The following is a 118298-nucleotide window of genomic DNA, read 5'->3' as shown; positions in this document are numbered from 1 at the left end:
TGATACTCATCATTGATGTTTCTATCTCTCCCTCTCCCTTCTCTGAAATCAAAAATATTTTTTAAATGCAGTAGTTTCCAAACATTAAAAAAAAAAAAAAAAGACGGTGCAGGTTTAGAAGGTAGATGATGATTTCAATTTTTAAAAATATATTTTATTGATTTTTCATAGAGAGGAAGAGAGAGGGATAGTTAGAAACACCAATGAAAGAATCATTAATCAGCTGCCTCTTGCACACCCCCCACTGGGGATGTGCCCGCAACCAAGGTACATGCCCTTGACCGGAATTGAACCCGGGACCCTTCAGTCCGCAGGCCAACGCTCTATCCACTGAGCCAAATCAGTTTCAGCTCAATTTTTAATATATTGAATTTAACCCAATCTATGAAATGTTTACATTTCTATATGAAATCAGCATTTTTACTAAGTTAATGAAATATTCCACCTTCTTTTTTTCACACTGCCCTTTGGAAATGTGGTGTGTGTTTTATACTTACAGCTCATCTCAATTCAGACTCACCACATTCAAGTTCTCAATGGCCACATGGGGAGTGGCTACAATAGAGGACAGTGCAGGTCTATACTCTGTTGACTTCCTCATCTATTCACCGTTCAAACTACTCCAATCTGGCCTGTGACCCTAGCACTCCTCTATAGCTGCTTTTTTCAAGGAGGTTCCCTGATTTCCCTGTTACCAAAGCCAGTGGGCTCTGTCCTCAGCTCTCTGCAATCACCAACACCGATGACCTCTCTTGCTATCTAGAAATGTCCTTCCCCTCGTTCCTGAGCAGCATCCATCCTGGTTTTCCACTTCCCTCCGTGGCTGCTCCTCAGTCTTCTTGGCCACCTCCTCCTCTTCTGTTGGTTTTCTCATCTACTTGATGGTGTAAAGGAAAAACTCATTCCTATGTGTCTCCTGTATTCTCAATACTGCACTCTTACACGCCTGTGGGTTTTCCAATCATCAAGCAATTCTGTGATACCACGTGGTGTCCTACAATTTAACTCAATTCAGACACTACCTCCAGGAGATGGCATCCGATCACACCAGTTAGGAAATCAGGCTTATATGACTGCGCGCGCACACACACCCTTCAGATCTCACTTGTGCTTTTGCCCAACTACCTGTAATTTGGAGGTTCCCACAGCCCCTCCCCACACACTTGGGTTAAATTAATTCTCTAGAGTGCCTCACAGAACTCAGAAACATTTTAACTACTAATTATCGATTTATTAGAAAAGGAACAAACTCAAGAGCAGCCAGTTGGAGGAGATGCATTGGGCAAGGCATGCGAAAAGGGGCACAGAGTTTCCACACCCTCTTTGGGTGCATCACCCACCCAGCACCTCCCACAGTTTGCCAACCAGGAAGCTCTCGGAACCTTGTCCTTTTGGGGTTTGGGGGTTTCATTACATAGGCATGACTGATTAAATCATTGGCCATTGGTGATTATTTTATTAATATATTTTTTTATTGATTTTCCACAGAGAGGAAGGAGAGGGATAGAGAGCTAGAAACGTCGATGAGAGAGAAACATCGACCAGCCGCCTCCTGCACACCCCCTACTGGGGATGTGCCCGCAACCAAGGTACATGCCCTAGACCTGAATCGAACCCGGGACCCTTCAGTCCGCAGGCCGACGCTCTATCCACTGAGCTAAACCGGTTTCAGCATGAAAGGGGCTTATTATGAGCCTGGCCAGTGTGGCTAAGTGGTTGAGGTTTGATCTGTGAATCAGAAGGTCACAGCTCAATTCCCAGCCAGGGCACATGGCCAGGTTGCATATTCTATTCCCAGTAAGGTGAGTACAGGAAGTGGCTGATCAATGATTCTCATCATTGATGCTTCTCTCTTTCTCTTCCTTTCTGAAATCAATAAAAATATATTTATAAAAGGGGTTTGTTCTGAATAGCAAAAGATACCTTTTGACTAGTGCCATTTTGGGACTGAGCCCATCTGATTTCTAGATGACCTAATAAATTTATAATTCTTTACAAAAAAAAAACCAAAACCCTCATCTCTAATTGCTTCAGAAATTCCAAGGGTTTTAGGAGTTTTGTGGTAGGAATGGAGGAAGACCAAATATATATTTCTTTTTTTAAAAAAATATATTTTATTGATTTTTTACAGAGAGGAAGGGAGAGAGATAGAGAGCCAGAAACGTCGATGAGAGAGAAACATCGACCAGCCGCCTCTTGCACATCCCCTACCGGATGTGCCCTCATCCACTGAGCCAAACCGGTTTCGGCCAAATATATATTTCTTATAAATCACAATATCACAGCTCTATCCACTAAGCCAAACTGGCTAGTGCCACACACTTACTCTTACTTCCTGGATTACTGCCCTGTGCCAGACACTGTGCTATGACTTGGTGTCAGGGGCAGAAATAGAATTTTGGGGGCTAGCTAAATATTAATCATGCTCTGTTAACCGTGATTGCTTTGTTCTGATGAAAGAAAGCACATTTTCACCTGCCTGGGAGTTAGTTGTACATCCTCTCCCCCCTCCCCCACCTCCCCCCCCACTACCTTCCTATTCCCTCACCCCTGACCTGGGGGACCTAGGAGTCAATCTAACCCCTGGGGCCTGGGAGTTGACTTGCCCCTGGGAGACAACCTTGGAATGCGTTCCATTGTCATTCAAGAACTGTTTGTTATCATAGAAAGATTGATAACCTTACCGAATAATAGAGACTAAGCCCAGCCAGCAACACCTATAATCTGTAATCATTATACCCATTTTTATTCCTTTTGCCTACTTCCCCATTCTATAATACCCATTCTTTTTTTCTTTTTTTTTTAAAATAAATCTTTGTTGTTCAGATTATTACAGTTGTTCCTCTTTTTACCCCCATAGGTCCCCTCCACCCAGTTCCCAGCCCACCCCATTTCCATATCCCCTCCCCATTGTCCTGGATACCCATTCTTTTTATTTATTTTTTAAATGCTGTCCATACATCTTTTTAAAATATATATATTTTATTGATTTTTTACAGAGAGGAAAAGAAATGGATAGAGTTAGAAACATCTATGAGAGAGAATCATCAATCAGCTGCCTTTTGCACACCCCCCCACTGGGGACGTGCCCACATGCCCCTGACTGGAATCGAACCTGGGACCTTTCAGTCCGAAGGCTGATATTCTATCCACTGAGCCACACCGGTTTCAGCTTCATTGTGATTTTAATTTGCATCTCTCAGATGATTAGTGACTTCGAGCATTTTTTCATATGTCTCTTGGCCTTCGATATGTCCACTTTGGAGAAGCATCTATTTAGGTCCTTTGCCCTCTTTTTAAAAAAAACAACATATTTCTATTGATTTCAGAGGAAGGGGAGAGAGAGCTAGAAACATCAATGATGAGAGGGACTCATTGATTGACAGCCTCCTGCACTCCCCCTCTTGAGGATTGAGTCAGAAACCTGGGCATGTGCCCTAACCTGGAATCTAATCGTGACCACCTGGTCTATAGTCCACACTCAACCACTGATCCATGCACATCAGCCGGTCTCTTTGCCCAGTTTTTACTTGGGATGTTTGTCTTTCTCTTGTTAAATTGTATGAGTTCCTTAGATATCTTGGAAGTTAACCCCTTATCAGATGTATCATTGGAAAATGTTACATAGATTGTATCATTGGCAAAACCCATATCATTGTCCTACCCCATATAATAGATTCAATGTAACCCCGATTAAAATACCAATGACATATTTCCAGATCTAGAACAATCACTCCAAAAATTTATATGAAACCAAAAAATACCTCAAATAGCTGCAGCAATTTTTTTTTTTTAACTGCAGCAATCTTGAGAAAGAACAAAGTTGGAGGAATCACAATACAAAATATCAAGTTATACTACAAAGCCACTGTGCTCTAAACAGCTTGGTACAAGAACAGGCATGTAGATCAATGGAACAGAACAGAGGCCCCAGAAAAACGGCCCAAACCATTATGCTCAATATTTGGAAAGAAGTCAAGAACAGCCGAAACCGGTTTGGCTCAGAGGATAGAGCGTCAGCCTGCTGACTGAAAGGTCCCAGGTTTGATTCCTGTCAAGGGCATGTACCTTGGTTGTGGGCACATCCCCAGTAGGGGGTGTGCAGGAGGCGGCTGATCGATGTTTCTCTCTCATCAATGTTTCTAACTCTCTATCTCTCTCCCCTCCTCTCTGTAAAAAAATCAATAAAATATTTTTTAAAAAGATGTCAAGAGCTACAATGGAGTAAAGACACTCTCTTCAAATAAATGTTTTGGGAAAATTGGACAGGTACATGACAAAAAATGAAACTAGACCACCAACTTACACCACACACAAGGATAAACTCAAAGTGGATAAAAGACCTAAAGTAAGTTGCAAAACCATAAAAAATCTTAGAAGAAACCATAGGCAGCACAATTCAAACATCTCAAATATACAGCAATATATTTGCTGATACATCTCCTAGGCCTAGGGCAAAGGAAACTGAAGAGAAAATAAACAAATGGGACTACATCAAAATAAAAAGCTTCTGCACAGCCAAAGAAGCCATCAACAAAGTGAATAGAGCCGAAACCAGTTTGGCTCAGTGGATAGAAGAATGTCAGCCTGTAGACTGAAAGTTCCAGGGTTCGATTCCAGTCAAGGGCATGTACCTTGGTTTCGGGCACATACCTAGTAGGGGTTGTGCAAGAAGCAGCTGATTGATGATTCTCATCGATGTTTCTAACTCTATCCCTCTCTCTTCCTCTCTGTAAAAAGTCAATCTATACACACACACACACACACATATATATATATATATTTATATATATATATATATTTTTTTTAAGTGAAAAGAGAGCCTGCTTCATGGGAGAACATATTTACCAATGCATATCCATTCTTTTTTTTTTCTTTCTTTTAATATATTTTATTGATTTTTTTTACAGAGAGGAAGGGAGAGGGATAGAGAGCTAGAAACATCGATGAGAGAGAAACATCGAACAGCTGCCTCCTGCATACCCCCCACTGGGAATGTGCCCGCAACCAAGGTACATGCCCTTGACCAGAATCGAACCTGGGACCCTTCAGTCCGCAGACCGATGCTCTATCCATTGAGCCAAACCCGTTTCCGCAATGCATATCCATTCTTATTCCGTTTGTCTGACCCCATATAAGCACCTGGTTATCGGGGGTTGCAGAGCAGATTGTGTGGGTGACCTGTTGCTCTCCCAATTGACGGCATTATTGGAATAAATGCTCATATATGACTCAACCCTGTCTCTGCTTAATTAGCTCAAGTAGTGACAGGCAGCCCGGACCCATTGCTTGTCCAGTTTCTCTAGGGGTTCAGAGATCAACAAGACAGTTATGGAATGCAATTTTAGTGGAGACCATCAGGCCATATATACAAGATAAAAATATGCAAAATAATTCCAGAGAATGTGGACAGAATAAATTTGGGGAGATGTGATTGAGTCACAAGGAGAGAGAGGCTAATTCAGATTGAGAGATGCTCAGGGAAGTGTGGTCTGAGGTGGCATGTGACCTGAATGACCCAAAGAAGCCAGCCATGGAAAGCTATGGAGCGAGAGCACTCCCTGTGGTGGGAGCTGAGAGTGCAAAGGCCCTGAGGCAGGAATACTTTGTAATGGGGCTGACTCCTGGCCCAGTGCTCCTCCACCACTTGCTCTCTCTCTAGGCCAGCAGTGGGGAATGTCCGGCCAGGGGCCTTATATGACCTGCAAAAGCATTTGGTCTCACTCTGCCGAGGCATTGGGTGAGTTAATTAAATGTTTGACCAAATATAACAGGCTAATTTTCTTTAATATATTTTTATTGATTTCAGAGAGGAAGATAAAAATATCAATGATGAGAGAGAATCATTGATGGCTGCCTCCTACACACCCTCTACTAAGGATGGAGCCTGCAACCCGGGCATGTGCCCTTGACCTGAATCGAACCTGGGACCCTTCAGTCCCAGGAATCAAACCTGGGATCCTTCAGTCCCAGGAATTGAACCTGGGACCCTTCGGTCCCCAGGCTGACGCTCTATCCACTGAGCCAAACTGGTTTTGGCCTGAGCCCCTCTTAAACTTGGTCCCTGGGGTGACGACTCATCCAGAAAGGCAGCAGCATTCTGGAGCTGTGGGTTCCCCTCCCAGAAGCACTGTGGCTGACCAGGATCTGGGTTTCCTGGTTCCTGTCTGACAGAGGGTGAGTAGACATTCTCCCAGCCTCCTCTCCCCATGCCTGGACCCCAGCCCCAGCCCCAGTTCCAAATCTCCATGACAACCCTAGACACAATCCTGCTGTGAAGGAGCATCTGGAAGGAAGAGCACAAAGATCACTGTGAAGAGGAGCTGGCGGACTCGGCTCTCCTTGCCCCTTGTGTCCTGCCAGCCTCCCCACTGGCCTGACCAGGCCCCCAAACCCTGTTTTCCCCAAAGACCCCAAAGCAGAGATTCTGCAGGTTTGCGCTGTTGCTGGGCACAGCGGGGCTGGATGGAAGCCCATCTTCTGCAGCTCCCCCAAGGCTGCTCCTGCTGGGGGCAGCCACCCTGACTGGGTCTGCTCTGGAGACAGGTGAATACAGAGGGACTCGGCTGGGCTGGGCTTCCACTGCTGAACAGGTTATTTACAAAAAAAAAAAAAAAAAAAAAAAGCAGCTGGCTGAGTGAAATTCAGCTTCCCAGGTCCCCGCACACTGCCCTCCTCAGTCACCTTGGCAGGTTCCTCGCTTCCGCCCTGTGGCCGTGCTTGGTGCCATCAGGCCCAGTCCCTGTATCTGCTCCTCTCCCACCCCCCAGGCTCCTTCCCTCCGTGGTCTTCTTCATAATGGACACCAGCTGGCCTTTGACCTCTAGTTACAGAACCACCTCCCTGCTCATCTCCGCACGGTGTGTAAATTCAGTAACTCGGCCCAAAACTGAACTCCTGATCCACAGCTGTTGTGTGACTCTTTTTAAAATATATTTTTTTATTGATTTCAGAGAGGGAGAAGGAGAGGGAGATATTTAGAAACATCAATGACAGAGAATCATTGATTGGTTGCCTCCTGCATGCACCACACTGGGGATCAAGCCCACAATCCGGGCATGTGCCCTAGACTGGAATGGAACCTGGGACCCTTCAGTCCGCAGCCCGACGCTCTATCCCACGTGTGTCAAACACAAGGCCCGCGGGCCAAATCCAGCCCGCCAGGCCTTGCAATGTGGCCCGCACCGCGCTGTCATCACTGCACTCCGCTGTCAGTTTATGACATTGTCAGTTTATGACTGTTCAGTAAACCATTCGGCCCGCGATTTAGGCTGGATTTTAGATTTTGGCCCCTTCTCTGATTGAGTTCGACACCCCTACTCTATCCACTGAGCCACACCAGGTAGGGCCGTTGTGTGGCTGTTCCTTTTTGCAGCTCAATGCCAAGCCATCCACATCAACTTGTCTGATGTTTTCTCACGATAAGACTGGAGTTAGGGGTTATTGGGAGAAAGACTACAGAGGTCAAGTGTCATTTTCATCCTATCAAAGGGACACACCGCCAACCTGATTCAGGACTGTGGATGTTGGCCTTGAACCTGATTGAGGTCGTGTTTGTCACGTTTCTCCACTGTTCCTCCTTCTGCCTCCTCTTTCCAGACTGTCCCCTTTGGGAGGAAGTCACTAGCACAGCTGACAGAGGGAGTGGGGAGGTAAGCTCTCTGACCAGAGGAGCCACCTAAGACACCCCGTCAGTCATGCCACTGCCACGCTCAGAACCCGCCCTGCTCCTCAAAGACAAAGCAAAGCGCCCCCCCCCCCCCCCCCCCCCCTTGCCCTCCTGCTCCCTCAGCTCCTCCACAGGGTTCAGGCCAACTCCTTCCACACCTGTCTGGTCCTGCCTCTGGTCTCAAGACTAGCTCTCTCGCCCAGCCGCAGTGGCTCAGTGATTGAGCGTTGACCTATGAACCAGGAGGTTACGGTTCGGTTCCCGGTTAGGGCACATGCACGGGTTGCAGGCTCGATCCCCAGTGACAGCCAATCAACGATTCCTTCTCATCATTGGTGCTTCTCTCTCTCCCCCCGTCCCTCTGCCTTCCTCTCTGAAATAAAATTAAAAAAGAAAAAACTTGCTCCCTCTGCCTGAAAGTCGTTTCCCTAGAGATTTTCATGCTCATCCCTTTGCCTCCTACACGGCTCTTCTTAACCCTCCCCCTCTCCTGACCCTGAATTTAAAAAAAGCAACGCTGTGCCAGGGACAGGCGAGTGGATAAACAAACTGTGATGTGGCCACACCACGGGCTATTATTCAGCCCTAAAAAGGACATTTCAACAAGTATGAAACCATGGAGACACTCTGCTAATTGAAATAAGCTAACCGGAAAAGGGTAAATGCTGTATGGTTCCACGTCTACGAGACACCTAGAGCAGTCAAATTCAGAGACTGACAGTAGAAAGGTGGTTGCCAAGGGCGGGGGGCAGTGGGAGCGGGAGAGAGAACAGGGAATTAGTATCTAATGGGGCCAGAGCTTTAGTTTTGCAGGAGGAAGAGTTCTGGAGATGGACGGTGGTGATGGTTGCACAGCAATGTGAATGTGCTGACCACCACTCAACGGTACACGTGCAGACTGGTTAACGGTTTATTGTGGCATACTTCCCAATTTTTATTTTTTATCTTATTTATTTTTAAAAAATATATTTTATTGATTTTTTTTACAGACAGGAAGGGAGAGAGATAGAGAGTTAGGAACATGGATGAGAGAGAGTCATCAATCAGCTGCCTCTTGCACATCCCCCCTTGACCGGAATCGAACCTGGGACCCTTCAGTCTGCAGGCCGACGCTCTATCCACTGAGCCAAACCGGTTTTGGCCATACTTCCCAATTTTTAAAAAAGCAGCCCCACTCCTAGCCAACATGCCTGTCCCTATCCTCTGCTTAATAGTCTCTCCATTTGACATAATTGCTTTTGTGTCTTCTAACACTGAACTGCCACTTCCATGAAGACATTTTTGTCTCTCTCTCTTTTTTAAATATACTTTATTGATTTTTACACAGAGAGGAATTGAGAGGGATAGAGAGTTAGAAACGTCGATGAGATACATGGACCAGCTGCCTCTTGCACACCCCCACTGGGGATGTGCCTGCAACCAAGGTACGTGGCCCTTGATGGGAATCGAACCCGGGACCTTTCAGTCCACAGGCCGATGCTCTATCCACTGAGCCAAACCGGTTTCGGCCATTTTTGTCTCTTTTGCTCAGCATTGTGTCCCCAGTCCCGAGGGCACAGTAGTAGACGCTGGAGAAATATGAGTCAAGTGAGGGGAAGAATGAACCTCCATGCCTCAAGCTTCCTTATCTGTAAAATGGGGTGATAAAACTAGCTTTTCAGGTAAAGGGCCCAGCACTGAGCACAGAGAACACTAAATATGTGCACATCTTCCTTCCTGAGGAGTAGCTCCATTCATACACTCCAGGCCCGGGAGCTGAGTGCAAGTCCTCCCCTATCACACCAGCGGAGCGACCGGGCCAATGACCGAGCCGGCCTTCCTTGATCTATAATGGAAACACTAATTGTAACAGACAGAGGTTTGGAAAGGATTGAAGGAGACACAGTCATGCCTTAGAGGCCCAGTTCTGCGTTAGCTCTGTTATTTCCCACTCAGGCCCCTCTCTGACGCCCAGCCAGGAGGGGAGTACAGAGGCTGGCACCTCCAGGCCCCGACTGTCTCCCCAGCTCCCGGGTCAGCAGGCCCCTCCGGAGCGCAGCTGGGAGCAGTCCCCCAGCAGGCCGGGGCGCTGCCCAACAGGATGCAGCTGCGGAAGGCAGAGGGACTTGTTACCACCTGCTCCCACTCCTCCCACCGAGACCATACTGGTCCCTCTCCAGGTGTTGGGAACCGGGGGAGCAGGCCGGGGCTGAGACCTGAGTGGACTCTCCCTTTCTCCCCGCAGGTCCCCGGCTACAGAAGGCGGCGCTGGCCTGTTCGCTGCTCCTGGCCTCTGCTGTCCTCCACATTGGCCTCCTCTGGTGCTGTTGCTCCTCCCGCCAGCTGGCCTGGAGGGCTGGTGCCCAGCCTCTGCTTTAGCTGCACCATCTGTCACACGTGTCCTGGCCAGGTGGCCGCTGGTGGACCGCAGCCGAGTGGGACGGCCTTCCAAGGTTAGGGAGGCCATGCATAGAGGCTGTGGCTTCAGAGGACGGACAGTGGGCTCTGGGGTCGGTCAAACAGACCCTGGGTTCTGTCCCCATCCCCACCTCCAGAAGTCTGTCTGACCTTGGGCAGGTCACATAACCCTCTGAGACTCAGTCTGCTCCTCTGGAAAATGGGATGATCCCTGCCTCCCAGGGCTGTGGGGAAGGAAGGCCACAGGAGGTCACCAGCGCCAGAACTCCTGCGGTGGCTGTCACTCTGCTGGATCAGCGAAGGAAGGGCAGGACCTCCAAGCCCAGGGTAGGGAGCAGGGGCCTTGCTCCCCTGAAGCTTCCCTGATTCACCCCCAGACCAAAGCTGCCCTGCTCTGCCACACCCTCCAGTTCCACCAGTGAAGCCCTAGACAGAGACACAGGGGACCGCGCTGGCGGGGATAGCACCGTTTATTAAGAAAGATCAAGACAAAGACCACAGGAGGGTCCCCTCCGGACACAGGGGCCAGGCGTCCTGGCCCAGCATCTGGGGAGCTACTGGTGGGGAGGGTGCTCGCCCCCCGTTGGGCCCTCAGGTTCCCGCAGACGGGGCAGGGGTCCACGGCCCTTCCTGTCCCTCCGTCATGAGTCCTGGCTTCCCCCACCTGAGGCACTCGCTCTTTCCACCAGCACCCCCCCCCCCCATATCGCTTGGGCCTTCACTTCCAGATCAGTGGGGGGATTGGCGGGGCCCTCTCAGTGCTGGGCTCGGCCTGCGGCGGCTCCTGGCAGGAGCCGGGTTGGTTTCCCTTGTGGCCCCTGAGGGCGGGGGCGCTGGAGTAGGTGTTGGATGGGGGGATGCAGACCAGCTGGTCAGGCAGAGGTGAAGGTGGAAGGGGGCTGGGACATGGTCTAACGGGGCGGGGCGGGGGGCTGCCTGACCAGGGGTGAGCTGCCTTTTGCTCCACAGTTGGCACTAAAGAGTTTCTGCTACCCAGAGGAGGGTGGCAAAGGCCACTGCGACGCCCTCTGCTCCTAGTGGCTGGTGAGGGCCCAGGCTGTACGCCACGGTTGGCTCTTGTAGGGACAAGGGCTGCAGACACGGGTGGCCCGGCTCTGCGCGGGGGCTCTGCCGTGGTGGGGGCGCTGCTGAGGCCCCTCAGCCACCATGCCTGCCCCTCTGAGGCGCCTGCCCCCAGCCAGCCCGCCCTGTTCCCCAGCCTGCGGCTTTGCCCACGTGTGTCTGGGTGGGGGGTGGCATGCCCACCCTCCAGTCCAGCCCAGGGCGGTAGCAGCAAAGCGTGGCATCGCCTCAGTTTCTTACAAAATATTCATCATAATAATATTAATAATAGACCCGACGATGTGGGGCTGCGGCGCTGCCCAGGAGTCCTTGCGGGCGGGCAGCTGCCTACGAGGGGCAGGGCCGCGTGCCGGCCCCCGCCTGGGTGCTGTGCTGCAGGTCCAGGGGCTGTGGGGGCGGGGCGCCCGGCCCCGCCGAGTGCAGCACCAGGTTCCTGACACAGCCCGTGATGCCCGAGGAGAACCTGCCCCCGGTCAGGGTGGCCACGTCGGGGGCTCCGCCTGCGGGGGGAGAGGACGGGACTGGTCAGCGCCAGCGCCAGGGCCCCCGAGGAGAGGGGGCGTGTGCTGGGCTCTGCACCGAGGCCCCAGCCCAGGACTCACCGACGTAGATGCTGCTCTTGGTGTTGACGGCCACGTTCGGGCCCGGGGACTGGCCGCTGACCAGCTCCTCGCCGTCCACCTGGATGGAGCCCCTCCGGCCCTCTCTGTGGGTGCGGGACTGGGTCAGGCCCTTCACCGCCAGGCCTCCGTGCCTCCTGGCCCTGAGAGCCCCGCCCATTTCCACACACGCGAGAAGTCTGCATCCGGAGTCCTCCCGCCCTCCCTCCCTCCCTCCCAGATAAGAGATCTGCACCCCCCAGCTTCCTAGCGCCCAGGTTTCACCCACCTGTAGGTGCTTTCTGGGGTCCTCCCCCCTTTACCCCCCCCCCCCCCATATGGAGTTCTGTCCTGCCCTGGAGTCTGCGCTTCAAGTTGCCTCCCCAGAGCCCACCGCCCGCCTCCCCAAGCTGGTGGGGCCCCTTCCCTCGTGCCGGTGGGCTCCCTTACCGCAAGGCCGTCACCCGATGCCACTCGCCGTCGTTGACGGGGTCCTCAGAGACAAGGCGGGCCTCCCCGCTGCCCAGCTGGTAGCTGTGGTCACACAGGCCCAGGGAGGGTGAGGTGGGCAGGACAGGAGTGCGGGTGGGGGGTGGGGGGGGTGGGACTCGGGGAACTGCAGCTCCTTGTGGGAAGAGCCACGGGCTGAGCAGACGGGAAGCTACGGGGAGGGAGAGGGGGGAGAGCCAGGGGAGGGAGAGGACCCACCTGAAGACAAGGTGCCCGTCCTGAAGGCCGAGACTGAGGAAGTCCTTCCCGTGGCTGGCGTCCCCCGCCTCCTGCCAGGGAAGCACAGGGTGTCTGGGGTGCCCAGCCTGGAGAGCCGAGGCCCCCGAGGAGGCCGCTTCTGCCTTTTTCTTTCCCGCCGCCTGCTGGGCGCCCACACTCACCATGCCCTGCCAGAGCAGCAGGCCGCTGGCTGTGCTGGTCCGAACTTCCAGCTGGATGGTCTCGGGCACCCTGGGCAGGCTGGTGGGGGGGGAGGGGGGGAGGAAAGGGGGGTGGATAGGTGAGGGGGCAGGAGTCCCAGGTTCCCACTCCCCTCCCCGGGCTCCCAGGCTCTCACCTCCTGGGGAAGACGTAGCTGGGGAGGACTAGGAAGCCACCATCGTCGAAATAGGCTCCGTACTGCCCCGGGGCATCTGCGGGGGGAAAAGGGGGGTAGAAGACAGCTGCTCCCCTGCCCACGGTGCCCACCTGGCATCGTGTCCTCTGACCCTACCTCCTCCCGTCACGTAGGACCAGGGGCCCCTGAACCTGCAGGCCCTGGAGACCCAGGGGGCCGTGGACAGAACTCAGGGGCCTGTGAGCTTGGACAGAAAACACGAGGGCTCTGTGGTCACGCTCGTCTCGCTGACATTTAGCAGTTTCTTTAGTTCAGGGGTCTTCAAACTACGGCCCGCGGGCCACATGCGGCCCGCAGAGGAGTCTGATCCGGCCCGCCAGGTTTTTTGGGCAGTGAGCGCAGCCGAGGTGTTACAGTAGGAATTAGTAGTTCATATAGTCCGGCCCTCCAGCTCTCTGAGGGACCGTGATCTGGCCCCCACTTTAAAAAGTTTGAGGACCCCTGTTAGTTGGAGGCAACCAAGGAAAGGGGCGGCAGGGGGACCGTGGCTTCCTGAACCCAGCTGAAAGGCAAGTCCACTCAGCTTCCCCGGAAAATATGTACCGTTGCCTCCACTGCCTTCGAGATGCCAGTCGGACTCCGCGGTGCCGTGCCTAGGGCCTGTGGGGAAAGGCAGGGTCCAGTCAGCGGGCACTGACGCTCTGCAGTCCCCAGAGCTCCGAAAAAGGATGCGGAGAAGCTGGGCAGTTACCTTGCCGGCAGCGTGGGCCGGAGAAGCCGGGGGGACAGAGGCAGTGGGTGCCCTGGCAGGTGCCCCCGTGCAGGCAGGGCTCCCGGAGCTGGCAGGGGTTCTCCTCGTGCTCACAGAGGTCTCCTGCGGGTCACGGCAGAGGTGAGGGGCACCGGCCGGCGTCGCTGCCGACCGCCCCACGCCCCGCCCTCTCCCAGGGCCCGGGCAGCTCACACACCTTTGAAGCCATCGCGACACAGACACTGAAACTCGAACTCGCCCGCGGGGAAGCAGGTGGCGCCGTTCAGGCACGGCTGGCGCTCACACGGGGAGCTGTCGTAGCACTGCCCGACGCCCCGGCTGCCCAGGAAGCTGTAGGTGAGGTCCAGCCGCTTCCCGTTCACTGACACCTGTGGGCATGGGGACACTGGAGGACTCGGGCCACCCAGGAAGTGGGGCACTGGCCCACCAGCAGAGAGGATGCAGCAGGGGTAGCTGGGAAACCCAGCTGGAATTTGAGTGGTAACAGGGGACCGTCAGGTGGGGAAGGGAGAGACAGGAGCACCTACTGTGTGCCACCAGCACCTGTCAGTGCAGCCGATCCTCGGTACAACCGTTCATATTAGGTGTAACGACCCCATTTTACAGAGGAGGACACTGAGGCTCACAGGGGACGTTTCTGCTCCCGAGGGCCTTCCGCTGGCGGCAGGTGGGGGAGTCTGGTTTCCCGCCCCCCCGCCCTCCTTGTCCTCCGGAAGCCGCTCCTCACCTCGCCCAGGCAGCCTTGGAAGGGAGTGCTCATGTTGGTGGCCGGGGACAGCTTCACCGAGGGCTCCACTCCGCCGAGGTAGAGGAGGGTGTGCAGGTTGAGGCCTTGGCTCTTGCCCGGGGAGGAGCGCTGCACAGGGCGCCCGCCGTCCACCCGCAGGCTGCCGTCCTTGTTGAGGCGCTCGGCGGACACGCGGTGCCAGCGGCCCAGGGCCAGTGGCTCTGCGCTCCTCAGCACAGCCAGCCCTGGGGAGAACGCGGGAGGGAGGGAGGCTGGCACCCGGATGGCCCCCTGCCCTGCCACCCCGCACCGGGCCGGGGAGCTCCGCCAGCCTCCTGGTGTGCCACAGGAGCCGGAGAGGTGCAGGGGCTGGGAGTCACACACTCAGGAGGAATGGGAAGGAGCAGGGACCTCCAACGGGTCTGACTTCCGAGTCCACTCCTCTGAGCCTCCTCAGGGCACAGGCAGCCGGGACACACACACACACACACACACACACACACACACACACACAGCTGGCGCCCAGAGCCCAGCTGCACGTGGTGGCCGGCGCTCACCTGACCCCAGCTCGTAGCGGAACTCCAGGTGGCCGCCGGCCATGGCCAGCGACACGAAGTCCTCCACGGGCTCGCGCTTGCCCCCGCTGAACAGCAGGATCCCGTTGGGCGCCAGCGGCTTGAACTCGATGTCCAGGCGCAGCTCGTGGTGCGTGTTGGTGAGGGCGGGCAGCACCAGGTAGGAGCCGATGCCCGACATGGAGGGCGTGGTCACGGTCACACCTGCAGCAGCCAGGGCTCAGCCAGGGGCAGTGGGGACACCAGAGTCCCGGGAGGGGTCCAATTACTCAGCCTCACTCTGGGGTCCCTGCCCACCTCACTCGCTAGTCCCGGCGGCTGGAGATCCGGGGGGCCATAGCTGTGGCTGCACAGGAACTCCTGGCCCACCCGGCACGCAGACCAGGCCGGAAGGGTCCCTAATAAGGTGGGCATCCCTCTGCGGGACTCTCCCATAAGGGAGTGGGACTGGGCAGAAGCTTGGCCAGCTGACTTTGAGGCCCTCTGGCTCTGGCATCATTTAATTTAATTAATTAATTATTATTATTTTTTTTTTTTACCAGTGTAACACATTTTATAAAGAGTACATTCTAAATCAATGATAAAAATGTAAATATGTAAACCAGTAACATAGTTATTTATCATTGTCAAGTATTATGTACTATCCATAATTGTATGTGTTATGTTATGTTATTTATACACACATATATATATATATATTTATTTATTTATTTTATTTTAAAAAATATATATTTTATTGATTTTTTACAGAGAGAAAGAGAGAGGGATAGAGAGTTAGAAGCATCGATGAGAAACATCAATCAGCTGCCTCTTGCACACCCCCTACTGGGGATGCGCCCGCAACCAAGGTACATGCCCTTGACCGGAATCGAACCTGGGACCTTTCAGTCCGCAGGCCAACGCTCTATCCACTGAGCCAAACCGGTTTCGGCGTATATATATATATTTTAAGGTATTATATGTCTGGCATCATTTTACCATTCTAGGACCCAGCATGGCCTCAGAGGGCCCCTGCCCAGCCTCCCCCATCCTTCCTGGGACCCCTGGGTGGGGAGGGGGCGTCTCAGGCTGGGCTCTACTCACCCTCCTCACACCTGGGCCCTGAGCGGCCCAGGTGACAGCGGCAGGTGTAGCCTCGGCCATCGGGCCGGTTTACACAGGTGGCGTCGGGCCCACAGGCCTCTGGGGGACACACAGGCCACGAGGACACTGAGGACATAGTCCTGACGCCAAAGCCCCACCTATGGCATCCCAGGGGCCTCGGCTCTCTAGGGCTTGGCCAGACCAAGGAGGGGGGAATGGGTGAGAGCAAGGGCCAGAGGAGGCTGCGCAGCGGGACAGCACGATGGGAAGTGAATGAGGGCACATAGCATGGGGGCAGCTAATGGGGCGAGGGCCTTGGTAACGGATGGGAAGGTGGCATTACCTGGGTTGCACGGGTGGGAGAGAGGTGAGCACTGGGCATCAGGAATGGGGGTAGGTACTCGGGTGGCAGAGGTGGGAGGCAGAGTGAGCATTAGGTGGCAGGGACAGAGGTCAGTATCCGGGAGGAGTGGTGAGTGCTGGGGTGAGGGTGAGAGCGTGTGGTAAGTCCATGCATGTAGCAGCCGGGGTACAGGTGGACGTGAAGGGGCACAGGCAGGTGCTCCGGGTGACAGTGATCGGGAGGTGGGTCCGCACCTGGGTGGCAGTGCAGGGCCTGCGAGTGCTCACAGCGGCTCCCGGTGAAGCCAGCTGGGCAGATGCACTGGTAGCTGCTGCTCTCCGAGTCCTGGCACCAGCCCCCGTTCTGTAAGGCACCCCGAAACATCAGGCCAAGGAAACCGGCTCTCCCGCTCCCCACGGGGCTCTGCCACAGGGGAGGGCCGTGGCCAGGGGCAGCCAGGTGGCACGTGAGGCGTGGGGTTACCTGGCACGGCTGGTCCCGGCAGGTGGGGCAGTGGGAGATGCCGTGTGCTGTGAGGTTGAAGTCGTGGAAGACGATCTCCTCACCCTGGATTTGTAGCTCCCGGACACAGCCTGGGGGGAAGGGGGACAGGTGGGTGAGCAAAGGTGGGGTGCTCATCCCAACCACACTTTCTTTTTTTTCTTTTTTAATATATTTTTATTGATTTTTTTTTACAGCGAGGAAGGGAGAGAGATAGAGAGGTAGAAACATCGATGAGAGAGAAACATCGATCAGCTGCCTCCTGCTCACCCCCTCCTGGGGATGTGCCCGCAACCAAGATACATGTCCTTGACCAGGATCGAACCCAGGACCCTTCAGTCTGCAGGCCGGCGCTCTATCCACTGAGCCAAACCGGTTTCGGCCTAACCACACTGCGCAGGCCCTCCCAGGCTCCGATGGGCGGGCGCTGGAAAGGCCGGGCAGGGCTGCAGACGGGGAGGGAGCTCACCTATGAAGCCGCTGCTCAGCCCCGCTTTGGGGATGGCGCCGTAGTCAGGGTAGCCGCCCAGGTAGAGCTCCTCATTCAGGTCCAGGCCCTGGAACTTGCCCTGGGGAGCGGAGAGGTCAGGAACGGCAAGCAGGCGGGGTGGAGTGGGGCCGGGGCTGGGGATCCGGGGATGGGCTGGGTCTCACCTGGGAGCTGCCGTTGACTGGAGCCAGGCTGCCCACAATCAGGGAGCCCTGGGTGAAGCTGCGCAGCAGGGTCACCGTGTGGAACTGGCCCAGCACCAGCGGCGTGGGGTGGCGGATGGTGGCCATGCCTGAGCCCGCGTCAAACCTACTCCACGGGGCAGGGCCAGGGCGAGAGAGGGAGGATGTCTGGTGCGTAAGGATGGCTGGGCGGGGGGCCCAGCCTGGGCAAAGGTGATGTCACCATCGCCCGCAGTCCTGCTCCAGTTCCTGTGCCTGCCTCGTCACCCGCCCCATTACCCACTCCCAGCTTGCCCCCTCCCTGGGCCTTCCCTAGCGCTTCTCTTCCCCTCCACTCCTGCCCTGGGGACGGATCCGGACTAGCCCCCAGGGTTCTGATTGTCTGGGTCCTGCGGCCCTGCAGCCTAGCACCTGGCCTCACTGCCCCTCTGAGATCACCTTGTGATTTCTGCCCATCTTTGCTTACGGCTAGTCTTCCCCAGCTAGAATATACGTCCCCACAAGTGCCGGGCACATAGCTGGTGCTCAATAAGTAACTGTTGCATGAATGAATGAATCTCGGACTGCAGCAGTCCCAGCTCCTAAGGATGCACTTGTCCGCCGCCCCCTGCAAATGGGGAGGGGGAGGGTCTCACCGGAACTCGGGCCTCCCGCCCACGAGGCCGAAGGAGATAAAGTCGGGCAGCCTGTTGGCCAGGTTGGTGCGGCTGCCGGGGATCCGCTTCTGCCCGTTGTACAGCAGCATCCCTGGGGGGGTGGGGGTGGGGGTGGGGGTAGGAGTGCAGATGTGTAAGAGCCTCCCAGCCAGCTATGGGCTCCCTGTGTGCCCAGCCAAGCATGGACCACCCACGCTGTGAGCCCTTCACTCTGACAGCTGTCCCTCCCCTGGGACACCCCACACAGCCAGAGCCTCCCCACTACCTCAGGGTGTGCCCTAACCGAAGGCCTTGCTGACGGCTCCTAGGCAGACCCTGGATTGGCTTCACTCACACTGTGGGGTCTACCTGAACGAGGTGATGGAGGCAGAACTCACCTGAGTAGAGGAGGAGGCCTGGACAGGGAAAGTCAGAGACCCGCGAGAGGTGGGAGGAGACAGATGAGAGAGAAGAGAGGAGGAAAGGGTGAGAGATGGGAGGGGGAGGGAAGACGGAGCGGAGATAAGAACAGGAAGGTGGGACAGGAGGGCTGGGTGTCGATGCACTGATGGCAGGGGGACCATGGGAGACTTAGACGAGAGATGTCATGGAGGTGGGGATGGAGAAGAGAGGAGGCGTGAGAAAGGGCCCCGAGGGGAGGCCCAGCAGGCCTGGGGACTCCAGGACAGGGGAGGGCTGAGGGAGGTGAGGAGGACCAGGGGCTCATAACATGATGGCAGTTACACCAGGCCTCCCCCCAATCAGCTTCTCTCCTGCTCACCATCAGCTGAGTCAGGCCGGAAGGTGATCTTGATCTCAAACTTTCTGTAGGCATCCTTGATGGTGGGCAGTGGCAGGAAGGAGTGGGGGGTCTGCGTGAAGTAGGGCACTACCCGCTCTGTTGGCAGAGAGCAGAGTTAGAGACGATGCCCACCAGGCAGCGGGCAGGGCACTGCTGTCCGGGGTGCCGTCTTACCTGGCACCTGCAGGTCGGCGAAGGCTTTGACCTTGCCCTGGCGGTTCGTGGCGGTGCAGACGTAGGTGCCCGCGTCCTGGGGTCGAACCGAGGGCAGCAGCAGCATGTTGTTCTCCACTCGGCTGCCAGGCGGCAGGTTCCCATCCAGCTGCAAACACACCCACACTTTGGACCCTGGCCCGAGCCTGCACCCCCATAGGGCCTGTCTCCCATGTCTGTCAGGCCCACCCTCAAACCCTGAGCGCTCCGTGCCAAGCCTGGGCCACATCCTGGGGGCACCGAGATGGTGAAGACCTTGTCGCTGACCCTCAGGCATGCCCACTGGTCCCCTGCCAGGCCTTTACCTTGCTCCATTTGATGTCGGGAGTAGGGTAGCCAGAGGCCATGCAGGGGAAGGCGGCTGCAGAACCAGCAGGCACACGGACCTCCGGGGGTGTTGAGATCTGGGGCAAGGCTAAGAGGGAGGAAGGAGACAGAGGCCATTGTTGGTGAGCCTAGCCTACGCCCTGACGTGTTCGTTCCTGGTGGCACAGGTGGAACCGGGCAGAGGCAGGGCCCAGGAACAGGTCCATCTGACTCCACAGCCCAAGACGCTTCAACACAGCTGGCCAGAAAATGGTGCAGTCCTTTGGGGACCTGGAAAGGGGTAGGTCCTAGGGCAGAGTGGGTCAGGAAGTTAGGGGGCAGGGCATAGGGTTTGGGGTGAAAAGGAATTGCCTTTGAAGAAAGCACCAGCTTTCTGTCTGCTCTGCATCCACTGCCCTTGTTTTATTCTCTGTTATGTCTGTGGTGTCTACAAGTCTCAGCCCTCAGACTGGGCTGTAGGTCTCCCTCATCAGAACAGGTGCTCCCGTAGGTGAGGACTGCATATCCACTTTCCTTTGATGCCCCTGGGGGGAGCCTTTTCCTGCAAGTCCCAGCCTGATCCAGAGGAACACTCACTTTTATCCCCTGCTGCCACCGCTCTTAGGAAACCTGCCTCTTAAATACACAAAGTTGAAACTTCCCAAGAGAGTGGAAAGGAAGAGTAGAGCAGGCAAGGCAGGGGATGGCAGGCTGAGGCGCCCCTGCCAGGCCTTCCAGTCCCCGCAGAGGCGCCTGCGGGCCCTCACCTTGCACGAGCAGCAGCACGTGGGACTGGGTGGTGCCGGCGGCGTTGGTCGCGGTGCAGCGGTACTGCCCAGCATCGGCCAGCTCCACGTGGGCAATCCTGACGATGCCTCCGCTCTGCATGATGCCAGGCCGCAGGCGTCCTCCGACTTTGCTCCATGTCACCTGAGGCTTGGGATCACCCATGGCCAGGCACTCAAACTCCACAGCGTGGCCGACCACCACGGAGTGCACGGAAGTCCGGATGTTGATGAGCACCGAGGGCAGGGCTGCGCGAGGAGGAGGCAAAGGCAGCATGAGGCCAACCTGCTGCAGGCCTGGCCTGAGAGCGCGGGAAAAGGTGGGCCCTGGAGCCTTAGACATTCATTCATTTCTTTATTCACTTTTTTTTTTTTTTAATGTTTTATTGATTTTTTTACAGAGAGGAAGGGAGAGGGATAGAGAATTAGAAACATCAATGAGAGAGAAACATCGATCAGCTGCCTCCTGTGCACCCCCCACTGGGGATGTGTCTTGCAACCAAGGTACATGCCCTTGACCGGAATCGAACCTGGGACCCTTCAGTACATCCTGCAGGCCGACGCTCTAGCCACTGAGCCAAATCATCTAAGGCCTTCATTCACTTTTCGAAGCATTCACTCATTAGCACACTCACTATTTGCTCTTTTGTTTATTCCTTTACTCACTTGTGTATCCAATGTCATTCTTCATTGGTTTGTCTGAGCACCCCCTCAATCCACCCATCTCCCTTCTTCCTTTTTCCCTTGCAATATTTGTCAACCCTCTTACTCTACACCAGACACAAGCAAAATACAATCAGATTGTCCTCTTCATTCATAACATTGAAGGGGTTTCCTGGGGAACACGGTCCCTTTGTTCCTTATCTCTGTCCCCTGCTCCTGGCAGAGGCCTGACGCCACCATCTTACCTTGGACAACTAGCTGGGCACTGGCCTGGGCCTGTCCCCATGGTCCATAAGCCTGGCAAACATATGTCCCTTGGCAGCTCTGGTCCAAGTTATGGATTCTGTAAAGAAAAAAAAAAATAGTAAGTCATCAGTGAATAAAAACAATTGATGAGAATATTTTGCAATTGCACGGGAGTTCAAAGCCACCAGAAATCAGCACACAGTGTCACTTCTAGTTCCCAGAAACCGTGTGAGGTAGGAAGGGTGGCAGGCAGGGTGCCATCACCGCACTCATTTTGGACCAACACCTTATGGTTTAGAGCTCAAGATAAAAGTTATCAATCTGCAGAGCTGCAATATGGATCATGTGTCTATATCCGGCCACAGAGCCTGAGCTCTTTCCTCTGTATCAGAATATGGATAGGGGCCGCTCTTTACTAAAGACTTTGCATATGCTAAGCACGGTGTCAAGTGCTTTAGATAACTTCATGTTGATCTCACAACCCACTGCACAGTTACCACTGAGGTCAGAGGTGAAGCGACTTGCCCAAGGACACTGCTTCATGTGAAGCCCTAAGAAGGCAGGTATTCTAACAGCCCCACTGCACACCAAGGCGGGCGTGCCCAAGGCCAGTCCTGCTCCCGCCCCCACTCACCGGAGCACCCCATCCTGCACACTGTGGCCAGGAGGCAGCTGACCCCCTTGCTTGATCCAGCGGAGCTGGGTGTCTTGGTCGTTAGGCACGGCACAATGGAACTCCACACTGGCCCCGATGCCCTTGGTCTCCAGCTGAGGCGTGACCTGAACGGTGTGTGTGTATTCTTCTGGGCTGTGTGTCGCAGGGAGAGAGCCGGAGGTCCCTGCGGGGACATATACGAGGGTGTGTGTGTATGACCCCTGATGCCTCCCCAGGACCCAGGGAGCCCCATCCTAAAACTGAGGGAATATTCTTCTCCTGGATGCTTCTCTGATCAAAGAAAAAGACCTTTCATTTGCTCGTTCATGCAGCCATCCAATCAATACATATAAAAGCCTGGGGGGCACTGGGCTCTGTGCTTCCACCAGCTCTTGGCTATCCTAAGAGGATCCATGGTCATGGTGAAGGCATGGGTCCTCCAACTGGGGACAGATGGCAGGGTAGGTGTAGATACATATTATCACCACATATTATAAGTACCTACTGTGTGCCACCGGCTTTCTGTCCTAGTATGTGTATCTCTCTTAGTCAACCTATGTGCTAGCATTGTTCCCTCTACTTTCCAGACAAGGAAACTGGGGAGTGAGACTACTTGGCCATGTCTCATCACTGCCAAGTGACCGAGCTGCCCACTGAACCCAGGCCCGTGGTAGCCCAGGCTCTTGGCCAACGGGCTACATGCTTTCCCACTTCTAGGATCTGGGGCTCAACAGCACTTGCGTGGCCTTGTGTAATGGAGGGAGGAGACCACGGAGGCTGGATTCTTTGGAGATCCACGGGAACCCTGGGCACGCCAGGGGTGGGTGCTGCCCTGTCACACATGCGCAGTCAGCAGTGCCAGCCTTTACGGAGCCTGTTCTGGGTCTTGTGCTGGACAAGCCCGGGGCTGCTGAAGTGACTGAGCCCACGCCCCGCCCTGAGCACCCCCTGTCTGGTAGGTGAAGTCTGGAGGATTTGGTCCTTAGACAGCCCTTGGCAGTACGAGGTCCATGCCAGCGGAGGGATGCAGCCGTGAGAGCTGGCGGTGCTGAGAACTCAGCGATGGGTCTTCAAGTTGTAGAGAACGGAAAAAGGCGGGATTTCCAGGTGGAGTTATGGAGGGAGGTCCTAGTGTCCTACATGGGGGGTCCCAAGGTGCCCGTGGCTGGGTAAGGAAAGGGCCTGGAGGAAAGCTGACCCCCTTTCTGCCCAGCCTGAGCTCGGCTGCTCACCTTGAACGAGGACCATGGTGAAGGCCTCCGCCGAGCCCACCTTGTTGGTGACCTGACAGCGGTAGCGGCCGGAGTCCTCGGGGGCCACAGACTCAAAGTGAAGCACCTCGTTCCTGGCCGTCACCCTCCCAGGGAGGCCACCACCCACGCGGCTCCACTGGAAGGTGAGCGGGGGCGTCCCGTGAGCCAGGCACTGCAGCTGCAGCGCCTCCCCGGCTCGCACCGCAGCGTGCTCCGGGACCGTGGTGGCGTACGGGGGGCCTGGGGGAAGGGGACGCAGAGGTGGGGAGAGGGGAAGAACAGAGGTCAGGATGGGACAGGAGGCTTCCCAAAGAACCAAGGAAACGGAACGGTGAGCCCCGCGGACTGGGGATAAGGGAACCAAAGGTTCCAGGAGGGAACGTGGGCTTTAGGCGGGAGGAGGCGCTGGGGTCTGAGGGGGTGGAAACCTTCCGAAGGGGGTTCTGCCCAGGGTGTGGTCTGGTGGGGGGAGGCGGGGCTCAGACCGGCATGCGGGAGGGACAGTGGCCCTGGGAGGGCAGAAGAGGGCCTTACTCTCCACGTGCAGGAGGATGGTGGCCTCGGCGTGGCCGGCGGGGCTGCTGGCATTGCAGATGTACTGGCCCGAGTCCTGCTGGGCTACCCGGGGGATGACCAGCGTGTCGCCTTCCAGCCTGTGCTGCCAGGGCAGCGGGGAGCGCAGCTTGGACCAGTGGATGGTGGGCGTGGGGCTGCCTGTGAAGCGGAGGAGAAGGCAGCAGGCGTCACCGGGCTACCTCGGGGTCCAGCTGGGAGAGCAGGGATGGTGAGGAAAAGACCTGGGTGGTCTTGCCCCTTCACGGGAGGCACTACGGGGGCACCTCGGCCATCCCCGGGAGATGCAGCGGCATGACACCATCTTCAGGTTTCTCGTGCCTAAAAGTCAAGCCCCAGGCACCACCGCTCGGCCTGCCCCGGGTGCCGGCCCCCGTCCGCCCGCACCTGTGGCCGAGCAGCGCAGGGTGGCCGTGTGTCCAGCTTCCACGGTCAACTCAACCTCTTCAACCTGGGCCTGTGGGGCCCCGGGGGTCACGTCGCCCGTGTCCACAATCACCTCCACCCGCTTCTGCGCCGTGCCCAGTGCGTTCTGAGCCTGGCACACATAGGTGCCCGCATCAGACGGTTTAGCCGATGAAATCTGGAAGAAAGCAAGGAGGCGGGTCACGTGGGCACCGAGAGAGGACCGTGGCACCCGCCCCCCATGCTGCCTTGGCTTCACCTTTCCTCTCCCCTTCCTTTTGTTTTTAGCTTTCCTGTTTGACTGGCTGCCTGAGAGCTAACGCTCAACACATCCTATTGGCCCTTCTATCCATTCACCCATCAAACCACCCACCTATTCATCCATAAACCTACCCATCCACTCACCTCCCCACCCACCCCTTTCCTCCCTCCCTCCCTCCCTCTCTCTCTCTCTCGCTCCCTCCCTCCCTCCCTTCCATCTTCCAATCTATCCACTATCCACCTATCCCATTCCTCCCTTTCTCTCTCCATCCATTCATCACCTGACTGCCCATCCAACAAACGCTCTTTACTCCAAGCATCTGCTCAAGGACGGGCCCTGCCTGGGCCTCAGACCCAGAGATAAAAGAGCCGGGGCCTCTGGCCAGAGGAAGCCACGCCTCACCTGCAGCATCGTGTGGCTGTCCGCGAACCCAAACCTCCGCTGCTCCACGTGGGTGGGGGCGCCGACCCGCGTCCAGCGAGCGGAAGAGCGCGGCTCCCCGGCACTGACGCACTCCAGGGTGACGGCCTTTCCCACTTTCACCCGCACGGGGCCCTCGGGCAGCACAGACACCGTGGGCGGCCCTGCCGGAGGAGTGACAGCTGACACACACGCAGGCTCTGTCCGTCACACTGCCACCACCCCTTCCCAGTCACTACCGTGTGGGTACTCGTGTCCCCACTGCACAACGTGGAAACTGAGGTTCAGAGAGGTAGGATGCCCGAGAGAGAAGCAGTGGCGGAGGGAGGATTTAAACCTGGAGGCTCTGAGCCTGAGATCCGGGGTGGGAGGAGGGGTGTCTGGAAACAGGAAGGGAGAGCCCGTGGGGTTGACGCCCCTCACCATGCACACTGAGGTTCACGACGCTCTGGGCCATGCCATAGGCATTGGTGGCCACGCAGCGGTAGGCACCATGGTTGCTGGGCCGGGTGCCCACAATGGTGATGATGGAGCCGTTGGGGCTGATACGGACGTTGTCTGTGAGTTGGCAATGGGGAGGGTATGGTCAGTGAGAGTGTTCCATGCGTGGGTGCTGTCAGTAGGTGTACCTCTGCCCCACGCCCCTGACACCGCCAGCCTGGGTGTCCAGCCCACAGGGTCACAGACGGCAAATGAGAGAGTCCTTGCAGACTCCTGGGTCCAGCCCGGAGGCCCCAAAGGGAAGGGCCTTGCCCAGGGCCACACGGTGAGTTTGGTGCCATCCTCAGCCTCTGCCCACCCACAGTGGTGATTGCTATACATAGATACCTGCCTCCAGCCCCACCCACCCTACCCAGCTCACCCTCCAGCTCCTGGTTACGGAACTTCCACTCAATGCGGATGGGGGTTGCCCCCTCGTGAATGAGGCACTTGAAGCTGGCATCCTGGCCCTGCTGCACGGTGCTGCTGGGCGGGTCGATGGAGATGACAGGACTATTATAGCCTGGGGGTGAGGGGCACGGAGGGTGGGGCTCAGCAGGGCTGGGTTGGCTCAACCCCGCCGTCTCAGCTCGTCTCCCCTCTCCCCCGCCATGGCATCTGCCACACTCACGGAAGGAGGAGCCGGCCGCTTTGGGCTGGACAGTGACGGTGAAGGAGGCCTCCTGCTCAGGGCCCGCACCGCCAACCATGCGGCAGACGTACTCGCCGGAATCGGCTGCGGAGATGTCGTGAAGCCGGAGCTGGGAGCCATGGGTCTGCCGGAACGAGGATGGGGCAGCCATCAGGCCAAAGGCTTGGGCGGGCCAAGTCCCCAGGCCTGGCTGTGCCCGTGCAAGTGCCCGGGAGTTCTCCCGAGTTCTGCCTTGGTCTCAGGGCCCCAGCTGATGCAGACGAGCTTCATTCACAGAGTCCTCCATGTCCAACACCCCACTTTCCAGACGAGGAAACTGGCTCAGCAGCAGAGCCAGGAAAAAAAATCAAACAAAAAAAACGGGGTGTCTCGACTCCCAGGCTGGTGAACTCTTCCCCGCAAAAAGTATTTTCTCTCCTGGGGCCCCCACACTGGCCAGGGTTTGCATGAGGTTTGGGGTGTAGAAGACAACTGCAGGTCAAAGCCTGCCTGCCTGGAACCACCCGACCCTGGTCCCTCTACCTGGTGCCGGGCGGGCAGGCTGCCCCCACGCTTGAACCATGTGACCTGGGCGTGGGCCTGCCCGGGAACCACACAGTTCAGGTCCAGGGTCTCTCCTTCAGCCACGTTGGAGGAGGAGGCCTCGATGTAGATGGGCTGGGCCAGTCCTGGGGCTGTGGGCACAATGGTGGGTGAGAAAGGCAAAGCTCCCAGGGGGAAGGCAGGGACCTAAAGTGGATGCTAGCTGGTCCTCCTGGAGGCACAGTGACTGCCATGGCTGCGTGCTATTGACCTAAGAGGGGTCTCCATCCCCCGGGGGCCAAGTTGCCATGGTAGACTCAGCGTCAGACCCGGTGGTTGGGGAGCAGCCGGAGGACCTCCATGGAGCCCAGGGCCAGCGCCCTGCTGGGAGATCAGGGAGTAGCGAGGCCAGAAAGGGGCCCCTACAAGCCAGGGCCCCAGCACTGCCCAGTGCTCCCAGCACTCACCGGGAATGGGGGCTGGGCTGGAGGCCTGGATGGTGACCTGGACGGAAGTTCGCAGGACGTCCGAGCCACTGGTCACTTGACAGGAGTACTCGCCAGAGTCAGCGGGGGACACCTGGTTCAGCCTCAGCAGGGGGCCGTGGACCTGGCCAAGGTTGGGGTGAGAGTGGGGGGTGAACTGGGGGCCAGTGGCCAAGGAACCTGTACCCCAGGACTGCCACTCGCCGTTATACAGGCTGCGTCCTGCCAAAGGCAACCCCCTTTGACAGCAGACATTGTCGAGCTTGTTTATTACGACATTTTTTTCTGGGAGGAGGAGTAAGAGCTGCCCTCTTCTCATTCCCATCCAGGTGCCGGGGGGCCAGAGTGGCATGCAGGGCTCCTGACCTCCTGACACCCAGGGATCGTGGGGCTGGATTCCGGCAGGATTGCCTGAGCAGGGGGTGGGCTGGGGAGGGCCCGCATCCTGCTTCCTCCAGCTCCCTTACCTGGTGCCCGGCGGGAAGGCTGTTCCCTCGCCTGTGCCATGTGACCTGGGCCTGGGGATGCCCAGGCACCACGCATTTCAGATCCAGGGTCTGCCCTTCAGCCACGTGGGAGGAGGAGGTTTCGATTCGAATGGGTGGGACTCTGCCTGGAGCTGGGGCACAAGTAGAGGTCAGTGAACTGGGACTCCCCTCCCAACCCCTCGAGCCCTCATTCCCAGATGTTCAGACCAGAGGCCATAGGGAGGTGGCTTCGATTCCCCCTTCCCCATTCTCCTGAGGCCGGGAGCAGCTAGGCTAGTCTAGTCCTAGCCCCGCCCCAGACACTGGTCCCACCGTCCCTCCTGTGCGTCACTGACAGCTGGGCTCAGGGCCAGGCACCTCCACACAAACCACGGGTGCTTCCTAAACACGAGTTGTATGTGGCTAGGAACTCAGGCTCTGTGGCCAGATCGCCTGGGTTCAAAACCCAGCTCCGCCCGGAGTTCTGTGACGTTAGGAAAGGTCCTTCACATCTGTGTCTCAGTGTCCCCGTCCATAAAATGGAGAGAGCAAGCATACCTAGCTCAAAGCATTACTGTAAGGATGGAATGAGTCAATATGTGTAAATATAACATTACTTATGCCATATCATGTTTATCACTCAGCAATTCATATACTGTGATCATGATGTCTGCCACAGCCATGTGTTCCCTGTGCTATTAATTACATTTTCCTTTTGATGGATTCATTAAAAACAAACAAACAAAAACACCTTTCATACTTAGCCCGGTGACAGGCAATAATTTCCATGAAATGATGACAGGTTTGATGTGTTGCTATTTTCCCCCTAACAGTCCGCCATTAACAGAGAAGACGCCTATGAGGGTGCCACTTCAAACCACCCTCACGTGCCCCCTGCGCTCCCTACAGGCGCACTGCCAGTCTTCAGGGAAAGAGCTGACTGTCCCCACTTTACAGATGAAGAAAGTGAAACGCAGGGAGGAGAGGACTGTGTAACATCTCAGGGTGCAGACCGAGGAGCTGGGACCCAGGCCCACATATGCCAGGCTCCAAAGTCTGCTCCAGGGCCCTAGGGCTGCACCCCACTTGCCCTCTGCCTGCTGGCCCCCCTCCCCCTTTTCTAGCCTCCTGGCACCACTGCGGGGACTCTTACCAGAGCCAGGAACGGTACTAGAGCCAGAGCCCTCAACGGTGACCATGATCGAGGCCTCCAGGGAGCCAGAGCCGCTCACCACACGGCATATGTACTCGCCCGAGTCAGCGGGGGACAGCTGGTACAGCCGCAGCCGCGAGCCATGGGCCTGAGCGGGACAGGACAGGGAGACAGAGGAGCAGACATGGCGGTTGGAACCCTTGAAGGATGGCGCCAGGGAGGGAAGTACACCCCACAGGGTCTCCCAGGCCTCCTTGCTGGGCAGGGCTTAGGGAGCAGACCCCGATCCGGGGCCTCCACACCCAGCAGCCCTCCCACCATTTCCTGCCCACAGACTCCTGTACCTGGTGGTGAGTGGGGAGGCTGCCGCCACGCTTGTGCCACGTGACCTGGGCATGGGCCTGTCCAGGGACCACACAGTTCAGATCCAGGGTCTGCCCTTCCGCCACGTGCGAAGATGATGACTCAATTCTGATGGGCACAGCACCCGCAGCGGCTGGCGGCACAGAAACACCAAATCAGGGCTTTGGGCAGAGTCAGGTTGGGGAACAGCTGGGTTGACAGATACCTCAGCCACAGAAGCTCCCACCCCCAAGGTCAACACTTACTGAGCGCTTACAGTGTGCTGGGCACCGCTCTAAGCACTTTCTGGATGTTAAACTCATTTAGTCCTCACAAAATCCATAAACTTCCTTCGATGACAGAAATGTTCTATTACCTGCACTGCCCAATATAGTGGCTGCTAGCTATACTCGTGTGGCCACCAAGCACTTGAAATGTAGGCTAGGAATTTGAAATTTAAAAAAAAGAATTCAGCCGAAACCGGTTTGGTTCAGTGGATAGAGCGTCGGCCTGGGAACTGCAAGGTCCCAGGTTCGATTTCGGTCAAGGGCATGTATCTTGGTTGCGAGCACATCCCCAGTAGGGGGTGTGCAAGAGGCAGCTAATCGATATTTCTGTCTCATCGATGTTTCTAACTCTCTATCCCTCTCTCTTCCTCTCTGTAAAAAATCAATAAAGTATATTAAAAAAAAAAAAAAAGAATTCAATTGCCACCTGTGGCCGGCAGCATCGTTTGAGACAGCTCTAGGAGGCTGGCATGAGCAAAATGCCCACTTCGCCGAGAAAGAAACTGAGGCTGGGGGAAGAGAATAACTCACTCAAGTCCCTTCTTGGTACAGCCCGGATTCAAACCCAGGCATCTTTGTGCAGAATCCGTCCTGCCCAGGGCCCTGTAACCCATGTCTCCTGGCCCCTTCCCGGGTCTGCGTCAGACTCACCGGAGGGGTTGCCAGCGCCGGGGGAGACAGAGACGGTGACGGAAGCCTCCCGGGCGTCGATGTTGTTGTTGGCCCGGCACACGTACTCGCCCGAGTCGGCCACGGACAGCTGATTCAGCCGTAGGTGGGCGCCGTGAGCCTGGAGGGTTGATGGGGAAGGAGGGAGAGAGGAAGTGGAAGGGCCCAGGGGTCGCGGCTGGGCCAGGCCTCTTCCCGGCCTCCCTCGTCAGACCTCTGAGGCCCGTTGTCTTCACTAGCAGAGAGGTGTGGACAAGGAACCCGGAGGGCTGGAGACCTTGAGCTCTGGCAAAGGTCAGGGCTATGCACCCACTGTTTAGTCCAGACAATCGAGCTGAAGCAACTTCCCCACCATTTAGCCATGTAAATCCTCACTGATACTAGAGTCTGCCTGTTCCTGGGATTGCCTGTCTAAGGGCTATGGGGGTATCTCAAACCTGAATAAAAGGATGGCGAGGCCAGAGCAAAGCGGAGTCCTTCCTTGGGCTTCTGCCTGGCCCCCAATTTCCAAATTATTATTTCTTGTCTTGTCTCTTTCATTTGCACGGGGCCTCCTCCAGAGCCCGGACCCTGAACCTGAACCCTGAACCATGCGGGGCGTGGGACCCTGGCAGCTACCTTCTGTCTGCCAGGGGCAGCAGGGAGGACTGCCCAGGACTGCCAGCTTTGGTTCTTTGCCCCACGGCCGTCCTTGCACCCGCCCCAGGAGGTGAGGACCCACCCCCACGGCCACGCTCCACTCTGTACCTGGTGTCGGGCAGGGAGGGTGCCCCCACGCTTGTACCACGTGATGATGGCCTGGGGCTGCCCAGCCACCACGCAGGTCAGATCCAAGGTCTGCCCTTCGACCACGGTGGGGGATGAGGACTCGATCCTGATGGGTGGGGAGACACTGGGCACTGGGGACAGAGAGGGTCAGATGTGACCAGTCAGCCAACACCGACGGCGCCAGACACCCCCCCCCCCTGCGCCCATTCCCGGCCCCCCTGCCCATGTGCTCTCACCGTGGGAGGAGCTGCCGCCCTGGATGGTGATGATCAGCGAGGTCTCCTGGGAGCTGGCGCCGTTACTGACGTGGCACACATACTCGCCCGAGTCGGCTGGCGTCACCTCAGGGATCCGTAGCCGGGAGCCCACGATCTGAAGGGGAGCGAGTGCCCGTGGGTGAGGGCAGCCTCTCCACGTCCTGGGCATCGCTGCTTCGGGCCCTGGACTCTGGGAGCACCCCTGCCCTGCCTGGGGCCAGCCCTCACCCGGCCTCCTTCAGAACGCCCTCAGCGGCCTCCCTGAGGCTCTGGGCTGGGGAGCACGGGGCCTCTGGTCTTCGTACTGCTCTGCGGAGGCCCAGCCCAGTGACGCCATAGCGCCCTGCTGTGGCTCTTGTTACACTGCTGTCAGCTGGCACATCTGCCTCCCCCTGGGAGCTCCCTGAGGGCGGGCACCGGCATTTGGAACCCTCAGTGCCGGGTACGAGGCTTGGCCTGGAGCAAGTTCTCAGGGAAGTGGAGTTAGCGACTCAGAGAATGTTCTGTTAAAACATGGCATTCAGCCAAGACCGGTTTGGCTCAGTGGTAAAGCGTCGGTCTGCGGACTGAAGGGTCCCAGGTTCGATTCCGGTCAAGGGCATGTACCTTGGTTGCGGGCACATCCCCAGTAGGGGGTGTGCAAGAGGCAGCTGATCAGTGACTCTCTCTCATCGATGTTTCTAACTCTCTATCCCTCTCTCTTCCCCTCTGTAAAAAATCAATAAAATATATTAAAAAAAAAACAAAAACAAAAACAAACAAAAAAAAAAAACATGGCATTCAACTGAGGTCAGAGGGACGTATCTCCATATCCTCAACACTGGTCCAGGGCCCACACAGCAAGAACAGCTGGTGTTCGTTGAATGACTGAATGAGCACAGAGGAGGTGCCGGGAACCTTTCCCGATTCCCATCAAGGCCAGTGAGCTCAGCTTCTCCCCGCTGGTTGGTACCTGGTGCCGCCTGGGTAGGCTGCCTCCACGCTTGTACCAGGTGATGGTGTGCGGGGCTTGGCTGACCACCAGGCAGTTGAGGTCCAGGGTGTGTCCGTTGGCCAGGGAGGACGAGGAGGACTCGATGCGGACGGGGTACACCACGCTCTGGGCTGGGAGGGGGACACGGGCGGCAGGGTGTGGGGGCCGCGGGGGGTGGAGAGGCCCTCGCGGCCGCTCACCAGGTTCTACGACCCCCGAGATACTCACGGTGGTGGGAGGGACCAAGGCGCTGCTGGATGGTGACCAGGACCGAGGCTTCCTGGGGGCCCGAGCTGCTGGTCACACGGCAGACGTACTCTCCAGAGTCCGCTGGAGTCACCTGGGGCAGCAACAGCCTGGACCCGTGCACCTGAGGGACAGGCGGAGGCAGGCTCAGAGCTGGGCCCTGGGGCTCGCAGCCAGGCTCCGGCTCCCTTTTCTGGCCCCTCTCAGTCTGGCTCCTGCCTCCGCCCCCCGGAGCTTGAGGGAAGCTCTTCCAGGGAGAACCTCCATTCATGACTCTTCAATTCCCCATCCCAGTATGAGGACGGGTCCGGCAGAAAGAATAAGGGGCCGGCACCTGCTGATGTGCTCCAGGGCAGATGAGGGAGTCAGTGTGAGCCCCGTGACAGAGGAGGACACTGAGCCTCGGGAAGTCAAATGATGGGCTTAAAGTTACACAGCAGGCCGAAACCGGTTTGGCTCAGTGGATAGAGCATCGGCCTGCGGACTGAAGGGTCCCAGGTTCGATTCCGGTCAAGGGCACATGCCTTGGTTGCGGGCACATCCCCAGTGTGTGTGTGGGGGGGGTGTGCAGGAGGCAGCTGGTTGATGATTCTCTTTCATCGATGTTTCTCTCTATCCCTCTCTCTTCCTCTCTGTTAAAAAACAATAAAATATATTTAAAAAAAAAAAAAAGTTACACAGCAGGCCAGAGGCAGAGAGCAGCATCCACACTGGAACATGCCTGAATTCAGAGTCACAAGGGTCCTTATTCTGCAGTCACCAGGGTCCTTCAGGTCCCTTAGTAGCTCCCCGCCGCCTACCTGGTGCCGGGCAGGAAGGCTGCCCCCTCTCTTGTGCCACGTGATCTGGGCGTGGGCCTGCCCAGTGACCAGGCAGTTCAGATCCAGGTTCTGCCCTTCTGCCACATGTGAGGAGGAGGACTCAATCCGAATGGGGAGGGTGACTCCGAGCCCTGGGGACAGAGAGCAGAGAGTCAGTCCCGGCTGGAACGGGAGGAGGAAGTGTGGGTGAGTGAAGGCAGGGGCTTTGGTCTCGTGAGATCCTGCCATTGCTGGAGTGGAAGCCTCTCCTGGCTGGGCCCGTAGCCTTTCCATTCCGGCCCTCCTCCTCCCTCCCCCCTCCCCTGCCCAGTACCACTCACCAGGCACAGGGCTCACAGGCTCAATGGTGACCCGGACAGAGGCCTCCAGGGGCACCGAGCCCACCATCACACGGCACACATACTCGCCCGAGTCGGCTGGGGACAGCTGGTGTAGTCTCAGCAGTGAGCCGTGGGTCTGGAGGAAAGGAAGGTGAGGTCAGAGGGGGCTCCATGAGACCCCTGCACTATAGCGTGCCTCTCTCTGAGCCCCGAGGTCTGGCCATCAGCGCTCTCCTGCATACGGGTGGGGAAACGGAGGTTTCGTCCCAGGAGTGCTGGGTGGCCAGGAGGAGCCATGGCGAACTGGACAAGCACCAATACCACATTCCATCAATTCTGGGACATACTTTCTGATGTCCCGAGGCGTCTTTCAGAGTGAATAATCTCACAATTAAATGGCAGCTTTTTTTTCCTCCCCCTTAGAGCAGCGGTTCTCAACCTTTTTAATGCCGCGACCCTTTAATACAGCTCCTCCTGTTGTGGTGACCCCCAACCATAAAATTATTTTTGTTGCTACTTCATAACTGTAATTTTGCTACTGTTAATGAATCATAGAGAACTGCTAGCAGGGTCGCCCAAGACATCGAAAACAGATATTTGCATTACAATTCATAACAGTAGCAAAATTAAAGTTATGAAGTAGCAACGAAAATAATTTTATGGTCGGGGGCCACCACAACATGAGGAGCTGTATAAAAGGTCGTGGCATTAGAAAGGTTGAGAACCATTGCCTTAGAGGCACCTAAAATAATGGTGCATCTTGCAATCAATGGCATCCTAAATTCTATAAAATACATTAATAATAATAGCGAATGGAATTATAGTAGTAAAAACACAGCTCATGGCACCTTCTGTGTGCCGGTGCTCTGAACACTTTGCATAAATATTAGTCCACTTCACCGTAAGACAACTGTATAAGGAAGGGGCTATTACCATTTAACAGGGGCTGAGACTGTGGCACAGAGAAGTTAAGTAACAAGTCCAAGGTCACAAGCTAGTCAGTGGTGGGAGCAGCATTCACGCTGAGGTCCCAGAGTCTGGGCTCTGTCTCTGCACTCCACACCTGTGCAATGGGCTCACGCTTCCCCTGTCTCAGAGGAGGCCCCTCCCTCCCCCCATCTCTGACCTCACCACCCAGGGGCCTCCCTCCTGGCTCCTCTCGAGTCCTATACCTGGTGCCGGGCAGGGAGGCTGCCCCCGCGCTTATGCCATGTGACCTGGGCATGGGCCTGCCCGGGCACCAAGCAGTTCAGATCCAGGGTCTGCCCTTCAGCCACGTGGGAGGAGGAGGATTCGATGCGGATGGGCTGGGTGCCCACAGGAGCTGGGGGAGAAGGTCAGCGGGTCACTCCAGTTCTCTGCAGCTGCCCATCTATTCCCCTTTTTCTGTCCCAGCCCAGCCTGGTGGCCCTACTCACGGTAGGCAAAGTTGGCCCCCTGGGTGCCGGTGACTGTAACTGTGATGGAGGCCTCCACCCCGTTGTTGGCCCGGCAAACGTACTCGCCTGCGTCAGCTGGCGACGCTTGGAAGATGTAGAGGCGGGAGCCGCGGACCTGGGCAGCATGGGCAGAGGGGTGAGGAGGGCTGCCCAGAGCCCAGCAGATGCCCGCCTGGCCACCCTCTCCCCGTTCCTCTGAGCTGGGAACTGCCAGCCCCTCAGCTCAGAGGCCAGGATCCCTGCCACCCACCACCCATGGCTCAGCCCAGCTGACCCCTCCTACCTTCCTGCTACTGTTATGTACCTGGTGCCGGGCGGGGAGGCTGCCGTCACGCTTGTACCATGTGACCTGGGCATGGGCCTGCCCTGCCACCACACAGTTCAGGTCCAAGGTTTGCCCCTCAGCCACGGTGGAGGATGAGGACTCGATCCTGACAGGAGGGACGGGTCCTGGGGCTGCAGGGAGAGGGGCGAGGGTAGTAGTAGATGCTACCAGAAGAGAGGGCAAGAGCTGCCCACCCTGGAGCCAGCGTGGCCTTGTCTTCTGAAGCCAGGCCTGTGTTTGGTTGGGGTTGGCGGCCTGGGCTTGATGTCCTCAGCTGAGCAACCCAAGGGAAGGGCTGGGGCACGGGCAGAGCCTCGCAGAGTGGAGTGAGGAAGTGGGAGAGATGAAGGCGGTGGAAGCTGGGAGAGAGGACAAGGAGGCAGCAGCAGAAACATGAGGGGAGACGTGGCCACAGAGTGACGGGAAGATGGCGGGTAACTCAGAAGTGGAGTCTGCCCGGGCCAGGCCGCGGCCAGCTCCAACGTGAGCCTCCTGCCCCGAGTCACAACAGGAGCCCCTAGACCTCAGCACCTCGGGAGGCTCTTGACCTCCTCCAGCTTGCCTGTCATCGGCAGTCACTCACCAGGAAGGGAGCCATCGCTGGAGTCTGAAGCCTTGATAGTGACCAGGACAGAGGTCTCCAAGGGCCCAGAGCCAAGGACTACTCGGCACACATACTCGCCCGAGTCTGCTGGCGACACCTGGTTCAGCCGCAGCAGCGAGCCGTGGGTCTGCACACAGACAGGGAGGGTTGGGAGGGAGCCAGAGAGGCCCCATCCAGGCCCTCCAGCAGGCCGGCCCCGGGGGCAGCTGTACCTGGTGCCGGGCGGGGAGGCTGCCCCCGCGCCTGTGCCATGTGACCTGGGCATGGGCCTGCCCGGGCACCAAGCAGTTCAGGTCCAAGGTCTGCCCTTCAGCCACGTGGGAGGAGGAGGACTCGATGCGGATGGGCTGGGTGCTGCCCCGAGCTGGGGACCCAGCAGGACCTGGGGCACAGAGAGGCTGGTCAGACGGGAGACCTTTCTGGGGCTGCAACCTGCTCCTCGGCGTGGCCAGCCAGGCCCCTCTTTCCCTCCCAACCTCGGACTCAGAGTTCAAGGTCCACTTGCCCTCAGCCAAGGCCAAAGGATGCAGACGATACCACAACCCCTTTCTACGGTGTTTGCCGTTTTCCTATCCTATGGTGGCGGCATGGTCCTCACTCCACAGAGGAGCAAGCTGAGGCCCAAGAGGTAAAATGACCAGTTCACAGCTGATCAGGCGCCGTGCTAGGATTTGAACCCACGTCAGCCTGATTCCCAACTCATCGTTCAACCCTGATTCCGCTGCTTACTGCTGAACTCTGACAACAGTAGCCTCATCACGGCCCCAGGTGAGCTGACCAACCTGATCCCCACCTGAGTCCTCTCAGCTCCCCAGGCAGGGAGTGGAAGGCCAAAGCCTGCCGAGTGGCCCCTCTTGCCCCAAAGGGACCACAGGCACCTTCCCCGGGAACAGTGAGGAGGTCCCAGGGCTCGGCCTCCGCCCAGGCCCGCCTGGCTCTTCACCTGTGGGGTGGCCGGGGCCTGAATGGGTGCCGTGGAGGACAGAGATGGTGATGGAGGCCTCCTTGGCGTCCGACCCGTTCTCCACTCGGCACACGTATTCTCCAGAATCCGCTGAGGAAACCTGGGGGAGCCGGAGTCGGGAGCCGTGCACCTGGGCCAGGTGGGGACAGAGGTACGTGAGGATGGGGAGGGGGTTGTGGTCACCACTGAGCCACCCCATGCCGGAAGCTGGGGAGGGAGAAAAGTCAGGGCTGGCCCCTGCGGGTAAAGTACCAGGGTGATGCGTGGCCTCCCTGGGCACAGGATCACCCCGGGACCCCTGCCTCAGGCTCGGGGAGCTCATACCTGCGTGTGGGGAGGCAGGCCGCCCCCTCGCTTGTACCACATGACCTGGGCGTGGGGTAGCCCTGTCACCACGCAGTTGAGGTCTAGTGTCTGGCCTTCAGTCACAGAAGATGAGGAGGACTCAATCCTGACTGGCAGGGGGCTGGCACCTGCAGGCGGGGGCAGAGGAGTGAGTAGGCCTCTGGGGAGCCCTGGCCAGTGCTCCCCACACCGTCAGCCCCCGCGGGCCCTGCACCTGGAAGGACGACCACTTGGATCCGGGCCTGCGCGGTGCCGGCGGGGCTGGTGGCCACGCAGAGGTAGAAGCCGGCATCGGCGGCCGTGATGGCGGGGATGAGCAGCGTGGCGATGTCCGTGTGCTCAGACCGGGCCTGCCACACAGGAGAAGGGTCAGCTGCCTGAGTGGCCGTGGCAGCCTGGCAAGGGCCAGCCGGCGAGGGTAGGCAGAGGGGGGAAAGGTAGAGGCAACACAGAGCCAATATTGGGGCCCAGCTGGGCACCAAAGAGGCACGGAGCCAGGCCACCCTGTTGGAAGTGACGAGAGCCAGAGGAGGCAGAGATGGGGGAGGAAGCACAGGGGGGAGGGGCAGATGGCAAATGCGGGGACTCCCTTGAGCCCGGATGGATCCCCTCACCTGAGTGGGGAGGCTGCCCCCTTCCTTCCGCCAGGTGATGGTGGCACTGGGCACACCCGCAGCCCTGCAGTACAGCCTGACCGTGCGGCCTTCGTGCACTTGGGTCCGCTCTGGACTCACCTGGACCCTGGGCCCGTTGCCCCCTGCAGACAGAGAGGGCCCTGTGAGGTGAGAACGCCTCTCTGGGCTGCCCACATGCCCCCAGCCCACCCTCAGCCTGCCCGCTCACCATGCACGTGGAGCACGGCCCTGGCCACATGCTGCCCGGCGCTGCTGCGGGCATAGCACAGGTACTGGGCTTGGTCCGAGGGCTCCACGGCTGGCAGGCGCAGGATACCGCCGTGGACTTGCGCCTTCTGAGGCAGCTGGCCACCAGGACCCCCTGGTGTGGAGCAGTGGGTCAGCAGCTGCTGGGTGGGCACTGCTGCCCCCTCCCCGCAGCCTAGGGAGCTGCCCCTGGCCTCCCACACCCAGGAGAGCCAGGCCCTGAGCGCCACTCCTGCCACGGCCTCACCTGTCCACTCAAGGGCGGGCGTGGGGTGCCCTGTGGCGCTGCAGCGGAACTCGGCCATCTGCCCGGGCTGCACTGTGAGCTGTGGTGGGTGGATAGACACCATGGGGGCAGAGGGGGTGCCCGAGGCTGACGGGAGAAAGAACATGTGGTTGGGGGTGGGGAGATGCCCTGAAGGGACCCATGGCAACAGCTTCTAGGCTGCCCTCTTTGCTTCCACTCCAGCCCCTCGTGGCCATTTGTCCACAGAGCAAGCAGAGGGAGCTTTGGGAATGTCATGGGGTCTGTTACTTGTGAATTGAAGGCCTGCCCGTGGCTCTCTATCGCTCTTAGAATAAAACCCGGACTCCCTGCTGTGATCCCCCAAGTACTACACACACTCACGTCTGCCCACATCTTCAAGTTGATCATCCCCCGTCCCCCCACAGCTCCAGCCACACTGGCCATGCTGTTCCACCTACAGCAACACGCTCCTGCCCCAGGACCTTTGCACGTGCTGCTTCCTCTGCCAAGAACACTCTCCGCCAGCTCTTTAAGAGGCTGCACACTTTCCCTTCCTTCAGGCCTCAGCTCAGCTGTCACCTCCCCAGGGAGATCCTCCCTGACCACCCACGTAGAATAGCTCGCCTTTCTCCCACATCCTTTCTCTTTCCTGTCACCATTTACTACTAACCCAGCAGACACCGCCCTGTGTGATTACCCTACATGTTCACCTGTTCCATGTTTACCTCCGCCCTACTAGAACATGTAGTGCAAGAGAGCAGAGCTCCCGTTTGACCTCCTTTGCTCTGTTTCTTCAGAGGCTAGGCCAGGACCTGGTATCCCACGGATGCTCAGAAACTGTCAGCTGAACACGAGTCCTGGTGGGCACTGGGGAAGGCCGGGAGTGGTGGGCCAGGCATGGACGTGAGCAGCATACCTTGCACATGCAGTGTGGCTGTGCCCTGGTCCATGGCAAACATGTTGGAGCCCGTGCAGACATAGGTGCCTGCGTCGCTGGGCTGGACGTTGCGAATGGTCAGGATGCCGTTGAAATCCATGGCTCGGTCTGGCAGCTTCCCGTTGTGCAGGCGGGTCCACACCAGGGTGTAAGCGGGAGACTGCCGGTGGGGCGAGGGGATGGGATGGGATGGGATGGGAGTTAGAGGTGGCGCCCGGAGACCCCAGAAGACCCTCTCCCCGGTGAGGGCTCCATGCCCTGCCCACCTTGCTCTTGGCCGTGCAGATGAAGGTGACGTCGGCTCCGGGACGCACGCTCTGGCTCCGCTGCTCCTCCACCGTCACCGTGATGGGCTTACTGGGAGCCTCTGCGGGGACGGGAGGCCCCGTGAGCGGTGTGCTGGCCAGGCCCCTGTCCTGGGGCCAGTTTCTCTCTCTCCACCACCTTGTCTGGGTGTCACTGGCTTCCCAGTCTAGCTTAGATTCCGTCCCCTGGCACTTCCCACCCTCATCCTTCGGAACCCCATTATCGTCTTTTTCCTGCTGGCACGGAGCAGCCAGCGGGCGGTGACGGGAGAACGTCACACCATGAGCCCGCTTGGCTCCAGTTCACGACCGCAGACCACAAATGAGCTCTGAACGCTTCACACTTCGCTCCAACTGGCCTTCTGGGTCTGGTTCAAGTTCCCATCCTCCCCAAATCATTTCACACTTCCTCTCATCCTCCCCTGCTCCGGAACCCCCCCTCCACTTTCGTAGCTAATGGCTTCAGTCCACACTGGTTGAGAAAACAAACTGCTAGGCAGGAATCTTCCCGTCTTTCCAAATCTACCCACCTCCCTCCTTCCCGGCCCCTGAGGAACCAGCTCTCCCTCCACAACCCCCACTTTCTGAGTGCCGGAGCCCCGCCCAGGGACTTCCTCCCTCTGCTGTGCCCGCTCTTGCTACATCACTCTCTCCTCTCCCTCTCCACTGGGTCATTCCTCTCCATAGACCAATGTGTTCTAGCATAGCCCATCTCTGAGAAGGCCCCCTTGACTCCATGCTCTCCCCAGCTGCCACCCCATTGCTCGGTCTCCCTTCAGAGCCAAGACTCTTGAGGGAATTGTCTATACGTGTTGCCTTCCCATCCATTCTCTGCCTCACTCTAATCTAGTTCTACCCCTTCGCTCCACTGAAAACAGCTCTGCTCAAAGCATGCTCTTCAGGGGTTATTTCTCGGCCACACCTCACTTCCTCAGGGCATATGGTGAGGCCGAGCGCCCCCTCCTGGAAGCCTTCTCCCCTCTGGGCTTCCAACACGCACCTCCCCCCGCCTCCCTGTCTCTCCCTAGCTCACTGGCCTCACCTGCTCAAGTCTCCTGCTGTAAAAGAGTCTCTTCAACTTGCCATGCTGAAGTAGGAGTTCCTTGTGGCTCTGTCCTCAAGCCACACTCTCCCTGGTAATTTCACCCTGTCCCATAGCTTTAAACACCACCCCTAGCCCTAGCCAGTATGGCTCAGTGGATAGAGCATTGGTCTGAAGACTGAAGGGTCCAGGTTTGATTCTGGTCAAGGGCATGTACCTCGGTTGCAGGCTTGGTCCCCAGCCCTGATCGAGGCAACCAATTGATGTTTCTCTCCCACATCAATGTTTCTCTCTCTCTGTTTCTCCCTCTCCCTTCCACTCTGTCAAAGAATCAATGGAAAAATATCCTCGGGTGAAGATTTTAAAAAAAATTAAAAATATAAACACCACCCCTAGGCCAACCAACACCCCCATATTCATTTCTCTGGCCGGGACTTCCTCCCTGAGTTGCAGACTCACATATCCCATGCCTGCCGGCTGTACCTGCTTACATGTTTCCCCAAACATCTCACACTTGGCATTCCCTCTGGCTTGTTGGTAGCAGGTGCTGCCAGTGCCCCACCCAGTCCCCTCACCCTGCTCCTTCAGTGCCACCAGGTCTGACTGCTGCCAGCCACTGCACTTCTTCACACAAGGGCTTTCTCAGATCCCCAGAGACCACTGTGCCTGCCCAGGAGGCGGGCAGTTGCAGGGGAACGGATGCTCCTACAACAGGCCCCAGGTGATGGCTGATAGGAGCTGGTAGGTACACAGCCCAGCACCCCGATCCTGGGATGGGGTGACTCCAAGGTGCATGCTTTACCCTTGAGCTTCCCAGAGTTCCCCTGGCAGCATTAAATACCTGCTCACAGTGCTAACTTACTCAATAACATGCCTGTTGCTGGCTGCCTTCTCTTCCCTGTCTTTCTTCACCTACTAAATAAACTACTATCGTGCAAATCATTGTCTCAAACTCTGCTTTTGGGGGAGCCCAGATAAAGAACTCTCCTATCGAGCCTCTCTCATCTCAGTGAATGGCACCCCGTTTGCCCAGCTGCTGGAAACCAGATGGCTAGGCATCGTCCTAGATGTTTCTCTCTCCCTCAGTGACCACGTCCGGCCATCTCTGCTCTAAAGCCAGTTCTTTTTTCCCCTTTCTTTTATTATTATTATTATTATTATTATTATTATTATTTTTATTTTTATTTTTAAAATATATTTCATTGATTCTTCACAGAGAGGAAGGGAGAGGGATAGAGAGTTAGAAACATCGATGAGAGAGATACATCGACCAGCTGCCTCCTGCACACCCCCCATCGGGAATGTGCCCGCAACCAATGTACATGCCCTTGACCGGAATTGAACCTGGGACCTTTCAGTCCGCAGACCAACGCTCTATCCACTGAGCCAAACTGGTTTCGGCTAAAGCCAGTTCTTTTTTTTTTTTTTTTTTTTTTTAAAGCCAGTTCTTAACTCCATCACCTCTCTCCATCTCTGTGGCCAGTGGCCCTGTGCGGGCAGCCGCCATGCCCTCTGGCGGATGAATGTGCCAGCTGCCTGGGTCTGCAGCCTCAGCCCAGCCCAGGGCAGGCCGTCCCGGGGACGAGGAGGAGAAACTCACCAGTGACCAGCAGTTCTCCGCGGCTGGTATTGGCGTGATGGTGGTTACGACAGGTGCAAATGTAGACCCCGGAATCGGAGGGCTGGACGCTGGGGAAGTGGAGCTCGGAGCCTGGTGGGGAAACAACGGGAGCTCATCGGTGCAGACGCACCCTCCTCCCATCACCCGGCCCTGTGGCTCCCCGGCCACTGGGTGGCTCATGGGGTCGGGGCCATGGGTACCTTGATGTCGCTGCTGCGTGCTACTGGGCAAGGGCCGCCCATCCTCGCGAGACCAGTAGAAGTAGTGGGGTGGGCTCCCGCTGACTTGGCACCTCAGGGAGTGGGGGCCACCTTGGGGTACTATGCTCCGAGGCGGTTGCACCTGGACCACCAGTTGGGCTTGGTCTGCTGGTAGGGGGAGGGGAGGACGGGAGAGGCCATTCAGGTAGGAGGCCGAGCACACGGCACTATCTCAGTATCTCTGCTTTCCCAGGGACTGGCCTGCCCTCCTCCTGGTCCTGTCCCCCAGAACTGGCACCTCTCAGACTCCCTAGGCTCCCTGACTTGACCATCACCTCGACCAGGGGCTATGGTCCCACTTACCCTGCGGCAGGCATCGGCCCCCTCGCACATTGGGGTTCCCCACGTAACCTGGGGCGCACCTGTAAGGGAGGAACAACGACCAGTTCTGTCTGCTCCCAGGGCACCTGGTGCCTCATGGTGGACTGGGGAGCTGGCTGCCCAGCATGGGCTGGGGAGGCTCAGTGCTCTGGAAGGATTTCAGACACCAAAGAGGCCTCCACACAGTGCCTTGGAGAGCTGAGAAAGGGGAGGGCAAGGGAATATCAGCAAGTTCGGTGTGCGGGCGGTAAAGCCTTTATTCTCCAGGAAGACATTCATTCAATTCATGTTTATTAAGCAACTATTATGCTAAGTTATGGAAATACAACGGTGAACACCAAGTTCCTGCTCTTGCGGAACTAACTTACTAGGAAACCAACATGAAAACTACATAATGGTGCAGTCACTGTGGAAAACAGCATGGCGTTTCCTCAAAAAATTAAAAATGGAACTGCCATTCGATCCAGTAATCCCACTTCTAGGAATATATTGCAAGAAACCAGAAACACCAGTCAGAAAGGATATATGCACCCCTATGTTCACAGCAGCACAATTCACCATAGCTAAGATTTGGAAACAGCCTAAATGCCCATCAGCAGATGGGTAGATTAGAAAACAGTGGTACATCTATACAATGGAAATCTATGCTGCTATAAAAAAGAAGGAATTCTTACCATTTGCAACAGCATGGATGGAACTGGAGAGCATTAAGTGAAATAAGCCCAGTCAGTGAAAGATAAATACCACACAATCTCACTCATTTGTGGAATATAAAGAACATTATAAACTGATAAACAAAAATAGATACAGAGGCAGAGAAGCATCGAACAGACTGTCAAATTATAGCGGGAAGGCAAGGGAGGGTTGGGGGTGGTGGTGGTAAGAAACCAACCAAAGGACCTGTATGCATGCAGATAAGCATAACCCAGTAGTCGGCAAACTCATCAGTCAACAGAGCCAAATATCAACAGGACAACGAATGAAATTTCTTTGGAGAGCCAAATTTTTTTAAAGTTAAACTTCTTCTAACACCACTTCTTCAAAATAGACTTGCCTAGGCCGTGGTATTTTGTGGAAGAGCCACACTCAAGGAGTCAAAGAACCGCATGTGGTTCGAGAGCCACAGTTTGCCGACAACGGGCATAACCAATGGATGCAAGACACTGCGGGGGGGTGGAGGGGGGAGAGGGGTGGACAGGGGGAGGCCAAAGGGGGGGGAAAGGAGACGTATGTACTATTATTAGTAACACTTTAAATAAGATAAATAAATAAATGACTTAGGAAGGAAGGAAAACTACATAAAATGAGAGTGAGGAACATGTATTGGGGGCTGTGAGTGCACAGAACGGCTCCTGAGAATGAGGAGACTTCCCTGGGAATGGGGCTTCTGAGCTGTCATATTCCCCGGGACCTGTTATATTCTCCTTAGGCTACTTACCAATGCTTATAATTATATATTTGTATGATCACTTTTTTGCTGTTTTCTCCCCCATCACAGGTGGTAGACTACACAGGACTAGGATGGAATCTGTGTTGTTTCACCACTGTATCTCCAGCACCTTCTCACTCTACACGTCACACAGCAGGTGCTCAATAAAAACGTGCTGAATGAATGAATGAGGTTGAGCCTTGAAGGCTAAACAGGAGTTTGCCAGAAAGGGGAAGTTTGAGGGTGAAGAATGTTCCATGTAAAGTAAATAGCTCATGCAAAGGCCTGAACATCAATTAGTCACGAAGTTCAGCCCGAGTAGAGCAGAGTTAGGAGTTGGAAGTGGATGAGACTAAAGAGTGACAAGGCTACCCAAGGGCAGCAGGGAACCAAGGGGAGGGACATGATCCTGGTGGAGAACGTTCTTAGCAGCACTCTATCTGGGGCTCTCACCTAGGAATTGACCACAAACCCCTTCCTACTGGCAAACTTACTGCTCACAGTACTGGCCGGTGTAGCCCGGCTCGCAGGCTGTGCAGCGGTACCCGCCGGCTCCCTGGCTCTCACAGGTACGGGAGAACCTGGGATAGAGGAGGCACAGGTCAGGCCATGGGATGCCGCAATCCCACCCTGCCCCCTTCACCCTGCCCCCTTCACCCTGCCCTGACGGCCAGTGCAGTGCCCTCCACCCCCAGCGGGACTTCTTCCTTGGGCCTTGAGCGAGGCACCCACATGTTCTCCGGGTTGGTCAGCGGGCAGGCGCAGGGCTGGCAGTCCTCAGGCGTTCCGGCCGTGGCATCTCCGTAGTAGCCAGGGGCACACAGCTCGCAGAACTCCCCAATGGCATTGTGCTGGCATTGCTGTGAGGTACAAACACACCGGCCACTCAGCCTTTGGCAGAATTTACCAAAAACCCTTACAACTTTGGAATCCTTTGGTCTGGAAATACCATGTGTGTGCACTTATCTTAAGGACTGTTTAGCTCTGTGGTGTTTATAGAAGCAAAATACTGGAAATAAACCTAAAAATCCATGAAGAGAGAAACTAAAAACAACACCCACCCAACTATCTAACATAGGACGATATTGATGACATTTCTAACATTTTCTCCCTGAACAGCTGTAATATCACAGGGAAAGTAAAGGGGTACACCTGGGTATGTGGGGAGTTTTAAAAATAGATGCTTTATTATAAATACATGTGGGGTAATAGTCTTCTCCAAAGAGATTCATGTTTGTTTGATTAATGTGCCATGCTCCTTGCTCTGTCAACCACCTAACCCTGACCACATACTGCAGGGAGGCTAAGACATCCCACTCTGAAAAGTTCAGGTGTAAAAAATGATATGGAAAGATGTTCAAGACCCTGTAAGTGAAAAAAGCTCACTAAACACAACGATCCTATGTTCATTTGGAAAACAAAAGGTACATTAATACGTACAGACATCGGCCCAGAAAAAGAGCAGAAGCCCTCCACACTAATGTTGACAGTAATCACCCCCAGGTGGTAGGACTACAGGAGGTTTTTACTTTCTTTTTGGGTTAGCTCTGTAGTCTGACTTGTCTACAGAGAACATGTGCCACCTGGATGATAAAAAATTGCAGATACCAAAGTTTTCTTTTATAAAGACAGATGCTATTCCAGCCCCAGCCAGTGTGGCTCAGTGGTGAGAGCATCAGCCCACAGACTGAAGGGTGTCAGGTTCAATGCCCGTCAAGAGAATACCTCAGTTGTGGGCTCAATCCCTGTCTTTGGTTAGGGCACGTTGGGAGGCAACCAATTGATGTGTCTCTCTCACATGAATGTTTCGCTCTGTCTCTCCCCTTCCCTTCCACTCTCTCTAAGAATCAATGGAAAACATCCTTGGGTAAGGATTAACAAAAAAATCTATAACAATAAAAGTGTAATACGCTAATTAGACCGGACAGCCGAACAGCGGAACAACCGTCTAGATGGCCTTCCGGACAAAGCCGGGGCTGTGAGGCAGCCGCCACGGCTGGGAGGGCCAAGCCCCTTGCACGAATTTTTGTGCATCGGGCCTCTAGTAAACAAAGATGGATGCTATCCCATTGTCCTGGCTACCCCATCATGGCTGCTGCCACCTGCTGGCATAGGTGCTTTGTCCCACAGGCCATGCCCCATGATCTTTGCCCCTGGACCTAGGCTGGCCTTACCAAGTGCACCCCTCCCTACCCTACAGCGAGCCCTGGTACCCCACCCAGGCCCACCCAAGCCGGCCCCTGCCCTGGCCCTGCTTGCATCTTACCGAGCAGGCCCCAGTCTCTGGGTGGCACAGGTCCGAGTGGCCGTTGCATTCGCACAGCTCACAATGGCCGAGGTAGAGCCCACTCCCAGTGCGTGTGTAGCCTGGGGCGCAATCCTGGGAAGGGGGAGAGGAAGGTTGGTCTCCATCTCCAGTGCAGTCCCTTCCAAAGCCAGGAGACCCTGAACCCCACACCCTCCTTCCCTTCCCACCAGCTAGCCTCTCGCTGGCTCTGGGAGGGAAAATCCCAGGCCCGGCCCTCCACCCCCTCGCCCCCTCCCAGCCGCCCTCTCCCACGTCTCCGTCTTCACTCTACACTCCGAAGCTGGATGTTGTCCCAGCTCATCCTGGCATCGCCCGCCCCTTAAATTCACTGCAATAATAATTCATCCTGAATGGAGAACCCATATCCCCAGGACTCTGTTCCCGAAAATTCTTCTGGCAGGGTCTTCATTGGAAGGATGTAACCCTCGATGGGAAAAGAGGGCTCAGGAGAGGATCTGGAATGAGCCCTTGAAGAGCTTCGCAACCATTTGTACGTGCACGACACAAAGCCACAGAGGCTGCGCGCACACCCCCGAGGATGTTTTTCCTCATTCTCGGTGAGTACTCGTGGGCTCTGAAACAATGAGCTGCTGTTCGCCAGCCCTTCTCTGAAATCTCTCCAGCCCGCCCCCTCTCCCCGACCATTTCAAAGGCACGTTGATAAATCTGCTTGGCTTCACTGCAGAAAAAGTGCACCAAGGATTCTGCTTTCCCCAGGGGTCCCCCTTCAAAACGTGTTACATTTTATCATTTCAAGGGATCTGAAGTTCGTGGACTTGGGTTTGAAAATTCTTGTGGCCGCAGTGAAGGGGCACCGATGGAACACTGCAGGAATGCGGGCTTCCCCCGGTGGGGTTCCCGAGCGGCTGGGAGGGAGGCTGCTTCCATGGTGGACGGATGCCACTGCCCTTCCTCCCAACGGGACTCCCCACCTTCCCCCCTGCCCCATCCACCTCACTCACCATTGGCAGAGGGATTTTCCCGGGGCCCAGCTCCCACTGGTAGCCTTGTTCCAGGCCTAAGGAAGTTCCCACACCCCACCCCGGCTTTCCAGGGGCGACCCTTCCCCACACGGTCCTCTGAGCTTCTGCCTTCCTGCCTAGAACCCTATCCCCTCCCCGCGGTCCCTCCTCTCTCTGAGACACTCCACGCTCTGCTTTGGGCTAGAGCTCTGCCTGTCTCTGCTGGGCACCCTGAGGGCACACGCTGGGTCTGAACCTCCGGAGGTGGCAGCTGTGTGCCCTCAGTAAGCTATTCACCCTTCAGTGCCTCTATTGTTAAAAAAAAAAAAACACTGTGAAAAGGGGATAATGACACATTTCCAGGGCTGCTGTGGAGAATAAACGAGACATTGCAGAACACATTGAAGTCACGACTCGTCAAATGCCAGTTGACCAGCTAGTGGCGGATCCAGCAGGGCCAGAGCAGAGGTGCCTGGGCCGGCCACGCTCACCTGGCAGGACAAGCCCACGTAGCCCGGGGGGCAGCGGCATTCCTCCACCTCCAGGGCCGGGGGTCCCCTCGAGGGCCCGGGCTGGGCGACCTCCAGGCTGACCCCGCTGATGCTGGCCGCCAGGGGCACCGAGGAGAACGTGGCCCGGATCAGGAGCTCGTCCAGGTCAGCCAGTGCCATCAGGAGGTGCTCGCGTGTAGCTGGCTGCCCGTCAGGCCGGCGCCAGAATTCCTGGGTGGGGGGACGATAGCACGTGTGGGGGAAGGGGGGTCAGGCTCTGTGCGCTGCTTCTGCAGCAACCCCGCCCCCCGACTCCTGCCTTCTAGGCACTGGAGGAGGACCCTGAGGTGAGGATGGGGGAGCGAGCAGCAGGGTGGCTGGCGTCAAAGCCGGTCTCCAAAGCAAGGGTGGGGGTGGGGGAGGGTTGGACACAGGGTGGTGGGTGTTCCTTACCTCTCGGAAAACAATCTCATAGCTTTTCCTCTCGGAGCCCTGCAGTGCTGGCTGGGAGGCCACCAGCATGATGTTGTTGCCCTGGGAGACACCAGTGGGATTTGGAGGGGAATGAGGGGCTCTTGGGAACACTGGAGTCCTCCACCAGATCCACACTCTCTGTACCACCCGCCTCCCACGCTCCAATCTTCCAGCTCATGTGCCCAAAGGAATCTGGCACATGCCCACTGCCCCCTTCTCCCGGCAGCTGGGCCTCTGCCTGGGTGGTGTGCAACCAGATGTTGAGGTGGGAACATGGGGTTACCCCCACCCCCCTAGCCCGTGCCAGGCCAGCTGAGTGCTGGACTGAAAGGACAGAGGAAACAATGAGGGTGACGCCTGACCTGCCCTCAGCCCGCCTGGCATGGAATCGGGTGCTCACCATGATCTGGATGTCAGGGTCCGAGAGTGAGCTGCCCTGCGCCCCGGCTGTGTAGGACAGGGTGTACCGCAGCTTCCCGCCATACGCTGCCACCTGCGAGAGGGAAGACCGGCAGTCACAGCCTGATCGCCCTCCTCTGGTGAGGGGGCAGAATCTTGCAAGGCGCTGTTGTACCCATGTTGTCTCACCCACCACCCAAACAGAGGCCGGGCAATAGGCCTGGCCTGTGGCTGCCTAGGAGACAGGTCATCACACAGTTCCCGTACAGCCTGAGCTGGTGGCAGTGACCCTGAGCAGCCTCTTTTCTGCTTTGGGGGCTTCCCATTTCCAAGTGCCTGACAATCACAGCAAACACTCTCTGAGGCCCTGTCCATGAGAAGGAACTACCCACAGAGCAGGCAGGAGTAACGACCGTGACCGCCCGGGGAGGCTGCCAAAGGTTCAAGTTCTCAGCCAGGGAAACGGGGCTGAGGGTGGCCCTCCGAGGTCTTGTCCCCTGGGCAGGTCGGCTTTGTTTGCTCAGAATCCATTTCCCGCTTTTGGCAAACTGCAGCCTTGGTTTCCTTGAAAAGAAACCATGTCCTACATGCAGGCCATGTAGTCTGAGCAGAGACATGAGCCAGGCCTGGCCAATCCCACATTCCGTTACTCCCACTCCACTCCATCAGATGTGGACACGTGACCTGGCTCATCTGCTCTATTTTTTTTTTTTTAAATATATATATATTTTATTGATATTTTACAGAGAGGAAGAGAGAGGGATAGAGAGTTAGAAACATCGATCAGCTGCCTTTTGCACACCCCCACTGGAGATGTGCTAGCAACCAAGGTACATGCCCTTGACCGGAATTGAACCTGGGACCCTCCAGTCCGCAGGCTGACACTCTATCCACTGAGCCAAACCGGTTTCGGGTCATCTGCTCTTTCTACTGGAACAGAGAAACTTCCTTTACCAGCCCTCCTGGAGGCCAGAGGAGGACACCAACTGAGACGAAGTCCCAGTGACCCCCTGGGCCCAGCCATGCCTGGTACAGACGCCCTTGGACTCGGGAGCTACCAGAGCCAATAGATTCCTTTCTTTGTTGCCGACAAGCCAGTGGGACTGAGGTTCTCTGTGGCTCACAATGAAACGGCCCTCAGTTCTGTCACCGAAGGCTTTTGTGTGGGCAGCCAGAGCCTCCGCTCCGCCCACAGGACTTCCCTTCCTGTCCTCTGCCATCAGGGCGGATGCTCAAACCAACACCGCAGTGCATCACGCCTAGCCCATTTGTTCACAGGTTTTTGTTCGTTCGGTTGTGAGCATGTGTTCAATGTCTCCGGACTACATGCCGGTCCCTGAGAATGTTCTCCACAAGCTCAGGGTGAGGTGAGAAGGTCAGGGCCATCACCAGCTAACTAAGACACGACTATAGTTTTCTGTTTGCTCTGGATGTCAGCAAGTTCATTGCCATGTTCAGGACCAAGCTGCAGGCCTGTGCAGCAGGGTGGCTAAGGGAGCAGACTCTGCCGTCTGAGACCAGGGTTCAAATCCAGCTCTACTGAATGGACGGCCTTGGAAAAGTCCCTTAAGCTCTGAGTCTTACGTTCCTCCTATGGAAGTGGGAGAACAGCATGAGGACTGAGTGCCACGGGCCACGTAAAACATGGCACTCAGCACGGTGCCTGCGACACCCAGCCCCAGGGCTGCCGTCCCCACCACGTCCAGCTCCGCCCGTGGCTTCAGCAGGGCTTCCCCGTCCTCATTCCCCTGGGCCCGACTTTCTTGTCCGCTGCTCTCTGTGTGTTCTTTTATTACCAATTATGTGTCTTCTCTAGAACAGCGGTCACCAGCCGGTGGTCCATGGACCACTATGTGGTCCGTGAGGTCCGAAAGGTTGGCGACCGCTGCTTTAGAAGACTCTAAGTCATTTTTGGAATAAGATGGAGATGATGCCGATATAACACTAATGTTAATAATAATGCTGCTGGTGCTGAGAACAGGAAGGATAATCAGACTAACTGAGCGCTGGGAGGCCAGGGTCTTCGCTCTTCTGCAATACAGCCACGGCGCTAAGTGAGTACTTAACCAATGCTTCTTGAATGAAGGAACGTAGTGCCAGGAGCTAGTTCAGTGACGCAGGGTAAAGGGAGCCTAAAGGAGGGGAGTCTCCCTTTAAGGCAAGACAGCCCCTCTGCCAGGGGCCTGTGGCCACTGAAGAGCAAGTGCTGAGCTGGGTGCAACCTCAGCTACTCTGACCGAAACGTGGAACCCCAGGCAAGTCCCTTCCCTGCTCTGGGCCTTGGTCTACCCATTAGATCATGAAGAGCTTTGACAAAGGGCCCACTGGAATTTCAGGATTCGTTGACACCCCTGAACCCTCCCAGCTCCTCATTACCTTGTTCCCCAGGAAGGCTCGGGGCAGCTGCCAATAATAGAGGCTTTCAGGAAGCAGAGAGAAGCCTTCGTAGGAGAGAGAGAACTAGGACAGAAGGACAGGCAGTGAGAGCTGAGGGAGCAGGTGCAGGGCACGAGAGCCGAGGGACAGAACCCCGCACCCACCACCGAGGTCCCAGCCTAGCTTTTGGACAACTTGCTTCCCCTGTCTGGACCAAACACCCCAACTGCTCTCACTGGGCATGGTTTGGGACCAGGCCTCCTGTGGACCCCAAGGTGACAGACGCAGCACACCAGAAAATGTTTTTAAATGCAATGGCAGGCTTAAAGCGTACTTAAAAATGCATAGCTAGCATAACTGAGATATTACATGATAGATTTAAAGGAAAATCTGAACTAAATACTAATCCAGGCAGCGTGTGGAAACACCAGAAATTGTGAAGTTGGTTCAGAACCAACGTCTAGAAAACATGGTGTGTGGGGGTCTTTGGTGGGTGCCTTGGCACATACCTGTGAGCCTATGGAAGACAGAGGAGCGGAGGCGGAAGCGGAGGAGGAGGAGGAGGAAGAGGAAGAGGAGAAGGAGGAGGAGGAGGAGGAAACTGCTCGCAGAGCAGCTGCAGGCTGGGGTTGGGGCAGGAGCCTGGGGGCAGGGGGGTGAGGTTGGGCAGCAAAGCTGGAAAGGAGCTGCCAGATCTCAGCGTCCATCCTCCTCTGGGCCTCGTCCACCTGAGGGACCAGGAGAGGGAGGGCAGAGGAAGGAGCAGAGAGGGATAGAAAGGATGTTGTGAGGCTTTGCCCTCCCGCAGGCCGCGCCAGGCCCAGCCAGCCGTCTGCTTCTGTTCTATCTGTTTATAACTGCTGATGCCTGACGCTCTGGCCCTCGTATCCGCCACCCTCTTGCTCCTCATGAGCCTAATGGGGCGAGCCCGGGACGGGCTCAGGTGACGATAGGCTACGGAGAGAAGCACATTGAGAGGGTATCTGGTAAGAGAGGGGCAGACCTAGAGGCATCTGTGGGAAGGAGGAGCTCCTTGGGCCTCACTCCCCATGCGTACCCACGGTGCCAGGCCAAGCCATCCATGGCTCTGGAAAGTTTCTCAAGGACAACAATGGAGTGGACTGGGCATCAGGCTGGGCCTGGTCTGGCCTGGGGAAATGGCCCAGGAAGGCCAGGGCCTCGGCTCAAGGCTCCTGCTTAGACTAGGCTCTCTGGGGCCCCTGACTCAGCCTGTTCAGGCCGGGCCCTGGTTACCTGCGAGAGCGGCTGTGCCCGGCCCCTGCCCTCTGGGGGTCCTGGGATCCTCCCAGTAGTCACCGCTACCCGCAACTGCTCCTCGGAGAGGGACGTGCGGTTCTGATGGGGAGAGGGCACAGGCCGGCTCAGACCTCCCAGGACCGAGAGCTGGAGGCCTGGGGAGTGGCCTCTCCCGGGGGGTATCATGGCCAGAAAGGCTCACACTGACAGGGGAGAAAGACGCATGCGCCCCTCTCCAGGCTGGCACACACGGGTTAACTCCAGGCTGCTAGAGGGGGGCCTGCACACAGAGGGTTAATGCAGGCTGCTTGGGAGGCAGTGCCAGGATAACCTGGGGGCCGGGTATAGTCACATGGTGTTTAGCACTGAGTTAGTTCACTAGGCCACCACTCTGGCTACCAGGTGGTTGGCACCAGAACTGGACCGCACAGCAGGTAAGCCACACCCACCTCCTGACTCTAACTCTTAGCACCGCAGGGGCTTGGGCACAACGGTGACACGACCGGGAAGCCAACAGGCACTACCTGGGTTCATGCACACCCACAATGCCTTGGGCACTGGGCATCTCCTCATGCAGAGCTGCGGGCATCCAAACACACACCATGCCCACGTCACATCAACTTCACAACACCCGGTCACCGGCCTACCTGGTGAGCCCGGCGCAACCGCGCAAAGTACGCCTCCCTCTGTGGGCGCAGGGAAACAGCAGGAGAGGAGTGAGAGAGAGAGAGGTCTAGAAATTGCAGGCCAGGCCGGGGGAGGAGGAACCCGAGAAGGGAGAGGAGACTAGAAGGCAGCCAGCTCTGGGAGGAGGCTGGGACACTTGGGTCTGTCCAAGGAACAAGGACAGGACAGCTCGAGACTCCGCCTCCTGAGTGTGCCTGACCTTCCTGGGGCCCTGGGTGAGAGGATGTATCTGCTTGAACGCCAGCCTCAGCCAGCAGGGGACTCCTGGACCAGGACCCACTTCCTTGGGTGCCACCAGGTGACCATGACTACCCAAGGCATGCATTTGGGCAAGCTGCCCGGGAGTCCTCCATGAAGACCCTGTACCCCACAGTAGCACCATCACCACCCACTAGACCATGACTCTGGAGCAGCAAAGACATGCTTGTCTCTGACCCGTGTAGTGAAGGGGGGCCTCGGACCTGGGTGTGCATCCCAGCACGGCCACCTTCTGGCTATGGAAGCTCAGGCAAGCTGCCTAACCTCTCATCGGAGTTTCCTCCCCGATGAAACAGAGCAGTCATAATGCATCGCTCACACAGCTGTGATCTGTGCTATATAGATAAGTGCCTGGAACAGTGCTGAGCACGGAGTAAGAGTTCAATGAATATGACCTACAATAAGAATTATTATTATGCCCAACACCAAGCACAGAGCCATTACCTCAGGTGAATTTTCAGTGAGCAAATGAGCGAAACTGAAACTGTGTCTTATTTGTCCTTGTGTCTCGTCCAGGACCTAACTGCATTGAGAGCTAATAATCACTAATAGATGAGCACTTACTATGTGCCGGGCACGATCTCCAATCCTCCCAGCCACCCTGAGCTGGGGGTTATCAAAAGGCAGCCAGCTGTGCCGAAGCCGGTTTGGCTCAGTGGTAGAGCGTCCGTCTGCGGACTGAAAGGTCCCAGGTTCGATTCCGGTCAAGGGCATGTACATTGGTTGCGGGCATGTCCCCGGTAGGGGGTGTGCAAGAGGCAGCTGGTTGATGTTTCTCTCTGATTGACGTTTCTAGCTCTCTATCTCTCTCCCTTCCTCTCTGTAAAAAATCAATAAAATATATTTAAAAAAAAAAAAAAAAAAAGGCAGCCAGCTGGTAAGTGGTAAGGTCTAGACCACATGTGTCAAACACAAGGCCCGCGGGCCAAATCCAGCCCGCCAGGCCTTGCAATGTGGCCCGCACCGCGCTGTCATCACTGCACTCCGCTGTCAGTTTATGACATTGTCAGTTTATGACTGTTCAGTAAACCATTCGGCCCGCGATTTAGGCTGGATTTTAGATTTTGGCCCCTTCTCTGATTGAGTTCGACACCCCTAGTCTAGACTGAGGCCTATCCGACCCTAAGGCCCGTGCACTTAACCACAATGTGGCTGACACCTGCCTGCTGGCCCAGACGGCTCTGAGGTCAAATAGCTCTGAGTCCCCACTGGCCCCGAGGCTCAGCAGAGGCCCAAAGATGACGCCAGGAGGGCCTGCCAGCGGCTGCATGCCATACCTTGTCTCCCTGGTATGCCTCCGGCAGCTGCCAGTAGAAGGATTCGTGACCAAGTTGGGCGAAGTTGCCAAAGGAGAGCTGGGCACCCTCGGGCACGGGCTCCACAGTGAAGCCGCCTGTCAGGCGGCTGTTCCGCTGCGGATTCACCAGGGCAAAGCCTTGGGAGTCCCCGGGGGCGAAGTGGGTGGAGATCTAGAAGCAGGAGGGTGGATGTCAGCCTGGGCACTGGGGCTGGCACCTTGGTGGAGGGGTATGGAAGGACATGAGGGAAGGTAACGGGGATGGCTGAGATTAGGACTGAGACAGAAACAATGGGGAGATTGGGGGGGGGGGGCAATTGGGGAAAGGAGGGGCTTGGGCCCAGTGCTGACAAAAGCAATTATGAGGTCTTCGGGAGTATCAGGGCAGGGCGAGTGTTGCTGGGAGCTGTACTGACATGGCAATAATGGAGGCATGGGTATAAGTGTCCTCATAGACAGTGGGGATGCCCCTGGGCCAGAGTTCTGATTTGCCCCAGTGACGACGAGTCAGGGAGAGGCAGGTGGCAGGCCCCAGGGCAGGGGTGGGCACAGGCTCTTACCAGGTGGCGGGTGTAGGAGGAGCTGGCGCACTGCTGGCTGATGCCCATGCAGAAGCAGGGCAGGCAGCCGTCGGGGTTGCTGGCACTCAGGTGGAAGTAGTGGGGCTGACAATGGTTGCAGGTGGGGCCTTGCACCCGGGCCTGGGGGGGATGGGTGAAGAGGTGGGTGCAGGGAACGAGGCTGCGTCTCCTGCACCTCCAGCCACCTGTGAGCTCAGTCTTCCCGGCCATTTCCAGCAATTCTGGGAGCCCCTTTCGCCCCCATGCCCAGGCCCCAGATCCCATCAGCTGCCGCCTGCCTTCCCACCAGTCCTGGAGCCGTGGGGCAGAGAGCAGCCCGCCGAGGGCAGGTGGCCAGGGCCCAGGAACAGTCCCAAGGGTGCGGTGAGGAGGCCCGGTCACCGCTGTGGCTGCAGGTCAGGACCTCATGAAGGGCGGGGCTTTAGACTAACCTTGCACTGGCATTGGCCAGCGGCGTCACACTGGCTGCTGATGCTGCCCTGGGGGTCACAGGCACAGCCAATTGGCTCTGGCATTGGGCCGTCTCCTGCAGTGGAGGGAAGCCACAGCTGGAATCACAAACCCGCTCCAAGCACTCCCATTTCCAACAGCCCCATCATCTAATTCACCGCCCGAAGAGGGAGTTTGTTTCTGAAAGCCCACCCCGTAGGCCTTCCACACATTCACAGCAGCCCTCTGGCATGGGGGTGCCATATACTCTCCCCATTTTACAGGCAAAGAAGCCGAGGCTCAGAAAGGGAAAGTCACCGGCCCCTGAGGAAGGAGAACGAAGGCTCTGTCCTGACTTCACCCCTGGGGCAGACTGGGTAGCCCAACCCGGAAGGCTTCCCCAACCATACTCACTTCGGCACGGCTGGCCCTGGCTGGGATTGCCATAGAAACCTGGGGCACACCTATGGAGAGAGAAAGCACTAGATGAAGGGAGGGCAGAGCGAGAGAATCCTGCTGAGCCTGCTGTGCGTCAGGGACCCATGACCTCAGCGATGGAAGAAGCCAATCAGTCTAACTCACCCATGTTCCAGCCGGGGAAACAGCTGGGAGAAGAGCAGGCGCGTGCCCTAGGCCACGGAGCCAGTGCAGTTAGCATGCGCAGGCCCCAAACCTATGCCCTCCACAGGAATGAGGGTTTTTTTCTGGGAAGTCTCTGGCCAGCGTGGGTCAGGGATGTTGGGGTTGGAGGTGAACTGCAGGTCTCCGAGGACCTGAGGCTTAGGGCTGAGGCCCTCTGGGAAAGGAGCTGACCACGCTCTGGGGGCTTGTGTCTGATGAATGGGAGCCTCTGTTCCCTCCAGGTCAGGAGGACTGGGCCCAGCCTGGCTCCAGGGGCAGCCGCTCCTGCATGCCACCCACCCTGCTCGTCGACCCGCCTCACCTCTCACAGTGACGCCCGCTGTGGCCGGGGGAGCAAGCATCACAGGTAGGGTGGCCGTCTGTGTCCAGAAAGCAAGTGTGGGTGGCCCTGAGAGTGTGGGGGCAAATGCCCAGTTAGACGGTCAGCAGCTCTCTCTCCAGGACCAGGGGAGCAGGGAGGGGAAGGAGGGGCGAGGGCACTAACATACTCTGAGTGCCAGGCACTTTACTAAGAGCTCCGTGTGCATCATCTCACTCAATCCTGACACAAGGAAACAGCTGGAGCACATCATTATCCCCATTTCACAGACGAGGAGGCTGAGGCCCAGAGCGGGAACGTGTGTCATACCATAAAATGACACACTGAGGGAGAGGGAAGGCCAGTATTGAACCACTGCCTTTCGGGAGGGCCTGGGAGGCAGGGAGTCTGGGAGGGGGCAGTGGACATTTCAGGAAAGGGCAGGTACAGGCAGGGGTTGGACGCACTGGCCAGCAGAGGGGGGTCCATGGCATGGGCATGGCTGGCAGTCGTGTGGTGTCCCTTGTTGGGCGTCTCCGTAGTATCCCGGCTGGCACTGCTCACACCGAGGACCCTCTGTGTGGTGCTGGCATCCCTGAAGGGGCAGAACATGGTTAGGAATGACCCCCCGGAGGCCACAGGCCCAGGCCCCAGATCCCGTCAGCTGCTGCTGCTTCCTGCCTGACCACTCTTCCCTTCTGGGGTAGGAGGAGGAAGGGCGAAACCCACCTGGCAGTCGCCTGTTTCGGGCTCACAGACCTCCGTGTGGCCATGGCAGCTGCAGCGTTCGCAGGTGCCCAGGTAGAGCCCGCTGGGCGTGCGTGTGTAGCCGGTGTCACAGTCCTGGGGGCGGGAAGACGGCAATGGGAGGAGAATCCTCCGCAGGACCCATTCTGGGCAGGGACCCCTGGGTGGGGAGGCTGGGGTGGGCTTGGGGAGGTGGAAAGAGCTAAAGGGAGCACCAGGAAAGGAGCTGGCTGGACAGGGGTGTGGGAGCCAGAGCTCACCTGGCAGGATGGGCCCCGGTACCCGGTGGGGCAGGTGCACTGCTCCACCTCCAGCGCGGTGTCCTGGCCAGTGTCCTCAGGCACAGCCACGTCCATGCTGATGCCCGAGATCCTGGGAGTGACAAAACCCTACGAATGAGCCCGCGCTCCGGGCCAGGCATCTCTGGGATCCCACAGGCGGTGATCCCATTCATCCTCCCGATAGATCACCTCCTGGTGATCTCATTCATCCTCCCGATAGATCACCTCCTGGTGATCTCATTCATCCTCCCGATAGCTGTCAGGAGGTCACGGGGCCCCATCCAGTCCTCTCACGAGGCGTCCACCCCACAGCTGCTGCGAGGACTGTGGCGAACGGCTTGCACCTGCAACTGCCTCCAGAGACCGCACCTTCCTCGCCCGGAAAGGTCCCACCACCTTTGACAGGCTGACCCAGGCCCCCAAAACTCCTTTGCCTCAAAGCAGGAGGCGCTGAAGGGCTCCATGGGGATGAAGTGGAGGCTCCACCTGGAACTACTTCCTGCCTTCTGACTGGGTGCCACTTCCCCCGTCTGTGCCCCTCTCTCCCTCCTCCCCCCAGGCTCCCCCTGTGAACCACGTGCACCCCAATACCCATTCCAGGCTTTGCTTCTAGGGAGCCCGACCTGAGACAAGCCCTGGGAGGGAGGCACTGTTATAAGCTCCATTTCACAGATGGGAAAATAAGGCACAAGATGTCCACACTGCCCCCGGGAGGAGAGCTGGCAGTCTGGCGGCACCGCGCCCCCCACTGAGACTGGAACCGCCTGCACCCACCAAGCCTCTTCTGTCCCCACGCCCATTCCCTGATACCTGCTCTCAGCTGGCTGCTGGCTGTAGGATGCCTGGATCAGGAGCATATCAATGCCCGCCAGTGCCATCAGCAGATGCTCCCGTGTGGCCGGCTGCCCATCAGGCCGCTGCCATGCTTGCTGCCAAGGCAAGGATACGTGTGCTACAACCCCGACATCCTGGGATACTGACGGTCCCTGAGTGGGAGAAGCAGGGGGCCCGCCGCCTCCTCCTCCTCCGGAAGGCGCCTGGGACGCTGCTGCTCACCTCCCGGAAGGGCACGGTGAAGGCGGTGGGCTGGCCGGGGCTAGGCTCCCGGGAGGAGTGATGCTCCAAGACGATGCCATTGCCTTGCAGGACCACCAACGGCTGCCTGTGCAGGGGCAGCGAGCCGGGCTGGGGCTGCTGGGTCACTGTGAAGCGCAGCTCTCCTCCGTAGGAGGTCACCTGGGGCACAGGGTGACCAGGCGCTCAGCTGCGGCCCCCATGGTCGGACTGGCCGCTGCTCCAGCCTCCCACTGCTCCCACCACCTTTTCGTTCTTTCTTTTTTTAAAAATATATTTTTTTAAATTGATTTTCCACAGAGAGGAAAAAAGAGGGACAGAGAGTTGGAAACATTGATGAGAGAGAAACATCCACCAGCTGCCTCCTGCACCCCCCTCCCACTGGGGATGTACCCGCAACCAATGTACATGCCCTTGACCAGAATCGAACCTGGGACCCTTGAGTCCGTAGACCGACGCTCTATCCACTGAGCCAAACCGGTTTCGGCTCCCACCACCTTTTCCATCTCTTCTCTCAAGACACTGCCACACTCCTGCTTCTGAGCCTTTGCCTGTGCTGCTCCTGCTGCCCAGAATTCCCTTTCTTTTCCCATCATCCCCTGCCTACCTTGTCCCCCCGGAAACACGAAGGGAGGTTCCAGAAGTGGGGTCCAGAGAGGAGGCTGTGGAAGGAGGAGAAGACCAGTTCCCCGGGCGAGGGGGATGAGATGCCCATGCTGGTGGTGTGGGTGCCCGCAGCATTGGTCAGGCTGAACTGGCTGGGGGCCTCGGAGGACCCGTGCACCTGGGGGAGGAGAAGAGGTCGAGGTGGGGCTGTGGCCTGGGACTGGTGCTGAGTCCACCCAGCCCTGGGCTCGGCGGTCCCGCCTGTTTGCCCACCCATCCGCCTCGAGCAGGTACCTGGGCGCGGGTCCAGGAGGAGCTGGTGCACTGGCGACTGACGCCCATACAGAAGCACTTGAGGCAGCCCTCGGGGTTGCGGGCGCTCAGGTGGAAAGAGCCGGTGATACACTCATTGCAGAGGCGCCCCACCACGTTGTTCTGCAAGCACAGAGCCGGGAGCTGCAGGCTGGCCCACGGGAGGGGCTGCCGGGCGCTTCCGGCCAAGGCCGCCCACATTCAGACGGGCACCCGAGGGCAGGGGGAACCATAGAAAGAGCACATGTATGAAGCGTCGAGACCACGTGAACAATAATGTCCACTGAAAGGGAGCTTATGCAATCAATCATTCTCCCCTTTTCTCTTTAGTTGCTAGGAGGGCTCCCAAATAAACTTAGATTTAAAATACACCAGGTTGGTTACAATAATGACTGCTACTGTTTATGTTGTGTTTCATGCACTTTGCTAGTTTCTGTTCAACCATCCTCTCACTTAACTCCTCTAAGTACCTTGAGAGAGGGATGCGCTATCTCCATGCTTCATCTGAGGAAACGGAGGCTCGGGGATGCAAAATGACTCACACAAAGTCACGTGATTTGCTAATCCACCCTGGGATTTAAGGTTGGGGTGCTGGACTCCAAAATCTGTTCAGCTCTTTTTTCCAGTGACACTCTTAATGCAAATGACTGCGCTTCTATCTCCTCGCCTGTAAATCGGCAATGCTAACACCTACCTCACCAAGTCCATGTGCGAACTAACGTATGGCTAAAGCAAAGATACAGACACAATGGGTGTCCAAAGAATGACTAGCAGAGGACTTCTTGGGACCTGAACCTGGGTCACCCGGCTCCCCAACCACCTCTCATGAGGTGAAAAACCTGCCAGCCAGACCCACCAGCCTCTGGCTAGGCCACCATCCGCCAGGCAAGGAGCAGTGGGGAGCACGCGTCCTCCTTTCCCCCTCTCCCAGGTCCTCGGGGTGCGACAGGGAGGCATGCGTACCTTACAGCGGCAGGCCTCCCCCGAGGTCTCCAAGGTGCCGCGCTCATCACAGCGGACGATCTCCTGGCCTGGGGGCACAAAGTGGGTTTGGGCAGGGTAAGAAGAAATGACAGGGACACACTCTGAGTGGCCAGATTATTATTATTATGCATTCAGAGGTCATAATAATCTGGCCACTCGTGTGTGTGTGTGTGTGTGTGTGTGTGTGTGTGTGATGTATATATAGACTCATAAATAAAATGTTTATTCATTTTATTGTATATATAAATATATGTATATGTACATACACATAATAAATAAAAAGGCTAATATGCAAATTGTCCCCTTGACCAGGAGTTTGATCAGCAGGCAGTCAGGCGAACTGTCCATGTCCCCTCCTCCCTCTCCCAGGCCAGGCTGGCCAGACCCCACCTATGCACGAATTCATGCATGCACCAGGCCTCTAATATATATATATATAAATATATATATATATATAAAATGAGTGAGCAGATTATAATGCGTTCAGAGATCATAATAATCTGGGCAGATGGGGGACAGACTGGGACAATTCCTCAAGGATCCTGGGGTTTACACTGGGCTCCAGGATGGGGCCTGGTGGGCAGCCAGGGGAGGGCCAGGGGAAGGTGGCTCTGATACTCACCGGTGGGCTTGCACTTCCCGCCTGGCTGGATGGGGTTGCCCTTATATCCAGGGGCACAGCTAAGGGGGAGAGTGGGTCATGAGTGGCACTGCCATGCCCCTACCCCCACCCAACCTGTTTTCCCTAGCCCCACAGGCCTCTGTTACCTCTCACAGCGGCGCCCTGTGTATCCTGGGGTGCATGCGTCACACGTGGCCTGGCCATCTGTGTCCAGGAAGCAGGTATCTGAGAACCTATGGGGATCAAGTGGAGAGGACACGGGACAGGCTACAGAGGTGGGCCAGGCCAGGCCTTACCGTCCCACATGGGGAAATGACCACTGCTCACACAGACACAGTCACACCTCTTTGCCTAGAGCCGTGGTTGGCAAACTCATTCGTCAACAGAGCCAAATATCAACAGTACAACGATTGAAATTTCTTTTGAGAGCAGAAAACCGACTTCTGCGCACGGGCCGCGAAGTTTCAATCGCACTGTATGTGCTCGACCACACGTGGTATTTTGTGGAAGAGCCACACTCAAGGGGCCAAAGAGCTGCATGCGGCTCGTGAGCTGCAGTTTGCCGACCACTGGCCTAGAGTATGCCCCAGCTTGTTACACCGCCCATTCGCCCAGACATATCCGCCCCATCCCGAGCTGGGTCCTACCTGCGGGAAGCATCAATGTACGGGCAAGGGCAGGGCCGGCAGGCTGTAGCCGTGCCCTTGGTGGCATCCCCAAAGAAGCCGGCCTTGCACTTGTTGCACTGTGGCCCCTCGGTGTTGTGCTGGCAATTCTGGGAGGGAGGGAAGGGAGTGGCTCAGACTCTGTAGAGCAGCTCTCTGCCCCCAGTGTGGGACCACCCTGAACCAGAGGGCCTCCACGAGGGTGGGCCTCTGAGGCTGCCTGGCCCCGCCTCCCCCATCATGCTTGAAATGACTCCACAGCTTTGCAGACAGGGAAGCATCCAGCTGCATCCTGATGAGGAGCTCATCACCTCACATGGCAGCCAGACTCCTGCTTCCTGCTGGCCTAAGCCTGCCTCCCTCTTCTAGTCTGCACCCACTGGCCAGGTCTGCCCTCTGGAGCCCGTTCCTTCTACCCTTCACAGCTCTTCAGAGGTTTGGAGAGAAAAGATTTCCCTGCTTGAGCCTTCTCTTCTGTCAGCTCCATACTCCCAGCTCTCTCCACTATTCCTCCGGAATAACAGGATTTACAGGCTCCTTTGCTTTGTATGGTACTCTCTAGCACTGATTTTTAAAAAATATATATATATATATATACTTTTTTATATATAAAAAATATATACTTTTTATATATTTTTATATATAAAAAATATATACTTTTATTGAATCCAGAGAGGAAGGGAAAGGGAGAGAAAGATAGAAACATCCATGATGAGAGAGAATCATTGATCAGCTGCCTCCTGCATATCCCCTACTAGGGATTGAGCCTGCAACCCAGACATGTGCCCTGACTGGGAATCAAACCAGCGACCTTCTGGTTCACAGGTCGATGCTCAACCACTGAGTGAACATTAGCCGGGCTCCAGCATTTGACAAGGGTGGGAGAAAGCAGGACTTTCACTTCCTTCATCTGAACATTGTATCTCTGGTAATGCATCCAGAGGTCACAGTAGCTTGTCTGGTGGCCATGAGCCCTGTCTCTGTCCCTGCCCCCTTCCCAGTGTCCAAGGGCCAGCTGGTACCACTCACCAGACAGTGGCCATACACAGGGTCGCAATAGGTGGCGTGGCCATTGCAGTTGCATCCGGAGCAGGTGCCCAGGTAGGGCCCTCCAGGCACCCGGGTAAAGTGGGCATCGCAGCTCTCGCAGGATAAGCCGGAATAGCCGACAGGGCACCTGTGGGCAAAGGAGCAACCCAGTGGCTGCAGGAACTGTGAGGTCCTGCTGTTTCTCTCCTATCGTTGCCAGGGTCCCGGCTGGGTCAGGCACCTGCACTCCTCCACGCTGTGGGCACGGCCGTGGCTGGTGGCGTAGGTGACGGTGGTATCCATGGAGATGTCGCTCAGCCCCACGCTGGCCATCTTGTCGTTGTACACCGTCTGGATGAGCACAGCCTCCAGGCTCTGCAGCACCTGCATCATCTCCGCCCGCTGCACCGGCTGGCCATACTCATGGACCCAGTGCTCCTGGGTGCAGACAGAGGTGTGGGGGCGGAGGGGTCACCCGTCAGCGTCTGCCCAGCCTGCACCCTCTTACTCCAGGCCCTGAGGGCTCAGGCACCGCTCACCTCAGAGAGCTGGACTTGGCGCTGGTTCAGAGTGCCAGGCTGGGTGGGCGTGTGGCCTCGAGAGAGTAGGCGGTATCCGGCACCCACAAGGACCACATCCGGCCGCTGCACGGGCTCCAGCGTGCCTCGTGCCAGCTCGTAGCGTATCTTGTAGCGCAGAGAGCCCCCGTAGGAGTCCACCTGGCCAAGACAGAGCAAATCAGGGCAGGGCAGCCATGGGTATGCTTGATGCCCGTTGTGTGCTCAGCCATCCCTCCCCCTCGCTCTGCAACCTGGTGGTCACCGTGTGCCTGGCATGGAGCTGGGCACAGGGAGCAGAGATGGGTGGGACCTGGGCTCTGCCTGTGGGGTGCGCAACCCAATGTGACGAGGAATATGATAATTCTATGCAGAGGATGCCCAGGGAGACCGAGGAGGGGCCCTCCTTTCAGTCCTGGTGTGGAGGTGGCCCAGGAGGGTTTTCTGAAGGCCGCGTCGGCTGGCATTCCTCCCAACTTGAGAGGGGCGGGCAGGATGAAGAGCTGCTGCCCATGGGGGCCGTGCTGGGGCATGACACCTTGCCCCACAGCCGAGTCTTCCCTGCTGCCCACTAGCGTCAGGAGGCGGGAAGCCGGCCCAGGCAGGTTCCAGGCCTGTGAGGAGGGGCTTCGCCCCCTTCTGATCCAGGGGGCAGCCGGGCCCCTCACCTTGTTGCCCAGGAACTGCTCGGGCAGAGCCCAGAAAGAGTCGTGAACCAGGAAGCGCCGGGACAGGTCCACCAGCTGGAACTCCTGCAGAGCAGTGTCGATCTGCAGCTGAGTGGAGGAGAGGGGTGGCATGCTGGGCTGCGAGGGCATCAGCACCTTCACGTCTGTGGGCGGCAAGAGGGAGGGGTTGAGAGCCATAGCATGGGACTGCCCGGATCCCATCTTAAAGGATGGGAAAGAAGTCTGATTTAGAGAGAACTTCAGTCTCTTTCCCAAAGGAAAAGAAAAAAAAAAAAGGTGGTTTCTTTCTCTTCCTGAAGCTTTGGCACAGCCTTTCCCAAAGCGTGCTCTGGGGAGAGCCACGGCTGTAGAATGATGGTTGGTTGGGGACTATTTGGGAACCACGGGGTCAAAGAAAGGTCAAAGGGATTGTTTGTAACAGGACTTCTCAGACCCTTTTGCTTGCCAATAGGTCCAGGAACTGTAAGGTTTGGAACAGCCCTCAGGGGGGCAGTAAAGAGCTACACGGGGCTGAAGAAGAGGTACCCAAGACCTGGTTCTGCCACCCTCCTCCAGATGTGTGTCTGGGCAAAGGCCTCAGTTTCCTGATATGTAAAATGGGGTAATAGTGGCTTTCCTGACAGAATTATTAAGAAAATGAGCAGACTGATAAAAAAAAAATGCTTAAAACAAAGGGTGGCACAGAGGAAGTGCTCAAAACGGCTATTATTGCTGCTGTTGGATGGTGAGCTGTTGCTGCTCTATCTAACTGCAGCAGGTCATCAAATCTAACCCTCTCCTACTCACACAGGATCTCTCTCCAGACCTCTAGAGGAGCACCAACCATCCAAGAGAAGGATCTGTGGTGATGGAAATACCCTCTATCTGTACGCCCCAATATGCTGGCCACTGCCCACTTGTGGCTACTGGGAACTTGCAATGTGGCTAGAGTGACCGAGGAACTGAATTAATTTATTTAAATTTAAGTAGCTACCCCTGGCTAATGACGACCACACTGGACAGCTCTCAGGGATGGGGAGCTCAATCCTTCCCAAGGCAGTCCCTCCTGAGTCTGGACATGACTCTCCAATAGCTCTTCTCCTGCTTTTGTATCTGTCTACACCTGCAATGGCTTTCCCCCTTGACCCTAAGTGTGCCCCAGCAACATGGAGGAGCCCAGCCCCTCCTCTGCAGAATGAGCACACACAGCCCCCCAAGGCCAGGCTACACTGCCCCACGCCTGCCTTCCCCCCTCCCTCCCAGGGATGTTTTTAGGTTTCCCTCTACCCTGGTCACCATCCACGTTCAGGCCACCTACTCACCCTGGGATTTCCCGCCCACCTTAATGGTTCTGATTCCAATCAGATATGCCTCTAAAAACTGCTGTGACACCACCATCCCCCCACCCGGCCCCAACCTCTAAGAACCTCGAGGTCCCTTATATGGCCGCAACCCGGCCAGGACTATTAGCCACCCAACAACTGTGTGAGTCGAGCCACAGTGCCAAGTGGGTGCCTGTGAAATGGTGAAACGGTGCCCGTTATTGTTCTAAATATACCAAGGGAACGACGTTGGGAGGTAATTACATTTCCTAAGTCACTCTGAGGTTCCTTAACCACCAAAGGGGCAGCATAGGCGGCGTCTGCTGAGTGCTGGCTGTGTAAGGCGCTAAGCCTTCCACTTGCATTTAACCTTCCGTGATGGAGGCAATGAGACAAAGGGCTGGCTGGCTAACGTCAGGTGGTAAATGACAACGCTGGGACTTGAACCCAGGTCTGTCTGATGTCTGGTTCCATGCCATTCTGCCTCTCAAAGCAAGAGAACCGAGTCCAGCTGCCTGCCTTTATGTTTGGGAAAACAGGCCCAGAGAAGCCAAGAGACTTGGCCAAAGTCACACAGGCAGCACTCTGGTGCAGCTGGAGGTCAGCCCTGGGCTGAAGTGCCAAAGCCTGGGCTCTTATGCTCGGGGGGGGGGGGGGGGGGTGACACCTCTCAACCTGTCAGGATGAGGGAGATCGTAGGGAATACTTAGTGGGCACTTCCCGTGGACCAAGAGCATTCTGAGAGGCTGACATGTATTAATCCACTAAGTCATTACAACTACCGGGGAGGGACTATTTTCTCCCCATTTTGCAGATGAGAAAACTGAGACACAAGATAGGCTTGGCCAAGGGTACACAGGCAGTAAGGGCCAGAGCCAGGATCTGAACCAGGAATCGGATGCCAGAGCCCATTCTCTTTACAACCTGAAGCAGGCAAATGTCAAGGGTGCATCTGGCTTTTCCTAAAGGTGCTTGTTCTCCCCGCTTTCTCAATAGGACTCGGCATTTCTTCAACAACCTTGTATCCCTTCCCAGTGCTGCTGTCCCCTCATGTCTTCCCTCCCTCTAAGCCCGCTGGAGCCTGGTACCTGCCTTCCACCCCCGAGGGTGCCCATCCACCTGCCCACCGACGCACCTTTGAAGTCATCGGGCTGGTCAAAGCGCAGCCGGATCTGGTCTCGGAAGCGGCGGCTGCTCTGGCACACGTTGGTAACCCCAAAGCAGAAGCAGGGCAGGCAGGAGGCGCTGTGCTCCAGGTAGAAGTGCCCATCGGCGCAGGGCCCTGTTGGGTGGCATAAGAGTGGGCTGCAGCAGGCCACACAGGCAGGCAGCCCCGGCTCACCCCCGTGCCCGTGCCCTCCAGCCCGATGGTGGTACCTCGCTGAGGAATGAGCTCCAGGACACCGTCAGGAATGCCGAACACCATGCCTTGGGCATTCATGGCTTCACAGGTGTAGGCGCCCTGATCTGCCTCCTTCACGTCTCGAATGATCAGCGTGCCTCGGCCTCCCTCACTGGTCACTGTCACCCTGATGAGTCCAAGACAGAGGCAGGGTCAGGCCCGGGCCACTGGCCCGGCCACCTTTACATCCCCAGCCCCCAACCCAGGCCCAGGGCCACACCTAGGATGAGATGGGATGTGGCCCCAGTTGAGTCGCCAGTTGATGATGGGGGTGGGGACACCGATGGCCACACAAGTGAAGGTCACTGTCTGGCCCCGGGAAGCCTGGATCAACTCCTGGGGAGGGGTCACCACCTGGGGAGGCACTGGAAGACAGAAGTAGATGTGAGGGGTGTGAGGGACAAAGGGACAAGAAGCGGGAGGTGGGGGGTGAGGGTGGATCAGAGGAGCCAGGCAGAGGAGGGCTGAGGCTGAGACTGTAGAGAGGGGCCAGTGGAAACCAGCCCAGGGCCCCCATCTTGCCCCCCAGCTCCCTGCTCACTGCAGCCAATCTCATCGCTGCGGTCGGAGCAGTCGCTCTCCTTGTCACAGTGGTAGCTGGCTGCGATGCACTCGTTTGTGGAGACACAGCGGAACTGGGTGGGTGCACACACGTCCTCGGGGTGCTTGGCAGCTGGGGGACAGAGCAGGTGGTGTGGGCAGAGGGTGGACCACCCCCATTTCTGACCTGTGCCCACGGCCCCACCCTGTCCACCTTCCCCAGGTATTTCCAGGGTCACTCTCTCATCTCGCTCACGTGACACACAGATGCCCCAACCAGGCCCAGACACTTGCCACAACACTGCCCACAATGTCACCATCACCAAGGCAGCCATCCAATAGCTCATCACATTACCCTACTCCCCCACCCCATCCCCTCACTCCTTTGACTCTTTCCCTGCTCCTAAATAACAGATAGGTGGATGCAGCGGGAAAGATGTCACTGAATGGACGGCTAAGTGGAGAGATGGATGGGAGGAAGGATGTTGAACAGATGGATGGATGGACAGATGGGTGGATAGATGGACAGTAAATGGGTGGATAATAGAATGGATGGTGAGATGGATAGGAGGATGTTGAATAGATAGGTGGATATAGAGATGAAGAACTTTGCAGCTAGACAATGGTGGATAGATAGTTGGATGAAAGGATGGGCAGACAGATGGGAGGAAAGAAGGATGCTAGACAGATGGACAATAGACAGTTGAATGGACAGATAGATTAAGAGCTGGGCTGATGAAGGAACAAATAACTCAGAACCAGCTCTAGGTGAAAACCCTAAAGGCCCATACGGGGAATAGGCCTTTGACTCACACATGCCTCAAGGAACCCATGAGCAAGGGACCCTGGTGTATACACAGAGCCCTCTTGGCCCCTCATCCGACCCGCACACAAGCATAAATAACACAGACAAGATTAATGGTAACAAAATAAAGAAAAGAAAGAGAGAGACATTAACCATGGGCAATCTGCCCAGACTGCTTGCTACAAAGACCAGCTCAGAGCCAAGGGCTCTCAATGCTGGGGTCAGAGAGAGATGAACCTTAAAGTTTGTCCCCAGGGCCATCACCACGCAGCCGGGGAGAGTAAACAAACCTACCCAAGAAGGGACAGAACAGGGGTGAACCAGGCCAGGGCGGGGCGGGGACGCCAGGCACACCCCGGGGCACTTACGGCAGTCGGCCTCATCGGTGTGGTCGTCACAGTCAGCGTCGCCATCGCAGCGCCACAGCTTGAGGACACAGTGCCCGCTTTCACAGGGGAACTCGTTGGGCTCGCAGGGCTGCGTGGGGCCTGAGTGAACCGGGCAGAGTTCAGCCAGAGGCCCGCCCCTGGCCAGGTCCCCCACCCTGAACCCTCTCCCTCCCTCCCTCCCTCCCTGCCCAGTCCTCACCACAGTCCAGCTCATCACTGCCATCCTTGCAGTCCTCTTGCCCGTCACAGACATAGTCTTTGGGGATGCAGTGCCCACTGCGACATGAGGTCTCATGGGGCCCACAGGGCCTGACAAGATGGGGAGTCAGGGTTTCTGGAACTAACCCTGAGATGTTTGCCCATGGTGTGATAGGTGCAGCCTCCACCGGATGGGGTGGCGGGGTGGGGCGGAGCTCTGGAACTGGCTCTTCTGTGGACACAGACCACTTGGCGTTGGCGGGTGTGTGTGTGTGTGTGTGACTCCTCACCCCTTGCCCCCCACACGCCCCAGGCCCGCCCTGACCCTGGTACCACCCTTCCATGTCCCTGCCCACCTCCCTCAGACCCCTCTGCCTGCACCCAACCCTTACAACCCTGACTGACTTGGCGGCCCAGGCATAGCCTGCCCCCTCCCTGGCATCTGCAGGCCACCGTGCCCCCAGGCAGCCCCTCACCACAATTGAGCTCATCAGACATGTCCCTGCAGTCAGGCCTCCGGTCACAGCGGTACTCCAGGGCCACACACTCATTGTGGCTGTGGCAGGCAAACTCAGTCTCGGTGCACACTCTGGAGATCTGGGGCACTGAGGGATTGGGGGAGTCAGAGGGGCAGGTGGAAGGCTGATGGGAGGCGTCAAGGACAGCTCAGGCACCGCGAGGCTGGGCGTGGACTTTGGTGCCCCGTGTCAGGCCATGTGGTGTCGGGCAGACTCAGCAAGGGCAAGGAGCAGATGGTGGGCACATCCACAGCACCCATGAGACACACTGTATGACACAGGCCTCCCACACAGTTAACATGCCACACACATGCAACCACCACATGACACACATGCAGGCCACAACCTGGCCCAGAGAGGATAAAGAGGAAAGAGGAGAAGGGGTGGCTTGTGGGCTGTGCCCAGCCATCTTGCCCTCATCCTTCCTTCCCCTCCACCTATTAACTTCAGTTACTCTGCTGGGCCTGGGTCTGGCTTACTCTCACCTGGTGTCACTGAGGCCGCCCCAAGGGCCAATTGGGGCGGGGGTGTCTGTGCTGGAAAGGAAGGGGTGATCAGCAGCCATCCCCCCTGGGACCTGGGACCTGAGACCTGGGAGCTGCAGGGCTGGGCCAGGCCCATCCACCATCCCTAGCCCTGAAGACTCATTGAAAAATGAAGAGGATTGGACCCCCTGCAATCTTCAGACCTGGGCTGGGGGATGCCAGAAGAGCAAACCTGGCCTTCGGGGACATTAACTAACGGTTTACGTGCAGAAGGAGGAGGCGATGGCTGCACTACATTTTCCTGGTTGGGCTACCCCATGACAGGGAGTTTGTTCAGTCCCGAGTTCCACGGAGTCAGAGAGGGTGCTATGCTGGAGATTCCCAGGAGCGGGGACTGAAATAGAGACAGCTGAGACCCTTAGCCTAGGAGCAATGAGCTGGAACTGTTTAGCCTCGGGAAGAAAAGACTCAGGGACTCAAAATAGGAGACAGGGTGCCGTAAAAAAAACCGAGTCCACGGAGAGTACAAAGGCCCAGACTCGGCTTCTAACAGCCGTGTGGCTTCGGGCCAGTTTTCTATTCTCTCTGAGCCTCAGTTTCTCACTTCATCTTATCATAGATTCTGGCAAGACTGGCAATAGAAACAGGGTTTGACTTAAGTCCTTTCTTTCTCCATTGTCTGTGTATGTGGATCTGGACAAGTCGTTTTTTTTCCTTCCTGGGCCTCAAAACCCTCATCTCTAAAGCAGGGGGTACAGTATCTATTTCACAGGAATTATTGTGACGATTGAATGGGAGGCTGGACATAGGGCTTTACAGAGTGTCACAGGGGTCCTCAAACTTTTTAAAGTGGGGGCCAGATCACGGTCCCTCAGAGAGCTGGAGGGCCGGACTATATGAACTAATTCCTACTGTAACACCTCGGCTGCGCTCACTGCCCAAAAAACCTGGCAGGCCGGATCAGACTCCTCTGCGGGCCGCATGTGGCCCGCGGGCCGTAGTTTGAAGACCCCTGGGACTCTAGCATGTATTCAGTGCTCAGTTAGTAATTGTTGGTTATTATTAAACAAAAGTTTTGGATCTGAAAGTGCTGTATGAGGAAAAGATTAGCTATTGTCAATGTATAGAGAGGTGGATGGAGAGCAGAAATTGGGTTTAATAGGTACAAGTTAGAGGAAACCATGTATGCTCAACTCAAGACAAGACTGCATAAAGATGGGTGGGGCAGACTCATCAGGGGGTGAGCTCCCTGTCCCCAGGGGTGTGTAAGCCCAAGCTAAGATAGCCCATGTGGGGATACTCAAAAGGGATCCCCCTGAGTCTCCCAAACTGGAGGAGGTGGCCCCAGGCTCCAGGATGCGCTCACCTGTGCCCAGGTGTCGGAACTGGAACCCCTGGGGAGAGGTGGTGTAGGAGGCAATGGAGCCCCTGGAGATGACCGAGCGCAGCACCTCCTGGATCTGAGCGCCGTCTGCGTTCCCCTCGGAGCCCACGTCCAACTCCACAAAGACCCAGCCATCCAGCTCCCTAGGGACGGGCATGGGGCAGGGGAGCAGCGTGAGGAAGAGGCCTGTGGTCTCAGCTCCTCCCTTGGTCCCATCGGAGAGTTAGACCTCATCTCCTGACACCCTGTGGCCCAGGCAGGGCCTGGTAAGGTCCCAATTGTGCCCCCATCAATTCCTGAATTTTCACCAATAGAGATGCACCTGATTAGACCTCTTCTGCCTCCCCTCCTAGTACCCAGGCTTCTCCCCCTCTTTGTCAGCTCCTTCTGGGTTACCCACAAGTCCCCAACCAGCTCCCAGGGGCCCCTTCTCACTTGATGAACACCACACTGACAATCTGATCTCCAGGAATCTTCAAGTACTCTGACTCCAGCTGGGGGGTGGGGGGAGAAGAGGACACAGCGCCATCAGCCTCCAGATGCCTTCACTCCACCCTCAGTCCTGCCCACCGATCCCTGGGGAGCTCCCAACAGCCCCTTCGCCTCACCGCGTCTACCACAGCCTCGGATACTTCTCGGAAAGCCTGGGAGCTGGCGTCCTCCAGCTGAGGGCTGTAGTGGATGGAGCGGGTGAAATTCACCAGGGCTCGGAAGTAAACTGCAGGGAGGGGAGGAGAGGGGTGTCACTGTGTGGTGGCCTCAGGCAGTCAGGCCGAAGGTGGGAAAAGGGAGATGTTCCCCGAGGCCTCTCACTGAGGCAGACACCTGTGAGCCTACAGCTCTGCCCGGCTCTGCCCAGCGCGGGCCCCTATCAGCACATACTACAGTGGCCCTGGCTGGTCTGCCCGGGGGTCAAAGCCAAGTTCACCTTTGAGTGAGGGGCTTCAACTAATAGGGAAAGTGGTCTGACCCAGAAACCAAGTGATGGTGCAGAAGAGGAGACCCCTGGCAGCACAGAGGAAAGCTGAACAAGGAAAGTGGCTTCCAGAGGAGGCTGGCCTAGTACCCAGTATTTTTTTTCTTCCCAACTCAGTATTTATAATTTACACCAAGCATATCAAACTCTCGACCCACAGGCCGCACGCCTCGTTTATGTGGCCTGCGTTCGCCTTTGAGTTTGACATGAAGTGACCAACATGTTTCCCCACTCTTCCCTGGCCAATTCCTCCTCACCCCTCAGGACTGAGCTCAGCTCAGCCGTCACCTCCTCCGACCCTGGCTGGTTAGAGACCCCTCCTTGAGGCTCCCTCAGGCTCTCTGCTTCTCCTCCAGAGCACCTCCTACCCCACCTGGCACAGTCCTGCCTGAGTACCGGTGGATCCTAGAGCATCTTCATAAACATCATGGGTTCTGAGGTGAGCCACATCTCAGACCTCACCTCTCTGAGCTTCCTCAGTCAACGGGGGACATTGATGACATTAACGCACTGGGCAGCTGGAGGGAATAAATGGTGTGCTTGCATGCACCGTCTCTCTGTGTGCTCAGATGCCATGCCTGGCACGAGAAAAGGGCTAGAAAATGAGAAGCTGTTGTCACATCTCCCTCTCTACCGCTGGACTATGAAATTGATATCAGGGGTGTGGGGAGACTGCAGATCTCATGCATTCCTGTATCCCCAGTGTGCGCATCGAGCACATGGGAGGTGCCTAATAAGTGATGGCTGAATCAATTCATATCAGATTGGTGTGAACAGATACGTACACCTAGCGTTTCTTAGTAACTACTATACATTTTGTACACATTACATCTCATAATGTTAACGAATTCATATAGCAGTTATAAATGTAAGTTAATATTCGTTGCAAATGACTCATACATAAGTACATAAACACATACACCAGTCATTTCTTCTTCTTCTTTTTTTTTTCCCAGAGTTAATGCCACTATTCTCCTCTCTGTTGAGAGGCAAGAAAATGTTGAAGTAATGCAACTTATCCAGCCACTGAATAGGCTGGCTAGAATTGGCACAAACTCCAAATGACCCTTGCATACACTGTCCCCCCTGCCTGGCCATAAGCACAGTCAAGCAAGGTCTACGGGTATGCCCCCCCATCATTTCTTGAGCACCTATTAAGGACAAGATTGCTTAATGCATTAATTCTCAATGTCATAAATTCAGGTGTAAATCAAGCATGTCAAACTCAAAGGCTAACACAGGCCAAATAAACGAGGCATGCAACCTACGGATCGCGAGTTTGATATGCTTGGTGTAAATTATAAATACTGAGTTGGGGGGAGGAAACTGAGTTGACATGAGTTACAAATGAGTTTTCAATATGTACAAAGTGCTTAGCACAGAGCTTGGCACACAGTAGGTACAAAATATTGTGACCAATTCCTATGTGAGAGGCAGTGTAGCTTAGTGATTAAAAGCTCGGCTTCTGGAGCAAAACTGCCCTTACAGCCCTGTGACCTTGAGTCTCCATTCCCTCGTCTATAAAATGAGAGTCATCGTAGTGCCCACCCCAGAGTAAGAGTTGTGAAGAGTAAGTTAACAAATGTAAGGTGCTTGTAACAGGGGCCAGCACATAGTAGGAGCTACATGAAGTTGGCTGTAATTATTCCCTCTGGTTTTTTGTGTGTGTGTTTTTAAAAAATTTTTATTGATTTTTTACAGAGAGGAAGGGAGAGGGATAGAGAGTTAGGAACATTGATGAGAGAGAAACATCAATCAGCTGCCTCTTGCACACCCCCTACTGGGGATGTGTCCACAACCAAGGTACATGCCCTTGATCGGAATCAAACCTGGGAGCCTTCAGTCCGCAGGCCGAGGCTCTATCCACTGAGCCAAACCGGTTAGGGCTCCCTCTGGTCTTTACAATGAACGGGAGGAATGAATTTGGTTTCATTTCTTCCCATCTGAAGGGGGCATGCGTTGCTTTAACAAATCTACACTGAGGGCCTTCTGTATGCCAGGCGGCGTTCTAGGCGCAGGGCATGGAGCAGTGAACTCCGCAAATGGCAAGTCCTGTCCCCACAGAGATCACCGTGCAGCGGGAGGAGAAAGGAAATGAAACAAATGAGTATGGATCATGTGGCGGTAGGTGCCACTCTCCCCGGGGGGCCAGGGAAGGCCTTTCCTCGGGGGGGGGGGGGGGGGGAGCTTGAAAGAAGGTAGTGAGCCACGGGAGGTGGCTGAGAGAACAGCATTCTAGGCTGAGGGAACAGCAGCTGCAAAGCCCCTGAGGCAGAAGTGGGCTCAGAGAGGTGACAGAAAACCAGCCAGTAGGTGGCAGAGGAAGGGGCATCTGCTGGGCCTAACTCCAGGCCTGTCCTCCTCCCTCTTCACTCTGTCAGGCCCATATTAAGGTGACCAGGTGTCCTGATTTTTAACAATTTGTCCCTCGTCCCGCGCGTTTTAAAAAAGTCCCGATTTTTGGAAAGATTCTTTTAAATCTTTTGGACTTTTTTTTTTTTTTTTTTTTTTTTTTAATATATTTTATTGATTTTTACAAAGAGAGAAATTGAGAGGGATAGAGAGTTAGAAACGTCGATAAGAGAGATACATTGACCAGCTGCCTCTTGCACACACCCCCACTGGGGATGTGCCCGCAACCAAGGTACGTGCCCTTGACCGGAATCGAACCTGGGACCTTTCAGTCCGCAGGCCGACGCTCTATCCACTGAGCCAAACCGGTTTCGGCTCTTTTGGACTTTTTTTTAAAATGCTGCGGTTTATGGGACAAACTGTTAAAAATCAGGACTGTCCCGCCAAAAGCAGGACGTCTGGTCATCTTAGTGTACACGCCTCCAGAACCAGGACCCTGTCCCTCTGAGACTCGGGCAGAGGCGGCCGGTACAAGAGTAAACTTAAACTTCTACACCAAGAGAGGGTGCTTGTGAGGGCAGCACTGCCTGCTCTGAGCCACAGGGACATGCCGGACCGGACTCCTGGGGGCCAGGCGGGTGGGGCTCTGGGGGCCGGAGTATGGAAGCCACGAGCTTGGCCACAGAGGCCCCTTGTGAGCGGGCACAGAGGTCCATTGAGAGTCCCCCCAACCCTGGCCCCTGGCCTCAGCCCCACGGCACGGAGAGGGTGAGGAGGCCAGGCCTCTGCCCAGGAATGTGACCGCTCCACAAAGCCCCTTTCTCCGAGGGCCTGGGAAGGGCACGGACCCTCCAGCCTGACCCCACCCCGGCGTTTTGCAAACCAGGGTAGGTCAGGGCGAGCCCTTCCCTCTTTCACCCTGGGTGTGTCCCTGCAGCCGGAGCCTGAGGGCTGGGGCAGGTGAGGCCTGTCTGTTTCAGGAACCAGCCTCCAGAGCTGAGGGTGCTGGAAGCGGGGGTGCTGCCAGAGCCGGGAGTGCTCACTGGGTGCCTGCCCAGGCCAGCCCTCTCCCTCCTAGTCCTCATCCTGACCCCATCTGGAGAGCTCACTCGGAGCCAGAGGCTGGAGGGACAGGAGGCCCAGAGCTGCCTTGCACCCAGGTGGGGGTGTGGAATGCAATCTACCCTCTTACTCCCCATGCTCACTCCCTGCTCGCCAGAGCTCCCACACACACCTAGGCCCCTGACCCCCAGCCCTGGGTCCCGTAGGTGGGCCCATGGCCAGCCGGTCCTCAGGTGGACACAAGTTGCCTCCAGGGCCTTCCCCTCCAGAGGTCACCACACCCATCCCTGCCCACCCAGTACCCCATGGGGACGACACCAGGCCTGGATGGGGCCCAACTGCATCCTGGGCAGGGCAGGGGAGAAGGTGGGCTGGCTGGGGCAGGGCTTTAAGTGTGACAAAGTGCAAGCTGGGGAGGAAGAGATGAGGAAGGAAAAGGAGTGAGAAGGGAGAGCTGGGAGAGAGGGTGTGGAGGGAGAGAGAGAACGCGTCTACCAGGCTGGCAAGTCACTTACTGAGAGGAGACGCCTCATCAGGCTCCGAGACCATCATGCCAGACAGGGGGGGCCCAGGGCCTGCAGAGTGGAGCAGCAGAGAGGGAGGCGAGGAGGGGCAGGCACAACAAGGCAGGCAGGGAGGACCAAAGGGAAAGACAGACATGAATCGAGAAAGAAGACAACAGACGGGGGTGGGGAGGGAGGGGAACAACAGAGACACAGGGAGATGCAGACGGAGACATGGAGAAAGTGGGGGGAGAATGAGAGAGGTGAGACAAAGGCAGAAGGAAGGGAGGCAAAGACAGAGGCACATGGGGGCAGAGGAGGCAAGCCAAGGAGGAAGACAGACAGAGTGAGACAGAAGGATGGGGCACAGAGCAGGAGAGAGACAGCCCAGGCAGGGGAGGAACGGAGCAGGAGAGACATGGAGACAGGAAAGACAGAGAGACAGGTCAGAAGATGGAAAGAAATTGGATGGGCAGAAGTGGGCAGGGGCTGTCAAGGAGGGGCACGCGGGAGGGGGTGGGGACAGGGCTGGGGCAGAGCCCCGCCAGAGGGAAGAGAAGGGAGGTGCCATCTCTGAGGCTGCATTCCAGGGTCTGGATTGGCCCAGGGCCCAGGCAGGGGGCACAGCCGGGGGTGGCCCCATCAAGGCCAGCATGGCTCTCGCTCAGCAGCACGGGAAGGGCAGGGCTGAAGAATGCATGCGGAGCCCCTGGGAACCAGACACACCTGCTGCCTCCCGGGCTAAGATTCGGCCCAGCTGCATGGAGCTGGCCCAGAGGCAGCGGGCGGTGCCAGGGCTTGGGCCTGGAAGATCTAAAGCCCGACCTCTTCCCACGGATCAGCCATATCCACGAGGAAGGGGCCCTACGCTCGGGCCCTCCCCAGCTGCTCCTGCCCATCCCAGCCCTTCTCCCACCCTGGCCTCTCCTGCCCTCACAGCGGCTTCTCATGGGGGCACGGGCTGGTAAACAACTCAGAGTGGGCCAAGCTGCTGCAGTGGGCAGCCCCATGGGAGGGGCTATAGATATCCCAAGTGGACAGGGCGGACCGGACCAGGCCCTTCACTTGCAGGCCTGGCTTGGCAAGAGGCAGCTCCCAGGGCCGCATCAGCCCAGGCCATTCTGGGACGTGAGCTTGGCACCCACTTGGCACCCACTCCCGGGCCAGCCCAGCTCCCAGGCATCCTTAGCCCTGCAGAGGCAGTCTCTGAGTCCCAGGAGCCTGGAGGTCACAGTCAGGACTACCCCGCCCACAGGCCAACCCTCCTGTTTGCACTGGCTTAGGTGGGATTGCCACCCGCTGGCATTTGGATGCCCCTGAGATGCCAGCTGAAGGGAGTCACCTCAACCCTGGAGATGCCCAGGCCAGACTCGCCCCAGGCCTCCCAGTGTGGGCAGCACTGGGTGGCGGGGGGAATGTCCAGTGGTCAGGCTGAGCCAAGCCCCACCCTTGGCTCCGATCACAGAGTGCCCAGCACTGGCTCCCAGAGGTCAGTGGGGACTCTCTGGAGCTGCTGGGACCTGTGACCAGCTAGTCCCTTCTCTACCCAGCATCCTAGGGTGGGAGGGAGCAGAGACTCTGAGCTCCATCTCAGTGCTGGGCCAGCCCCTGCTCTGGCTGGCACTTAGGGTGCTTGCAGAATGGGCATCTGACAGAGTTCCTGATTCCTTTCCCTCCGTGATCCCTCTTCCCCCAACCTAGGGGCCCTTGGTTTCCCAGAGACGACCTGCCCTAAGGCAGGGTTCCCTCCCATGTCCCACGTGAGGATGACTCCCTCCTTCATCCCCCCATCAGCTCTGTTGGCCAGCCCTACGCCACGGAGCCCCTCTGGCTGCCCACCCTGCTGGGGTCCCGGCTCTGCAGCGGTCCCCAGGGAGACTCAGGAAGAACGTCGCAGCTCAGCTGCCCTGGGAAGTGAGGATTTTGCTTTGAATGCTGAGCAGCTGGCTTTCAGTCCCTATCAGAACCGGGCATTCCTTATCTATATAGCCATACCACCCTGAATGTGCCTGATCTCCTGGCCACGGAACCGGGTATTTCCTGGCACAGGCAAGCACAGAGCCTGGCCATGCACGACCTTGCAGGCACCTGCACACAGCTGTCACTTAGGAGGGACAAGGCCACCTTCACAGCAGGACCAAGGACCCAGAGATAGGGCCCCTGTGGCCGGGAAGACCTGCTCTGGACTTCCCCATCCTCTAGGATGGACCAGCAACTTACCCATCTGGAAGTCCCCGCTGCCCACGTCTCCACTGCCCAGGCCATCTGTAAGCAAAAGAGAGACTTGTTCAGCAGCGATATTTGGTGAGTAGTAACGACTGGGTGTCAGGCACTGTTCTGAGCACAGAGTGGGTAAGGTCAAACACAACTGTTACCTCCTGCCCCAGCCTGGGGAGGCCTGGCCTGGAGAGAGGGTGTGGGCCCAGGGTGCTGGGGGAGAGGGACCAGGCCGGACCGGCCTCCAGGTGAGGACAGGAGGAGACGGAATAGGGCAGTAACTGTCCCCCCACCGTCTCCATCGGTCCTGCCCATCCTTCCTAGGAGGGGACTGCACGGCAGAGGAGCTGCCACTAGCCCAGGGTCACCAGGTTGTGAGCGGAGAATCCTGGGGTCCGTGGATCAGGGCTCAGGACATACACAACTCTCAGCCCGTCTTTTGAGGCGCAACCTTGGGCAAGCTTCTTGAGGCCTCTTTAGGGTCTGGTGGGGACAACCTGATTCTGCCCCTCACTCCCTCCACTCCCGGCCCCCGGAACCCTCTGCCCACCTCCGGAGGCTTCGTCAGCCAGTAAGTCCTCGTCGTCAGAAAGGTCTGAGTTACTCCAGCCAGCCCGGCCCGCTGTGACCGTCTCCGCGTCCTCAGGCAGGGACACGCCATCATACGCCCTCAGTCCGTGGATCACCTGCGGGGAAACCACACCGACGACTGTGTCACACGCTCCAGCTCCTGCCACGCCCAGGACCCCTCCCCTCCCTTCAGGAGGGACCCGGAGTCCCACCGCAAAGCCCTCCGGGGTTAAGTCAGATGTGGTTTGGCTACAAGAGTCAGGCTGGGGCTGAATCACTACTTTCGACTCAGCTTCCCCAAACTTCATGAGCCCCTGGAGGCCCCAGAGCCCAACCCTGCGAATCCACAACGTCTGAATTAATCCTCAAATCCACAGACAATGAAAGTAAAATCACTTGGGTACGTGAAGACTCTTCTTCCTTTGGAGATACCCAGGACACGGGTTAGTGGGTAGGGGACAGAGGCAGGTAAAGGGTGAGCTGGAGTCAGAGGCAGAAACTGAGGGTGAGCTGATGCCTCCAGCAGCAGCTCCCAGCCAGGCCAGCTTGGCCACCTCCTTCTGCCTCAGTCTGGCCTCCAAATCTCCAGGCCACAGCGACCGCATTCCAGCCACGCTGGAGAAGTAGTTCTGGAGAGGATGGGACCCAGCAGCTGGGCTGAATGGGGGCAGGTCAGGCATGGTGTCAACCCCACGTGACCTCAGGCTGCTGCTGAGCCCAGCACATGCTCCATGAGGGGCTGCTGAGACCCTGCACCCCGCAGGCCGGAGCAGAAGGGCCCCAGCAGCCATCACACCTGCCTGCCACAGGGGTGGGCGTGGGAGGGAAAGCCTCTTTCCCTCAGACAAGATCAAGATTTTTCCAAATGACTAATACCAGATCACTCAGAGGAAAGCAAACCCAGCAGAGCCCCAGGGAACTTCAGAGCCCCCTCCCCTGACCAGCGTGCACGGATTTGCTGTGACCCCATAATGCACGTCCAGGCAGAGATGGCCGGGCAGGAGCGCCTCATGGCCTGCCCTGGCCTCGGCCCCTCGGGGGAGCCCAGCCCGGCCGGAAGGAAGTGGTCTTGCTTGTGAAAACAAAGTGTGGCAGCAGGAGAGAGGCGCAGGGAGGAGAAAGAAATCGAAGATACAGCCTGTCCCTCTCCTCCCCCACCCCCAACTCCACAGTCCATGTCCTGGAGACTCTGGTCTTGTCTCACCTTGGCCCCTCTGTCCAAATGCCCTTCCTCCCTTTGTTTATCGAGCTAAGTTCAACTGTCCTCCAAAATTCAGCTAAACATCATCTCCTTTAACTGCTCAGAAATAAAAAGGAACAAATTGCGGAAGTGCCCGGCCACGCGGATGAAGCTCTAGCACACTGTGCTAAGTGAAAGCAGCCAGACACAAAGGACTATGGGAAAAAGTCTAATCTACAGTGATAGGAAGATCAGTAGTTGCCTGGCACCAGGGGGGGGTTGGGGGGGGGGGGAGCTGGCCAGGAAGGGGCACGAGGGAGCCTTTTGGACCGATGGTTCCCTGGGTACATACATATCCTCCTCATTACTGAACTGTACACCTGGAATGGTGGATTTGTTGTATAGCTCAATAAAGATGACTAAAAGAGAAAACCTCTGTGAGACTTGTCCTGACTCCTTGCCTTTCCCAGCCACCTGCACCCCCAGGCTGGGCTCTGGGCCCTCTGGGGCTCACCCTGTAATCGCCTGTACCTCTGCTGAAATAGAAGCACCTTGAAGGCAGGGACTGTGATGAATTCATTTCGAACTTCTCAGTGCCTGTATCCAATAAATACTCGAATGAATGAATGAATGAATGAACGGACAAAAATTCATCTATTAATTCTATTCAATAGAAGCTTTCCGGAGATGACTTGCTTTGGAGGGTGCACAAACCGCCCCCACAGTCTGTATGCATCTCCGTTCCTAGGCGGGGAGCCTGCGGGAGGCCCGGGCTGAGTGCCATTTGGTGATCTTTGTGTTCGCAGTGCTACCAAACCTTGTGTAAGGCCTGCATGCTGACTTTATCCTCTACTATGGCCTAACGGCCCCTCCACCCCTGCCAAGCCATGGGCAAACGCCTCCTATTCCTTCTCCTCCCTGTATCCTCTCCCTCTGGAAAAGCGTGGTCAGTGAACTTCTGGGCTGGGCAGTGAGGTTCGCATCCAGGAGTGAGACATGGATTCCTGGGCTGTTTCTCAGAGCCACTGAGTCAGGCTCCCTCACCTCAGGCCAGCCGGTTACAGTTATGGATGCTCTAGGGGATTCGCACACTCACCGGTTAAGAATCACAGGACCATCCCCATCCCAGGGGTTCTCCCTCCTCCCCTGGATGGAAGTGTGGGTCCTGAGCACACCCTGGCTGACCTAAAGGGGGGGGGGAGGGGGGAGGCGGGTGCGCCTGGAGAATGAGGCTAGCGCTGGTACAGGGGCTACTGACACTGGGCAGAGGGGGTTAGAGGGGCAGGCGAAGGCTCTCTCTGTGTGTCACTGACAAACCCTCCTTCTTCCCATGCAAGCAAGGCCGAGGAGGGCTGCAGGAGCCACAGGGATTCCTGGCACCCCTAGACACCAGAACGCTGTCTGGAAAAGGAGAACTCTGGTGAGCAAGGTCCAGAGCTTCTCCCAGGGAGGGGCTTGGGACCGGACAGGAAATAGCAAAGTGAGATTCATCCTGGAAAAAATGTCAGGAACACACATCTGCAGGGAGAGAGGAGAGAGGATCAGAGCGTTTTGGGCCTGGAAATGGGCCCTCCACATGCCCTTGCTTGCAGCCTCTCTCCAGGACCCAAGGCGCTGGGGTCAGATCAGGGCCTGCAGCAAGGGCCACGCCAGCGAGAGAGGAGACTTCGCTTTGCGCAAAGCTGAAGATCAAAAGGTCCTAGCAGCTGCATTTCACATCTGGGAGGGGAGATGAGCCAGGCCGGAAAGAGGCTTCGGAAAGAGCCGAGGAAGCCTGAGACTTGCCCGTAGAAGGGAACTTGGATTCAGACCTGGGAAGTCCAGGGTCTGCTTGCGGAAGAAAAGGAGCTAATTTATGGGGCACTTACTATGCACCAGGCACTCCTTTAGGACTTTGGTGTGTTAACTCAGGTTATAGGCATTAACAAGGCCCTCTGTGAAGATGGGGAAAGGAGCAGAGCAGGCCACCTGCTGGAAGACCTGGGTGGCAGAGCTGGAATCGGAACCCTGGAGTTCTGGCACCAAGGGCTAAGCTCTTACCACTGCACCACACTGCCTCTGTAACCCGGGATGTGCAATGAGCCCAACTCACTGAGAAGTCACTGAGAGTCACTCCTGCAAAGCCTCTCAACCACACTGCCTTTACAAAGCATTTCCGAGGCCCGTGTCATCTGACCCTGACCATGACCCCTGAAGTGGCTGAGCAGATGTGAATGGCCCCCTTTCACAGAAGGAAAGTTGCCCAAGATCAGAACCGGGATCCCAAGCGCCCTGCTCATCAGGAAAGGAGTAGGGCGGGGCGGGGCGGGCTGGGCCAGGAAGCCCAGGGCTAGCTGGTCCCCATCCCCAACCTAACCAGCTCCCAGGGTGGATCCCAGGGAGCTGGCAGTGGCGGGGGCCCCTGGGACAGTGCCTGAGATCCCGAGGAAGGCCCTCAGAGACTTTAACGTCAAAGGCAGAAATAGAACCCAGGGTTCCTGCCATCCGGCATGTCTCAGGCTGTGACTTCCTCCCAGAGGAACCCGGTACTTCAGGCATGCGTCGGGGAAGGACGGTGGGCCAGAGAGGAAGGAGCCAGGCAGAGGCAGCTTTTTCAGACCCTGCAGGTTCCTGTGGAGGAAAAAGGGGCAGCTGACTCATACAGGCCAAGGTCAGAGGACTGTTCTGTGTGCTGAGAACAATTGTTTAGGATGGGGGTATGGGTAGAGTGACCCCCACCTCCCAATGAGCATAGGAGGGTTTGGGGGTGGGAATTATAACAGATCGACAGGGGACCTCTGAGAAGCACCCGCTCCTGAGGCTGGGTGTGTCCAGGCCTCCTGGCGAGGATGTGGGTGCACATAGAGCTCCAGGTCCAAGTTCTACAGAGGCCCTTGGGGGCAAGGGACAGAGGCTGGGCGCTCTTCCGGCCTAAGGATACAGAGGGCGGCAGGGGTGGCTGGGAGAGCGGGGAGATGAAGGTCAGGCCATTAGGGAAGAGTACAAACGTTAGAGAAGGTATGGGGTTCAAGGAGAGGTCTAGATCCAGGTATAGGAAGTAGGTTTTAAAAGTTTATGAGGACTGAGGGCCCTGCGGAGGATATGTGTGTAGGTAAGAATTTCCGGAACTGCTAAGATCAGAGCTGTAGGAAGATGGCGCACAGTGAAGAGATGACAATAAGAACGGTCAGATCCATACATTCTCCCATTCGCAGTTGGAAAATCAGAAACGGTTGAAAATATCCGTAATCTTTTATGTCTGTTCCTTTTGGATGGCTATGAGAAAATGTTATCACTCTCAAACTGGTTCTCAGAAAACTATATTGTGTAAAAATATGTTTCTTTTTGTTTGTTTTTATTTCAGAGAGGAAGGGAGAGGAAGAGAGGGAGACAGAAACATCAATGAGAGGAAGTCATTGGCTGGCTGCCTTCTGCACACCCCACACTGGGTTCAAAGCCCGCAACCCAGGCACGTGCCCTGACCGGAATCGAACCCGGGACCCTTCAGTCCGCAGGCCAACGCTCTAACCACTGAGGCAAACCGGGCAGGGCTGTGTTTCTTCTTTTACCTATGTACCTTTAGTATAAATTATATTATCTAAGCATTCATTAGATAGTCATATAATAAAGAATAACAATAAGAATAAAAAACAGTAAGACTCCATGGAGGGCTTTCTCCATCCCAGCAGCCGGGAGGGTTGGCAATACAAGGCCACTATCCCTCATGTGCAATCAAAGAAATCCAAGGCGCTTGCTCTGAAAACCAAGAGCGTGTGTGTTTTTAAATAAGTTTTAAACAAGCTCATTAGCTACCAAGCCCTGACCTGAACTGACATGAAGCTATTAATAGCTTATTCACTCCGCTTCGGGTGAACAGTCTTACGTTTTGCGGCAGCAATAGCGATGTGTTTGATGGTGAGGTGTTGTCCCAGATTCTACCGATGTCACATCACAGCTGGCATGTGCTCTATGTCACCTTTCTGGGGTTTGAAAACTTCTGAATTCCAAAACACGTCCGACCGCAAGGATTTCAATGGCGAGACTCAGCTTTGCTGCTATTTCCATTTTGTAGATGAGGAAACAGACACCCAGGAAGGGTCATCTGAGTCAATGGGCTCCCAGTCTGCGAGGCACTGCGCATGGTCCCTGTCTACAGTGAGGGCTCGGTGAACACTGGAAGTGGTACCACATAGTGGGTCCGGGTAGAGGTGAGGGGGGCATGGGAATGTGGGGTGTGGGCTCAGGCCTAGGGTCACCTCCAGGTGTGAGGGGACGGGAGAAATGTGGCTCTGCCGCCCAGGCCCCGGGCTGGCGGGACAGGCAGGGCACTGACTGGGGGTGACAACAAAGCTTCGTTCCAAGGCTCAAATTGTCTGCCCGCTCTGAGGCCGACTCTGAAACCACCGCTGAGCACTTCCACCTCAGACTTCTCCAGAGACATTCTTCACATGCCTTGGGCAACCAGCCCGCCCTCCCCGCCATGGCCCGGGCCCGAGGCTGAGCCCCCTGCCGCCCCCGCAGCCGGGCAGAGGTCTAAGCTCTGCAGTCCCTAGGGTGGCTGCAGCTGCCCAGGGCGAGGCTCCAGGCATCTGGGCCGGAGTGAGCTCACCCCATCGAAATCCAGTGTGGGGGTGAGGGACAACGGGCCCCTACCTGCCCACCTGCCTCCTGCCAGCAAAGACTCTGCCTCGGTGGCCCCTCCCCTGTGCCTGGCAGAGGAGCCAGCAGATGCTGTGACCCACAGCCCCCAATTCCCTGGGACACTGAACCCCCAGACAAGTCCCCCAACCGTCCTCTCTGATGCAGGCTCCCAGGTGACCCCACAGTGCTCTCTATACCATCACAACTCAGAAATAAGGTCAAGGTGCCCAGCAAACTCCCTCCCCCCCCCCCAGGCCCTGTCCATGGACAGCAAACGGCAAAAAGGAAGGAATCTGTTGGGGCAGCACTTTGTTGTACAGACCGCCGGGGGCGGGAGAGCCAGACACAAAGGCCAGAAGCCGTTAATCCCCTGGCAGGCCGAGAGGGGTGCCGGGGCGGAAAGAAGGTGGCCTCGGCCTCCGAGGGCATGCCTGCCCTGCCCGTGCCGCCTGGGAGGCCTGCCAGCAATCCACACTCCGGCTCCCAAGATGGCAGCACCTTCCCAGCCAGCTGGCCAGGAGGAACGATGATCCCCAGAATAAGAAGGGCTGAGGCTCGGGTGCTCCCGCTGAAATAAGGCCTTTGCAGGTGCAGGCGCTAAGTTCCATGCGAGGCTTCTAGCTTCACGCAAATCCGCAGCCTCCTGAGGCAGACACACTGGCGCCCACAGATTCTCCAGGTAAGAACCCAAGGCTCAGGGAAGTGTGAGGCTGAGGCCTCTCTCCTGGCTGTGGCTGGCTCGGAGGCTCTGACCCCTGCCCTCTAAACTCATACCGAGGCCTAGGACCTGGAAAGGCAGGCCCATTAGAGCCTTAGACAGAGACCAGGAGCCAGAAGCAGGGGTGTGGATTCCTTGTCCCAGTTCTGCCCCGAACTCACCACGTGGCCTTCGACAAGCTCCTTGTCATCCTCCCCTTTTTAAAAAAAAAATTATATATATATATATTTTATTGATTTTTTACAGAGAGGAAGAGAGAGGGATAGAGGGTTAGAAACATTGATGAGAGAGAAACATCAATCAGCTGCCTCTTGCACACCCCCTACTGGGGATGTGCCCGCAACCAAGGTACATGCCCTTGACCAGAATCGAACCTGGGACCTTTCAGTCCACAGGCCGACGCTCTATCCACTGAGCCAAACCGGTTTTGGCCACCCTCCCCTTTTAGCAAAGGGTGGCAAGCCCCTGCGATATGTGCTAGGCTTCCCTGCCCCCCGCCCCCGCCCATGTGAAGAGAAAGTTTCAGGAGGGCAGTGACTTTCATGCGTTTTGATCTCTGCTGCATCTCTGGGGCAGAAAGCACATACTAGGTGCTCAGTTAGTATCTGCGGACACAGACAGACTGCACGATCGAAGGAACAAACCTGGGGTGAGGGGTGAGCTGCTCTGGGAAGCATGGCTGGAAAACTCTGAGTCTGTCTGCTGGCAGCCCTTTCCCAGGTGGACCTGACACGGTCCCTGCTCTGAAGGTCCCTCTAAGGTAGCTGGGGTGTGCCCTCTCACAGGCCTGCTCCTGCCATGGCCGAGCAAGAGCACTTAGTCCCCCAGGCCCAGAGAGAGGCGGCCAGGGGTGCAGAGGGCAGACTCTGCTCAGACAACCTGACTCTAGGCCTCAGCCTTCTCATCTGTTAAAAAAAAAAATAGGGCCCTAACTGGTTTGGCTCAGTGGATAGGGTGTCAGCCTGTGAACTGAAGGGTCCCAGGTTCGATTCCGGTCAAGGGCATGTTCCTTGGTTGTGGGCACATCCCCAGTAGGGAGTGTGCAGGAGGCAGCTGATCTGTTTCTAACTCTCTATCCCTCTCCCTTCCTGTGTGTAAAAAAGCAATAAAAAAATATATTTAAAAAAGGGGGGGGGATAATCAACCAGACCTGCTGGATCAGGTTTAATTTCAGTCACTCTGACCTTTCCTTATCGAGCACCTACTATGTGCTGGGAAGTAGACAGGCACACGAAGAGCCCTGAAGAGGAAGGACGGGGGCTGACCCCTCACTCGGTGAGGCAGGGTGGAAGCTGGGGGGATGTTTCCCAGAGGGGGTGACCATTCTGTAGGGTGAAGGAGGAGGAGAGGTGTGCGCCAGGCAGAGGGGAGGGCACACGCCGAGGCTCAGGCGGGACAGTGCTCGGCCCAGTCGAGCGGCTGGAAGCCTGGAGCAGTGGGCACGGCGTGCCAGGTGGCAGAGGATCAGAGGGACCAGCTCTGAATGGTCTTTTCACTGAGAGAGCGGGGCCCTTGGCCATGCTGTCGCCATGTGCTAACCGGAGCCCAGTTCTCCCGGTGCCCCCCGAGGCCACGCACGCTCCTCCCGCCCCCACAGACACCCTCAGAGCGGGCCTCCCCTGGCGCTGAGGGAGCCGCCTGCCAGCTCACAGGGAGGAAGCAGGAAGCCACCGGGAAGTGACCCTGCCTCACCCGTTTGCCAGGTGCCGCTGAGGCGGTGGAGGTGGCCAAGCGGGGACAGCTTCCGGGCTGGGCTGCCCAGCAAGACGATCCCCAGGGGCAGAATATTATCCGCTAAGCACGGCCCGTGCCAACGGCGCCCGTGGTGTCCACGTGCCTGCCTCCTGCCAGAGGCCCGGCCGGTTCTCAGGTTCTCTGGCTCCCGGGTGGTCCTGCTGTGGGCCTTCATGGCCATACCAACCTGGCTGGGCCTGCCCATGCCCACCAGGGTCATTGCCCACAGATCTCACGAATGACGACACCCTTAGCACAGTGCCAGGCCTATGGGAGGAGGGGAGAAATATGCCATAAGGTTTTCTTGAGATGAAACGCCACTTTTGACAACGACCACTTCCTGAACCTACTAGTTTGGGCCTTTCCATTGCTCTTGACTCAGCCAAGGATTAGAAGAAAAGCCCCTATTATGGCCGACCAGGTCCTGCGTGATCTGCCACACACGCGCATACACCTACAAACACCTCTCCGACCCCCTCTCCCACTGCGCTCTCCCCGCTACCTGCCACGTTTACCTCAGTCCTCAGACACAGGCCCCCTCCCACCTCAGGCCCTTTGCACTTGCTGTATTCCCTGCCTGGGCATGGAGCCCACCTATGCTCACCCCTTCTCTTCCTCTGGTTCCTGCTCAGATGTCACCTTCACAGAGGCCCACCCTGATCACATTCCAGGTCCAGAATCTATTATAGTTAGCTGTCACTTCCTTACCCTGTCTCATGGCACCTCACCACCTATATTCAACCCTATATTTACATGTGTGTGGGTTTTAAAACATATCTTTATTGATTCCAGAGAGGAAGGGAGAGGGAAAGAGAGACAGAAACATCAATGATGAGAGAGAATCATTGATTGGCTGCCTCCTGCACATCCCCTAATGGGGATCAAGCCCGCAACCCAGGCATGTGCCCTTGACTGGAATCGAACCTGGGACCCTTCAGTCCGCAGGCTGATGCTCTATCCACCGAGCCAAACCAGCGAGGGCATATATTTACATGTTTATCTGCTCATCGCCGTCTTCCCCACTAGAACATCAGCTCCACGAAGGCAGGGACTTGGTCCACTTTGCTCACCGCTGTATCCCCAGTACCTACAGGCCCCCGGCATACAGCGGATGCTCAGCAATATTTGTTAAATTAGGTAATGAACGGGGTTTACAAAGGAAGACACGGGGGCTCAGAAGGGTGACTTGCCCGTAGTCACAGAGCTGGAAGAGCTGAGACCGGAAGCCTGACCCGGAAACCCTATATGACCTGGGCCGTCCTCCGGCTGCTCTGACACCTGGGGCTTTCCAGCCAGGAGGGCCCATCTCCGGAGACAAACAGCCCATGAGCCCTGAAGAGAAACCTGCCCACAGCCCAGGCCAGCATCCCAGGCAGTGGGCAGGGGTCTCAGAGGCGAGCTGGGCCATAGCTCTGGCCCCAGGGCCTTGCACAAGGCAGCCGGGCAGCCAAGCCTCCGTGGCTCCACTCCTGCCTGCTCCCGTGGGCATCAGCAACAGGAAAAAACAGACTGGACCGGCATCCCAGCAGCTGCGGCAAGGAGGCCAGCCTCCCGGGTCCCCCAGGGCTCTCCACATCTGCTTCCTGGAGGCGGAGGAAGTTGGCAGGCAGGGCCGAGCCCATGGTTGTCCAGGGGCCTGTGGGTAACAGACCTGGAAATAAAAAGAAGGCCCTTCTCCCCTTTCCTCATGTCCAATGTCCAGCCCAGGCACAGGAACTCTGGACCCTCTGGGAGAGGGTCCTACAGACGAACACATCTGGGAGAGGCGGTTACACAAAGCTGAGCTGGTTCCCTAAGTCCTAACGTCTCTAACACCACGATGAGGGAACGGGGTGACCAGCGCTTCCCAGACTTGCTTAACTTGGAAGCCTTTCTTCACGCAGAGCGCATGGGCCTAGGGTTCTACAGAACACACGTTGAGAACACCCACCCCAACGTACACCATTCCTCCAGCTCGCTGCCCACCAGCTTTCCCTGAGCAAGGCCTCAGATGTAAAGAGATGGCCCGCCACCACCACGGGGGCCTTGAAAGGCGGTTCTTGAAGACAGAAAAGCCCATTGCATGAAGTGCTGATGGAGAAAAAGCAGTCCAGGTGCCAGGCTAGTTGGTGGCAGGAGGGGTATGCTCTCTCTCTCCTCAGGGGGAACCCTGTCAGAGTCTGCAGAAACCCTCTCAGGTAATGAGTCCGTCAGAGGGGACAGAGAGGGTGGCCCAGCGCCTGGTCACTCCCGATTCCCTAGGACCGGACAGAAGGCCCCAAGCACTGGGGTGGGGGTGAGGGGAACTGAGTGTTCTAAGAGAGTTCAGCTGAGGGACCGGGGATTGCTGACAGGGTGAGGTGGGGGGAGAGCAGCGAAGGGGCTGGAGCACCTCTGGGCAGCAGGGTGAACTAAGAACTGGCTTCTAGCTCACCTTGCTGCCCTAGGGAAGTCCCTTCCCCTCAGGCTCCCTCTGTCAGAAGAGAAAGCAGAGATCTCAGTCTCCCGTCTGTCCTCAGCAGCGTGTGGGGACATCAGAGAATGGCAGACAGATGGTTTGACCCCCTCCCCCTCAAATACTCACTTCAACGAAAAGAAATCTATCTTTTTTCCTTTTTACAGTTTGACCGTCTACCATAATATGTCTGGTTCAGCCCCTGGTTAGCTGTGAGGCTGTGAGCAAGTCATTTCACCTCTCTGGTGCCTCCATTTCCTCATCTGTAAAATGGGCATGATAATAATAATAGTACCTACTCATAGGGTTCCATAAAAATGTAATATGCTACCGATGGAGCCTGGAGTGAGGTGAGTATACACAGTATGTGCCAGAGGATAGAAGGTCTGTGAGGATTCAATAAAAATGTAATATGCTACAAACAGTATTAGCACACGGTGAATGCTCTGTATTTGCTATTATTTGTCAAAATATTATAGTATTTTGCCAAAACCGGTTTGGCTCAGTGCATACAGCATCAGTCTGCAGACTGAAAGGTCCCAGGTTCAATTCTGGTCAATGTACATTGGTTGCAGGCACATCCCCAGCAGGGATTGTGCAGGAGGCAGCTGATCGATGTTTCTCTCATCATTGATGTTTCTAGCTCTCTATCCCTCTCCCTTCCTCTCTGTAAAAAAATCAATAAAATATATTTTAAAAAATATTATAGTATTTAATCAACACACTATTATTTTTATTGAAGTAGGGTTTCACTGCTCATTAAGAGTAAGTTAGAAAGCTCTCAACTTAAATGATTCCAAAGGTTCCTCTGGCTAGGACCTTTTAGGCCACTGAAATTCTGAAACAACGGGATTCTAAAATCCTAGGCTGTGACTCCAACCAGCAGAGAGGGCAGGGCTATTGGACAGAATTACAAAGTCAGAACCAAGCGTGAGGAGCCGATGGAAGGGAACTGACCAGCTAAGGGTTACCTCCGCCATCATCTGTCCACGTCTCCCTCCCCCACCACCCTGTTCCAAGAAGGCTCTGAGCAGCTTACAAAAATGTACGCATAAAAGCAAGAGAACTAAACATAATAAAAACGCGGGAGGGCTACAGATGGCTCCTGGAGTGAGGTGAGCAGACACAGTATGTGCCAGAGGCTAGAGGTCTGGGAAAGCCACGACTCACTCAGCTCTGAGCTTTCTGGGGGCCGATGGGAAGAAGGAAACCTGACCAGTCCCTGGACTCCGTGTCCCATGAGGTAAAAACAAACTGGCTGCTTAGAAGCACAACTACTCCTGAGGCGAGAGCAGGGAATGCCCTAAGGGAAAAGGTTGGTCTGGTGCCCTTCTCTGTCCAGAGGGCCAGCATCCCCTAAGAGCGCACTGACCATGAGCCTCTGAGGCTGCACTCAGGGTCCGAGTCTACAGCAACCAGAGATCCAGCGCCCTGGAATGGCGGTCCAGGCAGCGCCCCAGCATCCCTGGTCTGGGCAGGATTACCCATCCCTCCCCAAGCCTGAACACAGCCAGTGCCCAAAATAGCCGGAGCAGGAGAGGGTGCCAGGAAGCCGCCCCGGGCAGGACCTGGGTAGGCCCGCCCACAGCAGAGGGCCCAGTGGGCCAATGAACACATCCCTGGCACACAAAGGAGCACCTTCACTGGGAAGCAGGGCCCTCCCTGGGAGTCTCTCCCCCACCAGGCTCTCCCCTCCGCCACACGTTGCTCACGCAGAACCCAGGCAGCTAGCTGCCCCACCCTCCCCACAGGCGGGCCTTCCTGCGGGAGCCAAATGGAAAAGTCTTCGAAGAAACACCACCCAGAGGCAAGGGCCAGCCCCCACCTCCAGGATCTGCCTCCCTCGGGACCCTCCTGGGTCCCCCAGCTGCTGGCCAGGACAATGGGGGTTATTCTGGGCTGTGCGAGATATTTAAAGCTCTGGCTGTGCTGCGGTCCCTGGGGAACTAGAAGCCTTGACCTCAGCAAGACCTTCCTGAGATTGTTGCTGCCCAGACTGTGATGGCGGCGTCCCATCCAGTCCGCATCCAGCCCCTCCTGCCAGGCCCTGAGGCCCGGGGGGGATACAGCACAAGCGCCTCCTCTTCCAGGAAGCCCTCGGGGCCACTGCCCAAGAACCTCAGAAGAGCTGGGTTCTGGCCCCTGCTCTGCCACCGATCTTCTCAACCTGTTTAGTCATCTGCAACGTGTGGATAATAACACCCGTGTGCACTAAGTGCTTGGAGGCTTCTGTTAAGATGAAGTCCTGTCTCCCCAGACGTGTGTGTGGTGTGAAATGTAAGCAGGGATGGCAATTTTGCCTGTTTTGTCAGTGTTGTGTGTTTTTTTCTCCAGTACCTTGCACACAGTAGGTCCCAAAGAAACATTTTTGACTGATATAAATATTTGTGGGATGTGTCTGTAACCCCACAGAACCACCCACGGTGCTGGGGGCACTATGGCTAATCCTCTCTGGTAATATTGCCAGATCTCATTTGGGGCACTTAGAACATGCTGGGCTTATGCTAAGTGCTTTACAGGGGTTCTCATTTCATTTGCTCAATAATCCCAAGAGGTAGGGACTATTATTATCTTATGTACAAGCCAGAAAATGGGAGTTCCACTCTCAGTGGTTCAAGAGCTGGCCAGGAGTCCCAAAACTACTGAGTGGCCAAGCTGGGAGTCAAACCCAGGAACCGAAGGTCCCTCTCACCCTGCACAGACACGCCCTGAGGAAAGGCAGCAGCGTGAGCACTGAGCTAGGAGCCAGGAGCCTGCACTCGGCCACTCAGAAGCTGTGTGACTTCAAGCAAGTCGCTTGGCTTCTCTGGATCTGATTTCTTTTCCATAAAACCAGGGGCACTGATTCCTATTTCTCTGTGTCCTGAGTAGGATCAAAGGAACTGTGGGATGGGACCGTGCCACCATATTGGCCCCAACCCCGCCCCAGGGGCAGCAGCTCTGGCCCGTGCAGGGTGGTGGGAAGATTCCTGGGGAGGAGGGCGGTGCCCAGGGCTGGCTCTGGAACAAAGCTCAGCAGCTGCTGACTACAGCTGGGAAGAGCTCTGGGCCTGGCCCAAGCTCGGGGAGAGAGAAGAGGCGGGCTGAGGAGTCACCTCTGGCCCTCCTCTGTCACCGTTCCCTGCTGACAGCTGCTGGGGCCTCAGGGCCTAGGGCCCCCCTGCAGGAGAGGGTGGGAGCAGGCTGGCTGGTTCCTCTCAGTCTGCACGCTGCCAACCGCTCAAATCCCAGGGTGCCAGGACACAGGCCTTGTTGCCCCACCCCACAGCCCTTCACCCAGTTCCTTGGGAAGTCTGGGGTGAGGGTGGAGGGGCTGGAGCAAAGGTCTGTGGGCTAAGCAGGCCTTGCCCCAGAGACCCCGGTGGGAGGAAAAGGGGCAGGACTAAGTGGGAAAGGGGTTTGAGGAGAGGCCTTGTGATTTTTCCTGGCAAAGAGATGAGGTCGCAGGCCATTTAGGGAGGCTTTTTGGAGCCTGTGAACTTGGCCTTGGCTGGCCCCACCCCAGGCCCCTCTCAGCCCCCTCAGCTCCACTCCCAGCTCAGTGCCAATCCTTTCCAGTCCACTCCAGCCCACACGGCTCTCGCTCCTCTGAACTCCGGCATGCCCATAATTACATATTCCCCAAAGCACTAGAGAAACAACACTTAACAAAGGATTCCTGGGCCCCTTCTGGTGTCAGAGGCAGCCTGGGAGATGTAGTTTGTTATTGCACAGGTACTCAACTTCTGGGCCATGCGCCTAGTCTTTTGGGAAGGCTATTGCTTTTATTTCATTTCATTAATAAATCAAAGCCACCCTCGGAAATGTGTGCTGGCCACACCTCACTCCACAACGGCCTAGACCGGCAGCTTTCAAGCTGTGTAGCCTTGAGCAAGTCGCTTGACCTCTCTAAGCCTGTGTTCTCCTCTGCACATGGACATAAACAAGGCTGTTGGGAAGATTCAACAAGACAACCTGAGAGCTTAGCCCAGTGTCTGGCACTTAACAAGGCTTAAGTGTCACTTCTTCCCTTTCCTCCAGCCCAGCCCCGCCCAGCCAGGAGCTCACAAGCAGGAAGGGTGACCTGACCTTTCGGGAGGGCAATTCCTGTTATGCCCGCCACTGGCTAGGTAAGGCTCCGGCGAAGTCCTGGGCCCCTGGCTGCCGGCGATGGAAACTTATCAGAAGGGGAAACCGACCCCGAGAAGGGAAGGGAGGCCATCGAGGAGGACCAACCAGTGTTGGAGAGAGAGCCCGAGTTCAACTCCCATCTGTGACACTGACAGCCCCACCCCAAGTGCTGCTGTACGGAGAAGCAGCTCCGAGGAGGGAGGGAGAATCTCTCAGCCAGCTGATGGCAGGGCAGCCCCAGGACCCAGGTCTTCTGGCTTCTAACACAGGGTCCTTCTCCTTCCACAGTGTCACCCCTGTCCCCAAGGCTAAAGTCCGGGGCCACACAGATGAGGACTTCGGGAGGGGGGCATCAAGCTGGGTCTTTGTCAGGGTTTCGATCAGCCCCTGAGGCCCCGGTCTTAGAGCTGGTCCCTCAGGTCGGGCAGAAGCCCCAGGCAGACAGGCCGAGCTGGAGCCCAGGAAATGGCAGGACGGGCAAGTGAGCGGTTGTGTCCTTGGCAGGAGAACTCGTCACCTCCCAGACACTCAGGTTACCGAGAGGAAATGGTAAATCTGCTGCCTGCCACCTCAGGCAGGACTGTGTGCTGCCTGTGCGGACATCCTGTCCTCCTGCCCCAGGCAGCCCAGAGACGCCCCAGCCCTGGCCCACCCCTGGGGGCTCAGGTTGACCTATGGGCTCCCCAGACAAAGGGCATCTGTCATTCTGGGACGGTGGGAGCGGCTGTCACTGACCAATCACAGAAGAGAGGGCTGGAAGGGCACCCCAAAAAGACTGAGAGCCGCCCCTAAATCTGACCTGCCGAACACAGATTCTGAGATCCAAATTTGAGTGAATGGGCTGATCTCATTAATCCAACACAGGAGGCAGCACAGTGTGAGCTCGGGGGCAGGACTAGCCCCACTGGGAACTGGGGCTCCGCCACTTCCCAGCGGGGTGACCTTGGGCAAGTCACTGCAGCCCTCCCGCCCCTCATCTCCGATGTGCAAGGGACAAAGGCATGATGGAGACCCTGGAAAATTCAAGGAGCTGAGATGGGAGTGGCTTAGCACAGGGCCTGGGAAGCAGCGGCTGTCGGGTAGTGAGAAGTATTGGGAAGAAGAAGGGAAATAACCAGTCATTGCTATGTGAGCGGGTTCTGTGAGCCGTGCAAGTGTTCTGCCCTCGTGGGACATCTTACTTGGAGCCAAATGGACCATAAAATAATATTTGTCAAATGTTGAGAAAGCTAAAAGGAAAAACATAGCAAGGTGAGGGGACAGGGAGTGGCCGGGTGGGGTTGCTCCGTCCCACAGGCCAGTTAGGGAAGGTGACGCACAGGAAGCTGGGGCTTGGATAGAGGAAGAAGGCTCCAGAGGCGGGGCTCAGCGGCTGCAGGAGTATCCTTGGAATGTCCTGGAAACAGCCAGAAGACCAGTCACCTAACCCTCACCACTGCCTGGAGAGCAAGGTAGAATTATCCCCATTCCTCAAGGTCACAGGAGTAAGTGTCAAAAAAAGCCTGGATTCCCACCTTCCTTCTCAGCAAAATGTCCAGAAGCTACTGTCCTCAGAGCTTCCACGCAAAGAGCGGAAGGGACAAAAGCATGCTAGGCATTCAGAGTCAGAGGTCTGATTCCTGCAGCCTGGCTGTGTGACCTCAGACACTCATTTCCGCGCTGGGCCTCCATGCCTCCAGCACATGACTGGCCCAGCGCTGCCTGGTCATTCACCTCCCAACTGATGAGGCAGGGGGCCAGAGGGAGGGAGAGCATGACGCTTCTCCGGCACCCAGACCAAAGCTCCTCCCAGACAGGTGTGCATGCCGCAAGCAGACCCTGCCAATCTGAGCTGGCCTCCTGCCTGGCCCCCAGGAGTCTGCAGCCGGCCTGCACCTACGTGGGCCTTGTCCACACCTAGCACCCAGCTCAGCCACAGCTGGGGATCCGTTCTGCACTCCAGGTGTCAGACAGGCCCGTCCATCACCTTAGGACCCACACCAGGAATAGTTCCTTGTGTCCTGACCCATGATTGGCCTTTGTAACCAAGGGTGCCAAAGCAGGCCAGCCCTCTTGGGCACCAGGCCAGACCCGGAGGCCCGGCCAAGTGCAGACGGCATGCTTGGTGCCCAGATAGGGCGCGTGAGAGTGGGCAGGCTGCCCACTGCCCCGTCACAACAAACCGTCGTCTCCGCCCTGCTGAGAGGGGCCCCGGCAGCCGGATGGGAGCCGGGGACTGCCAGGGGAGGCCTCCTTCCCCACCTCCACCCCCACCCCCTGGGAATGGGCATTGGGAATCTCAGAGGCTGGACAGGGACATAGGCAGAGACAGGCTGAGGGGAGTGGGTGGGAAAATAAGGGGAGAAGGTGCGCTGGATGGCGCCAAGTCTCAGACTTTTAAAATAAATATATATATATATATATATTAGAGGAGAGAGAGAGAAACATCAATGATGAGAGATCATTGGGGATTGAGCTGCTAACCTGGGCATATACCCTAACTGGGAATCAAACTGTGACCTCCTGGTTCATAGGTACCCGCTGAGCCTCGCCGATCAGGCTCCAACTCTCAGACTTTTTAACATTACAGATGGGCTCGGGTGAGGGAACAATGAGACCTCGCAGCTGCTGATGGAAAATGGCACGGGATCACAGAGGGAAATCTTGTCCAGCTCCATGGAGGCCCAGGGGTCTCTCAGGGCCCCATACCCTGAGGGAGTCCCAACCTGGGACCGGGAACCAGTAATAACAACAGCCATTCCTTACTGAGTGCGCATGGCACTGTATATACACCAACGCCACCCCACAGAGCCTTCCGCAGGGATGGAAATGTCCTAGGTCTACACTGTCCACTAAGGCAGCCACAGGCCACCCGGGGCTACCGAGCACTTTACATGTGGCCCCGAAATACTCTGAAATGTTTTATTCCATTAAATCTTCCATTTAAGCCAAGACCGGTTTGGCTCAATGGATAGAGCGTCGGCTTGGGGACTGAAGGGACCCGGGTTCGATTCCGGTCAAGGGCATGTACCTTGGTTGCGGGCATATCCCCAGTAGGGGGTGTGCAAGAGGCAGCTGATTGATGACTCTCTCTCATCAATGTTTCTAACTCTCTATCTCTCTCCTTTCCTCTCTGTACAAAATCAATAAAATATATTTAAAAAATAAATAAATAAATAAATAAATAAATAAATAAAAATAAATCTTCCATTTAAATCATCACACGTGGCTAGCCGTGACCATACTGGACAGTGTCGATGACACCGTCCTTAAACCAAGACAGGAGGTAGCGAGCGGCTTGCGCGAGGCACACAGTCGGAAGCCACAGAGGCAAAGTCGGAACCCAGGCCTGGCTGCCGCACGGTGCTCCCCGCCCAGGGTTATTGTCAACCCTGGAAAAGACGAACGGAAACGGTACTTGTGTGGGCGACGAGGCTGCCCCGCTAATCAAGACATCGCGTCTCTTGCTTTCGGCCTGAATTGTGTCAGCTACACCGGTTATCACACCCTGACCAGAAACTCTGACGGGCCATTTATAAAAGTCTCTGATTGGAGCAAGGGCAGGACGCTGATAGACTAATCCCAGCTGGTTGAAGAGCCAAGTCTCTGACGACTGGGAACCTTCGATGACAGGAAAGCTGGGCTTGGCCTGGGCGCCTCCCCACCCCAGACCCCGTGCCGCCTCCAGGTGCTCCGGAGAACTGGACGGCACTCTCGCAAGACACGTTTTCCTGCTTCTAAGCTTTTGTGTACACTGTTCCCTTCTCCTAGAATGCTACTGCCATGCCTCCCCAGCTAAACTGCTCATCCACCCTTCAAGGCGTAATTGCTGCCTCCACCGTGAAGTCTTCCTGGATGCCCCACAGAGATAACTTTCTCTCCCGCACAGCCGTAGGACGTAATTTCTACCTTGAGATTTTGTCTTTATTATAGTCACTGGAGTAAATGTCTATCCTCTCCGTGGGGGCAAACACCAGGTTGGGGTTTTTTCCTTTCTATATATTTAAACCTTTCGACACTTCCCAATACTGAGTAGCAGCTAGTGGATAGTAAACAAGTATTTACTAAGTTGAACTGAATGATCAAAGCGGCTTAGAAGTTTGGGGAGTCAGTATCTTATGGCTCTCCCCAATTTCCTGGGACCCCGACAGGTGAGTCCCTTCCCTGCTCTGTACCTCAATTTGTCCATTTGTAAAATGGGGGCAGGGATGGTACCCACCTTTGTTGGGAGGTTATTTGTACTTATTATATTATTTAACAAACATGATGTGCCAGGTACTTGGCAGAAGTTATCTTCATAACAACCCCATGAGAGAGCGATTATGAATAACTAGCCCCATTTCATAGAAAAAGAAACCGAAAGTGGAATTCAATAGATAAATGTGATAATGGAAATCAAGTAAGGGCTATGGCACACGGTAAGGGCTAAATAAAGTATCGTAACTTTTTTGGTTGTTCTGGATCACGAAGAGTCTATGGAATTAAGAAAAATGTGGGATACTTTTCCAGGGCTGGACACATAGTAGGTGTCTCGCAAAATATTTTCTGCCAGGTGGACTCAGTCTCAAATATTCCAGTGACAGGCTGGGTGACCCTAACCAAGCCCAGGTTCTGACTCCCCAACCCCTCCTCCGACCTGCAGGGCAGTCGCTACTGTCGGTATCACAGGCCACGGCAGCAGAGAACTCCGTTCCTGCCCTCTTCGTTCTTCGAGGACCGGAAGTGTGGGAGGACTTTGGGGAGGTGATCCCTGTCCAACTGTATTGGTCCCATGGGCCAACGGAGAGAAGAGCTTGATTAACTCTCAAAGGCAGGGGACATTCTTGACCTTTTCCAGTCCTGCCAGGGGTTTTGACATCACATTCATCTCCCCAACCCTGGCCCAGACCGAAAGAAGGGAAGACGGGGCAGAATTTGGGAGAGAATGAACGCTGTTGGAGTTTCTACAATGGCCCCTCTCCATGCATCAGCTTTCACGACTGTCAAATGATAATAACTCCTACCTCACAGGGGTGGGCAGTGTGCAAGATAAAATGAGACTTTGCATGTAAAGAGGTGCTTCCGCAGCTTTAACGTGCACAGGGATCTCCTGGGGATCTGGGGATCTTGTCCACATAGATTCTGACTCCGTAGATCTAGGGGGCCTGGAACTCTGCATTTCTGACAAGCGCCCAGGTGCATGGGCCAGCCCATTGCGTGAGAACCGCTCCTTGCACAGTGGCCCTCCATAAAAGTTAGCGTCCCCTTTTCTTCTAGAGAGCTAATCCTTTAAAAGCATCCCTGGAGGACTGGAACCTTTATTTCACACTGGTAGCGTTGAGTAACTTGCTCAAGTACAGGAGACTGGAATCCGAGGCCAAGTCTACTGAGCCATCCTCCCATGTATCACACCACCCCGGGCCCCACCGCAGCCGTGGCAGCCACAGGCCTGGAGCTGAGGACGCACTGGCTCTGCCCCTCAGCCTCATCACAGGCCCCTGCTGGCCGGCCAAGGCCTCCAGCACTGGGGGGGGTGGGGGGGGCCTCAGTTCCCCATAAAGAGGCCGTGGGACATCACCTTCACTCCCCCAGTGGCCTCCCCCTCCATCGATCGCCTTATAAAGCGGCCCAAGCTGCTCTTCCAAGTTGCAGTTTCATTTTATATGGAGTGAACCGACTGTCCTCTCCCTGCAGCCTGGGCCCAGCGGCTTCACACATTCCTTCTGGAGCAACATTACCTAATTTAACCATACCCCTGCTCTCCAGGGCTCCCAAAATAGCAGCTGCACTGGGGGAAAATGCCCTAATGGTATCAAAATAAATAATTCTCCCTCCTCCCCCACTCCTGGCCTGCACCAGCCTCGGGACCCAGCCCAGGGAAGAGCCAGGGATGGGAGGACTGAGGTAGGGCCTGGGTGAGACAGAGTGACCTCACCAAAGCCTCATGATCTCCATCCTTCTAGCCATCTCCGTACATACAAGTTCCTGGGATCTCCCCATCCCCCTGCCTCCCCCAGATCCGCCAGCTCCTATCAGGGGCCAAGCCTAGGATTCAACTTTCACGCCCTCCTAATAATAAAACCTACAATAGTAATATTGGCTACCATTCCCCAGATGTTAATGACGAGCTGAACACTTCCCACACCTTGCCTTGCTGACACCAGCAAAGTGAGAATTAGTAGCCTCCTGTTTCAGATGAGGAAATGGTGCTCAGAAAGATAAAATGACTTGCCCAGGGTCACACAGCCCGGAAGTGGCGGAGTTAGGGTTGGAAGCCAAGCCCAGCTGCCCCAAAGCCCTAAACATCACACCATCTTCTAGCTCAGATGTTTCAGCAGAGCCTGAGCCCAGGAGAGGAGGAGCCCAGGGGATTTTATGAGCTAGAAGAGGTTTGCTCACCTGGTTTATGACTGTAGGGTCTGCTCACGGGGCTAAGGCCAAACCTCAGGGGCCTATTACACCCTCGCTCACATTTTACTCAGATCCTGTAGGCCCTAAGTCTGTCCCCAGGTCCCCAGGGGCACAGGCTGCTTATCAATTTGTGGCCCGAAGTCCCTCCGCCCGCTCCCCCACCCATGTGCCCCAGAGCAAGGCTGCCACATTAAAGCAGGGAACACCCAGGCTGCTGACATACCTCAGGTGCAACCAGTGGTTAAAGAGCTGGGAGGTGGGGGGGCTCCCTCTCCCCTGCTCTCTTGCAGCCCAGAATAATCATTAACTGGGGCAAAGCCAGGAGGAAGAGCAGAGGCAGGAACCTGGCTTTCGCACCCCTAGGACCGGCTCCAGGACCCTTCCCTGCTGCAGCCTCCCGGGGCCACCTTCCGAGCCACACAGCGGGGCTGCCAAAGCCCCTGGCATAGGAGGGAGTGGCTTGGAAAGCCTAACCTGGTGGCCCAGCAGGCCCCAAAGGGATCCTCTGAGTGAGTACCCAGGAGTGAGAGAGCTGGTGGGGGTGGGAGTGGTACGGAGAGGTCCCTAGTCTGGATACGCCAGGGAACGGTGGTCCTTGGGACTTTCAGAACCTGCCAGGGCAAGAGCAAGGACTTCTGGGAGATTGGGGTAGCGGAGAAGGGGTACCTAAGGCTAGCATGAAGTGGGGCCTCTTGGAGTGTTCCAGGGAGGAGGTGGCTCCTGCAAACTCCCTCCCCCAGAAGGTCACCATTCTTCATCCTCCTCCAGCTGGAGAATTCCCTTCAATTGCTCAGGTGAAACTAAGGTGAGGCCCCGGCAGGCTGAAAGCTTTGATCTTATCACACATTCCTACCCCAGCCCCAGCAGTCCCTGTCTCCTTCCCCTCCCCCCTCCGCACCCTGGGTGAAAAAGCAGCCCATCTTAACCCTTTCCTCCCATTTTCTCAAGTCAAATCCAGGCTTGAGCTGATCTCTCTCTGCCTCCCTTCCAAGACTCCCCCCGCCCCCCCCCCCACACACACACACACCCCACCCCATAAAAGGGAAGACAGAAAAGAGGAAGGAACATGGAAAGAAGGAGCTTCGGGGCTATTCCGCTCATTTAACTCACTCAATGCCAGACCTGAGCTCTGCAGCTTCCATTTCTCCTAAATTAAAATAACCAGGCTCAGTATAAATAGCCCCACTATTTTCCACATCCATGACCTCATCTGAGACTCACAGCAAAATCAGCCTGCTCTCCTCTCCACCCTTGTGGGTCTTATCCTCTGCCTTAGCCCAGGGGAGCTGTCTCCACAGGTTCCCTCTTCCCACAAGCTGCTTTCAAGGGAAGCAGACTGTTCAGTAACTACAATAACACACGGGCGCTGAGACAGTCTCAAAGACCCCAGACATCCCCAAGAGGCCATGTGGGCCCTGAAGTCTCTTTCTTGAATGCAGCCTCTTTGCCCAACCTTTTCTTAAAAAATATATTTTTATTGATTTCAGAGAGGAAGAGAGAAGAAGAGATAGAAACATCAATGATGAGAGAATCATTGATCGGCTACCTCCTGCACGTCCCCTACCTGGGCATGTGCCCTTGAGCAGAATCAAACATAGGACCTTTCAGTCCTGAGGCTGATTGATGCTCTATCAGCCTCAGGACTGGGTAAAACTGTCCCTCAACCTTTTATTGGCTCTCCTGTCAGACTAAAAGCTCCTTCAGCCCATGCTTGGTGTTTATACCTAATACAGGGACCTGGCCCTCCATAAATGTTTGCTGACTGAATGGAAGAATGAATGGTCCCATTTTTTCATATGGGAGAAACTCAGCTCAGAGAAGCTAAAGGACTTGTCCTGGATCATACAGGGAGGGCCAGGAAGAATACAGGAATCTTATGCCTCCTCGTCTGTGCTCACTCACTAAACACACATTGGCGGATCCCCTGGATGTTAGCTTAGCGGCACTTGTGGACCAACATGGCAGACCTCTTCATGGGTAATCCCAGGTCCCCGTGGGTGGGCAGGCGAGGAAGAGCTAAGGAAGCAGAGAGCCATCTCCCTCATCTGTTTCCCTCGCCCAGGCCCTGGCCCTTGTGGGCTGGTAGCATCAATGAATTGGTAAGGTGGTAGCTTCTCAAGGTGGCTGCCACCCTGGACCCCAAAGAATAGAATACTAAAACAAAAAAACAAAAAAGAAAGAATAGAATATTATCAACTCTTAAGGGGAAGCTTTCTCCAAGAACTCAAGGTCCTGATCCTCTGAGTTGGCAGGCGGCCAAAAAGCAAGAAAGCAGCCCATTTTGTGGGTAGGAAGAGCGAGGCCCAGGCCTTGACTTCTTGCCTCCTAGCCGGGTTTAGGGCAAGGGTCTGGAATGTATATTACCTCAACTATGTGGTGACTTCCTCTCATTCTTTTCCCGGTGTTAACTACTCCAGCAGCAGACCACGACTTTCCTGTCCACACTCAACAACAATGCAGATCTAGGCACAATGGGGATGACTCCCTGACCCCTGCCCTGGATGGATGTCTTCCTCCCCCACCAGCCTAATCCTCCTCGTTCTCCAAGCCCCAGTTCCTCCAGAAAGTCCCTCCAGATCACTCACGCCAAACTGATGTTTGCCTGCCCTGACCACCTGCTGTTGTCCGGGCGTGGCGTTGTGGTGGGTACTTAGGATTCCTGAGTCCTGCCTCTGCAAGACCCAGAGCTTCTGGAGAGCAAGTACCATGCCTCTAACTTCTTCCAAGAGAACACAGAACTGAACTCCTACCTTCCTCTGCACCTGGCTGTGCGATTTTGGGCAAGATACTCCCCTTCTCTGAGCTGTTTCTCATCTAGGAAATGAAAGTATAATCCCAACTTCACAGGAAAGTCGATAATGCAGATAAAACCCTTAGCATGAAGTCTAGCACACAGTAGGTCCTCAGGCAGTGAATGAGTGAATAAGTAAATGGACGGATGAATTCTTGGCTCCTCCACTACACAGGGATGTTCAAATGACAGTTTGGGGCTTGCAGTCGATTCTGGCCTCCAGCTGGGTCATGTGCTCCTGTGGCTTCTATTTCAGCCTAGCCCCTAACATAGAGGTGGGCAAAGCGCTGGCTCAGGACAGGCCCCACTCAGCAAAAATTCACTGACTCCCAACCGCAAAACCTGCAGGGAGCCTGGGACCTGGGTGAGGAGGATCCAGGTCCCCAAGGGTCTTAATCACAGAAAAAGGCAAATCCACCTATCTGGGGAATGTTATCGCTAAATTGAGATAGAGACCCAGAGGCAAAAGGCACCCAAGCCTGAGGAGGAGGAGCTGGATATGTCCACACGGCCGAGATGCAACTTACTGTAGCCTCTGCTAAGTCTGGCCGAAACCACCTCCTCCAGGCAGACCACCCTGACTACGCCAGTGGATCCAGACTGTCCTCTCTCTGCACCCAACAGGCTAAACCCACTCAGGTTGGAATGACAGCTTTGGGGCTAAAACAACCTGAGCTCCATTCCCAGCTGTGCCATGTACTAGATGGACGACTTGGACCAGCCACTGCCCCCCTCTGAGCCCCCGTTTCACCCTCTGCAAAATGGAGGCTATTGCGCCAACCTCAAAAGATTGCTGGGAGCCGAAACTGGTTTGGCTCAGTGGATAGAGCGTTGGCCTGCAAACTGAAGGGTCCCGGGCTCGATTCCAGTCAAGGGCATGTGCGCTGGTTGCAGCACATCCCCAGTAGGGGGTGTGCAGGAGGCAGCTGGTCGATGTTTCTCTCTCATCGATGTTTCTGGCTCTCTATCCCTCTCCCTTCCTCTCTGTAAGAAATTAATAAAATATATTAAAAAAAAAAAAAAGATTGCTGGGATGGTCATCTTCCGTAATGCCCAGAGAGAGCCCCTCGAAAAGCTTGGCTTAAGAGAGAATGGCAGTCTTAATCAAGAGAAGGCGGAGCGTGAATGTTCACCGAGCGCTGGCTGGTGACGGGATGACAGGTCACCAGGGAGGAGACCCTCGTCTCTAGTCGTCCTATGCGCACAGGAAGGCAAACGGCAAGAGAGAGAAGAGCTGCTACGTGATAGAAGCCACGGGGGCGAGGATTTTGAGGCCAGAATTTCAATCCATCCAGCCCAGTGAGGGATCCAAGAAGAGGTATGATCCCAGGCCCCAACTATTTGAAAACTGGAAACGCCAAACAAAGAGAGGGATGAGTCAGCTGGGGTAATGAGTGGAGGCCAGGCCCAGGAGATGGGGGCCGAGCTGGCTCCTTGGGGCGAGCATGGGGAGGCGGGAAAGGAAGAAATGGGAGCACGGGCCTGGAGGTGGGCTGGGAAGGGGCCAGAGGCAGCTGGGAATTCCCAGCCCCACCCCGGGAGAAGCATCTGTGGGTCACCCGAGGCCGCCTCTGAAGTCCTCCCCTTGCCCAACCCGGGCTGCTTCCCTCTCCTCACAAACTGGGACTGGGGGAAAGGTGGGGAGAGATGCCAGAGGCTAAAAAATGAGACACCTGGATGCGATCCATGCAGCAGCCCAAGTCCGAGGCAAGCGTGGGGGGGAGGGAGGTCACCATGAACTTTAGTCTCGCTGTTTCTTGGAGAGCCCATGGGGACCGGATTTAGAGCTGCGAGGCCTCATCAACCCTCGAAAACGAGAAACGGCTGGGCTCCCTGGGCAAGGTCCGGCCTCCTCCAGTGCAGGGCCCGAGGGAGCATGGCTGGGATGAGTCCGGGAAGCCTCCCTCAGCCGCTCCCCTGAAGATGCATGAACATCCTTTCTGCACCCATGGGAGCCTCCAGGCCACTCCTCTCATTGCTCAGAGCCCGGCTGCTGCACACATCTGGGAAGGGGACAATGGGTCTGTAGGCCCCAGACGTTCCCAGGCCCCACCCTGGGGTATGCCCCTCCCTCCCCCTCCAGGAAGGAGCAATCAGGGTGGAAGGCTGGACTCTGTCCTGCAGCTGCGGCCTCAGTAGGGGAAGGAGGGGCAGCGACAGATCAGATGGAGCCACACTGAGGGCTCTCAGACGTCGGAAGAGAAACAGAAAGAGCAGGCATGAACCCTTTCCTCGGGCATTCATTCGACAAGCCCAGAGCAGGATGGCAGAGGGCGGCAGTCCGGATCAGAAGAAACTGTGTCATGCTGGGCACTGTGAACTCTGAGTCATATACGACTCTGGCCTTGTCCTGGGCGGGAACAAGACTAATAGGAGAGCCACCAATTCTCAAACACCTACCACATCCCAGAGACTGGGCCAGGCGCACCCACCTGGCCTCAGATTCACTTGGGAAGTAAGCATCACGGTCCTCACGTCTGACCCGAGGCTCCGAGAGAGGAAGCAACTTGCCCGCAGTCACACAGCCCGCTGGGGCTGAGCCAAGACTTGAAGTCAGAGCCCTTTGAGCCTACACCGTTCCCTCACCCACGGTGCCCCAGGGAGAGGGCACAGATAAGTGAAAGGCAGCAAGGCAGGCACTCAGACGTGGCCCAAGTGTTCCAGGTGCCAGTCCAACACTGCCCCACCCCCACGCCATCCCTCCATCCCCTGCCGTTCTGCACCTTCCTCCCCAGTCTGTACCTCCTGGAGCTTCCCCATCAGTGAGTGACAGCTCCATCCTTCCGGAGGCTCAAGCTGGAAGGCTGTGGAGACACCCTGACGCCTCTCTCTCCGTCCCACCCACACCCAATCCCTGGCAAACCCCGTCAGCCCTGCCTTCACAGTAGCTTCAGGATTCGACTACTTCTTCCCACCTCTGTCACCCTGGTACAGCTTCCACTGCCTCTGGCCTGAGTCACGGCCTCCTTGCTTTTGCCTTTGACCCTCCATGTCCTCTCCACACAGCAAATCAAGTGATCTCTCATCTCACTCAGGAGCAAATCCAAAGTCCTTCCCACGGCCAAGCCTCTGCCCATCTCCCCTTGCCAATCCTCTGGCCACAGCCACCATGCTCCCCTCCACGCATGCTGTCCCAGCCACATGAGCCTCCTTGCTTCCCACAAACCTCTGGGCCTCTGCGTCGGCTGTGCCCGCTTCCTGGCGTGCCCGTTCCCTGGATATCACACCCTCACATCCTTCAGACGCGTCTGTATAAATGCCTTCTTATCAGAGGATTTCCTGACCGCTTTATCACTCTGTATCCTCCCCCCTGCTTTATTTTCTCTGGCACTTACATGTATTGTCTGTCTTCCTGCACTAGCTATAATGTAAGTTATTTTGTTCCCTGCTGTCATTTCAGCACCTAGAACAAGGTTGATAGTTAGGGGATGCTCAATAAATATGTTTACTGAATGTTAAGTCTAACACACACCTGTAGGGGATTCCGTTTGCAGAATATTTAGTCACATCATGATTCCATTCATTCGCTCACTGCGCACTGTAAGCTTTGTGCTCCAGATGCCCCCCTAAAACCCAGAACAAGAGGGCACCCTCCCCCTGCCCCAGGGAAAAGGGTCTGGTAGAGAGCGGGGAGGGGAGCTGGTCCTAAGAACATCTCAGGGATACATACCACATCCGCCCCTGGGGATGCTCTGAGTCCCCACAACCATCGCATGGGCAGCCATCAGGGGAAGGAGGGAGGGTGCGTTCTGGGGGCGGCTGAGACTTGGAAGTCCCCACATTCCCTGGACTCAAAGAGCCGCCTTGTTCCCGGAGCTTTCATGATGGCGCCCCTGGCCCAGCCACCCCCAGCAGCCACGGGCCACTCCCCTCTCAAGGCCGCTATTGACATGGCCGACGCCACCAGGCTGGGCAGCGAGGCTGGCGGCTCCCCACGAAGCAAGTTCCACACATTCTTCTGGGTTTCAGTCAGCCAGCTCTGGGCACTGGGGTAGCCAGCAAGCCCCAGCCAGGGCCTGGGAGCAGGAGAGGGCAGCAGGGCCCAAGAGGCCAAGGCCCAGGTTGAGGCAACATTCCAGCCAAGACCCTCAGCCCAGCCACCCCCTTTCCTGGCAGGACGGAGATGTGGGGAGGGCCAGGGTGGGTCCTGGAAGGAGGGTGCAGTGGGCTCACAAGGCCTTTGGGAGGCTGCTGGAGGATGGGTCTCGTTCACCCCCTCCTCCTCCAGCCTGACGCCTCTCAGCTGAGATGGGCTGGGGCGGGGGGCAGCAGGCCAGGGCCGGGAGTCCTTCCCACACGCTCCCAATGGTCTGAGGGTCCAGAACCCACATGTCTGGCCTCCAAGTGGCCTCTGAATCATCACTGCAGATCTTTCCACATTTTGGGCAGCCCCTCCTGCCCTCCCTTCTGAGAATCTCGCCCAAGGCCAGAAAGCCCTGAAGCCTCTGCAGACTCACACTAAACCTTGAGCCCCCAGGGGAGCCCAGTGAGGGCTCCGTGCAGGGCAGCTAGCCATTCCCCCTCTCCGCCCCAGCTTCCCACACAGAGTAGGGCTGGGCTTGGCCTGCTCTGGTCGTAAAAGCCCTGGATTAATTCAACTGTCTATAGGGTCTCAGAGAATATTTAATGAGGAAATTAAACAGCTTAACAAACCTACAAAAGAACAGATAATCCCACAAATGACTGCCCTAGAGTTTAGTATTTCTAAGTTCCAGGACAGGCTGGCCCTATGGACCCTGCAGCACACGTGTGCTGCAGGGTCCATAGGGCCAGCCTGTCCAAATATATATTTGATTTTCTACAGAGAGGAAGGGAGAGGGATAAAGAGCCAGAAACATCAATGAGAGAGAAACATCGACCAGCTGCCTCCTACACACACCCCCACTGGGGATGTGCCCACAACCAATGTACATGCCCGAGACCTTTACAGAGCGCAGACCAATGCTCTATCCACTGAGCCAAACCAGCCTAGGCCCCAGAGCCTCTTGTCCCAAAGCCAGCCCGCTCTTCTTGCCTGAGGTAGCCCTGGCACTACTTAGGGCCTGAGTTCTTACCTTTATCAACCTGAGTGGCAACAGTTTCACCCGCATCCACTGCCTGCCTGCCACAAGCACGTGGGAAAGCAGCAGAGCGGTGAGGAGAGCTTGGTCTGGCTTCAAAGTCTCACTCGGGGGGCCACTGCATACGTGTGGGAGTCACGGAGCAAGCAACCTCTCTGTGCCTCAATTTCCTCTGCTTAGAGAAAGCGGACGGTCCTGGTAGCTATAGCTTTAGGGCAGGGGTCCTCAAACTTTTTAAAGTGGGGGCCAGATCACGGTCCCTCAGAGAGCTGGAGGGCCAGACTATATGAACTACTAATTCCTACTGTAACACCTCGGCTGCGCTCACTGCCCAAAAAACCTGGCGGGCCGGATCAGACTCCTCTGCGGGCCGCATGTGGCCCGCGGGCCGTAGTTTGAAGACCCCTGCTTTAGGGCAAGGTGACCAGACGTCCCGCTTTTGACAGGACAGTCCCGATTTTTAACAATGTGTCCCGCGGTGTTTTAAAAAAGTCCCCATTTTTTGGACTTGTAAAAAAAAAAATCGGGACTTTTTAGAAATGCCGAGTGACACATTGTTAAAAATCGGGACTGTCCCGCCAAAAGCAGGGTGTCTAGTCACCTTACGTTAGGGGCTTAATCACAAGGAACAACCACCGCCTGTAATTATTGGAATCCAGAGTCATTCCACGGCTGTATTTACTGAGCACTCACTCCCTGCAGGCGCTAAATATAAAGCAGCAGGGAACAAAGATACAGAAGGCCCTGCTCTCCTGAAGCTTCCATGGGAGTAGGGGGTAACAAGTACACAAATACATGTCCAAAGGTGACAAAAGTAAATAAAACTGAAGCAGGACAAGGGGACAGCAAATGATAGGCCGAGCAGCAGAGTAGTTGAGGGCCTGAAGGATGTGAGGCAGAGGGTCACGCATATATTTGCGGGGCACACATCCTAGGAAGGAGGAGCAGCAGATGCAAAGGCTCGAAGGTGGGAGTGTGTTCAAGAAACAAAGACCAAGAGCATCGGCCTGCAGACCGAACGGTCCCGGGTTCAATTCCGGTCGAGGGCAAATACCTCGGATGCAAGTTCCTCCCCGGAACAGGCCCTGGTAGGGGTGCGTGCAGGAGGCAACCAATCGATGTGTTTCTCTCACATGGATATTTCTCTCCGTCTTTCCCTCTCTCTTCTTCTCTCTCTAAAAATCAATGGAAAAATATCCTCAGGTGAGGATTAAAAAAAGGAAAGGAAAAAAAGAAACCAAGACCAGTGTAGCTGGACTGAGCAAACGAGGGGAAAGTTGGCAGGAGGAGACATTCGAGAGGCAGTGGGAGAGGCCAGATCTCACAGGGCCTCCAGGCTCGGGTCTGACTGTGAGCAGCATGGGGAGTTCGGAGAGTTGTGAGCAGGGGAACATAGGGGGACCTGTTGAGAAGCGTGGTGCCTGGCAGACAGTGGGCACTTGATACATGTGAACTCTCCACATTTCTTTGTCACCATCAGGCCCTGCACCCTAAGACCTCCCTTCTCACCACTCCAAGCCCTGAACCCGGTCACCTTCTGGCACCTTCCTTCCGCCCATCTCCCCGGCCAGGCCTCAGACCCACAGATCCCAACTTGCCTGCACTCCGCCTGAGAACAGGCCTGGGCCACGTCTGATGGGGGCCAAGACTCCCATTCACAGGGAGCTGAGCCTAGGGCATGGGGGAGGGGTCCATCTCTGTTCCCTCAGCCTCCCCCTCCCTCTGTGGACTGACCTGCGGCCCGCGGCCCTCAGCCCTCCCTATGGAAATCGCCAGGGCACAACCCCCTCCCAGCAGCAGGTCGAGAGCAAGGCGGGGCAGAAGGGGCTGGGCAGGGCAGCCAGTTATGTCAAGAGGAGGACTACAGTAATGATGCCCCTGAGGGAAGAGAAGGCTCCTCCGTTTCCGGCCAGCCCACCACCTCCCCGTGAGGAAACCCAGTGGTGGAGGCAGGAAACAGGTATCTCAGCGACTTCCCTCCTCAGCTCTGGAAAACACTGTAATCACTGCGGCCTCCTCAAGACTCCCATCTCCCGGCAGGGCGGGCCCCACGAAAGGAAGGGCTAAGGCCCCAGCAGGAAGAAAAGGGGTCAGCGGGCCCTGAGTCACCCAGACCTGGCCCCCTGCCCCAGCAGGCCTCCGCACCGCCACTGAAATTTAACCCACAATTCATCACAGACCACTGTCTGCTCTGTCTCCTGTCCCTCCTGAGACCCCGAGCTCCCTAAGGATCGCCTTATCCTCCTCTCACATCTGCTCTCACCCACTCACTGCTGGCCTATGGATGTGAACGGAAAGGTACAAGAGACAAAGGGCAGGTGGGCAAGGAGGAGCCCAAGGTGGGCAAGGAGGAGCCCGAGGTGGGCAAGGAGGAGCCCGAGGTGGGCAAGGAGGAGCCCGAGGTGGGCAAGGAGGAGCCCAAGCAGCAAGGTGATATCATTCAAAACTTACAACTCCTTACTCTCATTTTACAGATTTGAAAACCAAGGCTCAGAGAAAAGCTTGCCCCAGATCACAGAGCTGGGAAATGGCAGCGCTGGGATTCAAACTTGAGTCTGTGAGCCTCCAGAGGCCACGCTCTTCCCAGGCCTCCACCGTTCGCCTGGGGTGGGACCGTGAAGACCTTGATGCGGCTTCTGCGGAGACTCTCTCACCTCACAGGTCCGGGGCTGTCTATTTTCTGGTCTCCGTTTGGGGAAAGCACAGCCGGGGCCTGACCTCGCTCACCCATAAACCCCAGCCCCCAGCGCCGTGCCAGCCGCACTGGTACACGAATAGGTGCCCAGCCAATAGCTGCCCAAGGAGAATGAATGAGCCCTGGACACCTGTTGACTGTCCTGGGATGCTGCTCAATGAAGATGTGTGGAATGAACAAGTGGATGAGATGACTGGCTACAATCCGGGAATTTTGTTGGAAATTCCTCCAGAACACAGCAAACAACTCCCCGCCCCCTCCCCACTCCTGCCATAGCAGAACCCAGGCATCCAGGAGCCCCTCATTGCGAGGCAAAGCTGGGAGAGAGTCAAAAAAAGCACAGAGGTCCTAGCCAGCTTGGCTCAGTGGACAGAGCGCTGGCCTGTGGATGGAAGGGTGCCGGGTTCCATTTTGGTCCAGGGCACGCACCTAGGTTCCAGGCTTCTCCCCGGCCCTGGCCTGGGTTGGGGCGTCTGCAGGAGGCCCCACCAATTGATGTAAACACATCAATGTTTTTGTGTCTTTCCCTCTCTCTTCCACGTTCTCAATGGAGAAATATCCTTGGGTGAGGATTTTTTTAAAAAAAAAACAACACAAAAAGGCAGACAGCCCATGTGTTGGTCGGTGTCTCCTTTTTGGAAAAGTGAAAACCAGTGTTGGGAGCTGCAAGTTCAGGTCAAGACTGGGAGGCAACTGAATGGGCCCTGCTGAAGATGTTGGCTGAGAAAAGGGATTAAGGAAGCTGCCCAGATGTGGGTGGTGGGGTGGGGGTGGGGGGTGTAGGAGAGGTGCTGAGTGGGTGGGTCATGAGAGGTGAGGGGTCAGATCCGGGTGGGAATTAACAAGTGACTCAGGAGTCCAGAGGTGAGAGGGAGCTGGGCAGGCAAGGCCAGGCTAGGGAGTTGGTCAGTCACTGGGTAAACACCGGTCAGCTTAGAAAAATCCCTCTCTTGGCTCTGAGAACATGGAGGCAGGGGCAGGGACCGCAGGGACCACCTCAGAAAGGGTGGAGGTGGTTCTGTGGTTCCCCCAAGGGCAGGCCCAGCTTCCCCAGATGTGCCCCCACCTACATCTGCCACCAGCGCCCTGCCCATTGACCCCACCCCACCCTCCTGGAGTTCATTCAGGTCCTCAGGGCCTCTCCTGGCCAAGAATTCGCTTTTCCTCCGCAGGGGCCCATCCCAGCTCAGAGCAGGGGACTGGGCTGTAGGGGCGGCCCCCGCCCCCTCCCGCACCTTGAAGGGGGGCGGGGGGCAGGGGGCAAGGAAAGCTGAGGAAGCAGATCCACGGAATGTCCACCACAGAGCAGGCCCGGCACCAGGCACTCTCCGGAGCATTCCACCCGGTCCTACACATGCGCTGGGAGGCCACACATTTTATGTCCCTTCAGGCATGTGGGCTGGTCTCAGCTCCACTCGCTGGCTCCGGGTCACACAGCTCTCAGTGGAGAGCAGGGATTGATTCAGGAGTCCTGAGCGGAGGGGCTCTGGGTCCGGGGTGTCACCCAGGCTCAGCTGTGTCCTGAGTGGCCCTTTCCTTGTGGCTCCCCAAGGGCATAGGTCTTCACCGCCACGGAGTGCCCCCTTTTCAAGGCTGGCACCGAAAGGGGTGCCCACGTCCCTTGCCCAGCCAAGTTCCCACCCTGCTCCAAACTTTCTCAGCCTGGTCCCCAGGAACGGAAGGCCGGGCCGAGCCGAGCCCAGGGCGACTCGGAGACCCGACAACGTGGCTGGGCGACCCACGGGCTCCCACGCGGGAGGCCCCGCCCCCGGCCCCACAGGACAGCCCCGCGCGGGAGGGGGGCGCCGGCCTGTGCCCGCCGGCCCGTGCCCACCCGGGGGTCCGCGTCCGGAACCGGAGTTCCAACAGCGCAGCTTCGGGGGGGCCCCCCCGCCAAGTTGGCGGGCACAGCGATCAGGGCCCGGGCGCCCCCCCTCGCCCCGTGCCTCCGCCCGCACACTCACCCCGAGCAGCCGCCCGTGCAGCAGCAGCGCCAGCAGCAGCGCGCCCGCCGCCCGCCGCCCCATGGCCGGCCCGCTCCTCTCGCTCGCGCGCTCGGCGTCCGCCCGCAGCTGCCCGCTCGCCGGCCTGCGGAGCGCGGAGTCCTCGGGACAGCGCGGCCCGCTCCCGCCCCCGCCACCCCCACTGCGCCCGCCGCCCGCCCCGCCCCGCCCTGCCCAGCCCCGGCCCGCCCCGCCCCCGAGGCCGCCCGCCCCGCCCCCGGATCCTGGCCCCGCCCCGGACCGCCCCTCTGGGCGCCAGGCCCCGCCCACGGAGCCTGACCCCCGCGCCCCGAGGCCACTGGCCCCGCCCCTCCGGGGCGCAAGGCCCGGCCCCCGAGCCCTCCCGCCCCGCCCCCGGAGCCTGGCCCCGCCCCAGACCGCCCCTCCGGGCGCCAGGCCCCGCCCCGGATCCTGGCCCCGCCCCCGAGACCGCTGGTTCCGCCCCTCCAGGGGCGCCAGGCCCCGCCCCCGGGCCGCGGGCGCCGCTCCTCCGAGCCGGCGGCACAGCCAACTGGGCCTTTGTCTGGCCCCCAGCCCCCTAGGCGGGCCACGGCCCAGCCCGGCTCCCCGCCAAACCCGGCCTGGAGTGTAGAATGGGACGGGGGACGGGGCCTCCCTCCACGCGCACCGCCGCTCCCGCGCGCCCCCACGGACTGCCAGACCCGTAAAACCCCTTTCCCCCTTCCCACACCCCGCCGGCGTGACTCCCCCCCCACGCGGGCAGCTCTGGAGGACCGGCACCTGAGCATGTGCTCGCACCCGTGCCAACTTTCGCTCACAGGACACTTTCACACTCACAAGTGTCACGCACTAGCACTTTCATCTGCTACCCGAGAGCACTGAGCACATTTTCACTCTTTTTAAAATATATATATATATATATATATATATATATATATATATATATATATATTTTTTTTTTTTTTTTTTTTTTTTCCTATTGATTTTTTACGGAGAGGAAGCGAGAGAGAGAGAAAGCTGGAAACATGGATGAGAGAGGAACATCAATCAGCTGCCTCCTGCACACCCTCCACTGAGGATGCGACTGCCACCAAGGCACATGCCACTGAGGGGAATCAAACGTGGGACCCTTGAAGTCCGCAGTATCCACTGAGCCAAATCGGTTTTGGCCCATTTTCACTCTTATACCAACTTCTGTACACTAATAGTCTTCACAGACACAAATGAATACTTTATCTCTTCAAAATGCTCACCTCTGCAGGTGACACAGTGGACACAGCTGACACACATTCACATGTTTACACAGACTCACATAGACACGAAGCATCAAGGACATTTTTTTGCCGAAACCGGTTTGGTTCAGTGGTAGAGCGTCGGTCTGTGGACTGAAAGGTCCCAGGTTCGATTCCGGTCAAGGGCATGTACATTGGTTGCGGGCACATCCCCTGGTTGCGGGCACATCCCCGGTGGGGGGTGTACAAGAGGCAGCTGGTCGATGTTTTTCTCTCACCGACGTTTCTAACTCTCTATCTCTCTCCCTCCCTCCTCTCTGTAAAATATCAATAAAATATATATATTTTTTAAAAAGGACATTTTTTCACACACAGAATCTCACAGGCGCCTACAGTTCACACACACAGGCCAACCATGTTCTCACACACTAACCAGTAGGCACTCAATCCTGAATGGCCCCTGACACATGCCACTGTCCATATAAATCACAGGCCAGCTTTGATTCCCATAAATCACAGCCCCTGCGACAGAGACACACCAGCTCACCCATCCAGGCCCAGACACAGACGGACCCTGCCAGAGCCCCAATTGCAGATGCTGGGGCGGTAAATCACAGTCCCTGATGATCCCCAGCTGACACAGACCCACCCCGGCAGGCACACAGGGCCCCGCCACCAGGTCGCCCTAAACCGCCCACGCACAGGACTGAAAATTTCCAGGACAGCCCAGGCTGATGGGCGGAGAGAAAATTGGTGTGCGTGTAGCTTTAGAGGAAAACCTTTTGAGTAATGATAGAGGGAGGAGAAGAAAAACTGAAGTTTCCTTTGTTTCCTCGAGAGTTGCTAGGTTCCAGAGACTCGCGGCTGGGTGTGCAGCCAGGAGGGAGGTGAGCTGTGGACAGAAGGAAATGCCTGGCTGACAGGGTGGCACCGGGCCTGGCTCCGGAAGGTGTGTTCCCTGTGATAGCAGCCTGCAATCTCCCAGGCAGGCACTCGGGGGCCCCTACCCAGGCACCTGGGGGTCAGAGAAAATTCTAGCGTGCTGGCCTCCCTCCCAGTTAGGTGTTGTCTCTATAAGATGGGCTTCTCCACCTCGTGGGGCATATTTCTGGGGGACCAGCTCAGAGCTGTAAGGAGCAGAAATTCATCCACAATGTTTTGGCCAACCCCCTGTGCCCAACCCAGATGCCAGGCACAGCACTGAATAAAACCTCTTTTTTTTTCTTCTTTTTTCTTTAAAGAAAGAGGAGGGGAGCCCTGGCTGGTTTGGCTCAGTGGATATAGTGCCAGCCTGTGGACTGAAAGGTCCCGGGTTCGATTCCGGCCAAGGGCATGTACCTTGGTAGTGAGCACATCCCCAGTGGGAGGTGTTCAGGAGGCAGCTGATCGATGTTTCTCTCTCATGGATGTTTCTAGCTCTCTATCTCTCTCCCTTCCTTTCTGTAAAAAATAAAATAAATAAATAAATAAATAAAACCTACAAAAAAGAAAAGAAAGAAAGAAAGAGGAGAGAGAGAGAGAGAGAAAGAGAGAGAGAGAGAGAGACCAACTAACCAGGGCAAGGGCAAAGTCTGTTTCTGACCCAGACAGGGAGACAGGGGTGGACAGCAGAGGGACACCAGATCTTCCCCCTTGAAGCTCCTAATCTGACGGAGGAAAGAGGAAGGATACTGTCCCTGTTTCCACGTTGTTTTCAGTGGGATGGAGCATCCTGCCCCATCACCGTGCTGGGCAACCTTGAACCAATGATTCAACCTCTCAGCATAGCTCCTTCTCATCATCAAGAAAAGGAGACTAATGCTAAGACCTGCCTTACAGTGTTATGAGAGTTAAAATGAATCCATATCGATGTTTAAAAGAACCGTTTCAGGCACATAGTAATTACTAAATAAATGGTGGCTATTTCTCTTATTACTGTTTCTGGGTGAGCTCCGATTCCGAAGAGAGAGACACAACCCTGCCCTCAGGTGGGGGTTAGGGCTTCCTGTCTGATGGAGGAGCAGCTTCTCACCCAATGTGTTAATCCCAGGCTGAAGGCCGGATGCAACCCCCACCCCAGGGACCTGCAGCCTGATGGAGGACTACAGCCTTGTGCCTGAGAACTCCCTGGCTATAAAACTCCGCTGACTTCAGAGCTGGCGGGTGGCCAGCGCTGGTGGCAGGGTTTTTTCCAAGGCCCTGCCTGTCTGTGGAGGTCAGCATCCGTGACAAATCGCATTTTGTGAGCTGCCTCAGTGTCTGTTCCCCACCTCAGGCCCTTCAAGTCCCAGAACGTTGGCTTCTTGGATGATTTGCTCATGAGCAAAGGGAAAAGGGGAACAAGTAACCCTTTGTGGATGTTTGGTCAGGACAAAACCCAAGCCGTAAGCCTTGCTTCCGAAAGGAGGCTGGGGAGGGAGACGGGAAGGCTGACCTGAGACACCGACGCCGAGAGCAGGAAAACGCAGCCTGTCTGGAAAGCCTTCCAGGGTAGCTCCACCCGCCCTCGAACTGGTCATCCACCTATTTATTCTGCATCCTCTCCCCGCGAAGGGACTTGGCCGGCTCTGTTTTATTTTGCAGTCCTCGATATCTTTAGTAAATGTTCTCAAGTGGCTTTGTTTAGGCCTGGCGTTCTCCTCATATGGCTCAGACGAGGAGCAGGGGCAGGGCCTTCTGGGCTGCGCGGAGCCTGCGAGGCGCCTGTAATTGCACCGTACGTACTCGTAACTCCCAGTGCTCCTCGCGCTCTTTGGAAAAGAAACAGCTCGAGTCTTGCACAAGGTTCCTTCGATAAGGAGAGGCTACAGGGCTTGGGTAGGCACGAGCAGCCAAGCACGCTGGCGTCTGAGAAAAACAGGAGTCGGGGGCCTTCTGGAACCAGTAGCCAGCGCTTGTGAATCATCTGCTCCCATGTTGACAGGACTCAGCTTCCCCTGGCTTTCACTCCCACTCCGATTCTTTCCTCTCCCTCAGGCCTTCTCACTCATCTCACATTTTATTTACTCATTCATTCGTTCAGGCCCGCAGGGGACCATTAAGGAGGTTGTTCACCGCACAAGGGTCTGCAGACAAAGTGGGCCCTGTGGTGAGGCCGCATCTGCTCAGAGGGGGTACCTTTTGCGAATATGAGCAGAGACAGACACTGTGTGGACTAGCGGTGGCCCTGCACTCATTCAATAACGAAAGCAAACCTGCCGAAACCGGTTTGGCTCAGTGGATAGAGTGTCGGCCTGGGGACTGAAGGGTCCCAGGTTCGATTCCAATCAAGGGCATGTACCTTGGTTGCGGGCACATCCCCGGTGGGGGAGTGTGCAGGAGGCAGCTGGTCGATGTTTCTTGTTTCTAGCTCTCTGTCCCTCTCCCTTCCTCTCTGTAGAAAATCAATAAAATATATTTAAAAATAATAATAATGATGAAAGCCCACCTCTATTTTGCATAGGGTTCCAATGCCTGTGTGGGTAAACAGGAGCTAGCATGGTAAAGCTATGTAATTGGGTGAGAATGTGGAGTAGGAAATTGCTATGGAGAGGGAGTGGGATGGAGGGAAGGAAAAAGGGAGATGATGTGGCGAAGAGGAGGAAGTGGGGGGAGGACATAGTTCTAAGCAGGAGGCAAAACTTCCCTTGGACAGCCCAGCCACTGTGGCTCAGTGGTTAAGCATTGACCCATGGACTAGGAGATCACGGTTTGATTCCCAGTCAGGGCACATGCCCTGGTTTCAGGCTGGATCCCCAGGAGGAGGCGGGCATGCAGGAGGCAGCCGATCAAGGATTCTCTCTCATCATTGATGCTTCTGTCCCTCTCTCCCCCTCCCTTCTTCTCTGAAATCAATAAGAACTTTTTTTTTTTTTAATTTCCCTTGGACACAGTCCATTTCTCCAGCCACATCCCTCCCCCAGCATGGTCTTTGCACACGCTGTTTCTCTTGAGTGCCTACTCTCTTCTAGAATCCAGATCAAACTGCATGGCATCAGAGAAGCCTCCCTGACCTCCCTGGCTGGATCATATCCCTGCTTTACTTTCCAACAACCCCCCACCCTTCTCTCTCTCTCTCTTATTTTGATAATAGCGATAATGGGAAGGTCATTTAACCTTAAGAGACATAACGAAGGCACAATTGTCTTGTTTCTCTCTTGGTCCCAACTATATCCCCTGTGAAGAAGACAAGGCCTGGCACGGAGTTGGCACTTGAGTGGATCATTTTACTTGAGTAAAAGAACAAGTTAAAGCAAGCATGTCACAAGGCAGAAATGTCCCCCTTCTGGTTTATACTTGGGGCAAAGGTACACTCCCTTCCTTGACCACCATTGAATCTCATTTTTTTTTTTAAAATATATTTTATTGATTTTGTACAGAGAGGAAGGGAGAGGGATAGAGAGTTAGAAACATCAATGAGAGAGAAACATCGATCAGCTGCCTCTTGCACACCCCCTACTGGGGATATGCCTGCAACCAAGGTACATGCCCTTGACCGGAATCGAACCCGGGACCTTTCAGTCCCCAAGCCGACGCTCTATCCATTGAGCCAAACCGGTTTTGGCTGAATCTCATTTTTTATCACGACCACAGCCGTGGGATTATAGACAAGTGAACGCATTTTATTACTTCCCTCATCAAACAAGGAAACTGAGGTCCAGGGGATGGAGTGGCCTCCCTAGTTCACACAGTCAGTGTGGGGTAGGGCCAGGATTCACGTGCGTGATGGTCTGCCTCCAGAACCCACTCCCAGTTCTGCTTCTCCCCCACCCTGCCTAGGGTTATGCTCAACCCTGCACAGGCAGAAGTCAGACTCTTTTGAAAATGGCTTTGGATGTG

The 118298-nt window shown here is 56.4% G+C and overlaps 1 protein-coding gene and 1 long non-coding RNA gene across 8 annotated transcripts; both read right to left on the bottom strand.

The window, feature by feature from the left end:
* Positions 1–10518: 10518 nt before the first annotated feature.
* On the bottom strand, positions 10519–112449 carry HSPG2 (heparan sulfate proteoglycan 2). 7 transcript variants are annotated; one of them, XM_084874770.1, is made up of 98 exons: positions 112270–112449; positions 78575–78710; positions 78028–78072; positions 71523–71632; positions 71350–71408; positions 70897–71057; positions 69531–69581; positions 69004–69132; positions 68529–68759; positions 68309–68428; positions 67137–67268; positions 66816–66960; positions 66571–66722; positions 66329–66475; positions 63872–64035; positions 63186–63365; positions 62888–63084; positions 62647–62794; positions 61600–61727; positions 61099–61185; positions 60953–61011; positions 60310–60377; positions 59329–59469; positions 59036–59212; positions 58411–58590; positions 58165–58283; positions 57334–57445; positions 57056–57169; positions 56794–56921; positions 56330–56416; positions 55801–55850; positions 55389–55483; positions 54937–55077; positions 54357–54548; positions 48503–48595; positions 48082–48162; positions 47629–47859; positions 46134–46247; positions 44600–44727; positions 44362–44448; positions 42421–42479; positions 42058–42225; positions 41837–41947; positions 39156–39256; positions 38869–39049; positions 37953–38078; positions 37668–37820; positions 37439–37581; positions 37039–37174; positions 36804–36952; positions 36459–36609; positions 35728–35897; positions 35495–35642; positions 34891–35042; positions 34566–34701; positions 34320–34471; positions 33148–33283; positions 32807–32958; positions 31985–32130; positions 31740–31884; positions 30767–30902; positions 30510–30661; positions 29745–29883; positions 28809–28960; positions 28465–28612; positions 27312–27463; positions 26827–26968; positions 26360–26511; positions 25817–25961; positions 25559–25708; positions 25129–25263; positions 24688–24869; positions 24006–24201; positions 23580–23759; positions 23025–23285; positions 21772–21976; positions 21137–21234; positions 20211–20477; positions 19443–19552; positions 19099–19246; positions 18904–19020; positions 18123–18234; positions 17470–17614; positions 17285–17384; positions 16798–16907; positions 16569–16677; positions 15972–16070; positions 14871–15092; positions 14314–14558; positions 13783–13954; positions 13566–13688; positions 13418–13474; positions 12815–12890; positions 12639–12717; positions 12457–12527; positions 12199–12282; positions 11752–11855; positions 10519–11649 (listed from the first exon to the last, which is right to left on the bottom strand). In XM_084874770.1, exons 1-98 carry the CDS (start codon positions 112330–112332, stop codon positions 11477–11479), a joined length of 13245 nt encoding a protein of 4414 aa, XP_084730896.1. In that variant the 5' UTR covers positions 112333–112449; the 3' UTR covers positions 10519–11476. The 7 variants fall into 7 exon arrangements, with proteins under 7 accessions (XP_084730896.1, XP_084730897.1, XP_084730898.1 ...); XM_084874771.1 differs by having other exon boundaries at positions 42058–42222; XM_084874772.1 differs by having other exon boundaries at positions 25568–25708; positions 112270–112448.
* LOC311618031 lies at positions 50108–53776 on the bottom strand. The gene is made up of 4 exons (XR_014794208.1): positions 52782–53776; positions 52132–52233; positions 51387–51605; positions 50108–50961 (listed from the first exon to the last, which is right to left on the bottom strand). It is a non-coding gene; the product is annotated as an uncharacterized lncRNA (long non-coding RNA).
* Positions 112450–118298: the final 5849 nt, after the last annotated feature.

Source organism: Pipistrellus hanaki (genome assembly GCF_964339955.1).
Source record: "Pipistrellus hanaki genome assembly, chromosome: 2".
Taxonomy (NCBI): Eukaryota; Metazoa; Chordata; class Mammalia; order Chiroptera; family Vespertilionidae; genus Pipistrellus; species Pipistrellus hanaki.
Note: the sequence above shows the minus strand (reverse complement) of the source record. Positions and strands in the feature narration are given on the sequence as shown.

Excerpts from the sequence above, each read along its gene's own strand:
- HSPG2 (XM_084874770.1), bottom strand. The coding sequence starts at position 112,332 with ATGGGGCGGCGGGCGGCGGGCGCGCTGCTGCTGGCGCTGCTGCTGCAC. Across the intron at positions 66,961-67,136 it reads CAGCGATGAGATTGGCTGCA|TGCCTCCCCAGGTGGTGACC; the intron begins GTGAGCAGGGAG and ends TCTGTCTTCCAG. Across the intron at positions 59,470-60,309 it reads GGGAGGCCTGCCGCTGTAAG|AACAACGTGGTGGGGCGCCT; the intron begins GTACGCATGCCT and ends CTGTGCTTGCAG.